Here is a 144,179-nt window from a genome sequence, read left to right as displayed (position 1 = left end):
CTCTGTCCCTCAGCTTTCTCGTCTATAAAAATAAGGTGATATAATGTCTCCTTTACAGGATTATTCTGAGAATGAAATGAGGTAACATATGTAAAGATTTTTGCAGAGTATTAGGTTAAATTAATATCAGGGGTTATTATTATTACTATAATAAGCATCATCATCATCATCATTCCACTTGTCAGAAAACAGTATCTTTGGAGACAATTCTGTCAGTTAGCAACAATTTCTCATGACGTTTTTATCCATGATGCAAAGGAAAGACAATTTTGTGTAGCTTAGCCTTCAGGAAATTTGCAGAAAGTCTTGCAGCCACCTATATCAGCCCATGTTCACACACACACACACACACACACACACACACACGTGTGTGCGCACAAACACACAAAGAAATGCTTATAATCATACAGTTTCCTGCATTTAGTAATGTACAAAATCCCCCCACACACACATATACCCATGTATATATACTTAGACACACATTTTTGTTAAGAGTTAGAGTATTTTTTTAAATTGTCCTGAATATATATATTTTTAAAATCTCATTGCTTTGCTAGGCAGATAGGCTCTCAGATGCTGCTTATACCCTTGTAATAAATGTGAATATAATAAAAGGATAGAAAAATGCTGTAGACAAAACTTCTGGGAAAGAGGTGTCTGAAGGTTCTCACATGGAGATAGTGAGCCAGGCACTGCAGTCAGATGCCAGTCTTTCCTTTTTATTTAGACATCTTGTAGGATGTTTTTAAGGCAAACCAGATAGACAGATTGCACCTATTTCCAGGGAGAGGAGAATTAAGAGAGAGGTTCCTGGAGCTGAATGCTCTGACCTGCATGTACAGAGAAGGTCCCTAAAACTTGACCTAACCCTAGGAAAAAAAATAGCTGGGAGCTTCCTGAGTCCAGAGAGATGGAGGTGAGAGATCTGGTTGTTTAGTTAGGAAATAGGAGTCTGGGCTGGTCTGTTGTAAATATCTGAAGGACAGCAATTGCCCAAAGATCACTTTCTCCAGGAAGCCCTTTGTGTCACATCCTGCCACTTCCCAGGCTAAGATCTCATAGCCTCCATGCTTACCTCTGCATGACATTTGTCACTTTGTGCTGCAATGCCCTATCTGCCTTGTTTATTGTCTAATATTAGTGCTTAGCCTAGTGCCTGGCATATAATAGGCACAATATATATAACTGCTGACTGCTTGTCTATTTACTTTTCTACTCTCCCACATGACTGACATCATGTGTTCACATGGTCTTATGTATTTCAGCACTAGCACAGAGTGCTCAATGTTTATTGAATCAAGATGACTTAGTTGCTTTGCAGGCTCTTGAGGATCACTTTATGTTTTAGTTTCCTTTTTTTAAAAATTGGTGTAATAACATACATAACATGCAAATCTTTTATACAGAAATGCTGGGGAGGGGAGTAAATAAGCTAATATACAAAAAATACTTGACCAGTGACTGGCACAAAGTTATTTATTATTATTATTATTGTCATTATTATTATCATTACCATGATGGCTTCCAGACCTAATTATGGGAATAAGCCCCTCAAGCTAGGTGGGTCTTAGTCAGAATAGGCCTGGCATTGGGGAGGGGCAGTTGTGCCTGTAGGTTTCTCTATCTCCAGTCCCATTACACTGCCTTCACTACATTTAGATAGTCTGTGCTATAAGAAAACTGCAGGTGAACCTAGAAGGTATGCCCACAAGACTGGAAGCTCTCTGAGGATAGAGCCAACTAACATTCAATTCTGGAATGTTACCCAGAGTCTGAACACAGGTGACTAAGGGTGTTTGCCAAATTGACTTCAATGATTGCCATGGATTATCAGCTATGGTATGGAAGCTTCCTTCTCTTGTGAGTGTTTTTTTTATCCTGTTCTTTCACCTCCTCAGCAATGCTTCTTCCCAGGTTAATTATGTGAGGCAGAATTCCATAGCAGGGAAATAAGGAGAACACACGAATATGCTTACTGGGCTGATGTTCTTCCTTTGGAAAGGGGATAATGTGCTTATGCTACTTGCTCAAGTCACCTGCACCTTATTTCCTCTCTCACCCAACATTCCAAATTTATTAGTTGTGGATTTTGCTGTGGAGACACTATTAGGAGTGCTATGTTCACAGGCAGGGAGGTGGGGAATCAGACATAGCTTAGTATGGGTTTATTGTATAATCCAAAGCCAAGCCATACCCCTGAATATAAGAGTAAGATACTAGCATTAATATAGCCCTTTACATCTTACAATTCACTTTTCATATCCATTTTCAAATTTTAAGGCTCAACACAGCTTTTCAAAGAAAACAAAGCAGAGATTATTATTAAAATAATATAGAAGGGATTTTGTATTCTTTTTAAATAAAGCTTCTTTGTTTAAGTTTTTTATTTTATTTACTTTGAGAGAGGGAGGGAGTGCACAAACAGGGAAGGGGAAGAGACACGTAGGGAGAAAATCCCAAGCAGGCTCCACACTGTCAGTGCAAAGCCCGATGTGGAGCTTGAACCCATGTACCATGAGATCATGACTTGAGCTGAAGTCAAGAGTCGGATACTCAACCTACTGATCCACCCAGGCATCCCTTATATTATTTATCTATAATTGTTTAAGTTCTCCTCATCCTCTGTTTACAGAAGGCTATCCCCTCCTTGACCTGACATTCCCAAATTCCCCAGTTCAAATAAACCTTTAGAATGAAGGTAATAGAACTTTGGGTCTATCGTTTCTCTTCCCCCAGCCTTAATTCCCCAAGAAGACTTTCCTATCCTAACTAGTTATTGAAGGACAACATAAATAAGAAACGGAGACAGAGACAAAATTGGACTTGAATCAGTTATTGTGGTATAACATCCCAGAGTTTGAGGGGCAACATTTAAATAAGGGAGACTATTGCTTGTGTTACAGAGTTGTCGGGGAATCAGAGAGAAAGTAAGGATAGCATCTAACTAAAGCCAAAATCATGATTTTTTTTTTTTGGATTTTAAAGCCATTTTGTAGTCTCATGAATATAACCAAGGGAAATAGGTGCCTAAACATAAATAAGACTTCTTTTTGGAGATGTTCCTGGCATTTCTTCACTTTTAAAGCAATAAGAAAGTATGTATTGGGTCCTCACTGGGGGCTTCATGGGCTGTTCCGCTGGTAAAAAGATAACATAGCATTGGATAGCCCAATTGAAGAGAAATGGTTTAAAGAAGGAGAGTAAAACTAGGCATGTTCAGAATTATGAACCTATGATTTATAAGCATTTAACCATTTACATAAACAAATAAGGAGGGAAGGAAAGCTACACCTACACTGAGTGCCAGATATGTTATCCTATTTGGCCCTGACAATGACTCTGGGCTGAAAAGCAGATGTAACTGCTGCAAAGCAAGAATCAAAGCATTTTAACTCTAGAGCCTCATTCTAGTACTACACTATGCTTTTCTCTGTCTTGGGCAAGAGTGGCCATGGCTCTTCCTCTAGGTCAGTGCCACTCTAGGGCAATTTTTTTTTTCTATAAAGGGTCAGATGGAAAATACTTTAAGGTTTTGATGCAGCAGTGACTTATTCTTCTCCTTATTCTCCTTCTCTTTACCCTCCTCCTTCTTTTTAAAAGATTTAACAACCATTCTTGGCTTACAAACTTGGCCCAAGGGCTTTATTTTGCCTATCCCTACTTTAATGCTTTGAATGAGACATATTATCTGACTTGCTGTGTTTCCTTCTTAACTGTTGAATGGCCACTGGCCTTGGCTCTAGTTCCAGAAGTGAGAAGCAGCAAAAGAGTAGAATGTTATTATGGATGTGTATCTTCACTTTTACCTACCTCTTGGGAAAAAGATAAACAGAAAAGCCATACATGTGTATATGTTATATGTCAACTGATTCCTGAATCCTTATGGTGTGAATTACCTCATTAAATTTTCTAACATTTCTTTCAGCAACAAATTATTGTCTCCCTTTTATGGTAGGAGAAAATGAAACTCAAAATAATGAAGTAGTTTGTCCAAAGACAGCCAGTCGGGAAATAGAGCCATGATTTGAATCCAAATATGTCTAAATCTCAAGCCTATATACATAGTCATTGTACAGCTCCACAAAGTGTTGCACCTTACACACAAGAACACCTGCTGTTTATGGTGTGTCATGAATAGAAAGAGAAAATGAAGACCAAGGAGAGGATGAGCCAGGCTATTGTGGTAAATATAATTAATTGTTATATATTGAATTTCTTAGCAGCCGAGACAAAATTAGCAGTATTAATAGTAACTAACTTAAATTTAAATAAGTACATTTTTAAAAAAAGAAGGAAGAATGAGTCATGAAGAGACAATTGTTTGCATGGATGGAAATTTTTTAATTTCTGTGTTTCTTAACATATTTTTAGCACCAAAAGAAGAATTTATCATTTATGAGGCAGACACCTGTAAAATATCAATAGAGCTTGTTTCACATTCTCCAACTTTTCTTTAATTCATGACCAAAAAATAGGAATGTAAAGCAACAAGTTCATTAAACAAATGTTTCTTTTTTAATTTTTTTTTATTTTTTATGTAAAATTTATTGTCAACTTGGTTTCCATACAACACCCAGTGCTCATCCCAAAAGGTGCCCTCCTCAATGCCATCACCCACTTTCCCCTCCCTCTCACCCTCATCAACCCTCAGTTTATTCTCAGTTTTTAAGAGTCTCTTATGGTTTGGCTCCCTCCCTCTCTTTTTTTTTCCTTCCCCTCCCCTATGATCTTCTGTTAAGTTTCTCAGGATCCACATAAGAGTGAAAACATATGGTATCTGTCTTATCTGTATGATTTATTTCACTTACCATAACACTCTCCAGTTCCATCCATGTTGTTACAAAAGGCCAGATTTCATTCTTTCTCACTGCCAAGTATAGTATTCCATTGTGTATATAAACCGCAATTTCTTTATCAGTTGATGGGCATTTAGGCTCTTTCCTTAATTTGGCTATTGTTGAAAATGTTGCTATAAACAAATGTTTTTTTTTTAAAGAAACAAAGTTTTTCTAGGACTGAATAATAAAATGAAAAAAATATATCATTGTTTTTGAGATTCAACTCTGTATAGGTTAAATGTACTGTCACAGGCTGACTTTATGTCTGCTCTGTAGCAGACACTACCCTAGGGGATGAAGATACTGACATAATTAAAATACAGTCTCGTCACTTCACGAGGTCAAAATCTGGAGAGAGAGAGAAGTCAATATCTGACTCTGAAACATGACAGTCAAGTAATTGTTCCCTAGAGGTATAAGCAAAAAAAAAAAAACAACAACAACAACAACAAAAAAAAACCACATTTCCTAGTTTCTCCGGTGTGTACTCTTTTTCACAGATTACCAAGCGCTGGCATATCTATTCTTTCATTTATTTGTCATAACAGCCTTGGAAAATAGGTATAGGTGCTACTGTCTTATCTTACCATTGATAAAACGGGCCCTGGGAGATGGAGCAATTTACCTAAAGTCTTGGTTTATCTAACTCTAAGTTCGATAGACCTGCTATACTCAATTGTCTTCCTTAAAAAAAAGAGATAATAATAATAGAAAAGTTATCAATTTTCCCTAGTGGATCAGGCAAGGATTCATGAAGGAGGTGTCTTTTAAGGTCTAAAAAAAGTAAAGAGTATTTGAACAAAAAGAAATTGGGAGATGGCCTTTATGAGGACTAAAAAACTAAACAAAAAGGAGTCTGCTCATGGGGCAGTAAGCTAGGGCTGGTAAGGCCCACTCTGAACCCTGATGGTAGGGTTGAACCCTAAAAGTCAAGGGGACTGCTGATCTTTGGTGCAATATATTAGGTTAGTTGGAAAGTTTAATCACCACCTTTATAGTACCACCACATACTCCCACCCCATTTTATAGATGATGAGTCTCAGAGTGGGGTCTATAACTCAGGACTCTGGATTCTTAATCTCAAATTCTCACTTTCCTCAATCCTTGGAAGCCCTTTGTTGTGAGGCCCTTCTGTGATGCAGATCTGCCTGGAATCTTGCTTTGCTGGCTGGGTCTCCACTTCTAATCCTTTGTCTCCACCCCACCTGTAACCATATGCACTTTTGTTCCCTGGGTAGTGTTTACTTTTCAAGGCTACTCTTGCAGCTACCAGTATTCTCTGCCCTGGATCACTGGTGTCCTTGTTAACAACAACAACAACACAACTCATAGCTCCTGAGCACAATCCCACAACACACCCTACACTAGACAATCTCTTATGCTTCTGCCTCAAATACATGTGAGGTTAGGGACTACTGTCATTTTACAGAGGAAGAAACAAAGTTTTCAAGTTATAAATGGACTGAATTAAGGGAAAATAAATAGTGAGTAATACAGTCAAGGTTTGAACTCAATTCTGATCCTGAAGCTCTTTCCCCCATTTTAAATGGACAGCCATGGAAGGAAGACAAGACGGGGGTACTTATTCCCATTTTACAGCTGTGCTTCTCAATATGGTTTGTAGTATCCACATATGGCTATTTACATTTAAATGATTTGAAATTAAATATAATTTAAAATTTAGTTCCTCAGTCATACTAGTTATATTTCAAATGGTCAGAAACCACATATTGCTAATGACTTACCATATTGGATACTGGAGATATAGAACTCATTGAAAGTTCTACTAGACGTTTCATGTGGCCACAAAAGCCACATGTGGCTAGTGAGTATGATGTTAGAGAGTACATATATAGAACTCATAGAAATGAGAAAGAACTCTGTTTATATAGGATATTGTCAAGGTAGCAGTTGGATATGCCCAATTAACAAAGCCGGTTAATAAATTAATAGCATGTCAAGGTCTCTGTGGTTCTGCCTTAATACTTGGCTGTGGATTAGATACTCCCCACATCAGTAGTTTACATATCAATGGGCAATGGGATAGAAAAGGAACTGCACTGGTCATGGGAGCCCTAGGTTTGAGTCCCAGCTTAGTTTCTGACTCTGTGACCTTGAACAATTATTGTCTTCTATCTTTGCCCCAGTGTCCTTGTTCAGCATAACGAAAGAGGTGAAGTCAAAAGACCTTACAGGTTTTATGTTCCACGAGCCTGTGAATCAATGGCTGCATCTTCATTAAATTAATTTGCCTTTCTCTGTGTAAGTGGACTCATAGAAAATGCTGCCGGGAATCTAGATTATAAAATTCCAGCCTCTCTGTACTAAGTACCCAAAGAGATACAGAGTAAAGAATAAAAAAAAAAAAAACATAGACACTGATTCCTTGCCTTGCAGAGAGCCTTTAATATGTCCATTTACTCATCATTCATCCATGTATCTGTTTTTCCTTTGGCAATCTGTCTGCCTTCTTTTGCTAGCTTCTAGAAGGCAAGGATGGTAGCTTTAGCAATGTAATACCAGCCAAACCAGTTGAAAGAAAGATAATCTTTGCTTTGGCAAGTTGCCCTTTCTGAAAAAAACAAAAACAAAAACAAAAAACAAGTAATACTTTGATATATTTAACAAACAATGATTGAGAACTTGTTATGTGTCAGGCATTGTACTGGTGAGCAAAATTTAATCCAGAACCAAACCTTTTTCCCCAAAGGCAGAGCTTTGGCTTCTTGCAATCCTTCCCAGGTGGAAATGTATGGAATCTCTGGTTTTATTTGATGCCAATACAGACATTTCAAACAAGAGGGACAAAGTTGTGGCTTTTGTGTCATTTTGCTACTTGAATAATCCGTGGAACAAAAAAGTTTTAAGAAAAGCTAATAAATGAGCTGTTTGACATGCTCTGAGTCTGGGAAAATCAGGGGGTACAATACTGGAAGCAATACTTCCCCTTCATTTCTCTATCCACCCAACCAGTACCAAACCCATTTCCTTAGCTTTCTTGCTTTGCCCTAACCCGCTGTCCCCTCCCCATTTATGCAAGCTGCCTCTCACTTTCTCAGGGACTTACCTTTCTAATCACAGAAGCAAAATAAAACTCAAAGTTCTGTATTAGGCTCCTGATCTGTCAAGCACAGTGCTAGAGACTTTCACTATTGCTTTTTCACTTTGTGCACCACAACCCTGTGAGTTTGTAATTACTCACTCTACTAGATAAATGAGCAAAATGAAAGTTAGAGTGAATTCTTATCTAAGACTTAAAAAGCTAGTGTACTCCAAACCTGAACTTAAAGTCATTTCTTCTACCCTTATGGCTTCTGCTTTTATTTACTTTTTAAATGGTTTTTATTTATTTTTGAGGAAGAGAGCACAAGCAGGGGAGGGCAGAGAGAGAGGGACAGAGGATCCAAATGGCTCCACACTGAGAGCAGCAGCCCCATGTGGGGCTTGAACTCATGAACTGCAAGATCATCACCTGAGTGGAAGTCAGATGCTCGACCAACTGAGCCACCCAGGTTCCCCTGGCTTCTGTTTTATTGAGGTGACATAAAATCATTGCCTCACTTAATGAGGTCCTAACATAGCCAAGGCACAAAATGGCTTACCCTACTTACCAAGACAAGTCTGTTTAGTTCTGCAAGTATTTATGAAGCATCTACTGAGTAGCGGCCCTTTCTGAACTATTGCATCAGTGTAATCATTTAAGACGATGGATATTGGAGCCAACCAACCTAGTTTGAATCTTGGTTCTGTTAATTACTTGTTGAATGACCATTATGACAACTTCAAAGGCCTAAACATGAATTAGATAGGGCCTTGTTCTCCAAGACTCTCAGACGAGAATTACAGCTTTAGGCTAGTACATAGTAAATGTTCAATAAGTGTTAGTTACCATTATTTTTATTTTATGCATTCAGTGACTATTTATTGATACTCACTGTGGCAGGTTCTGTTTCTGTGGCTCCTGGAGACCACAGTTTTTCATGAATCTCACATAAAGAAGGAAGAAGGAAAGGGATTCAAAAATATTTTTTTAAGTTTTGCTTTAAATTCCAGCTAGATAACATACAGTGTAATATTAGTTTCACGTGTAGGATTTAGAGAGTCTACAGTGCTCAACATAAAACTGCCCTCTTTATACCCATCACACATTTAACCCATATCTCACCTACCTCCCTTCTAGGAACCCTCAGTGTGTTGTATATGGTTAAGACTCTGTTTTCTAGTTTGCCTCTACCTTTTATTTTTCCCCTATGATCATCTGTTTTGTTTTTTAAATTCCACATATGAGTGAAATCATATGGTATTTGTTTTCTTTTACTGACCTAATTCTCTTAGATTAATACTCTAGCTCCACCCACATTATTGCAAATGGCAAGACTTCTTTTTTTTGGGGGCTGATTAATATATGTATATATATAAATATATATATAACATCTTCTTTTTTTTAATATATAAAATTTATTGTCAAATTGGTTTCCATACAACACCCAGTGCACATCCCAAAAGGTGCCCTCCTCAATACCCATCACCTACCCTCCCCTCCCTCCCACCCCCCATCAACCCTAAGTTTGTTCTCAGTTTTTAAGAGTCTTTTATGCTTTGGCTGTCTCCCACTCTAACCTCTTTTTTTTTTTTCCTTCCCCTCCCCCATGGGTTTCTGTTAAGTTTATCATGATCCACATAAGAGTGAAACCATATGGTATCTGTCTTTCTGTATGGCTCATTTCACTTAGCATCATGCTTTCCAGTTCCATCCACGTTGCTACAAAAGGCCATATTTCATTTTTTCTCATTGCCACGTAGTCTTCCATTGTGTATATAAACCACAATTTCTTTATCCATTCATCAGTTGATGGACATTTAGGCTCTTTCCATCATTTGGCTATTGTTGACAGTGCTGCTATAAACATTGGGGTACAGGTGCCCCTATGCATCAGTACTCCTGTATCCCTTGGATAAATCCCTAGCAGTGCTATTGCTGGGTCATAGGGTAGGTCTATTTTTAATTTTCTGAGGAACCTCCACACTGCTTTCCAGAGCGGCTGCACCAATTTGCATTCCCACCAACAGTGCAAGAGGGTTCCCGTTTCTCCACATCCTCTCCAGCATCTATAGTCTCCTGATTTGTTCATTTTGGCCACTCTGACTGGCGTGAGGTGATACCTGAGTGTGGTTTTGATTTGTATTTCCCTGATGAGAAGCGACGTTGAGCATCTTTGCATGTGCCTGATGGCCATCCGGATGTCTTCTTTAGAGAAGTGTCTATTCATGTTTTCTACCCATTTCTTCACTGGGTTATTTGTTTCTCGGGTGTGGAGTTTAGTGAGCTCTTTATAGATTTTGGATACTAGCCCTTTGTCCGATATGTCATTTGCGAAGGTCTTTTCCCATTCTGTTGGTTGCCTTTTAGTTTTGTGGGTTGTTTCCTGTGCTGTGCAGAAGCTTTTGATCTTCATAAGGTCCCATTAATTCATTTTTGCTTTTAATTCCCTTGCCTTTGGGGATGTGTCGAGTAAGCGATTGCTATGGCTAAGGTCAGAGAGGTATTTTCCTGCTTTCTCCTCTAAGGTTTTGATGGTTTCCTGTCTCACATTTAGGTCCTTTATCCATTTTGAGTTTATTTTTGTGAATGGTGTGAGAAAGTGGTCTAGTTTCAACCTTCTGCATGTTGCTGTCCAGTTCTCCCAGCACCATTTGTTAAAGAGGCTGTCTTTTTTCCATTGGATGTTCTTTCCTGCTTTGTCAAAGAGGAGTTGGCCATACGTTTGTGGGTCTAGTTCTGGGGTTTCTATTCTATTGCATTGGTCTATGTGTCTGTTTTTGTGCCAATCCCATGCTGTCTTGATGATGACAGCTTTGTAGTAGAGGCTAAAGTCTGGGACTGTGATGCCTCCTGCTTTGGTCTTCTTCTTCAAAATTCCTTTGGCTATTCGGGGCCTTTTGTGGTTCCATATGAATTTTAGGATTGCTTGTTCTAGTTTGGAGAAGAATGCTGGTGCAATTTTGATTGGGATTGCGTTGAATGTGTAGATATCTTTGGGTAGTATTGACATTTTGACAATATTTATTTTTCCAATCCATGAGCAGGGAATGTCTTTCCATTTCTTTAAATCTTCTTCAATTACCTTCATAAGCTTTCTATAGTTTTCAGCATACAGATCTTGTACATCTTTGGTTAGATTTATTCCTAGGTATTTTATGTTTCTTGGTGCAATTGTGAATGGAATCAGTTTCTTTATTTGTCTTTCTGTTGCTTCATTGTTAGTGTATAAGAATGCAACTGATTTCTGTACATTGATTTTGTATCCTGCAACTTTGGTGAATTCATGTATCAATTCTAGCAGACTTTTTGTGGAGTCTATCGGATTTTCCATGTGTAATATCATGTCATCTGCAAAAAGCAAAAGCTTGACTTCATCTTTGCCAATTTTGATGCCTTTGATTTCCTTTTGTTGTCTGATTGCTGATGCTAGAACTTCCAGCACTATGTTAAACAACAGCGGTGAGAGTGGGCATCCCTGTCGTGTTCCTGATCTCAGGGAAAAAGCTCTCAGTTTTTCCCCGTTGAGGATGATGTTAGCTGTGGGCTTTTCATAAATGGCTTTGATGATCTTTAAGTATGTTCCTTCTATCCCGACTTTCTCAAGGGTTTTTATTAAGAAATGGTGCTGGATTTTGTCGAAGGCCTTTTCTGCATCGATTGACAGGATCATATGGTTCTTCTCTTTTTTTTTGTTAATGTGATGTATCACGTTGATTGATTTGCGAATGTTGAACCAGCCCTGCATCCCAGGAATGAATCCCACTTGATCATGGTGAATAATTCTTTTTATATGCCGTTGAATTCGATATGCTGGTATCTTATTGAGCATTTTTGCATCCATATTCATCAGGGATATTGGCCTGTAGTTCTCTTTTTTTACTGGGTCTCTGTCTGGTTTAGAAATCAAAGGAATACTGGCTTCATAGAATGAGTCTGGAAGTTTTCATTCCCTTTCTATTTCTTGGAATAGCTTGAGAAGGATAGGTATTATCTCTGCTTTTAACGTCTGGTAGAACTCCCCTGGGAAGCCATCTGGTCCTGGACTCTTATTTGTTGGGAGATTTTTGATAACCGATTCACTTCCTTTGCTGGTTATGGGTCTGTTCAAGCTTTCTATATCCTCCTGATTGAGTTTTGGAAGAGTGTAGGTGTTCAGGAGTTCGTACATTTCTTCCAGGTTGTCCAATTTGTTGGTATGTAATTTTTCATAGTATTCCCTGATAATTGTTTGTATCTCTGAGGGATTGGTTGTAATAATTCCATTTTCATTCATGATTTTATCTATTTGGGTCATCTCCCTTTTCTTTTTGAGAAGCCTGGCTAGAGGTTTGTCAATTTTGGTTATTTTTTCAAAAAACCAACTCTTGGTTTCGTTGATCTGCTCTACAGTTTTTTAGATTCTATATTGTTTATTTCTGCTCTGATCTTTATTATTTCTCTTCTTCTGCTGGGTTTAAGCTGCCTTTGCTGTTCTGCTTCTAGTTCCTTTAGGTGTGCTGTTCGATTTTGTATTTGGGATTTTTCTTGTTTCTTGAGATAGGCCTGGATTGCAATGTATTTTCCTCTCAGGACTGCCTTCACTGCATCCCAAAGCGTCTGGATTGTTGTATTTTCATTTTCGTTTGTTTCCATACATTTTTTAATTTCTTGTCTAATTTCCTGGTTGACCCACTCATTCGTTAGTAGGGTGTTCTTTAACCTCCATGCTTTTGGAGGTTTTGCAGCCTCTTTCCTGTGGTTGATTTCAAGTTTCATAGCATTGTGGTCTGAAAGTATGCATGGTATAATTTCAATTCTTGTCAACTTATGAAGGGCTGTTTTGTGACCCAGTATATGATCTATCTTGGAAAATGTTCCATGTGCACTCGAGAAGAAAGTATATTCTGTTGCTTTGGGATGCAGAGTTCTAAATAGATCTGTCAAGTCCATCTGATCCAATGTCTCATTCAGGGCTCTTGTTTCTTTATTGACTGTGTGTCTAGATGATCTATCCATTTCTGTAAGTGGGGTGTTAAAGTCCCCTGCAATTACCACATTCTTATCAATAAGGTTGCCAATGTTTATGAGTAGTTGTTTTATGTATTTGGGGGCTCCGGTATTCGGCGCATAGACATTTATAATTGTTAGCTCTTCTTGGTGGATAGACCCTGTAACTATTATATAATGTCCTTCTTCATCTCTTGTTACAGCCTTTAATTTAAAGTCTAGTTTGTCTGATATAAGTATGGCTACTCCAGCTTTCTTTTGGCTTCCAGTCGCATGATAAATAGTTCTCCATCCCCTCACTCTCAATCTAAAGGTGTCCTCGGGTCTAAAATGAGTCTCTTGTAGACAGCAAATAGATGGGTCTTGTTTTTTTATCCATTCTGATACCCTATGTCTTTTGGTTGGCGCATTTAATCCATTTACATTCAGTGTTATTATAGAAAGATACGGGTTTAGAGTCATTGTGATGTCTGTACGTTTTATGCTTGTAGTGATGTCTCTGGTACTTTGTCCACAGGGCACCCCTTAGGATCTCTTGTAGGGCTGGTTTTGTGGTAACAAATTCCTTCAGGTTTTTTTTGTTTGGGAAGACCTTTATCTCACCTCTATTCTAAATTTTTTTTTTCAACGTTTATTTATTTTTGGGACAGAGAGAGACAGAGCATGAATGGGGTTGAGGCAGAGAGAGAGGGAGACACAGAATCAGAAACAGGCTCCAGGCTCTGAGCCATCAGCCCAGAGCCCGATGCGGGGCTCGAACTCCCGGACCGCGAGATCGTGACCTGGCTGAAGTCGGACGCTTAACCGACTGCGCCACCCAGGCGCCCCTCACCTTCTATTCTAAATGACAGACTTGCTGGATAAAGGATTCTTGGCTGCATATTTTTTCTGTTTAGCACACTGAAGATATCGTGCCAATTCTTTCTGGCCTGCCAAGTTTCAAAAGAGAGAGAAGTCACGAGTCTTATAGGTCTCCCTTTATATGTGAGGGCACGTTTACCCCTTGCTGCTTTCAGAATTTTCTCTTTATCCTTGTATTTTGACAGTTTCACCATGATATGTCGTGCAGAAGATCCATTCAAGTTACGTCTGAAGGGAGTTCTCTGTGCCTCTTGGATTTCAATGCCTTTTTCCTTCCCCAATTCGGGGAAGTTCTCAGCTATTATTTCTTCACCTACCCCTTCAGCACCTTTCCCTCTCTCTTCCTCCTCTCTGATACCAATTGTGCGTATATTATTTCTTTTTAGTGTATCACTTAGTTCTCTAATTTTCCCCTCATTCTCCTGTATTTTTTTATCTCTCTTTTTCTCAGCTTCCTCTTTTTCCATAACTTTATCTTCTAGTTCACCTATTCTCTCCTCTGCCTCTTCAATCCGAGCCGTGGTGGTTTCCATTTTGTTTTGCATTTCATTTAAAGCATTTTTCAGCTCCTTCTGACCGTTCCTTAGTCCCTTGATCTCTGTAGCAAGAGATTCTCTGCTGTCCTCTATACTGTTTTCAAGCCCAGTGATTAATTTTATGACTATTTTTCTAAATTCACTTTTTGTTATATTATTAATTCCTTTTTGATCAGCTCATAAGCTGTTGTTATTTCCTGGAGATTCTTCTGAGGGGAATTCTTCCGTTTGGTCATTTTAGATAGTCCCTGGCGTGGTGAGGACCTGCAGGGCACTTCCCCTGTCCTGTGGTGTATAACTGGAGTTGGTGGGCGGGGCCACAGGCAGACCTGATGTCTGCCCCCAGCCCACTGCTGGGGCCACAGTCAGACTGGTGTGTGCCTTCTCTTCCCCTCTCCTAGGGGCGGGATTCACTGTGGGGTGGCGTGGCCTGTCTGGGCTACTTGCACCCTGCCAGGTTTCTGATGCTGGGGATCTGGCGTATTAGCTGGGGTGGGTAGGCAAGGTGCACAGGGGCAGGACGGCAGGCTTAGCTCGCTTCTCCTTAGGTGATCCACTTCAGGAGGGGCCCTGTGGCAGCGGAAGGGAGTCAGATCTGCTGCCGGAGGTTTGGCTCCTGTTCCTTGGGCCTCTCGTCTGCGCTTGGCTCCGGAGACTCCGTTCTGCTAATCCTCTGGCGGTTTTCTGGGTTATTTAGGCAGGTGTAGGTGGAATCTAAGTGATCAGCAGGACGCGTGGTGAGCCCAGTGTCCTCCTACGCCGCTATCTTCCCTCATCCTCAAGAGGTCCTATATTACATCTTTAATCTTCTTTATCCATTCATCAGTTGATGGACATTAAGGCTCTTTCCATAATTTGGCTGTTGTTGATAATTCTGCCATAAACATGCATCCCTTTGAATCAGTATTTTTCTTTCCTTTGTGCAAACACTTAGTAGTTCAATCACTGGATCATTTAGTAGTTCTTTTTTTTTTAACATTTTGAGGAATCTCTATTTTGCACAGTTTCTGCACCAGTTTGGATTCCCACCAATAATGCAACAGGGTTCCCCTTTCTCCACATCCTTGACAACACCTGTTGTTTCTTCCGTTGTTAATTTTTGCCATTCTTATAGGTGTGAAGTGATATCTCATTGCAGTTTTGATTTGTATGTCCCTGATCATGAGTGATGTTGAGCATCTTTTAATGTGTCTGTTAGCCATGTGGATGTTTTCTTTGGAAAAATGTTTATTCATGTCTTTTGCCAATTTTTAACTAGATCATTTTTGGAGGGTGTTGAATTTGATAAGTTCCTTATACCTCTTGGATAGTAAACCTTTAACAGATACGTCATTTGTAAATCTCAATCATTCCAAAGGTGCATTTAGTTTTGTTGATTGTTTCCTTTGCTGTGCAGAAGGCTTTTATCTTGATGAAATCCCAAGAGGGGGCCAACATGGTGGAGAAGTAGATGGACCCAAACTTACTGCATCTCTCAAGTGAAGAAGTGTTGAAGCCAAAAGACTTTGAACCCCAAGAGTGGGAGGAAATGAGACTGAGTCGCTACCAGGGATACACCAGGAAAACTTGACAGGCCATAGGTGTGTGATTGAGAACTTGGAGAGATTAAACAAACAGAGGGGAGGGATTCCTTTCTGTGGAGAGAAAAAGGGAAGAGAAAGAGAGGCTTGGGAAGCATAGGACTTTATCTTGACAAGAGAGAAACCTCAGACCGGGATGGAGAAAAATCCAGTCTCTAAATGTGGGGCTTTCTTTGGACTGGGACTGGTTGCCCTGTTCGTGCACCTGGGGAGAAAGGGAGCCATCCCTGGGCTCAGTGGCTAGGTCAAGGGTGCAGTTCACAGTAAGAGAAAGTGATCCCCTCCCTGGAGTGCCACAGGACACGACAAAGCCTGTCCAGGGACCACATATCGGGAGGTGTGGGGCTGTGCTTACCCAGTACTGGGGCACATGGAGCAGGAGTTTGAATTCCAGCCAAGCAATAAGGCACAGAAGTTGTTAGCATGAGAGAGACTGCTTCATCTGTGCCTGTGGCACAACGAGGGTGGCTTAAACAGAGTGATTTCAGACACCAGGTCCATAGAGGAGAGACTGGGATTCACCACTTTTCTCCCCACCACCACCAAGGTGGGGCCTCAGGGATCAGACCACAGGGCCCATAGTGGAGGCAAGACTGCCTGCACCAAACCACATCCCTCCATGCCTGGTAGCTGTGTATCTACAGGAGCAGGATAGATGGGATAGACCTTGAGGAACAAGACGGCCCCCTTCTCCAGACCAGACTTTCTGCATTGCCTGGATTAATTCTCGGACAATTCTTGTTATATAGATATATTCTTCCTTCCTTTTCTCCTTATCTCTTCCCTCCTCTAGTCTGGTTACTCTAGTTGTTGGTTTCTTTAAGCATATTTAATCCATTCTCTTGATACATGTTCTATATCTCCTTCTTTCCTTTCCTTTCCTTCTCTCTGAAATAAGCTGTATAGTTTCTGTGTCTGGGCAACTTCATCTTCTTTTCATTTTCCCCGACTCCTTCTTTATTTTCCTTTCTCTCTCTCTTGATTAATCTGTTTAGTCTTTCTGCCCGGTCAATGTTTATTTTTTTTGTCTTTTTCCCCCACTACTGTCATTTCTGTCTTTGTATGTGCTGTTCCATCAGCACCACCTCTACCCTGTTCTTTACTTGTAGCTGGCGTTTCTGGTTTTTTATTTTGTTTTTTTTCCTTTTTTATTTATTTGTTTGCATGTTTTTGTTTTCTGTTTGTTTGTTTTCCATTACAGGGCTACTTCAAGGAACAAATCAAAGCACAAGTGGTGGAGGGTCCAAAACATCACTACAAGTAAGGAAATTAAATAACCAAAGTCACAACGACAGAGAGCAAGTAACACTCTCCAAAAAAATACCTCCTGAAGGGCCAGTCCCTGGACAGTATATGAGCCCCCCCCCTTTAATATAGCAGCATTTTCAGGTGCAGAGCACATAACAAGCTTTTAAACAACATAACAGAAAGAAAACTAGCAAAAATGACAAAAGGGAAGAATTCTCAAAAGAAATTCAAGGAAGAAGTGACAGCTAAAGAATTGATCAAAACAGATATAAGCAATATTACTGAACAAGAATTTAGAATAATACTCATAAGATTAATTGCTGGCCTTGAAAAAAACATTAAAGAAAGCAGAGAATCTATTGCTGCAGAGATCAAGGAACTAAAAAAGAGTAATGATGAATTTAACATGTTATCAATGAGGTGCAAAATAAAACGGATGCAATCATAGCGTGGATTGAAGACAGAGGGGAGAATAAGTGAATTAGAAGATAAAATTATGGGAAAAAGAGAAAGCTGAGAAAAAGAGATAAAAAAATTTTGGATCTCCAGGACAGAATTAAAGAACTAATTGATTCAAATGAAATGGAACAATATTCATATCATAGGAGTTCCAGAAGGAGAAGAAGAGAGAGAAAGGGGCTGAAGGTGTACTTGAACAAATCATAGCTAATAACTTCCCCAATCTTGGGAATGAGACAGACATTGAAATCCAAGAGGCACAGAGAACTCCCTTCAGACATAACTTGATTCAATCTTCTGCATGACATATCATAGTGAAACTGGCAAAATACAAGGATAAAGAGAGAATTCTGAAAGCAGCTGGGGATAAATGGGCCTTAATATACAAAGGTAGACACATAAGGGAAGTAGCAGACCTATCTACTGAAACTTGGCAGGCCAGAAAGGAATGGCAAGAAATCTTCAGTATGATGAACAGGAACAACATGCAGCCAATAAAATCTTGCATCCTTTATCCAGCAGGCCTGCCATTCACAATAGAAAGAGAGATAAAGGTTTCCCCAAACAAAAACTGAAGCATTTCGTGATCACTAAACCAGCTCTACAAGAGATCCTAAGGGGGACACTGTGAGTGAAATGTTGCAAGAAGCACAAAGTACCAGAGACATCACTACAAGCAAGAAATCTACAGATAACACAATGACTTTAAACCCATATCTTTCAATAATAACACTAAATGTAAATGGACAAAATGTTCCAATGAACAGACATAGGGCATAAGAATGGATAAAAACAAAACAAAACAAAGCAAAAAACAAAAACGACCTATTTGCTCTCTATCAGAGACTCAGTAAAGACATGAGGGCACCTTGAGATTGGATGTGAGAGGATGGAAAACCATATATCATGCTACTGGAAGATAAAAGAAAGCTGGAGTAGCCATACTTATATCAGAGAAACTAGATTCTTTTTTTATTTTTATTTTTATTTTAAATTTTTTTTCAACGTTTTTTTTAAATTTATTTTTGGGACAGAGAGAGACAAAGCATGAATGGGGGAGGGGCAGAGAGAGAGGGAGACACAGAATCGGAAGCAGACTCCAGGCTCTGAGCCATCAGCCCAGAGCCTGACGTGGGGCTCGAACTCAAGAACCGTGAGATCGTGACTTGAGCTGAAGTCGGACGCTCAACGGACTGAGCCACCCAGGCGCCCCGAAACTGGATTCTAAATTAAAAGCTGTAACAAGAGATGAAGAAGAACATTATATAATAATTATAGGGTACATCGATCAGGAAGGCTAGCAATTATAAATGTTTATGCACCAAATTTGAAAGGAGTGAAATATATAAAACAATTAGAAACATAAACAATCTTATTGGTAAAAGCTTGATAATTGCAGGGGACTTTAATACTCTGCTTATAACAAAGGACAGATCATCTAGGTAGAAAATAAATAAAGAAACAATAGTCCTGAATGACACACTGGATGAGATTGACCTGACAGATATATTTAGAACTTTTCATCCTAAAGCAGCAGAATATACTTTCTTCTCATGTGAACCGGGAACATTCTCCAAGATGGATCACATACTGGGTCATAAAACAGCACTGAATAAATATAAAATAACTGAGATGGAACCATGCACACTTCCAGATCAAAATGCTATGAAACTTGAAATAAACCACAGGAAAAAGTTAGGAAACTTCCAAATGCATGGATAGCAAAGAACATTCTACTAAAGAACGAATGGGTAAACCAGGAAATTGAAGAAAAAATTTAAAAATATATGGAAACAGAGGGGTTCCGGGGAAGATGGTGGCGTAGGAGGACACTGGGCTCACCATGCGTCCTGCTGATCATTTAGATTCCACCTACACCTGCCTAAATAACCCAGAAAACCACCAGAGGATTAGCAGAACGGAGTCTCCGGAGCCAAGCACAGACGAGAGGCCCACAGAAGAGGGTAGGAAGGGCGGCGAGGTGGTGGGCGCCCCACGGACTGGCGGGAGGGAGCCAGGGCAGAGGGGTGGCTCCCGGCCAAGCAGAGCTCCCAAGTCTGGCTGGCAAAAGCGGAGGGCCTGACGGACTGTGTTCTGACAGCAAGCGCAACTTAGCCTCTGGGAGGTCATAAGTTAACAGCTCTGCTCAGAAAGCAGGAAGGCTGGAGGACAAAGGGAGGGAGAGCTGCTGAGCCCCCAGACGACAGAGCTCAGTTTGGTGAGGAACAAAGGCGCTCGCCAGCGCCATCTCCCCCACCCATCCCCCAGCCAAAATCCCAAAGGGAACCAGTTCCTGCCAGGGAACTTGCTCGCTCCTCGCAAACACCCAACTCTGTGCTTCTGCGGAGACAAACCTCCGGCAGCAGACCTGACTCCCTCCTGCTGCCACAGGGCCCCTTGCGAAGTGAATCACCAAAGGAGAAGCAGGCTAAGCCTGCCCCTCCTGCCCCCGTGCACCTTGCCTACCCACCCCAGCTAATATGCCAGATCCCCAGCACCACAAGCCTGGCAGTGTGCAAGTAGCCCAGACAGGCCACGCCACCCCACAGTGAATCCCGCCCCTAGGAGAGGGGAAGAGAAGGCACACACCAGTCTGGCTGTGGCCTCAGCGGTGGGTTGGGGGCAGACATCAGGTCTGATTGCAGACCTGCCCACCAAATCCAGTTATACAACACAGCACAGGGGAAGTGCCCTGCAGGTCCTCACCACTCCAGGGACTATCCAAAATGACCAAACGGAAGAATTCCCCTCAGAAGAATCTCCAGGAAATAACAACAGCTAATGAACTGATCAAAAAGGATTTAAATAATATAACAGAAAGTGAATTTAGAATAATGGTCATAAAATTAATCACTGGGGTTGAAAACAGTATAGAGGACAGCAGAGAATCTCTTGCTACAGAGATCAAGGGACTAAGGAACAGTCACGAGGAGCTGAAAAGCGCTTTAAACGAAATGCAAAACAAAATGGAAACGACGACAGCTCAGACTGAAGAGGCAGAGGAGAGAATTTGTGAACTAGAAGATAAAGTTATGGAAAAAGAGGAAGCTTAGAGAAAGAGAGATAAAAAAATCCAGGAGTATGAGGGGAAAATTAGAGAACTAAGTGATACACTAAAAAGAAATAATATACGCATAATTGGTATCCCAGAGGAGGAAGAGAGAGGGAAAGGTGCTGAAGGGGTACTTGAAGAAATTATAGCTGAGAATTTCCCTGAACTGGGGAAGGAAAAAGGCATGGAAATCCAAGAGGCACAGAAAACTCCCTTCAAACGTAACTTGAATCGATCTTCTGCATGACCTATCATAGTGAAACTGGCAAAATACAAGGATAAAGAGAAAATTCTGAAAGCAGCAAGGGGTAAACGTGCCCTCACATATAAAGGGACACCTATAAGACTCATGACTGATCTCTCTTTTGAAACTTGGCAGGCCAGAAAGAATTGGCACGATATCTTCAGTGTGCTAAACAGAAAAAATATGCAGCCGAGAATCCTTTATCCAGCAAGTCTGTCATTTAGAATAGAAGGAGAGATAAAGGTCTTCCCAAACAAAAAAAAACTGAAGGAATTTACTACCACTAAACCACCCTACAAGAGATCCTAAGGGAGATCCTGTGAGACAAAGTACCAGAGACATCACTACAAGCATAAAACATACGGACATCACAGCGACTCTAAACCCATATCTTTCTATAATAACACTGAATGTAAATGGATTAAATGCACCAACCAAAAGACACAGGGTATCAGAATGGATAAAAAAATAATACCCATCTATTTTCGCTCTACAAGAGACTCATTTTAGACCTGAAGACACCTTTAGATTGAGACTGAGGGGATGGAGAACTATTTATCATAGCACTGGAAGCCAAAAGAAAGCTGGAGTAGCCATACTTATATCAGACAAACTAGACTCTAAATTAAAGGCTGTAACAAGAGATGAAGAAGGACATTATATAATAGTTACAGGGTCTATCCACCAAGAAGAGCTAACAATTATAAATGTCTATGCGCTGAATACCGGAGCCCCCAAATATACAAAACAATTACTCATAAACATAAGCAACCTTATTGATAAGAATGTGGTAATTGCAGGGGACTTTAACACTCCACTTACAGAAATGGATAGATCACCTACACACAGTCAATAAATAAACAAGGGCCGTGAATGATACATTGGATCAGATGGACTTGACAGATATATTCAGAACTCTGCATCCCAAAGCAACAGAATATACTTTCTTCTTGAGTGCACATGGAACATTCTCCAAGATAGATCATATACTGGGTCACAAAACAGCCCTTCATAAGTTTACAAGAATTGAAATTATACCATGCATACTTTCAGACCACAATGCTATGAAGCTTGAAATCAACCACAGGAAAGAGGCTGCAAAACCTCCAAAAGCATGGAGGTTAAAGAACACCCTACTAACGAATGAGTGGGTCAACCAGGAAATTAGACAAGAAATTAAAAAATGTATGGAAACAAACGAAAATGAAAATACAACAATCCAAATGCTTTGGGACGCAGCGAAGGCAGTCCTGAGAGGAAAATACATTGCAATCCAGGCCTATCTCAAGAAACAAGAAAAATCCCAAATACAAAATCGAACAGCACACCTAAAGCAACTAGAAGCAGAACAGCAAAGGCAGCCTAAACCCAGCAGAAGAAGAGAAATAATAAAGATCAGAGCAGAAATAAACAATATAGAATCTAAAAAAACTGTAGAGCAGATCAACGAAACCAAGAGTTGGTTTTTTGAAAAAATAACCAAAATTGACAAACCTCTAGCCAGGCTTCTCAAAAAGAAAAGGGAGATGACCCAAATAGATAAAATCATGAATGAAAATGGAATTATTACAACCAAACCCTTAGAGATACAAACAATTATCAGGGAATACTATGAAAAATTATATGCCAACAAATTGGACAACCTGGAAGAAATGGACGAATTCCTCAACACCCAGACGCTTCCAAAACTCAACCAGGAGGAAATAGAAAGCTTGAACAGACCCATAACCAGCAAAGAAACTGAATCGGTTATCAAAAATCTACCAGCAAATAAGAGTCCAGGACCAGATGGCTTCCCAGGGGAGTTCTACCAGACGTTTAAAGCAGAGATAATACCTATCCTTCTCAAGCTATTCCAAGAAACAGAAAGGGAATGAAAACTTCCAGACTCATTCTAGGAAGCCAGTATTCCTTTGATTCCTAAACCAGACAGAGACCCAGTAAAAAAAGAGAATTACCGGCCAATATCCCTGATGAATATGGATGCAAAAATGCTCAATAAGATACCAGCATATCGAATTCAATGGCATATGAAAAGAATTATTCACCATGATCAAGTGGGATTCATTCCTGGGATGCAGGGCTGGTTCAACATGCGCAAATCAATCAACGTGACACATCACATTAACAAAAAAAAAGAGAAGAACCATATGATCCTGTCAATCGATGCAGAAAAGACCTTTGACAAAATCCAACACCCTTTCTTAATAAAAACCCTCGAGAAAGTCTGGATAGAAGGAACATACTTAAAGATCATAAAAGCCATTTATGAAAAGCCCACAGCTAACATCATCCTCAACGGGGAAAAACTGAGAGCTTTTTCCTTGAGATCAGGAACACGACAGGGATGCCCACTCTCACCGCTGTTGTTTAACATAGTGTTGGAAGTTCTAGCATCAGCAATCAGACAACAAAAGGAAATCAAAGGCATCAAAATTGGCAAAGATGAAGTCAAGCTTTCGCTTTTTGCAGATGACATGATGTTATACATGGAAAATCCGATAGACTCCACCAAAAGTCTGCTAGAAGTGATACATGAATTCACCAAAGTTGCAGGATACAAAATGAATGTACAGAAATCAGTTGCATTCTTATACACTAACAATGAAGCAACAGAAAGACAAATAAAGAAATTGATCCCATTCACAATTGCACCAAGAAGCATAAAATACCTAGGAATAAATCTAACCAAAAATGTACAAGATCTGTATGCTGAAAACTATAGAAAGCTTATGAAGGTAATTGAAAAAGATATAAAGAAATGGAAAGACATTCCCTGCTCATGGATTGGAAGAATAAATACTGTGAATATGTCAATACTACCCAAAGCCATCTACACATTCAATGCAATCCCAATCAAAATTGCACCAGCATTCTTCTCAAAACTAGAACAACCTATCCTAAAATTCATATGGAAGCACAAAAGGTCCCGAATAGCCAAAGTAATTATGAAGAAGAAGACCAAAGCAGGAGGCATCACAATCCCAGACTTTAGCCTCTACTACAAAGCTGTAATCTTCAAGACAGCATGGTATTGGCACAAAAACAGACACATAGACCAATGCAATGGAATAGAAACCCCGGAACTAGACCCACAAACGTATGGCCAACTCATCTTTGACAAAGCAGGAAAGAACATCCAATGGAAAAAGACAGCCTCTTTAACAAATGGTGCTGGGAGAACTGGACAGCAACATGCAGAAGGTTGAAACTAGACCACTTTCTCACACCATTCACAAAAATAAACTCAAAATGGATAAAGGACCTGAATGTGAGACAGGAACCCATCAAAACCCTAGAGGAGAAAGCAGGAAAATACCTCTCTGACCTCAGCCATAGCAATCGCTTACTCGACACATCCCCAAAGGCAAGGGAATTAAAAGCAAAAGTGAATTACTGGGACCTTATGAAGATCAAAAGCTTCTGCACAGCAAAGGAAACAACCAAAAAAACTAAAAGGCAACCAACAGAATAGGAAAAGATATTCGCAAATGACATATCGGACAAAGGGCTAGTATCCAAAATCTATAAAGAGCTCACCAAACTCCACACCTGAAAAACAAATAACCCAGTGAAGAAATGGGCAGAAAACATGAATAGACACTTCTCTAAAGAAGACATCCGGATGGCCAACAGGCACATGAAAACATGTTCAGCGTCGCTCCTCATCAGGGAAATACAAATCAAAACCACACTCAGATATCACCTCACGCCAGTCAGAGTGGCCAAAATGAACAAATCAGGAGAGTATAGATGCTGGAGAGGATGTGGAGAAACGGGAACCCTCTTGCACTGTTGGTGGGAATGCAAATTGGTGCAGCCGCTCTGGAAAGCAGTGTGGAGGTTCCTCAGAAAATTAAAAATAGACCTACCCTATGACCCAGCAATAGCACTGCTAGGGATTTATCCAAGGGATACAGGAGTACTGATGCATAGGGGCACCTGTACCCCAATGTTTATAGCAGCACTGTCAACAATAGCCAAATGATGGAAAGAGCCTAAATGTCCATCAACTGATGAATGGATAAAGAAATTGTGGTTTATATACACAATGGAAGACTACGTGGCAATGAGAAAAAATGAAATATGGCCTTTTGTAGCAACGTGGATGGAACTGGAAAGCGTGATGCTAAGTGAAATGAGCCATACAGAAAGACAGATACCATATGGTTTCACTCTTATGTGGATCATGATAAACTTAACAGAAACCCATGGGGGAGGGGAAGGAAAAAAAGAAAAGAGGTTAGAGTGGGAGAGAGCCAAAGCATAAAAGACTCTTAAAAACTGAGAACAAACTGAGGGTTGATGGGGGGTGGGAGGGAGGGGAGGGTAGGTGATGGGTATTGAGGAGGGCACCTTTTGGGATGTGCACTGGGTGTTGTATGGAACCCAATTTGACAATAAATTTCATATATAAAAAATATATATGGAAACAAATGAAAATGAAAACACAAGAATCCAAACCCTTTGGGATGCAGCAAAGGCAGTCCTAAGAGGAAAATACATTGCAATCCAGGACTATCTCAAGAAACAAGAAGAATCCCAAATACAAATTCTAACAGTATATCTAAAGGAGCTAGAAGCAGAGCAGCAAAGAAACCCCAAACTCGGCAGAAGAGAAATAATAAAGATCAGACATAAATAAACAATATAGAATCCAAAAGAAACCTGGAGAACACATCAAGGAAAGCAAGTGTTGGTTTTTTTGAAAAATAAACAAATTTGGTAAACTGTAGCCAGTCTTCTCAAAAAGAAAGGAAAGAAGACCCAAATAGATAAAATCATAAATGAAAATGGATTTATTACAACCAATCCCTCAGAAATACAAGCAATTATCAAGGAATACTATGAAAACTTACATGCCAACAAACTGGACAACCTGGAAGAAATGGATAAATTCCTAAACATCCACACACTCCTAAAACTCAAACAAGGATGAAGTAGAAAATTTGAACAGACCCAGAACGAGTGAAGAAATTGAAACAGTTATCAAAAATCTCCCAACAAATGAAAGCCCAGGACCAGATGGCTTCCCTGGGGAATTCTACCAGACATTTAAAGAAGAAATCATACGTATCCTTCTCAAGCTGTTGCAAAAAATAGAAAGCGAAGGAAAACTTCCAGACTCATTCTATGAAGCCAGCATTACTTTAATTTCCAAAACAGACAGAGACCCCCAAAAAAGGAAAACTACAGGCCAATATCCCCCATGAAAATGGATGCAAAAATGCTCAACAAGATTCTAGCAAATTGAATTCAATAGCATATAAAAAGAATTATTCACTATAATCATGTAGGATTCATTCCTGGGCTGCAGGGCTGGTTCAATATTCACAAATCAATGAATGTGATACATCACATTAATAAAGAAAAGGATAAGAACCATATGATTCTATCAATAGATGCAGAAAAAAGCATTTGACAAAATACAGCATCCTTTCTTAATAAAAACCCTCAAGAAAGGATGGAAGGAATATACTTAAACATCATAAAAGCCATTTATTAAAAGTCCACAGCTAATCATCCTTAATGAGGGAGGGGGGGAACTGAGAGCTTTCCCCCTGAGATCAGGAAAACGACAGGGATGTCCACTATCATCACTTATTTAACATAGTGTTGGAAGCCCTAGAAACAGCAATTAGACAACAAAATGAAATAAAAGGCATCAAAATTGGCAAGATGTCTTGAAGAAGTTCCAATATTTTTTTTTAATTTTTTTTCCTTGCCTAAGGAAACATAGCTAGAAAGAAGTTGCTACAGCCAATGTCAAAGAGGGTACTGCCTGTGTTTTCCTCTAGGATTTTGATGATTTCCTGTCTCACATGTAGGTTTTTCATCCATTTTGAAATTGTTTTTGTGTTTGGTGTAAGAAAGTGGTCCAGTTTCATTCTTTTGCGTGTTGCTGTCCAATTTTCCCAACACCATTTGTTGAAGACACTGTTTTTTCTGTATTGGATATTCTTTCCTGCTTTTTCCATATAGTTGTGGGTACATTTCTGGGATTCTTTGTGGGAGATGCAGGAGAGAAGCATCAAATGAAAAGACTTCAAAAGAGAAGGACTGGAGAAGGTGCAAGGCCTTAGGACATGTTTACATAACTGAACTCGGCTGCGGCTCCTAAGGAACGCCTAAAGCCATTAACATTGTCCAGGGCCAGATCCCCCTTCACACCTGACCCTTTCTAGTGTTATAGAAACCAATTAACTCGAAATCCAACCTTGAAAAGCTAAACCATTAGACTGATTAATACATTTGCTTAGCTGACTTTATGCACGTAGTCTTTAGCAATTATTGTAATAAAAAGAAGCTTCATTCTGGAGTCGGGGCCTCATTCTGACTCGAGTATGAGAACCTTCACTTAACTGCACTTTGCGGACTCATCTTTTGGGACTCTGGCCATACTCCTTGCAACAATTGGTGTTGTTGGCAGGATATGGTGCAGCAAACAGTCTTCGAGACTACTTCAGTTTACAGTCGCAGAGGACCAAAGTGGAGCATTAGGACAGGTAAGTCCCGACTTTGGAATAGTGAAGTATGAGAAACTCCTAGTCTCATTATCATGAAGCTTACTCTAAATTACTTCATACTTTATTGAACAGTTCAGGAATGAAAGTGAAAAGGGGAATTTTTGATGAGCTCTGGAACTTGGTTAAAAAACATTGCTATTGGTTTAGTCTTCTAGAAAAAATCTTTTAAACCTTAAACAATGGAGATTAATTATGAAAATGCTTAGACGTGCTCATCAAAATGGAGATATCATTGGGGCGCCTGGTGGCTCAGTCGGTTGAGCGTCCGACTTCAGCTCAAGTCACGATCTCGCGGTCCATGAGTTCGAGTCCTGCATCAGACTCTGGGCTGATGGCTCAGAGCCTGGAGCCTGCTTCCGATTCTGTGTCTCCCTCTCTCTCTGCCCCTCCCCCATTCATGCTCTATCTCTCTCTGTCTCAAAAATAAATAAATGTTAAAAAAATTAAAAAAAATGGAGATATCATTTATTTAATAGTTTGTTTTTTATGCTCTTGAGATGGCTTTTCAGCCTTTACAGTCTGACTCAGAACAAAATATAAGTTCACCTAAATTAAAAACTCATCAAAAGAAGAAGATGAGTCAGATTTTACATCTGATAGTTTTGAGGATGAGCCTTCCTCTAAATAAATCAAGGTTATAGCGCCTGAGGAAGATACTTTACCAGAATGGCCTCCGCCGCCACCCACAAATGATAACTTGGAGGCTACTGCCTGCTCCTATAATAAATTATACCCCCCCTGCTCCTTTACCTGAAAATACAAAAATTCCTACTCATGTTAAACGAAAGGCTGCCTATCCAGTCACTTCCAATCCTTTTTCTAATGGCCACCCTCACGTAATTGTTCCTTCCAAGGAACATGAGGGCCCTATCATTACACCTCTGATGCTAGGATTGATAAAGGCCAAGGAGGAAGGAGATTTAGAATTGATACAACTGGTATCAGAAATATTTCCAGTGACTCTGAATGCTTTTCCACCAAATGCACAATATCCTAATGGAGGCTATAATGCTGAATACTCTCAGATCCCTGTAAAAATTTTGTAAGATCTTAAACTGGCTTGTGTCCAATACGGCACTAACTCTCCTTACACGCAGGGCATACTTTCAGTGTTTGCTGACACTGAACGCTTGATTCCTAAAGATTGGGGAATGTTGAATAGAAATGTTTTATCCCATGCTAAATATTTACAATTTGTGACTTGGTGGGAAGATCAAGCTAAGATTCAAAGAGAAAGAAACATTCATGATAATATTCCTACTGACAAGGAACAATTTTCTGGACAAAGAGAATAGTCTCAACTAAGAGATCAATGTGGTATGAGTGATCAAGCAATACAACAAGTACAAAATTGCTGTAAGATGGCTTGGCAATGTACAGGGCAGTACCAGGGGAGGTTACCCCCTTATTTGTAAATGTTAACCAGGGAAATACTGAAGCTTATGTTGGCTTTGTAGCAAGATTAAGAGATGTTTTGGCTAAAACAATTCCTCAGGCAGGCCTATGGGATTTGTTGCTTCCTATTGTGGTTTATGATAATGCTAATTCAGAATGCCCGTGAACTCTTCATCCTATAAGAGCGGCTGCTGGGTCCATGGCTGACTATGTGAAAGCATGTGCTGATATTGGTATCCCACTTTACAATATGAACTTATTTGCTGCCACTATAAAAGGGTACTAAAAAGGGCACTAAAAGAGTCCTTTTAAATCTAACATCAAATGCTTTGGTTATGGAAACATTGGCTATATGAAAAAAGACTGTCGAAAAATAAAGGACAAATTTAAAAAAGACAAGCATAATGTTAATAATATCAGTATTAATCATCTATTCTAAGTTAATGTCTCCCACTGCTTTATGCCTTCATTGTAAAAAAGGATATCATTGGGCTAATCAGTGTCATTTCAAATATCACAAAGATGGGCATCCTCTTCCATCTAATATTGATCAAAATCAGGGAAACTTCTCACGGGGCCTAGCTCAGGGCCCAACAAACAAAATGAGCTTTTATCCAGCCAGCAATGGGTCTCAACACCACAACATCGATGGTCACAGACCTCCATCATGCAACAACTGGGAGTGCTGCCTTAGATCTCCCTGCTATAGACCCAGTTGTTTTACAGCATTCTTTGGGTGTCGTTAAAGTTAGAACAGGAATTTATGGGCCTTTGGAAAAAGGCACAATAGGTCTTATTTTTGGACTGAGTACGCTTACACTTAAAGATATTCATATGCATCCTGGTGTTATTGACTGTGATTATGAAAATGAAATTCAAGTTATGATATCGGCCGATAACACTTATACTATTCAACCAGGAGATAAAATTGCTCAATTATTTACTCTTCCTTATATAGAGGGCCCAAACAATCCTGTTATCAGAACTGGAGGTTTTGACAGTACTGGAAAACAATTATATTGGAAAACTTTTTGAAAGATCCTCACCCCGAAATACGTCTTAAAATTAATAATAAATTTTTTATTGGATTAGGAGACACTGGAGCTGACGTTACCATCGTATCTGAAAGGTTTTGGCCTTCATCTTGGCCTGTTTAAAACGTACCTGTAATTTTTACAGGACTTGAATCCTTAGGGGAAATAAAAAGAAGTCAACAAATTATGAGATGTGAAGGACCCAAGGATCAGATAGCAACTCTTAAACCCTATGTGGCTAACATTGTCATTAATCTGTGGGGTAGAGAGTTACTTCAAAAATGGGGTGCATATATTAATATCCCATCTGAATCTACTCAAAATAAAAATATAATGTGTGCCATGGGATATGACCCACTGAAGGGATTAGATAAAAATCAACAAGGTATTAAAACACCCCTTGATATTTTCCCCAAACATAAAGCCACAAGGCTAGGATATCCAAATTTATCCTAGTGGCCACTGCCAAAGAACAAAAATATGTGCTGCCTTTAAAATGGCTTATTGATGAGCCCATATGGATAGAGCAGTGGCCGCTTTCTCAAGCAAAACTGGCAGCTTTAAACTCTTTACTTTCTGAACAATTAAAAGCGGGACATATTGAACCTTCAACTAGTCCCTGGAATTCTCCGTTTTTTATAATAAAAAAGAAATCTGGAGGGGCGCCTGGGTGGCTCAGTCGGTTAAGCGTCCAACTTCAGCTCAGGTCATAATTTCACAGTCCGTGAGTTCAAACCCCATGTCGGTCTCTGTGCTGACAGCTCAGAGCCTGGAGCCTGCTTCACATCCTGTGTCTCCCTCTCTCTCTGCCCCTTCCCTGCTCATGCTCTGTCTCTGTCTCAAAAATAAATAAACATTAAAAAAAAAGAAATCTGGAAAATAGAGAATGCTGACTGATCTCCGAGCCATAAATAAAATCATGCAACCTATGGGGGGGCTCTACAGCCTGGCCTTCCGACACCTGCTGCTATCCCTCGAGATTGGAAAATTATAATTATTTATCTTAAGGATTGTTTTTTCTCCATTCCCTTAAACCCTAAAGATTCAGAGAGATTTGTGTTCTCTGTTCCTATAATTAATCATGAGGAGCCCATAAACAGATTTCAATGGAAAGTTTTACCTCAAGGAATGTTAAATAGTCCTACTTTTTGTCAACTTTTTGTTGCAGAACCTCTCCAATATTTATGATCTCAGTTTCCTCATGCTAAGATCATCCATTACATGGATGACATCCTATTAGCTTTACACAAATGACATGATTTACATGTAGTCTTTTTAGCAGCTCAGGCAAACCTCTCAGAATATGGCCTCATTACTGCAGAAGACAAAATTCAATTTGAAGATCCCTTGTTCTATTTAGGTCAAAAATTAGTACAAAATTCAATAATGCCTCAAAATGTTCAAATTCTTAGAGATACCTTGCATACTTTGAATGATTTCCAGAAATTATTAGGAGACATTAACTGGTTACGTCCTACTCTAGGTATACCTACTTATCAACTGACTCATGTTTTTGGTGTACTTAAAGGGAATTCCAATTTAAATAGCTCTAGAAAATTAACTCCGGAAGCATCCCAAGAATTACAATGGGATGAACAAAAAATTGCTTCCAGTCAGCTTACTCAAGTTGACCCCTCGTTACCTGTTTCCTTGTTAATTTTACCATCACTTCATTCTCCTACAGGAGTACTTTGGCAGACTAATGGAATCATAGAATGGATATTTCTTTCCAACAAAGCTTTTAAAAAATTATCTATATATTTAGACAAATAGGAATGTTAATTTTTAAGGGTCAGGAGAGACTTAAGGAAATTACAGCCCAAGACCCTGAGACAATTATAGTACTTCTGTCTCATGCACAAATATCCATGGCCTATCGGCAATGCATTTCATGGCAACTTGGAGTTGCAGATTATATAAGTCACATAGACAACCATTATCCTAAATCCAAATTAATTGAATTTATCAAAACCACCTCCTTTATAATGCCTCAAATTATACAATAAGTATCTGTAAATGGACCTAATTATTTTACAGATGGCAACAAATCTGGTTATTCTGCATATTATGGTCCTACTTCTAAATATGTAAAATCCCCATATGTTTCAATACAAACGGCTGAACCCTTTGCCATATTTTTAGGACTTAAGGAGTCCTAAGTTTCCTTATCCATCAATATCTTAACAGATTCAGCCTACTCTAAACAAGTGACTGAACATTTAGAAACCATTAATATTTATTCAGATGGCTCAGAATTGTCTGACTTATTTTTTTCAAATCCAACATTGTCTCCAACACCGATTCCATCCTATATACATTACTCACATACGATCTCATTCTGGCCTCCCTGGCCCCTTGGCAGAAGGAAATGATACAATGCATTCCTTATTGGCAACTCCTGTTATTACAGCACAAGATTTTCACAATCTGACTCATTTTAATGCTAAAGGGTTAAGTAAACACTTTTCTATTTCCCTTAAACAAACTAGAGAAATTATCACACACTGCCCCACTTGTGGGCCTATTGTCATTCTTCCATACTCTCAGGGGGTTAATCCCAGAGGTCGACAACCTAATTATTTATGGTATATGGATGTTACTCATGTTCTGCAATTTGGTCCCTTGCATATGTACATATATCAGTAGATACATATTCTGGTTTTATATAGGCTACGCCTTTATCAAGAGAAAAAAAGTCCCGTGTTATTCAGCACCTTTTAGAAGCATTTGCCAAGATGGGACTCCCCCGGAATTTTAAAACTGACAATGGCCCGGCTTATACTTCTCACACTTTTCTTATATTTTGCCAAAAATGGGGCATTCATCATACTACAGGCATTCCTTATAATCCACAAGGTGAAGCTATTATTGAACGTGCTAATCATACATTAAAGACCATGTTACAAAAAAAAAGGGGGGGGATATGGCCTTGAATCCAAAGAATCAATTAATGAAAGCATTATTTACACTTAATTTTTTGGATTTAAGAGGTGAACAAGAGCTCACTACAGCTGAAAAACATCACACATTCTCTGATACCAGACCCCTTTCACAACCAATATTTTGGAAAAATGATAAAAACCAATGATTCCCTGGGTATGTTAAATTGTGGGGTCGAGGATTTGCTCTTGTGTCCACAGATAACGGGGATATCTGGCTCCAGCCTGGCAATTAACACCACGATATGAACAGATGGGTGAAGAGAAAACGAGTCGACAATTTTCGACCACTGGAGAAAGATATGGAAGAATTAAGCCTGGAACAAGAGATAAAAAGAAGAACTGAAAAAAACAACAAAAGCCAAACCTCTGACATGGGGACAGATGAAGAAGATGACTCTAGAAGCAGCACAGATCCTTCAAAAAACAGGAACACCTAAGACTTCTACTACTCTGTTTAGTGCCATGATGTCGGTTTTTACTTTAACCGTGAGTACTAAAGAGAATCACACATATTGGGCTTATATTCCAAATCCACCTCTTAATAGATGATCCCTCTTTCCCAGTTTATGTAAATTATTCAGTCTGGTTGCCTGGGCCTTATGATAACAGAGGCCCATTTAAACCAGAAGAAGAAGGAAAAGTAATTCCTAAGTATTCTGTAGGTGCAGATGGGCCACCTATATACTTTGGAACAGGCGAACACTGTGTTAGATTTCGTTTACAGGCATGGATAGCAAAAATGCCCAATGGGACTAATGTCTCTATATTGTACTTATTACAGGGAGTCTCCATGAGAAGTAAAAGAATTACATACAACCACCCTCCTAAATTGCCTCGATGTCAATTAAGAAAGATTATAAATCCTGAAGAATGGGTTAATTGGGAGCTCTATAGAAGAGAAGTTCATAGAGTTCTTAATACTTCCAAAGGAAGCGTCATTAATTGGGCCTCGGTAGGCTCTGCTCGGACCAATACTCCAAAACAAATTCCAATACTCTGATGGTGTTGATATAAAGATGACATAATTTCAGATGTAACATCTGAACCTATTGTATGGCATGAAGGATGACCTCCCCAGACCACGTTTACCTGATGGCCAGTTCATTCAGAACTTTGGAAAATTGGCACTGGATTATTAGGCATGGCCACTTGGAAAGGCCACTTAATGAATACTTCAAATAAATTCTCCATCTCTTTTAGATTAAATGAGACTCATAAAATTCAAGCATGTGTCAGACTTCCTTTTCTGTTTATGTTAGGTTTGCCTCATTGGGACTTGCCATAATTGTTCTTTTTATACTTGTCTTAATTCTACTATTTATTTTAACCAGGGAAAACAAAGCTTATATATCCTTAAGGCACATAATGGGGTTTGGATGCCTGTAATCATGGATCAGTCTTGGCAACACTCCCCTGAAATGTATCTCATAGATGAAATATTGAAACATGTCTTACACTGCACCAGACAGGTTTGTAGCTTTACTGGTAACTGCTGTACTTGGGATTGTAACTATTACAGCTACAGCAGCAACAGCCGGTTTTGCACTGCATCAGACTGTACAAACCACCCACTTTGTACAAGACTGGCATCAAAATTCAGAAAGGCTATGGAACAGCCAATGGCTGATTGATAGCCAAATAGCCAATTATCTGACTTGCAACAAGCTGCTCTTTTTCTAGGAGATCAACTGATTAGTTTACAACAACAGATAAAGCTTCAATGTGATTGGAACATAACCACTTTTTATGCCACCCCCCATGTATATAATAAATCTAAGATATCATGGGACCTGGTGCATCAACACCTTCTTAATCAAGGTAACATCTCTGCTGGTATAGCTCAATTACAAAAGGACATTTATGAAACACTGAAAAATAAACGAGATGATTTCTGGTGCTCCTTATCTATCTGAGATAACTAATCGAATCTCGGAATTGAATCCAATGAATTATATAAAATCTTTAAGCTTTTCTGTGATTAGTATTTTTATATTAATCTTTGTCTTGTTACTTTGCATATACCTAGTCTGGAGAAGAGGACAGCAACAAAGCCGAGAATATGCCTTACTAGCCTCTGTTTGCCCTCCAGCTTTGCCAAATGAAAGAAAAAAAGGGGAGATGTGGGAGATGCAGGAGAGAAGCATCAAAGGGAAAGACTTCGAAAAGGAAGGACTGGAGAAGGTGCAAGGCCTTAGGACACAGCAGAACGAGGCTGAGGCTTATAAGGAACGCCTAGAGCCTTTAACATTGTTCAGGGCCAGATCTTCCTTCACATCTGACCCTTCCTAGTGTTATAGAAACCAATTAACTCGAAATTCAACCTTGAAAAGCTGAACCATTAGATTAACACACTTCCTTAGTTGACTTTATGCACGTAGTCTTTAGCAATTATCCTAATAAAAAGAAGTTTCATTCTAGAGTCTGAGCCTCATTCTGACTCGAATATGAGGACCTTCACTTAACTGCACTTTACAGACTCATCTTTTGCGACTCCAGCCATAATCCTTGTAACAATTTTTTATTCTGTTCAATTGACCTATTTGTCTGTTTTTGTGCCAGCACCATAATGTCTTGGTCACTACAGCTTTGTAATATAATTTGAAGTCTGGAACTGTGATGCCACCAGCTTTGCTTTTCTTTTTCAACTCTGCTTTGGCTGTTTGGGGTGAGGTCTTTTGTGGTTCCATACAAATTTTTGGATTGCTAGTTCTAACTCTGTGAAAAATGTTGGTATTTTAATAGGGTTTGCATTAAATGTGTAAATTGCTGTGGGTACTATAGATATTTTAACAATATTTGTTTTTCCAATCCATGAGAATGGAATGTCTTTTAATTTTTTTTGTGTTATCTTCAATTTCTTTCATCAATGTTTTATACTTTTCAGAGTACCGATCCTTTACCTCTTTGATTAAATTTTTTCATAAGTTTTTTTATGGGTTTTGGTACAATTGTAAATGGGATAAATTCCTTCATTTCTCTTTCTGCTGCTTTATTATTGGTGTATAGAAATGAAACAGATTTATGTACATTGATTTTATATCCCACATCTTTGGTGAATTCATGTATTAGTTCTAGTAGTTTTTTCTTGAATTATTTTCGATTTTCTATATAGAGCATCATGTCTTCCGCAAATAGTGAATATTTGACATCTTCCTTGCTGACTTGGATGCCTTTTATTTGTTTTTGTTGTCTGCTTGCTATAGCTAGGACTTCCAGTAATATGTTAAATAATAGTGTTAAGAGTGGACATCCCATTTGTTCCTGACAGTAGGAAGAGTAGGAAAAGTTCTAAAATTTCCACCTTCGAGGATATTAGCTGTGGGGTTTTTATATATGGCCTTAATTATTTTGAGGTATGTTCCTTCTAAACCCACTTTGTTGAGAATTTTTAACCTGAGTGGATACTGTACTTTGTCAAATGTTTTTTCTGCACCTCTTGAGTAAGTCATGTTTCTTACCCTTTCTTTTATGAATGTGGTGTATCACATTAACTGATTTGCAAATTTTGAACCCCCATACAGGCCGGGAATAAATTTCACTTGATTGTGGTGGATGATTCTTCTAATGTATTGCTGAATGCTGTTTGCTAATTTTTGTAGAGGATTTTTTGCATCCATGTTCATCAGGGATATCAGGCTGTAGTTTCACTTTGTTTTAGTGGAGTTTTTCTCTTATTTTAGAATCAGGGAAATGTTAACCTCATAGAATGAGTTTGGTAGCTTTCCTTCCATTTCTTCTTTTTGGAATAGTTTGAGAAGAATAGGCATTAACCCTTCTTTAAAGGTTTGGTAGAATTCCCCTCTGAGGCCTTCTGGCCATGTACTTTTGTTTGTTGAGAGATTTTTGATTAATGATTCAATTTATTTGTTGATTATCAGTCCATTCATGTTTTCTAATTCTTCCTGTTTCGATTTTGGTAGATTATATGTTTCTAGGATGTATCCATTTCTTCCCGATTGTCCAATTTGGTGGCATATTATTTTTCATAATATTCTCTTATAATTGCTTGTATTTTTGTGGTGTGGTTGTTAGTTGTCTTCTCTCATTTGTAATTTTATGTATTTGAGTCATTTTTCTTTTCTTTTTGATAAGTCGGGCATAGGGTTTATCAATTTTGATAATTTATTCAAAGAACCTGCTCCTGGTTTCATTGATCTGTTCTACTGTTATTTATTTTTTTAGTTTCAATATCACTTATTTTTGCTCTAATCTTTATTATTTCTCTTCTGTTGGTTTTATTCTTCTTTTGTCATAAATTTCCAGCTCCTTTAAGTATAAGCTTAGGTCTTTTATTGTAGATTTTATGCTTCTTTATGTAGGCCTGTATTGCTATATACTTCCTTCCTAGGACTGCTTTTGCTGCATCCCACAGGTTTTGAATCTTCGAATTCTCTTCATTTGTTCTCATCTATGTTATTTATTCTTTGACTTCCTGGTTAACTCACTCATTCTTTAGTTGAATATTCTTTAACCTCCATGTATTTGTGGTATCTCCAAAATTTTTCTTGTGGTTGATATCATGTTATGTAGCGTTGTAATGAGAAAAGTTGCATGGTATGATCTCAACCTTTTTTACATGTTGAGGCCTCATTTGTGACCTGTTATGTGATCTATTCTGGATTATTTCCTATGTGCGCTTGAAAAGAATGTGTACTCTGCTGCTGAATATATCTGTCAAGTGCATCTGGTTGAATGTGTCATTCAAAGCCATTGTTTCCTTGTTGATTTATTCCTCAGATGATCTGTTCATTGATGTAAGTGGGGTGATAATGTTGTCCCCCATTATTATTGTGTGATTATCAATGCATTCCTTTATGTTTGCTATTAATTGTTTATATATTCTGTTGTTTCAAGTTGGGGACATAAATATTTACAATTGCTAGATATTCTTGTTTGATATTTCTCTTTATTAGGATATATCATCTCTTATTACAGTCTTGCTTAAAATTCAAGTTTGACTGATACAAGTATTCCTACTCCTGCTTTCTTTTGACATCCATTTGCATGATAAATGCTTCTCCATCCCCTTACTTTCATTCTGCAGGTGGATTTAGGTGTGACATGAGTCTCTTGTAGGCAGCATATAAATGAGTCTTGTTTTTTTTTAATCCATTTTGACACCCCATGTCTATTCATTGGAGCCTTTAGTCCATTTACATTCAGAATAATTATTGATAGATATGTATTTAGTTCCATCATACTACTTGTTTAATCATTGTTTCTGGAGATATTATCTATTCCTTTCTATTATTTGTCACTTTTGGTCTTTCCTTCTCACTCAAAGAGTCCCCTTTAATATTTCTTGAAAGGCTGGTTTAGTGGTCATGAACTACTTTAGATTTTTTGTCTGGGAAAATCTTTTTATCTCCTATTCTGAATGATAACCTTTATTTATAGAATAGTCCTGGTTGTAGATTTTTCCCATTCAGCACATTGAATAAACCCCACTCCTTTCTGACTTGCCAAATTTCTATGGAGAGATCTGCTGCTATCCTTATGGGTTTTCCCTTGTAGGTCAGGAATTTCTTTTGTCTTGTTGCTTTTAGGATTTTTTCTCTATCACTATATTTTGCAAATTTAACTGCAATATGTCTTCATGTTGCCCTGCTTTTGTTGATTTTGATGGGAGTTCTCTATGCCTCCTGGATTTGGATGTCTGTTTCTTTACCTAGATTAGGGAAGTTTTCAGCTATTATTTCCTCAAATAAGCCTACGTCTCCTTTTCTCTCTCTTCTTCTTCTGGGATTCCTTTGATATGAGTATTATTATGTTTGATGGAGTCACTGAGTTCAGTAAGTCTATTCTTGTGATCCATCATTGTTCTTTCTCTTTTTTGTTCAGCTTCATTATTTTCCATAATTTTGTCTTTTATATCACCTATTCGTTCCTCTGCTTCTTCCATTCTTGTGTTCATTACATGCAGTCTTTTAAGAATCTCCGTTATTGCATTTTTCATTTCAGCATGACTATTTTCTAGCTCTTTTATCTCTGCAGTAAGGATTTATCCTATGTCTTCCATGCTTTTCTAGAGTCTAGATAGTATTGTTATGATTGCTGCTTTAAATTCTGGATCAGGCATATTACTTTTATCTGTTTTTATTAGATCACTGGTCGTGACCTTTTCTTGTTCTTTCTTCTGGGTTGAATTCCTTTGTTTTGGCATTTTGTATGTCTTTGCATTCTTCTCTGTGTTAGGAAAGCCTGTTGTATTTTCTGCTCCTGAGAGTATTGGCCTTATGAAGAAGTCATATAATGTCCAAGGCCTGGCACTTCATGGAGTGTTTCTGGTGTGTGCTGCATGCATTCTGTTGCTGTGTTTTGGCACTCTACCCCTCAGGTTCATTGTCTGCAGAGGTTCTCCTTGTGTGCAGCAGGGAGTATTTGGACCTTGGCCAGAGTGTGGTGAGTTTTAACTAGGTGTGCTCTGGCTTGCTTGTTAAAAAAAGATCTGATGCTATTTCAACTAGAGCTGAATCTTTGAAGAAATTATGGTCTGTAGATGTGGTGTGTGCAGGTGTTTATGCTGGTGTTCTAGAGGAGGCACCCATTGCACTTGCCTTAGACTCACTTGCCTGAGAGAAGCAGTACCAGAAGAGCACAGTAGAGTGGAATTTGTAAGTAGGTTGGGCAGTCAGCATTGATACTGGGATATTTAATGAAGTTGGTTTATGCTGAGGGGCAGGGGAGTGAATTGGCACCGGCCAGCTCCTTTGTCCCCAGAGGGGAGAGTCCATGGTTTTTCTCACGGAATTCCTCCCAGAAGAGTGAATAATTTATACTAGACATTTCTCATATTGCTGTTTTGTTCACTGTCTCTAGGTTGCCTTTCCTGCCTGGAGCAGTGTAGTGCCCTATCACAGCCAAGCTTTCTGACTTTTAAAGCTCCAAACTTAGAGAACTGGTTTGGCGGTGATCTGCACTGGTCTGGGGGACAACGGTCTCACCATACTGGGATTTATGCAGGTTTGATCTAGAAGGGCAGTTGTGCCAAAGCACAGGGGCATGAGTTTTGGTTCAAAGCAGGTTAACAAGCCAGTGTCTGGATGAGCCGCCCTCAACAGAGGGCTTATGCTGTGCTTATGCTGAGGAGTGGCAGAAGGAAAAGGCACCCACTATCTCCTTTGTTTTCCAAGAAGCTTCTCTGTGAAAACCGCCTCTCACAGATGCAAGAAGAGTGAATAATCTCTCCCTGAGCACCTTAGGTGCTCCTTTTATTGTGCCTTCTGCCCTGAGTTTGCTTGCGTGAATTCTCTCCAAGAGTAGGACAGGGCCTTCAGGGCTCTATCCCAGCCAAGCCCTCAGATCTCTAAAACTCATCTTTGTGCCATGTTGGTTGCAAAAACTCACAAATTCAACCTCTCTCATTTTCCCAGCCAATGGCTTTGGGGAAGTGGTCTCCTTGTGCATTGCCCTGTGTGTTCCAGTCTCTCTTGACTTTCTCTGTGACCACGCTCCCTCCCCTCCAGAGCACTAATTTTCAAGTTCTCCCTCAAACCATATCTCTGCACTTCTTATTTTTCTTGAGGTGGTTTCTTGTCTCCCTATACTTGTGCAGTTTGTTCTATCAGTTCTCAGGTCAATATCTTGGATGTTCAGACTAATTTTATATTTATCTATCTGTGTTTAAGAAATGAGGCAAGCCTCCTGTCCTCATACTGCACTGCCATCTTACTTCCTCCATCCCTAGATATACATTTAATTTTATCTGATGTAATGTGCTCAAAACCCAGATTGAGGAATGAAGAACATGGAGCCAGTCTTTCACTTTAAATTAGTAGTTCTCTATTATTATGTATCAGAACTTTGGGTTTCTTTTTCCTGATTAAATCTTAGGGTCTACAAAATTAATAAAAGGATTCCATTGCATTAATTACCTTTAATGGCTAATTTGTGTGGGAAAGGTAACTCTGAAGAGAGATATCAATTACTTCTGCTTATTTGTTTAGTCAAGTCTCTCTCTTTGCTTGCTAGAGAAAATAAGGGAGTTCTTTTGATTGGCTTTAGGCAGGAAAGCCATGACTGTCTTCATATCCAAGTCATTTTAATTTATTTGAAACCTTGCATCAAAGCCATATGATATGGCCACAGTTACTAAAGCCCAAATGACAGGAGGACTTAATGGCTTGTTAGTATAGCTGAATACTATGTGTTCTGAAGTTTTCAAATCTCAGAGTAAATGCCAAGGAATGAAGATGCATTAAGCAAGGGAGACAGAAACACAAGCTAGGAGGATACCCTAGGAGTTAACTTAGAATGAATAGATCTTCATTTATTGAGCACCTAATATTTGTCAAACAATGTTTTAGATACTTGGGACATGGAAGAGAACAAAATACACAAATATCTGCCTTTTGGAGCCTTCATGGCATTGAAGAAGAAAAGACAATAAGAAGTAAAACTAATAAATAGATAAATTATATTTTACACTTGAAGATAAATTATTTGGAAAAATAAAATGTTAAAACAATGTAAAGGGCATCAGAATTGCTAGATATGGAGACAGTTTACAGTATTAAATACAGTTGTCTGGTCTTAGTAGATTTCATTTGAATAAATATTTGATGGAAGGGAAGGAGCTAGCAATAAAACTTCCTGGGAGAAGAGCAATTCAGACAGAAAGAGCTTTCCAGGTAAATTAGGAGCATGCTTATTATGTACAAGAAACAGCAAGTGGACCACTGTGGTTGGAGTGGCAAGAGTGATGGAGATAATAGTAGAAGAATAAGTCAAAGAAGTAAAGCCAGAAAAAGGCATATAATAAATCCCATACGATGGGATTTTGATTTGTATTCTAAATGAGAAAGGAGCCCTTGCAGAATTTTGAGAAGATACCCACTCTAATCTGAGTTCTGCCACCGAAACTCTATGTAACCTCAGGCCAGACCTATCCCATAAACAAGACTCAATTTCTTCATTTTTGTCATCAGTGTGTCAGAACAGTCATTTTCAAACTCTTTCAATCCCAATAATCATTTCTTATAATAGAGTTTCTGATCACCTTCTCCAACCTCATGCAAAGGAATACCGTGTTTCTATTAAAAGTGAAAGAGTAGGATGGGACGCCTGGGTGGCTCAGTCAGTTGGGCATCTGACTTCGGATCAGGTCATGATCATACAGTTAGTGGGTTTAAGCCCTGGGTTGGGCTCTGCCTTGACAGCTCAGAGCCTGGAGCCTGCTTTGGATTCCGCATCTCCCTATGTCTCTGCCCTTCCCCCACTCTCACTCTGTCCCTCTCTGTCTCTTGAAAATAAATAAATTTAAAAAAAATTTAAAAAGGAAAGAGTGGGAGTGCCTGGGTGGCTCAGTTGGTTAAGCTTCTGACTCTTGATTTGGGATCAGGTCATGATCTCATGGTCCATTTACGTTCAAAGTGATTATTGATAGATGGATTTTTAGTGCCATTTTATTGCTTGTTTTGTGGTTTTGGGATATTTTCTCTAATCATTTCTATTCTTTTCACTTTTTGTTTCTCCTTTCCATTCAAAAAGTCCCCTTTACATTTCTTGTAGGGCTGGCTTAGTGACTACAAACTCCTTTAGTTGTTTGGAAAACTCTATCTTTCTTTATATTCTGAATGATAGCCTTGCTGGATAAAGTATTATTTTTTTTTAATTCATACCTTTCAATAATCATTCTGAATGTAAAAGGACTAAATGCCCCAACCAAAAGACATAATGTATCAGAATGGATAAAAGAACAATGTCCATCTATATGCTGCTTACAAGAGACTCTTTTTAGACATGAGGACACATGCAGATTGAAAGTGAGGGGGTGGAGAACTATCATGCTACTGGAAGTCAAAAGAAATCTGGAGTAGCCACACTTATATCAGGCAAACTAGATTTTAAAACAAAGACTATAACAAGAGATGAAGAAGGGCATTATATCAAAATTAAGGCATGTATCCATCAAGAAGAAGACTATCAATTGTAAATATTTATTCCCCCAACATGAAAGAACCCAAATATATAAATCAACTAATTAAAAACAAAAGCAAACTTATTAATAATAATACCATAATTGTAAGAAATTTAATACTTCACTTATAGAAATGGACAGGTCATCTAAGAAAATCAACAAGGAAACAATGGCTCTGAATGACACACTGAACAATATGGACTTAAATATATTCAGAATATTTCATTCTAAAATAGCAAAATACACATTCTTCTTGAGTGCACATTCTCCAGAATAGATTAATATTGGTTCAGAAATCAGCCCTGAACAGGTACAAAAAGATTGAGATCATACCACACATATTTTCAGATCACAATGCTGTGAAATTTGAAATCAATCACAAGAAAAAAAATTGGAAAGCCCTCAAATACATGGAGATTAAAGAACATCCTACTAAAGAATGAATGGGTCAACCAGGAAATTAATGAAGAAATGAAAAAGATACATGGAGACTCAGCTAGTCAAGATGGCGGTGTAGGAGGACGCTGGGCTCACCGCGCATCCTGCTGATCACTTAGATTCCACCTACACCTGCCTAAATAACCGAGAAAACCGCCAGAGGATTAGCAGAATGGAGTTGCCGGACCAAGCGCAGACGAGAGGCCCACAGAAGAGGGTAGGAAGGGCGGCGAGGCGGTGCGCGCTCCACGGACTGGCGGGAGGGAGCCGGGGTGGAGGGGCGGCTCGCCGGCCAAGCAGAGCCCCCGAGTCTGGCTTGCAAAAGCGGAGGGGCCGGACAGACTGTGTTCTCCCAGCAAGCGCAAATTACCGTCTGGGAGGACATAAGTTAGCAGCTCACTCGGAAAGTGGGAAGGCTGGAGGACAAAGGGAGGGAGAGCTGCTGGGCCCCCGGACAACAGAGCTCAGTTTGGCGGGGAACAAAGGCGCTCGCCAGCGCCATCTCCCCCGCCCATCCCCCAGCCAAATACCCAAAGGGAACCAGTTCCTGCCAGGGAAATTGCTCGCTCCGTGTAAACACCCAACTCTGTGCTTCTGCGGAGTCAAACCTCCGGCAGCAGAAATTACTCCCTCCCGCTGCCACAGGGCCCTTCCTGAAGTGGATCACCTAAAGAGAAGCGAGCTAAGCCGGCCCATCCTGCCCCCGTGCACCTTGCTACCCACCCCAGCTAATACGCCAGATCCCCAGCATCACAAGCCTGGCAGTGTGCAAGTAGCCCAGATGGGCCACGCCACCCCACAGTGAATCCCGCCCCTAGGAGAGGGGAAGAGAAGGCACACACCAGTCTGACTGTGGCCCCAGCAGTGGGCTGGGGGCAGACATCAGGTCGAACAGCGGCCCCGCCCACCAACTCCAGTTATACACCATAGCACAGGGGAAGTGCCCTGCAGGTCCTCACCACTCCAGGGACTATCTAAAATGACCAAGCGGAAGAATTCCCCTCAGAAGAATCTCCAGGAAATAACAACAGCTAAGGAGCTGATCAAAAAGGAATTAATAATATAACAAAAAGTGAATTTAGAATAATAGTCATAAAATTAATCGCTGGGCTTGGAAACAGTATAGACGACAGCAGAGAATCTCTTGCTACAGAGATCAAGGGACTAAGGAACGGTCAGGAGGAGCTGAAAAATGCTTTATATGAAATGCAAAACAAAATGGAAACCACCATGGCTCGGATTGAAGAGGCAGAGGAGAGAATAGGTGAACTAGAAGATAAAGTTATGGACAAAGAGGAAGCTGAGAAAAAGAGAGGTAAAAAAATCCAGGAGTATGAGGGGAAAATTAGAGAACTAAGTGATACACTAAAAAGAAATAATATACACATAATTGGTATCCCAGAGGAGGAAGAGAGAGGGAAAGGTGCTGAAGGGGTACTTGAAGAAATAATAGCTGAGAACTTCCCTGAACTGGGGAAGGAAAAAGGCATTGAAATCCAAGAGGCACAGAGAACTCCCTTCAGACGTAACTTGAATCGATCTTCTGCACGACATATCATAGTGAAACTGGCAAAATACAAGGATAAAGAGAAAATTCTGAAAGCAGCAAGGGGTAAACGTGCCCTCACATATAAAGGGAGACCTATAAGACTCGTGACTGATCTCTCTTTTGAAACTTGGCAGGCCAGAAAGAATTGGCACGAGATTTTCAGGGTGCTAGACAGAAAAAATATGCAGCCGAGAATCCTTTATCCAGCAAGTCTGTCATTTAGAATAGAAGGAGAGATAAAGGTCTTCCCAAACAAACAAAAACTGAAGGAATTTGTCACCACTAAACCAGCCCTACAAGAGATCCTAAGGGGGACCCTGTGAGACAAAGTACCAGAGGCATCACTACAAGCATAAAACATACAGACATCACAATGACTCTAAACCCGTATCTTTCTAAAATAACACTGAATGTAAATGGATTAAATGCGCCAACCAAAAGACATAAGGTATCAGAATGGATAAAAAAAAACAAGACTCATCTATTTGCTGTCTACAAGAGACTTATTTTAGACCTGAGGACACCTTTAGATTGAGAGTGAGGGGATGGAGAACTATTTATCATGCGACTGGAAGTCAAAAGAAAGCTGGAGTAGCCATACTTATATCAGACAAACTAGACTTTAAATTAAAGGCTGTAACAAGAGATGAAGAAGGACATTATATAATAGTTACAGGGTCTATCCACCAAGAAGAGCTAACAATTATAAATGTCTATGTGCCGAATACAGGAGCCCCCAAATATATAAAACAACTACTCATAAACAAAAGCAACCTTATTGATAAGAATGTGGTAATTGCAGGGGGCTTTAACACCCCACTTACAAAAATGGATAGATCATCTAGACACACGGTCAATAAAGAAACAAGGGCCCTGAATGAGACATTGGATCAGATGGACTTGACAGATCTATTTAGAACTCTGCATCCCAAAGCAACAGAATATACTTTCTTCTCGAGTGCACATGGAACATTCTCCATGATACATCACATACTGGGTCACAAAACAGCCCTTCATAAGTTTACAAGAATTGAAATTATACCATGCATACTTTCAGACCACAATGCTATGAAACTTGAAATCAACCACAGGAAAGAGGCTGCAAAACCTCCAAAAGCATGGAGGTTAAAGAACACCCTACTAACGAATGAGTGGGTCAACCAGGCAATTAGAGAAGAAATTAAAAAATATATGGAAACAAACGAAAATGAAAATACAACAATCCAAACGCTTTGGGATACAGCGAAGGCAGTCCTGAGAGGAAAATACATTGCAATCCAGGCCTATCTCAAGAAACAAGAAAAATCCCAAATACAAAATCGAACAGCACACCTAAAGGAACTAGAAGCAGAACACCAAAGGCAGCCTAAACCCAGCAGAAGAAGAGAAATAATAAAGATCAGAGCAGAAATAAACAATATAGAATCTAAAAAAACTGTAGAGCAGATCAACGAAACCAAGAGGTGGTTTTTTGAAAAAATAAACAAAATTGACAAACCTCTAGCCAGGCTTCTCAAAAAGAAAAGGGAGATGACCCAAATAGATAAAATCATGAATGAAAATGGAATCATTACAACCAATCCCTCAGAGATACAAACAATTATCAGGAAATACTATGAAAAATTATATGCCAACAAATTGGACAACGTGGAAGAAATGGACAAATTCCTGAACACCCACACTCTTCCAAAACTCAATCAGGAGGAAATAGAAAGCTTGAACAGACCCATAACCAGCAAAGAAAGTGAATCGGTTATCAAAAATCTGCCAACAAATAAGAGTCCAGGACCAGATGGCTTCCCAGGGGAGTTCTACCAGACGTTTAATGCAGAGATAATACCTATCCTTCTCAAGCTATTCCAAGAAATAGAAAGGGAAGGAAAACTTCCAGACTCATTCTATGAAGCCAGTATTACTTTGATTCCTAAACCAGACAGAGACCCAGTAAAAAAAGAGAACTACAGGCCAATATCCCTGATGAATATGGATGCAAAAATTCTCAATAAGATACTAGCAAATAGAATTCAACAGTATATAAAAAGAATTATTCACCATGATCAAGTGGGATTCATTCCTGGGATGCAGGGCTGGTTCAATATTCGCAAATCAATCAACGTGACACATCATATTAACAAAAAAAATGATAAGAACCACATGATCCTGTCAATCGATGCAGAAAAGGCCTTCGACAAAATCCAGCACCCTTTCTTAATAAAAACCCTTGAGAATAGAAGGAACATACTTAAAGATCATAAAAGCCATTTATGAAAAGCCCACAGCTAACATCATCCTCAACAGAGAAAAACTGAGAGCTTTTTCCCTGAGATCAGGAACACGACAGGGATGCCCACTCTCACCGCTGCTGTTTAACATAGTGCTGGAAGTTCTAGCATCAGCAATCAGACTCAAAAGGAAATCAAAGGCATCAAAATTGGCAAAGATAAAGTCAAGCTTTCGCTTTTTGCAGATGACATGATATTATACATGGAAAATCCGATAGACACCACCAAAAGTCTGCTAGAACTGATACATGAATTCAGCAAAGCTGCAGGATACAAAATCAATGTACAGAAATCAGTTGCATTCTTATACACTAACAATGAAGCAACAGAAAGACAAATAAAGAAACTGATCCCATTCACAATTGCACCAGGAAGCATAAAATACCTAGGAATAAATCTAACCAAAGATGTAAAGGATCTGTATGCTGAAAACTATAGAACACTTATGAAGGAAATTGAAGAAGATTTAAAGAAATGGAAAGACATTCCCTGCTCATGGATTGGAAAAATAAATATTGTCAAAATGTCAATACTACCCAAAGCTATCTACACATTCAATGCAATCCCAATCAAAATTGCACCAGCATTCTTCTCGAAACTAGAACAAGCAATCCTAAAATTCATATGGAACCACAAAAGGCCCCGAATAGCCAAAGGAATTTTGAAGAAGAAGACCAAAGCAGGAGGCATCACAATCCCAGACTTTAGCCTCTACTACAAAGCTGTCATCATCAAGACAGCATGGTATTGGCACCAAAACAGACACATAGACCAATGGAATAGAATAGAAACTCCAGAACTAGACCCACAAACGTATGGCCAACTCCTCTTTGACAAAGCAGGAAAGAACATCCAATGGAAAAAAGACAGCCTCTTTAACAAATGGTGCTGGGAGAACTGGACAGCAACATGCAGAAGGTTGAAACTAGACCACTTTCTCACACCATTCACAAAAATAAACTCAAAATGGATAAAGGACCTAAATGTGAGACAGGAAACCATCAAAACCTTAGAGGAGAAAGCAGGAAAAGACCTCTCTGACCTCAGCCGTAGCAATCTCTTACTCGACACATCCCCAAAGGCAAGGGAATTAAAAGCAAAAGTGAATTACTGGGACCTTATGAAGATCAAAAGCTTCTGCACAGGAAAGGAAACAACCAACAAAACTAAAAGGCAACCAACGGAATGGGAAAAGATATTCGCAAATGACATATGGGACAAAGGGCTAGTATCCAAAATCTATAAAGAGCTCACCAAACTCCACACCCGAAAAACAAATAACCCAGTGAAGAAATGGGCAGAAAACATGAATAGACACTTCTCTAAAGAAGACATCCGGATGGCCAACAGGCACATGAAAAGATGTTCAGCGTCGCTCCTTATCAGGGAAATACAAATCAAAACCACACTCAGGTATCACCTCACGCCAGTCAGAGTGGCCAAAATGAACAAATCAGGAGACTATAGATGCTGGCGAGGATGTGGAGAAACGGGAACCCTCCTGCACTGTTGGTGGGAATGCAAATTGGTGCAGCCGCTCTGGAAAGCAGTGTGGAGGTTCCTCAGAAAATTAAAAATAGACCTACCCTATGACCCAGCAATAGCACTGCTAGGAATTTATCCAAGGGATACAGGAGCACTGATGCATAGGGGCACTTGTACCCCAATGTTCATAGCAGCACTCTCAACAATAGCCAAATTATGGAAAGAGCCTAAATGTCCATCAACTGATGAATGGATAAAGAAATTGTGGTTTATATACACAATGGAATATTACGTGGCAATGAGAAAAAATGAAATATGGCCTTTTGTAGCAAGGTGGATGGAACTGGAGAGTGTGATGCTAAGTGAAATAAGCCATACAGAGAAAGACAGATACCATATGGTTTCACTCTTATGTGGATCCTGAGAAACTTAACAGGAACCCATGGGGGAGGGGAAGGAAAAAAAAAAAAGAGGTTAGAATGGGAGAGAGCCAAAGCATAAGAGACTGTTAAAATCTGAGAACAAACTGAGGGTTGATGGGGGGTGGGAGGGATGAGAGGGTGGGTGATGGGTATTGAGGAGGGCACCTTTTGGGATGAGCACTGGGTGTTGTATGGAAACCAATTTGTCAATAAATTTCATAAAAAAATAAAAATAAAAATAAAAACCCTTGAGAAAGTCGGGATAGAAGGAACATACTTAAAGATCATAAAAGCCATTTATGAAAAGCCCACAGCTAACATCATCCTCAACGGGGAAAAACTGAGAACTTTTTCCTTGAGATCAGGAACACGACAGGGATGCCCACTCTCACCGCTGCTGTTTAACATAGTGCTGGAAGTTCTAGCATCAGCAATCAAACAACAAAAGGAAATCAAAGGCATCAAAATTGGCAAAGATGAAGTAAAGCTTTCGCTTTTTGCAGATGACATGATATTATACATGGAAAATCCGACAGACTCCACCAAAAGTCTGCTAGAACTGATACATGAATTCAGCAAAGTTGCAGGATACAAAATCAATGTACAGAAATCAGTTGCATTCTTATACACTAATAATGAAGCAACAAAAAGACAAATGAAGAAACTGATCCCATTCACAATTGCACCAAGAAACATAAAATACCTAGGAATAAATCTAACCAAAGATGTACAAGATCTGTATGCTGAAAACTATAGAAAGCTTATGAAGGTAATTGAAGAAGATTTAAGGAAATGGAAAGACATTCCCTGCTCATGGATTGGAAAAATAAATATTGTCAAAATGTGAATACTATCCAAAGCTATCTACACATTCAATGCAATCCCAATCAAAATTGCACCAGCATTCTTCTCGAAACTAGAACAAGCAATCCTAAAATTCATATGGAACCACAAAAGGCCCCGAATAGCCAAAGGAATTTTGAAGAAGAAGACCAAAGCAGGAGGCATCACAATCCCAGACTTTAGCCTCTACTACAAAGCTGTCATCATCAAGACAGCATGGTATTGGCACCAAAACAGACACATAGACCAATGGAATAGAATAGAAACTCCAGAACTAGACCCACAAACGTATGGCCAACTCATCTTTGACAAAGCAGGAAAGAACATCCAATTTAAAAAAGCCTCCTTAATAAATGGTGCTGGGAGAACTGGACAGCAACATGCAGAAGGTTGAAACTAGACCACTTTCTCACACCATTCACAAAAATAAACTCAAAATGGATAAAGGACCTAAATGTATGACAGGAAACCATCAAAATCTTAGAGGAGAAAGCAGGAAAAGACCTCTCTGACCTCAGCCGTAGCAATCTCTTACTCGACACATCCCCAAAGGCAAGGGAATTAAAAGCAAAAGTGAATTACTGGGACCTTATGAAGATCAAAAGCTTCTGCACAGCAAAGGAAACAACCAACAAAACTAAAAGGCAACCAACGGAATGGGAAAAGGTATTTGCAAATGACATATGGGACAAAGGGCTAGTATCCAAAATCTATAAAGAGCTCACCAAACTCCACACCCGAAAAACAAATAACCCAGTGAAGAAATGGGCAGAAAACATGAATAGACACTTCTCTAAAGAAGACATCCGGATGGCCAACAGGCACATGAAAAGATGTTCAGCGTCGCTCCTTATCAGGGAAATACAAATCAAAACCACACTCAGGTATCACCTCACGCCAGTCAGAGTGGCCAAAATGAACAAATCAGGAGACTATAGATGCTGGCGAGGATGTGGAGAAACGGGAACCCTCTTGCACTCTTGGTGGGAATGCAAATTGTTGCAGCCGCTCTGGAAAGCAGTGTGGAGGTTCCTCAGAAAATTGAAAATAGACCTAGCCTATGACCCAGCAATAGCACTGCTAGGAATTTATCCAAGGGATACAGGAGTACTGATGCATAGGGCCACTTGTACCCCAATGTTCATAGCAGCACTCTCAACAATAGCCAAATTATGGAAAGAGCCTAAATGTCCATCAACTGATGAATGGATAAAGAAATTGTGGTTTATATACACAATGGAATTCTACGTGGCAATGAGAAAAAATGAATTATGGCCTTTTGTCGCAACATGGATGGAACTGGAGAGTGTGATGCTAAGTGAAATAAGCCATACAGAGAAAGACAGATACCATATGGTTTCACTCTTATGTGGATCCTGAGAAACTTAACAGGAACCCATGGGGGAGGGGAAGAAAAAAAAATAGAAGTTAGAGTTCGAGAGAGCCAAAGCATAAGAGACTGTTAAAACCTGAGAACAAACTGAGGGTTGATGGGGGGTGGGAGGGAGGAGAGGGTGGGTGATGGGTATTGAGGAGGGCACCTTTTGGGATGAGCACTGGGTGTTGTATGGAAACCAATTTGTCAATAAATTTCATATAAAAAAAAAGAAAAAGATACATGGAAGCAAATGAAAATAAAAATATGATTGTCAAAACCCTTTGGGATGAAGCAAAGGCAGTCTTAAAAGGAAAATACATTGCAATTCAGTCCTATGTCAAGAAACAAGAAAGGCCCCAAATACACAACCTAACCTTACATCTAAGTGAGGTAGAAAAGGAGTAGCAAATAAAGCCCAAAGCAAGCAGAAGAAGGAAAAGAATAAAAATTAGAGCAAAAATAAACAATATACATTAAAAAAAAACTGTAAAACAGATCAGTGGATAAAGTATTCTTGGCCACAGATTATTCCCATTCAGAACTTCGAATATATTATGCCTTTCCCTTCTAGCTCACCAAGTTTCTTTTGAGAAATCTACAGATAGCCTTATGGGTTTCCCTTGTAAGGTAAGGATTTCCTTTGTCTTGCTGCTTTTAGGATTTTTTTTCTTTATCACTATATTTTTCAAATTTAACTGCAATATGTCTTGATGTTGGCCTTCTTTTCTTGTTTTTTTTTATTAATATGAAATTTATTGTCAAATTGGTTTACATACAAAACCCAGTGCTCACCCCAACAGGTGTCCTCCTCAATGCCCATCACCCACCCACCCCTCCCTCCCACCACCAATCAACCCTCAGTTTATTCTTAGGTTTTAAGTGTCTCTTATGGTTTGCCTCCCTCTCTCTCTAACTTTTTTCCCATTCCCCTCCCCCATGGCCTTCTGTTAAGTTTCTCAAGATCCAAATAAAAATGAAAACATATGGTACCTGTCTTTTTCTGCCTGACTTATTTCACTTAGCATAACACTCTCCAGTTCCAACAACGTTGCTACAAAAGGACAGATTTCATTCTTTCTCACTGCCACAAAGTATTCCATTTTATATATGAACCACAACTTCTTTATCCATTCATCAGTTGATGGACATTTAGGCTCTTTCCATAATTTGGCTACTGTTGAAAGTGCTGCTGTAAACATTGGGGTACAAGTGCCCCTATGCATCAGCACTCCCGTATCCCTTGGGGAAATTCCTAGCAGTGCTATTGCTGGGTCTTAGGGTAGATCTGTTTGTAATTTTTGAGGATCCTCCACACTGTTTTCCAGAGTGGCTGCACCAGCTTGCGTTCCCACCAACAGTGCAAGAGGGTTCCCATTTCTCCACATCCTCTCCAGCATCTATAGTCTCCTGATTTGTTCATTTTGGCCACTCTGATTGGCATGAGGTGGTATCTCAGTGTGGTTTTGATTTGTATTTCCCTGATGAGGAGCGACGTTGAGCATCCGGATGTCTTCTTTATAGAAGTGTTTATTCATGTCTTCTGCCCATTTCTTCACTGGATTATATGTTTTTCAGGTGTGGAGTTTGGTGAGTTCTTTATAGATTTTGGATACTAGCCCTTTGTCCGATATGTCATTTGCGAATATCTTTTCCCATTCCATTGGTTGCCTTTTAGTTTTATTGATTGCTTCCTTTGCAGTGCAGAAGCTTTTTATCTTGATGCGGTCCCTATAGTTTATTTTTGCTTTTAATTCCCTTGCCCTTGGGGATGTGTCAAGAAGTTGCTGCGGCTGTCAAAGAGGATTTTTCCTGCTTTCTCCTCTAGGAGAAGAAAATATTAAAATATTATTAAAAAAATAAAAACAAAATAGAGGGTGAAAAAAAGAAGCAAACCAAGAAATATTCTCTTAATTATAGAGAACAAACTGATGGCTACCAGAGAAGAAGTGGGGGGCGATGGGTTAAACAGGTGATGGGTATTAAGGAGGACACTTGTGATGAATACCATGTCTTGTAGGTAAGTGACGAATCACTTTCTACACCTGAAAATGATATTGCACTGTATTTTAACTAGATAGAATTTAAATAAAAACTTGTAGAAAAAATAACAACAACCAAAAAATAACAATTTGAATGAGAAAATACAAGTAACTGATGCCAACACAAAGGTGAATCCCATATTAAAATTATTTTATAAGGATTTTAAAGAAGCCATCATAAAGGAGAATTAATAATTCTCTTTAAAAATGAAAAAAAAAGAAAATCTCAATAAAAAATAGGAAAGAGGGAAGAAATGGAAAATTACATGTTCAGTAATCAAATGGAAATTATAGACATGAAAAATATATGGAAATAAAAACCTTGCTAGATAAGCTAAATGGTAGAGTGAAAATGGTAGCGGATGAAATTTGTGAATTTAGGAAAGATCAATTGAAAATACTCAATCCTAATAACATAGAAAAAACAGGAAAAAATGAACATATTTCTGTATATTGATTTTATATCCTGTGACTCTGCTGAATTCACATAGTAGTACAAGAAATTTTTTGGTGGAGTCTTTTGGGTGTGCTACATAGAGTAGAATGTCTTCTGGAAGTAGTGACAGTTTAAGTTCTTCCTTGGTGATTTGTATGCCTTTTATTTCTTTTTATTTCTTGTTTTATTGTCTTATTGCTGATGTTAGTACTTCCAGTACTATGTTAAATACTAATGGTGAGAGGAAACATCCTTGTGTTCTTTCTGACTGTAGGAGAGCCTAAATGTCCAAGGACTTATGAATGGATAAAAAAAAATATGTGTGTGTTTATATATATATATATATATATATGATGGAATATTACTCAGCCATCAAAAAGAATGAGATCTTGCCATTTACAATGACATGGACGGACCTAGGGTGTATTATACTAAGTGAAATAAGTAAATCAGAGAAAAACAAACACCATATGATTTTACTCTTATGTGGAATTTAAGAAGCAAAACATATAAACATAAGGGAGTGGGGAAAAGACAGTGAGGAAAACAAACCATAGGAGCCTTTTTTGTTGTTAGAGTGAGAGAGGGGGGAGGAGAGAGAGAGAGAGAGAATGCAAGCAGAGGAGAAGGGCATACGGGGGGAGAGAGAGAGAGAGAGAGAGAGAGAGAGAGAGAATATCTTAAGCAGACTCCATGCTCAGTACAAAGTTCAGTGCAAGGCTTAATCCCACAACCCTGGGATCATGACCTTAGCTGAAAAAGAAGAGTTAAACACTCAATCAATTGAGACACTCAGGCGTCCCAGGAGATTTTTAAAGATAGAGAAAAAATTGAGGGTTTATGAAGGGAGTTGAATGGGGGATCAGGTAGATATGCTACAGATATTAAGGAGAGCACTTGTTATGATGAGCACTGGATGTTGCATGTAAGTGATAAATCACTGAATTCTACTCCTGAAACCAATATTGCACTGTATGTTGGATAACTAGAATTTAAATAAAAACTTGAAAAGAAAAAATAAATATATAAAAGTAAAAAAAAAAAAAAAAGAACAGGTCCGCAGCAACCTGTGGGACAATAACAAAACATAGTTTGTATCATTGCATTCCCAAAAAGTGGGGAGCAAGGAAGAAAGTGTGATGAAAAAGAGTATTGAAAGAAATAATGAATGAAAATTTCCCAAATTTGACTGACACAAACTTACAGATGCAAGATGACTAGGGAACCCAAACATAAGAAACAGAAGGACTGGTACAGCCACTCTGGAAAAAAGTATGGAGGTTCCTAAAAAAACTAAAAATAGAACTACCCTATGACCCAGCAATTGCACTACTAGGCATTTATCCATGGGATGCAGGTGTGCTGTTTTGAAGGGACATATGCACTCCCATGTTTATAGCAACACTATCAACAATAGCCAAAGTATGGAAAGAGCCTATATGTCCATCAATGGATGAATGTATAAAGAAGATGTGGTATATATACATACACACACACACACACACACACACACACAATGGAGTATTACTCAGTAATCAAAAAGAATGAAATCTTGCAATTTGCAACTACGTGGATGGAACTGGAGGGTATTATGCTACGTGAAATTAGTCAGTCAGAGAAAGACAAAAATCATATGACTTCACTCATATGAGGACTTTAAGAGACAAAACATGAACATAAGGGAAGGGAAATTAAAACTAATATAAAAACAGGGAGGGGGACAAAACAGAATAGACTCATAAATATGGAGAACAAACTGAGGGTTATGGGAGGAGGAATGGGATAAATGGGTAAGAGGCACTAAGGAATCTACTCCCAAAATCATTGTTGCACTATATGCTAACAAATTTGGATGTAAATTAAAAAAAAAAATTTAAAAAAAAACCTATGTGATGCTAAAAAAAAAAAAAGAAACAGAAGGAAATCCATCAAAAGGCACATTGTAATTAAACTCCTGAAAATTAAGGGCCGCCTGGGTGGCTCAGTCGGTTGAGCATCCGACTTCAGCTCAGGTCACGATCTTGCGGTTCGTGAGTTCAAGCCCCGCGTCAGGCTCTGGGCTGATGGCCCAGAGCCTGAAGCCTGCTTCCGATTCTGTGTCTCCCTCTCTCTCTGCCCCTCCCCCATTCATGCTCTGTCTCAAAAATAAATAAATGCTAAAAAAAATTAAAAAAAAAACTGAAAATTAAAGCAAAAGAAAAACAACTTAAAAACACCTAGACAGAAATGAGTCATTACTTATAAAGAAAAACCAATATTAAGAATAGTGGATTTATCATCTGAAATAGTGGAGACTAGAAAGAAATAAATAGCATTTTAAAGTGATGAAAGAAAAGAACTGTGAATTGTAAATTCTATATAAAGTGAAACTGTCATTCAGGAATAAAAGATAAATAAAGGCATAATCAGAAAAATAAAAATGAGAAGACTTTGACACTAACATACCTACCCTTAAAGACTGGCTAAAGGAATATCTTGAAACATAAAGGAAATTACTTTAAAAAAAAGGAATTCTATAATATTGGGAAAGAAAAAACAACAAAGAAAGGACATAAATTTGAGTATAGACAATAAAGACCTAAAAAAGGGGAATTCTATAATATTGGGAAAGAAAAAACAACAAAGAAAGAACATAAATTTGAGTATAGACAATAGATTATTCTTTGCCTCATGAGTTTTTAAAATAATTGATGATTTGAACAAAAATTACAAAACCATCTGACACTTAACACAATGGTAATGAATAACAGTGAAGCTTTATACACATTACTCATAGTGGTAAAATGTTAATATTTGATAATATCAGAAGTCTGATATGATTTAGAGTAATACACAGTGTTGGGGTGCCTGGGTGGCTGTGTTGGTTTAACCTGTGACTTCAGCTCAAGTCAAGATCTCAGGACTTATGAATTTGGGCCCTGTGTCAGGCTATGTGCTGATAGCTCACAGCCTGGAGCGTGCTTCAGATTTGGTGTCTCCCTCTCTCTTTGTTCCTTCCCTGCTCGCACTCTGTTTCTGTCTCAAAAGTAAATAAACATTATTTTTTTTTAAACAAGGTATTCTTACGTTCAAATACATCAATAATTACCTTGAATGCAAATAGTCTAAATAGACAATCAAAAGACAGACTGGCAGAATTGAGGCATCTGCTGTTGCCTGAGTTGTTAATTTTAGCCATCCTGACAGGTTGTGAGGTGGTATCTCATTGGGGTTTTTATTTGTATTTCACTGATGATGAGTGATGTGGAACATCTCTGCAAAACCATCCAGATGTCTTCTTTGGAAAAGTGTCTGTTCATGTCTTTTGCCCATTTCTTCACTGCATTATTTGTTTATTGGGTGTTGAGTTTGATAAGTTCTTTATAGATTTTGAATACTGATCCTTATCTGATACTGCATTTGCAAATATCTTTTCCTATTCCATTGGGTGCCTTTTAGCTTTGTCGATTGATTCCTTCATTGTGCAGAAGCTTTTTATGTTAATGAGCTCCCAATAGTTAATTTTTGGTTTTGTTTCCATAGCCTCAGGAGACATGTCTAATAAAAAGTTGCTGCAGCCAAGGTCAAATAAGTTGTTTCCTGTTTTCTCCTCTAGAATTTTGATGACTTCCTGTCTTACATTTAGATCTTTCATCCATTTGAGTTTATTTTTATGTATGGTGTAGGAAAGTGGTCCAGGTTCATTTTTCTGCATGTTGCTGTCCAGTTTTCCCAACACCTTTTGCTGAAGAGACTTTTTTCCTTTTATATATTCTTTCTTGCATTGTCAGAGATTATTTGGCCATACATATGTGGATCCATTTCTGGGTTCTTTCTTCTGTTCCATTGATCTATGTGTCTGTTTTTATGCCAGTTCCATACTACCTTGATGATTACAGCTTTGTAATACAGCCTGAAGTCCCGAATTGTGATGCCTCCAGCTTTGGTTTTCTTTTTCAGGATTGCTTTGGCTATTTAGGCTTTTTTCTGGTTCCATACAAATTTTACAATTGTTTGTTTTAGCTCTGTAAAAAATGCTGGTGTTATTTTGATAGGGATTGCACCGAATGTGTATATTGCTTTGGGTAGTATAGACATTTTAACAATATTTTTCTTCTGATCGATGAGCATAGAATGTTTTTCCATTTCTTTGTGACTCACAAATGTATAAAGAAATACACAAACACACACACACACACACACACACACACACACAATGGAATATTACTTGGTGATCAAAAAGAATGAAATCTTGCCATTTGCAACAATGCAGATGGAAATAGAATATATTATGCTAAGTGAAACAAGTTGGTCAGACAAAGATACATGATTTCACTCATATGTGGAATTTAAGAAACAAAACAGATGAACATAGGGAAAAGGAAGGAAAAATAAGATAAAAACAGAGAGTGAGGAAAACCATAAGAGATTCTTAAATACAGAGAGCAAACTGAGGGTTGCTAGAGGGGTTTTGGGTGGGGGGATGGACTAAATGGTAGATGGGCATTAATCAGGGCATTTGTTGGGATGAACACTGGGTGTTATATGTAAGTGATGAATCACTAAATTCTACTCCTCAAACCATTATTACACTATATGTTAACTAACTTGGATTTAAATTAAAATAAGGATGAAATAGGTATTCTCAATAGTTTTATAACCATTAAAGAAATATGAGTTATAATTTAAAATCTCCAAGAAAGAGGTCTCCTGACCTATATAGTTTCACTGTATAATTATTACCAAACATTGAAAAAGAACTAGCAACAATTTTTCATATTTTCTTCCAGAAAATAACAGACCACTTCCAATTTATTTTATGAAACAAGTATTACCATGATACCAAAATCAGACACAGAATATATAAAAATACCAACATCTTTCATGAACATCTATCAAAAAGTGCACAACAAATATTAGCAGCCAACATCCAACAATGTAAACAAATGAGATGCATTCTTGGTACTCAAGTTTGGTTCAACTTTAAAAAGTAAATCAACAGTTAAATACCTTGAAGTGCAATTAATGAATTGTAGTTTTATTTATTTTTTTTTAAATTTTTTTTTCAACGTTTATTTATTTTTTTTGGGACAAAGAGAGACAGAGCATGAACGGGGGAGGGGCAGAGAGAGAGGGAGACACAGAATCGGAAACAGGCTCCAGGCTCTGAGCCATCAGCCCAGAGCCTGACGCGGGGCTTGAACTCACGGACCGCGAGATCGTGACCTGGCTGAAGTCGGACGCCTAACCGACTGCGCCACCCAGGCGCCCCTGTGGTTTTATTTTTGAGTAACCTCCATGTTGTTTTACAAAGAATACAAAATTACTGGTTCAAAAAGATACATGAACCTCAATGTTTATAGCAGCATTATCTACAATAGCCAAATTATGAAAAATCCCAAGTGTCCATTAACTGATAAATGAATAAAGAAGATGTGATATATATATTATATATATAATATATAATATATATACATATATTATGTATACATATATGTATAAATTATGTATACATATATATACATATACATATATATATATAATGGACTATTAGTTATGAAACAGAATGAAATCTTGCCATTTGCAATGACATAGACAGCTATAGAGTATTATGCTAAGCAAAATAAGGTAGTCGGAGAAAGACAAATACCATGTGATTTTACTCACATGTGGAATTTAAGAAACAAAACAAATGAGCAAAGGGAAAAAAAACAAAGAAAAAAGACAGAAAAAGAGGTGATATATTGTTATAGTTTTAATATGTATTTCCCTGATGATTGATTTAGAACATTTTTTCATGTGTCTGTTAGCCATCTATTTGTCTTCTTTGGAAAAATGTCTATTTATGTCTTATGTCCATTGTTTTAACTAGCAGTAACCTCTTTGACATTGGCTGTAGCAACTTCTTACTAGATATGTCTCCTGAGGCAAGGGAAACAAAAATAAAAATAATCTATTTGGATTTCATAAAAAAGAAGCTGCACAGCAAAGTATACAATTAAGAAATTTAAAGGTAGAGGTGCCTGGGTGACTCAATTGGTTGAGTATCCGACTTTGGCTCAGGTCATGATCTCATGGTTCGTGGGTTTGAACTCTATGTCAGGCTCTGTGCTGACAGCTCAGAGACTGCAACCTGCTTCGGATTCTGTCTCCTGCTCTCTCTTCCCCTCCCCAACTTGTGCTCTGTCTCTCTGTCTCTAAAATAAATAAACATCAAAAAAAATTAAAAAAGAAAATTAAAGGCAGCCTATGCAATGGGAGGAAATATTTGCTAATGACACATCTGATAAAGAGTAAATATCTAAAATATGTAAAGAATGTATGAAACACTACCCCCCCCAAAAAAGAATTTTTTTTTACAAAAAATAAAATTGGTAAGCATTTAGCTAGATTCATCAGGAAATAAGAGAGAAAATTCAAATAAATAAAATCAGAAATGAAGGCAAAATAGCAACAAACACTACAGAAATACAGAGAATTGTTAGACAATACAATGGAAATTGTTTTGCCATAAAATTGGACTACTAGACAATATGGATAAAGTTCTAGAAGCACAATCTACCAAAAACTGAATCAGGAAGAAATAGAAATTTTAAACTGATTGATTACTAGTAATGCAATTGAAATGTTAATAAAAAAACTCCCAATAAACCAACGTCCAGGACCAGATGGCTTCACAGGTTATTCTACCAAGCATTTAAAAAAAGTTAGTACCTATGCTTCTCAAACTGTTTCAAAAATAGAATAGAAGGATAAACTTCCACATTCAATCTGAGGTCAGAATTATCACAGTATCAAAACCAGATAAAGACACTACAAAAGAAGTGCAGGGAATCATCCCTGATAATCATATATGAAAAAACCTTAACAAAATATTAGCAAATCAAATTAAACAATACAATAAATGGGTCATTCACCACGATTAAGTGGGACTTAGTCCACTGATGAAAGAGTGGTTTAATATTCACAATTCAATCGATGTGATACACCACATTAGCAAGAGGAAGGATAAAAACCATATGATCATTCCAACAAATGCAGAAAAAGGATTTGAAAAATTACAATGCCATTTCATGATAAAAACTCTCAAGAAACTAGGTTTCAGGGACCATACCTCAACATAATAAATGCCATATATGAAAAATACACAGCTAACATCGTACTCAATGGTGAAAGCAGAGCTTTATCCCTAAGATCAGTAACAAGACAAGGATGTCCACTCTCACCAATTTTATTCAAAATTTGAAGTCCTAGTCACAGCAGAAAAGAAAAAGGAATAAAAGGCATCCAAATTAGTCAGCAAGAAGCAAAACTTTCACTACTTGCAGATGACATCATACTCTATGGAAAACCCTAAAGATTCAACAAAAACTACTGCAACTGATAAATGAGTTCAGTAAGGTTGCAGGATACAAGATCAATGTACAGAAATCCATCGCATTTCTATACACCAATAATTAAATAGTGTAAAGAGAAATTAAGAAAGCAATTACATTAACAATTGCACCAAAAATAATAAAATACCCAGGATAAACTTAACTGAAGAGGTGAATGACCTGCTCTGAAAACTATAAAACTTTGATGAAAGAAATTGAAGATGACACAAACAAATGGAAGCATATACCATGATTTTGGTTTCTAACAGTTAACATTGTTAAAATGTCCATACTACCCCAAACAATCTACAGATTCAATGCAATTCCTTTCAAAATATCAATAGCATATTTCACAGAACTAAAGAAAATAATCTTAAAATTTGTATGGAATGAAAAAAGGACTTGAATAACCAAAGCAATATTGAGAATAAAGAACAAAGCTAGAGGTCTCAAAATCTAGATTTCAATTACATTACAAATCTATAGTAATCAAAACAGTATAGTACTGGCACAAAAATAGGTACAAAGATCAGTAGAACAGGATAGAAAGCCTAGAAATATGTCCACAATTATATGATCAATTAGTCTACAACAAAGGAGGCAGGAATGTACAATGGGGGAGAAAACAGTCTTTTCAGTAAATGGTATTGGAAAAACTGAACAGCTACATCCAGCAAAAAAGAAAAAGAAAAAAAAAATTAAACTGGACCACTTTTTTACACCATACAAAAAATATATTCAAAATGGATTAAAGAACTATATGTAAGACCTGAGACAATGAAACCTCTACAAGAAAATGTAGACAGTATTATCGTTCACATGTTTTCTAAGGCAAGTGAGATGAAAGCAAAAAGAAATTACTGAGACTATACCAAAATAAAAAGACTGGGCACAGCAAAACAAAAAGGCAAACTAATGAATGGGAGAAGATATTTGCAAACGATATATTTGGTAAGGGGATAATATCCAAAATATCTAAAAAACTTATACAACTCAACACACACACACACACACACACACACACACATTATTAAATAATGAGATGACCCCAAATAGACCTGAGTGTGGAGCCTGCTTGAGATTCTCTTTCTCTCCTCCCCCTCTCTCCTGTCCATGCTTTTTCTCTATAAAATAAATAAATAAATAAATAAATAAATAATAAACAAATGGCTAGAATAAAAAACACAAGAAAAAACACATGTTGGCAAGGATATGGAGAAAAACGAACTCTTATGCACTTAGAATGTAAATTGGTGCAAACACTAGAAAACTGTATGGAGGATCCTCAAAATTTAGAAGTAGAAATACCTTCTGATCCCGTAATTCCACTATTGGGCATGTAATCAAAGAAACCTAAAACAGTAATTTGAAAATGTATATGCATCCCACAGTTTACTGCAGAATTATTTACAATAGCCAAGGTATGGAAGCTACCCAAGTGTCCATCAATAGATTAATTGATAAAGGATAGTGGTATGTATGTATGTATGTATGCATGTATGTATACGAAATTACCATATGATTTCACTTTTATGTGGGATCTAAAGCAAAGAAATAAACAAAAAGCAGAAACAGACCCATATATAGAGAGAACAAACTAATGGTTACTGGTGAGAGAGAGGTGGTGAATTAGTAAAGGTTAGTGGGAGATACAGGTAGCTACAATTTTGGTGAGCATAGTGTAACATACTGACTGCTGAAATCACTATGTTGTGCACCTGCAACTAATGCTACATTGTGTATTAATTATACTTCAGTTTTTAAAAAGTAGAAGTAAAACAATATTTATAAATCATTTTAACATCAGGTGAAATATCTTTACACTGAAAACTATAAAACATTGATGAAAGAAATTGAAGAAGACGCAAATGGAAAGATACCCAGTATTCATGGATTGGAAGAATTAATATTGCAAAAATGTCTGTACTACTCAAGGCAATCTACAGATTCAATACAATACCTATCATAATTCTAATGGCATTTTTCACATAAATAGAAAAAACAATCTTAAAATTCTTATGTAACCACAAAGACCACAAGTAGCCAAAGCAATCTTCAGCAAAAATAACAAAGTTTGAGATATCACACTATCTGATTTCAAAATATACTACATAGTTATAATAATTAAAGCAGCATGGCTCTGGAGTTAAAACATACTTACAGAATTTTGGAACAGAATACAGATTACAGAAATAAATACACACATTTATGGTCAATTGATCTTTGTGAAAATTGCCAAGAACAAACAATGGGAAAAGGATGGTCTCTTCAATAAATGGTGCTGGGGACACTGTTTTTCCACGTGCAAGAAAATGAAATTGGACAATAATTTCACTCCATATACAACAATTAACTCAAAATGGATAATGTACTTAAATGTAAGACCTGAAACTATAAAACTACTGGAAGAAAAATTGAAGAAAAACACTCCTTTCTTAGTTTATTTATTTATTTATTTATTTATTTATTGAGAGGTGGGGGAGGGGCAGAGAAAGAGGGTGAGAGAGATTCCCAAGCAGGCTCTGCACTGTCAGCACAGAGCCTGACATGAGGCTCGATCTCATGAACCGTGAGATCATGATCTGAGCTAAAACCAAGAGTTGAATGCTTAACTGAATGAGACACCCAGGTACCCCAAAGGAAACCACTTCTTGATATTGCTTTGGCAACGATTCTTTTTATATGACCTCAAAATTGTAGGCAATATAAGCACATATAGACAAATAGGATTGCATGAAACTAAAAAGCAAAGGAATCAATAAACAGAAAAGAAAACTTATGGAATGGGAGGAAATAATGCACAACATACATTTGATAAGAGGTCAATATCCAAAATATATAAGGAACTCAAACAACGCATTGTGAAGTGCACAACATGATTAAGAAATGAGCAGAATCTGAATAGGCACTTCTCACAAGAAAACATACAAGTAGTGAACAGGTATATCAAAAAGTCCTCAATGTCACTAATCATCATGGAAATACAAATCAAAATCACAATGAGATATCACTTCATACCAGTCAGAATTGCTGACATCAAAAAGACAAGATATAACAAGTGTTGGCAAGAATGTGGAGAAAGGAAACTCTTGTCCACTGTTGGTGGTAATGTAAACTGATATAGCCATTATAAAAAAACATTATGAAGGTTCCTCAAAAATTAAAAAAAAAATAGAACTACCATATAATCCCTCAATCCCACTTCAATCCCACTTATAAGACTATTTCCAAAAGAATTTAAATCAGGAAATAGGAGAAATGCACTCCTGTGTTCACTGCAGTATTATACACAATATAAAAGATTAGGTAACTGCCCAAAATTTCATCAATGGATGAATGGATAAAGATGTGGTATATATAAACAATGGAATATTATTCAATCATGAGAAAGAAGGAAATCTTGTTACTTGTGATTACGTAGATAAACCTGGAGAATATTTATGCTAAATAAAACAAACCAGACAGAAGAAGACAAATACTGTATGATCTCACACATAGAAGCAGAGAGTACAGTGGTAGTTACAAGAGGCTGAGGATATGGAGATGAGAGAAATGAGGAGATGTTGGTCAAAGGGTATGAAGTTGCAATTAAGTAGGTGAATACGCCTAGGGATCCCATGTACAGGCATGATGACAATAGTTAATAATACTGTATTGAATACCAGAAATATGTTGAAAGTACATTTCAGGTGCACTCATCAGACACCAAAAAGTTAACTTTGGAGATGATTATGTTAATCAGCTTGACTATAGTAACCATTCGCTGTGAATATCAAAGCATCATGTTGTATGCCTTAAATATATGTAATTTTTATTTATAAATATATAATTTTTTAAAAATCCTCTAAAAAGGCACTCGAATTTATAAATGAAAGGACATTATATTTGTCATTAGTTTTAAAATATTAAAAAAATAGGGAAATATATGAAACGAGGTTAATAAAATATTGATCATTGTCAGTGCAATTGGCATTGGAACTCTGGATCCCATGGGTTTATGTGTATATGCATTGTGGCAAAGATTATACTAATTTTTCTATATTGGATAGTTGTTTTTGAAAATATACATAGTGGAGTTTTTTTAAATTGAATTATGTTTTTTTTAAGTTTTTATTTAAATTCCAGTTAGATAACATAGTGTTATGTTAGTTTCAGGTGTACAATTTAGTTATTCAGCACTTACATACAATATCCGGCGTTCATCACAACAACAGAAGTGGAAATTTTTAAGAAATGAAGAGGAAAAAAATAATTTAGCAGGTTTTTAAAAGGTGAACATCTGCATAATATAGCAACAAAGTCATTAACTCCTACACACTTAACCAAGAGAAATGCCCATACAATCACTTGTACATGGATATTCATAGCAGCTTTATTTGTAGCAGCCATAAACATGAAACATGTCTATATAAAGGTAAATGGATTTTTAAAAATGTGGTAAAGTCCTTTACTGTTATTGTGTTATTATCAATTAGTTCCTTTATGTTTGTTAATAAATATTTTATATATTTGGTTTCCTCCATAACGGGTACATAAATATTTGCAATTGTTACATCTTCTTGTTAGATTGCCCCTTTTATGATTGTATAATAACCTTATTAGTCTCTTTTCACAGTCTTTATTTTACAGTCTAGTTTGTCCAATGTAAGTATTGCTACTCTGGCTTTCTTTTGATATCTATTTGTGTGATAAATGTTTCTCTGCCCCGTCTTTCAATCTGTAGGTGTCTTTAGGTCTAAAATTAGTCTCTTGTAGGCAGCATATAGATGGGTCTTCCTTTTTCAAAATTATTTTATCCATTCTGACAGCATATACCTTTTGATTAGAATGTTAAATCCATTTACACAGTAATTATCAGATGTGTATTTATTGTCACTTTATTTCTTGTTTGTCATTATTTCTGGAGAGATTTCCACTAATGCTTTCTTTGTCACTTTTGCTCTCTCCTTTGCATTCAAAGAGTCCCCTTTAATATTTCTTGCAGGGCTGATTTAGTAGTTACAAACTGCTTTAATTTTTGTTTGGGAAAGATCTTTCTATTCCTTCTATTCCTTATATTCAGAATGATAGTCTTGGGTGCCTGGGTGGTGTATGTTAAGCATATGACTTCACCTCAGGTCATGATCTCACAGTTTGTGAGTTCAAGCCCCTCATCAGGCTCTGTGCTAACAGCTCAGACCCTAGAGCCTGCTTCAGATTCTGTGTCTCCCTTTCTCTCTGCCCATCCCCCACTCACACTCTGTCTCTTTATCAAAAAAAAAAACATTTACAAAAAAATAAACATTACTCTTGGCTGCACACGTTTTTCTGTTCAGCCTGTTGAATATATTATGCCACTCCCTCCTGGCTTGCCAAGTTTTTGTTGAGAAATCTCCAGCTAGCCCTATAGGTTGTCCCTTATAAGTTAAGAATTTCTTTTGTCTTTTTAGTTTCATGGCTTTTTTTTCTTTATCACTATAGTTTTTCAAATTTAATTACAACATTCCTGGTGTTGCCTTCTTTTGTTGATTTTGGTGAGAGTTCTCTGCTTCCTGACCCAGATGTCCATTTCTTTTTTCTATAATATTTTTATTTATTTTTGAGACAAAGAGAGACAGAGCATGAGCAGGGGAGGGGCAGAGAGGGAGACACAGAATCTGAAGCAGGTTCCAGGCTCTGAACTGTCAGCACAGATCCTGACACGGGGCTCAAACTCATGGACAGTGAGATCATGACCTGAGCTGAAGTCTGACGCTTAAACAACTGAGTCATCCAGGCGCCCCCAGATGTCTATTTATTTCCCCATATTAAGGAACATTCAACTTACATCAATGAACAGATCATCTAAACAGAAAATGAACAAGGAAACAATGGCTTTCAATGGCACAACAGACAAGATGGCCTTGACAAATATATTCAGAATATTCCATCCTAAAACATAGAATACACATTCTTTTCAAGTGTACATGGAGCATTCTCCAGAATAGATCACACATTATAGCACAAAAGAGACCTCAAAAAATACAAACAGATTGAAATCACACCATGCATCTTTTCTGACCAGAACACTATGAACTATAAGTCAACCACAAAAAATTTAGAAATATCACAAATATGTGGAAGTTAAACATATGCTACTAAACAATGAGAGGGTCAAACATGAAATTAAAGAAGTCAAAACTTATATGGAGACATGTATACCTTTGAATTAGTAATTTTGTACTTTTCAGGTAAATACCTAGTAGTTCAATTGTTGCATCATAGAGATGTTCAATTTTTCAGTTTTTGAGGAGCCTCCATACTGTTTTACAGAGGGCCTGGAAAAAAATTCCCACCATCATAACAAGAAGGTACCCCATGTTCTACATCCTCGCCAACATCTGTTTTTTCTTGTGTTGTTGATTTTAGCCATTCTGAAAGGTGTTCGATATCTCATTATAGTTTTGATATGCATTTATCTGATGATCAGTGATATTGAGCATCTTTTCATGTGTTTGTTGGCAGTCTGTATGGCTTCTTTGTAAAAATGTCTATTCATGTATTTTTCCCGGTTTTAATTGGATTATTCATTTTGTGGGTATTGAGTTTTATAAGTTCTTTGTATATTTTTTGATGTTGAGGAATATTCCTTCTATCCCTACTTTCTTGAGGCTTTTTTTTTATCAATAAAGGATGCTGTATTTTGTCAAATGCTTTTTCTGCATCTATTGAATATGGTTATTATTCTTTCTTTTATAAATGTGGTATATCACATTTATTGACTTGAGAATATTGAACCAGCTCTGCAGTCCAGGAATAAATCCCACTTGTTCATGACGAATAATTATTTTAATGTACTGTTGAGTTCAATTTGCTAGTATCTTGTTGAGAATTTTTGCATCCAAATTTATCAGGGATACTGGCCTGAAATTATCCTCTTTAATAGGTTATTTGTCTAGTTTTGGAAGTAGAGTAATGATGGCTTCATAGAATGAGTTTGGAAGTTTTCTTTACATTTCTATTTTTTGGAACAATTTGAGAAGGATAGGTATTATCTCTTCTTTAAATGTCTGGTAGAATTCCCTGGAAAGCCATCTGGCCCAGGACTCTTATTTGTTGGAAAATTTTTGATAACTGATTCAATTTCCTTGCTGATTATGGGCATGTTCAAATTTTCTATTTCTTCCTATCTGAGATTTGATAGTGTGTGAGTTTCTAGGAATTTTTCCATTTCTTTCAGATTTTCCAGTTTGTTAGCATATAATTTTTCATAGTAGTCTGTTGTAATTTTTTTTTTTTTATTTCTGTGGTGTTGGTTGTGATCTCTCCTCTTTCATTCATGAATTTATCTATTTGGGTCCTCTTTTTTTTTCATTTTGATAAATCTGGCCAGGGGTTTATCAACTTTGTTTATTCTTTTAAAAAATCCAATTTTTACTTTCTTTAATCTTTTCTACTGTTTCGTTATTTTATTGTTGTTTCTATATTGTATATTTCCGCTCTATTTTTTATTATTTCCATTCTTCTGCTGACTTTGGGCTTTATTTGCTGCTCTTTTCTAGCCCCTTTAGGTATAAGGTTAGGTTGTATATTTGGGACGTTTCCTGCTTCTTGAGATAGGCCTGAATTGCAATGTACATTCCTCTTAGGACCACCTTTGCTGTACCCCAAAGTGTTTGTACACTTGTTTTCATTTTCATTTGCTTCCATGTACCTTTTTATTTCTTCTTTAATTGCCTGATTGACCCATTCATTCTTTACTGGGATGTTCTTTAACCTCCATGTATTTGAGTGCTTTTCAAAATTTTTCTTGTTGTTGATTTCAAGTTCCATAGTGTTGTGATCTGAAAATATACATGTAATGATCTCAATCTTTTTGTACTTGTTGAGGGCTGATTTGTGACCCAATATGGGATCTATTCTGTAGAATATTAAATGTGCATTTGAGAAAAATGTGTCTTATGCTGCTTTAGGAAGCAATGTTCTAAATATATCTGGGAAGTCCATCTGGTCCAGTGTGTCATTCAAACCCATTGCTTCCTTGTTGATTTTCTGCTTAGATTATGTGTCCATTATTGTAAGTGGGGTATTAAAGTTTCATACTATTATGCTACTATTATCAATGAGATTTTTTTTATGTTTGTGATTAATTGGTATATAGATATAGATATAGATATATTTACAACTGTTAGATCTTCCTGATATATAGACCCCTTAATTATGATATAATTAACTTTTGCATATCTTGTTGCAGTCTTTGTTTTAAAGTCTAGTTTGTCTGATATAAGTATAGCTAACCCCAGCTTTCTTTTGACCTCCATTAACATGATAGATGGTTCTCTATCACTTCACTTTCAATCTGCAGGTATCCTTAGAACTAAAACTAGTCCTTTGTAGGCAGAATATAGATGAATCTTCGGTTTTTTAGCCACTCTGATACCCTGTGTCTTTTGACTGGAGCATTTAGTCCATTTACATTCAGAGTGATTATTGAAAGATATGAATTTACTACCATTGTGTTATCTGTAGATTTGGTGTTTCTGGTTATGTTCTCTGGTCCTTTTTGGTCTTTGCTGTTTCATTTTTTATTTTTATTTTTTCTCCACTCAGAGCATCCACCTTAAAATTTCTTGCAGGGCTGGTTTAGTGATCATGAAGTCCTTTAGTTTTTGTTTGTATTTATATATTTTGAATACCAAACTTTATCAAATTATGGAATCAGTCCAAGTGTCAATCAACTGATGAATGGATAAAGAAGATGTGATATATATATATATATATATATATATATATATATATATCTTCTTGCCTTCTGCAAAGAAGTGGATGGAGGTAGGGAGTATTATGCTAAGTAAAATAGGTCAGTCAGAGAAAGACAAATGCCATATGAATTCACTCATATGTCGAATTTAAGAAACAAATGAATAAAGGGAAACCAATAAACAGACATTTAACTATTGAGAACAACCTTACGGCTACCAGAAGGGTGATTGGTGGGGAGATTGGTTAAACAGGTGATGGGGATTGAGGAATGCTCTTGTGATGAACACTTTCTGTTGTATCACTGTATTGTACACCTGAAAATAATACTACACTGTATGTTAACTAACTTGAATTAAAAAGAAAACAAACAAACAAACAAACAAAAAAACTGGTTGAACTGTCCAGTGTGGGGGAAATGTGGTACATCCATACAATGGAACACTACTCAACAATTAAAAGAAGTGAACTTTAGATCCACACTACCACATAAAATTATCAGAATAATTTCATTGATTGAAAGATTCCAGACAAAAAATTAAAAATTACAATGATGCCATTGATTTAAAATTTAGAAAATGCCAACTAATTTATGAGGAAAGCACCTTAATAGTTATGTGAGGATGCAGGTAGAGTAAGGAGTAGAGGTGAAGGAAGGATGAGAGAAATGCATTACAAAGGAAGAAATCTTTGGGAATGACAAATATTATATTACATTAAAGCTCTAAAAATGGGCCCCTGGGGGGCTTAGTCGGTTAAGCATCCAACTTCAGCTCAGGTCATGATCTCACAGTCCATGAGTTCAAGTACTTCATCAAGTTGTGTGCTGACAGCCCAGAGCCTGGAGCCTGCTTCAGATTCTCTGTCTCCCTCTCTCTCTGCCACTCCCCCTACTTGTGCTCTATTAAACAAATAATAAATAAATAACATAAAATAAATAAAATGTAAAAATAATATTAACAAATAAATCATATAAATAAATGTTAAAAAATTTAAAAACCTCTAAAAACAAAGACAATTTTGTGTGGTAATTGGTTGCTTGGTTCTGAGTTATAGATTCCTTTTTAAATTAAATACAAGTGTAAGGACCATGTGGCCTGTGGCACAGTGGGCTTGGGGTGCAAGTAGTCATATTTGTGCTTCCCACTGAATACTTCATTCCATCATCCATTGTCCCTTTGCTGATGCATCGGTGAGACCAACTTCAGAAATGATCATCTCTGGATAATATTACAGGTGAAGATATGGAGTCAGAAAACAAAAAGGACAAAATTGTGACATCTATTATGGCTTGGAGTTTGGTAATCATTGTAACTTCCCAGAAAGCAGGGTTAGTTTGGAAATAGGTGTTTTAGGGCTTGTATCATTATGGAAGATGTAAGACCATAAAGAGTGTAGAGATCATTAATGGGGTGCTATCTTTCCAAGAAAAACAGATTCTTCTTCAAGGACATATCTGTGAATGGGAGAATAAGGTAGATTGTCATTGGGAAGGTCATGAGCTTGTGTGATGTCAAAAGCAAGACCTTGAAATATTCTAAATATATTGCAGTGAAACTTCAAAACATAAGGAACTTAAGATAATTTCATTTGCCAGAATTTCTTTCTATACATGTGGAATAAATACTCTATTCATTTAAGTCATTTGAGGTAACAAGAAATGGTTAGTAACCTAGCTGCTATGGAGAAGAAACTCCTATTATCTAACTTTTTTTTTTTTGGTTAAGAATTCAGATATTTTGAAAATAACACCTATATTATTCAAATATAATTATTGAGTGTTTACTATGCACTAAAACATTGTATTAGATGCTAGCTATACAACAATGAATAGGACAGATAAAGTCCCTGCTCATATGAAATGTACGGCCTAGTAAAAGAAATTGGATATTAAACAAATAAATAATCAAAATAACAAATTCACAGGTCACAAGTGTGTGAAGAAAATAAACAAGGATGTGAGACACAGTACTGGTGGGGATTTGAGACTCACACTTTATTTCTTTAAGTTTATTTATTTATTTTGAGAGAGAGAGAGAGAGAGAGAGAGAGAGAGAAGAGAGAATCCAAAGCAGGCTCTGTGCTGTCAGCGCAGAGCCTGATGCAGGGCTTGAACTCACAAACAGTGAAATCATGACCTGCGACGAAATCAAGAGTTGGATACTTAACCAACTGAGCTACTTATGTGACCTGAGACAGACACTTTAAATAGGTTTTCCAGGGTAGCCTTACTCTGAGGTGGTAGGTATAAGCTGAGATTATAGGGTAAAAATAAGTTAGCCATGCTAAACTGTGGAGGAAGAGGACTCCAAGCATAGAAGTCATCAAGGATAAAAGTTTGGTGGAGAAAATAGTTTAAAATATCAGGAGAGCAGTTTGAAGCATAATGAATGAAATAAAGGGTGGGATAAGAAGGCATTTGAGAAGTAGAACAGGGCCACAGTCATAGAAGGTCTCTATATGCCTTGGTAAGAATTTGACCTTTATTTTGAACACAATGATATGCTTTTGAAGTGTGTTAAGAGAATGACATTTTCATTACAGCTGTTCTGTTGAGAATAGATTTGGATGGGGTGGTGGGAAAGAATAAAACCAGGAAGAAAGCCATTGCAGTATTCCAGATGAGAGATGATGATCCTAATAAATATAAAGAAAAACTGACTGACTCATTTGAACTCTATATCTGGAGGGATAATTGGCAGAACTTACTGCTAATGGGCTGGATTTAAGAGATGAGAAAAAGAGAGTAAAGATGGCTTTTAATATTTTTGCTTGAGCATATGGGTAGATACTGGTGCATGGGTAAAAACTGACTATGTGGAATCTTTGGTAATGTTGGAAGGTCTAGGACCCAAAATACAAGTAGAAAAAATAGCTTTAGATAACATAAGAAACACTTCCTCCATTGTAACAGAAAGAGTCATGGAAAAATAGGTCTAGTTGTAAATAGATTTATAGATTTTGTGAAGCAAAAAGAAGGGATTTCTTGTCAGATTGCTTTTATCCTCCCAGCCCAACTGCTCTGTACCTCAGAGGTCAGAGGTTTTTAAAAAATTCTAGATGCTCCTGGAGCATATTAGTGGTAGTAGCAAGAAATTAGCAATAGCCAAAGAGAACATGAGAATCTTCAGTTTTGGAAGCAAGTCTCTTGGGTGTCTATCTGCTCATCCATACTTAGTAGACATCTTCCTTATTTCCAGGAGATCTGCTTCAACTTGAGGGCCTTAGGGGTTGGGTGTAGAAAGAGGGGCACAGAAAATGTCACATAAAAGGAAAGTAAGGGCTCCATTGTGAACTTTCTGACTTCATTTTTGTTGATCTCTTGCTTTGTGATACATTTCTCTGTGGAAGAACACCACCAAAGACTTTGGAAGTGTCTTTAGAGCTGGTTTTTGGCACCTTCAGTGCTGAGCAGCAGCCATAAAATCCTCTGGTTTAGTCAAAGAATTATCTCAGCAAGCACAAAGTCTCCTTCCTATCCAGGCCCAAGGCAGAAATTATCCAGGCCTCACCCCTAAGCTCACATACAGGTTTACATATTCTCAATACACACACTGACATGCATACATACACTTTACTCCACAGTTTTCTAACACATACAGATGCACGTTTACTCCCATCAAGACCTATATACCTCTAAAATGCATACATTCTCTCACACACACAACACATGCCAACATACACATATTCATGCCTGTGCATGCTTAAGTATTCACACTCTACACATATTGGAAGATGATTCTTTTGTGCCTGACACTAAGCTGAAAATTGTACAGAAAAATGAGTAAGATACATTTTAACTTTTGAGATGTTCAAATTCTGGTAAAGTATGGCGAATAATGAGTATAATTGTTACAGGATAAATACACGACTGTAAAACAAACAAAATATTAAATGTGCTGTAAGAGGTTCCTGGAGAGGAGGTGAGCTGGGAGATGGGTTAAAAAGGTGATGGGTGTTAAAGGAGGGAACTTGTAATGAGCACTGGGTGTTATATGTAAGTGATGAATCACTAAATTCTAGATCTGAAACTAATATTACACTGTATGATAACTAACTGGAATTTAAATAAAAAATTGGAGAAAGAATAAAAAAAACATGCTCTAAGAGATGCATGAACAAATTTCACATGGAACTTCAATGAAGCAAAAGACAACTCTTAGTAGTAGGTATTGGTGGAGATCTCATTGGACCATTGCTCTAAAGAAAATATAGGATTTCAGTAGCCTTTCTTGTTTTCATCACTTACCCTAGCCCATTTGGGATAAGTTTGAATCGAATGACATTCCTTAAAATACCAAACATATGGCAGGTGTACCGTTAGTTTTAAATGTTATTTATTTGTTTTAAGAGGCAGACAGAGAACCATCAGGGGAGAAGGGCAGAAGGAGAGAGAGAGAGAGAGAGAGAGAGAGAGAGCATATCCCAAATGCGTTCCATACTGTCAGCACAGAGCCCGACTTGAGGCTCTGTGCCACAAACCATGAAATCATAACCTGACCCGCAATCAAGAGTCAAATGATCAACCGACTGAGTCACCCACGCACCCCTAGGCAAACTGCTTTTTAATCCCAGTTTTATTATTTTTATCTAAGCACTTTGGTAAGCAAAAACCTCTTCCCTGAGACTCAGTTTTCTTGTCTACAAAATAGGAATGATATCTCTATGTCACAAGACTGCAGTGAATCTCAGCTGAGATAATGGATTTTCATTTGAGATGATGGATGTTGTATTAACCCAGGTAGATTAATTGCTGTGATAAGAAACTAAAATAACCTTGAAAAATGTGTTGCCTAAGGAGCACTAGGTGGCTCAGTTAGTTAAGTGTCCAACTCTTGATTTTGGCTTAAATCATGATCTCAAAGTTGGAGGATTGAGCCCCAAATCAAGTACTGTGCTGAGCATGGAGCCTGCTTAAGATTCTCTCTCCCTCTCTCTCTGCCCTTCTCCCCCAATTAGCACTCTCTTTTTCTCTTAAAATAAATAAATATTTTAAAAAATGTGTTGCTTAAAACAAAATACTTCCCCCCCCACTTATTTTACAATCTAATTCAGTTTCGTGGGACCTGTGCTCTACATAGTCATCAGGGGTGCAGACACATTCAATCTTGTAGATTTACACTCTTCTTGGTACTTGGAGTACTCTTCATTCAGGTGTCAGGTAGGAAACGTGAGAGAGGATTGCACAGGGAAGTTTGTTAGGATTAAACTTCAAAATGATATGCATTACTTCTCATATTGACTAAAATCAGTCATATGGCTGCACCCAAGGGCAAAGGAAGTTGGGAAATTTATACCCAGAAAAAAAAAGATAAAAATATGGATATTCATGAGTAGCAATAGTACCAGTAATCTCTGTCATGAGGAACTATGTACATTAGGAAGCCTTGTATTGTCATTTTTAAAGTTGTAGCCTCCTCTCAGCCACTATCTCAAGTCCTCACTGAGTTGGAGACAGGAAAAAAGTGAACTCAGTTAAGTTGAAGTTGGGGCTTCTTTAGTCCAGTGTTTCCCAAACTTCTCTGATAATGAGAATCATCTGGTGAACTTGTTAAAATACACATTCCTGAATCGCAACTCAGAACTAGTAAATCAGAATTTTCAAAGAAGAGGTATAGTTATCTGCATATTTAACTAGTGTTCTAAGTAATTTTTATTACAAGGTATTTCTACTTCATATGCCCCATTTTGTTTAGGAAATTTCATAGTTGCCTTCTTTACTGTCAGCTCTCAATGTAAGTGGCTACATCTTATTTCTCCTTAGTCTATTGCAGTATGAAGTTAATTAAAGAGAATTCCTGATTGGGATGTAGATCAGTTCTGTGTCACTTCACTTCCTCTGAACCTCATTCTGTTCCTCTGTTCCAAAGGGAATATCGGAAGATTAAATGAGAGGAAAAACCGTGAAAATAAATCTGTAAACTGGCAGGCACTTGTTCAAAATGAAAGTTATTTTTCTGCCTAATTTTGCTTGTACCTTATAGGAATGTGCTGTCTCATGGCCCATTTCTCCAGTTATAGGAAAAAGTTCTGAAGCTTTTGGACACTGAGTCAAAAGTGTAGAATGCATTCCTCTTGTCTTCTCTTTATCCAGAGACTCTTAGATTTATCATTTTATCCCATCCCCCTGGGGTTAATTATTGCCAGTTCCTGAAGGATGTATTTTAATCTTTGAGCTTCATGATTTCTGACTCTTGAACCAAACACAACCTATTTGAGGTTGGAAATCCATTTACTCTTGGCAAAATCACAACATCTTGTTTCAAAGAAAAAGGGAGTATAAGAATTCTAGCCCACAAAATCTTAGGAAGTTTTATAACCAAAGCTTATGAGACATTTTTGGAGCTGAGTACACTCTTACAACAGAGTCTTTGGATGATTTAAGTGTAAATGAATCAGAAGAGGCCAGATCAGATTTCCCTCGAAATATACAAAGTTTAGAAATGGAAGGCATACAGGCTCAGCCAAGAGCATTCTCTGGACAAAGCCCCAGGATGGCTGAGATCACACAGTATTTGCAGAGACTTCCCATGAAGACACAGAAAGGAGTCCCATAGAACTTTAACATTAGGCAACAGAGAGCTCTCAGCACCTTCCTCAATCCTTGTGACTATGTCAAGGGCCACGGGTGCTCCTGGGTAAGGGAAGGCCAACATCCAGGAATGCTTCTATAAATGAGCATCCCTGGATATAGAGAAAAGAGAGAAGTTTCCCTTCAAGCTTAGAATCCCACAATATAATAATAGAGGCAAACAGAATACTCAGGATATTTCACTGAGAGAACAAGCCCCTGTGCCATGCTTCCATGCTTCCAGGTCTAGCACAAGCTAATGGCAGCAGCAAGGAAAAGTAAAGTAAATAGCTTAGAGAAATGATAAGAGCATTGGAAGAGTCAAGAGATTTCCATATCTGAGTTCTACTCTTCTTTCACTCTTCACCAACCCCATTTATGCACGATCAATCAAAAATCAAGACTTGTGGAGTGTGATAACTTCATAAATCTATACCCTCATTGATACTCTACCACTGCCTGAGGTTAGGTATTGTAATTTCTATCCTGTATCTCTTCAACAGCTTCCTACCTGGTCGCCTGTCTTCAGTCTCTCCCCTCCAGTCCAAACTCCACACTGGAATCAGAGTATTCTGAGTACACAAATCTGATCATGTCACTTTTCTACTTAAGATCCACCCATGACTCCCCATTTCCTATAGGGTAAAATATAAACACTTTTTTGTGACATAAATATAGTGTCCTTTATGACCTGAACCCAACCTTACCTTTTCATTCTCATGCACACTAACTCAGGCTTTGGTTACACTGGACATGTTAGAATCTCCTCAATTCTAGTATCTATATTTCCAGATATATAGATCCTTAAATCTATCTATATCTATCTATTTATATATCATCCATATTTAATTGTTAATGGAACAAATTATAAAAATAAGACAAGCAAATATATTTTGAAATAACAAATATCATTAATGGAAGGATTATTTTGTTCTAGATATCATTCTAAATATTTCACACATATTAACACGTCTACTTTCCCACTAATCCTATAGTGCGAATGTATTTATTACAATCATCATCATCATCACCATCACCACCACCATTTTATATAGGAGTAAACTGAAACACAGGGAAGTTAAGTAGTTTACCTTCAGATTCACAGTTAGGAAGTAGCAAAGGCAGAATATAAATGCAGCTAGGCCATAGAGATTCAGGTTCAGGCCATAAGCCATATAACTGCTTTCCTGATATGTCTTTTTTTTTAAGTTTTTATTTAAATTCCAGTTAGTTAACATACAGTGTAATATGAGTTTCAGGGTTAGAATTTAGTGATTCATCACTACATACAACACCTGGTGCTCATCACAAGTGCCTTCCTTAATACTCATCATCTATTTAACACAATCCCTCCACCCACCTCCCTTACAGTTGCCATCAGTTTGTCCTCTATAGTTAAGAGTCCCTTACTGGTTTCTCTCTGTTTTTTTTTGGCCCTGTGTTCACTTGTTCTGTTTCTTAAATTCCACATATGAATGCAATCATATAGTGTTTATCTTTCTCTGATTGACTGGTTTTGCTTAGCATAATATTATCTAGCTCCATCCATGTCCTTGAAATGGCAAGAGTGTTGTAGACTCTGGGTTTGGAGTTCTTTCTTGTCCAGCAGGAAAGCAGGATGCTGAATTAAAATGTAAGAGATGGCTAATGTCCAGGAGAAGACAAAAGCCCCAGTTAAGTGTCCTTGCTCAGTTTTTATTAGGATCAGAAGGCTTACAAACATGGTGATGAACGTGCACAAAGAGGCAATTAACAGTGAACATTAACTCATGGGCATGAGGGAAAGAGGGTTTTGACGATATGCGGGTTTAGGGGTTTGGGTTAATACAAAACAAAATCTTGGCACCAGGTGGGAAGTTGTTTACAGAAGATGTGAGGCACCACCTCTGCTTACCTAAACTGGTCTAGGGGACAAGAGAGACAGAGCATGCTACCTCAGGGTCAACAAGGCACCTTTCTTCTGCTAATTAGCTCCTCTCTGGGCAACTTTGCCCCACAGCAGTCTATAAGCCCTGCTTATCTGTTTACCTAATTTGGTCCTTCCTCCTTGTGAAAGCAGCTTTCTGCTATAGTACTAAGTTGGGGGTGGAGGCATTCCTGCCCTAAATAGCTAATCTTGTTTACCTCATATACCTTTGTCCTATACTGGGACCTTTGCCCCACCTTACCTATACCTATTTACCTAAACTTGTTTACCCAAACTTGGGTGTGAGCATCTTATGGATTTCTAATCCTTTATGCCTTGTTAACCCATTGGTGAAAGTTCAGGGAATTCCTAAGCTTATTCCCCACTCAAAAGTTCATTCTTCTTAGGGCTAAATATATTCCATTTATAATACAATTTTATGTGGAATATTATATATATATATATATATATATATGCCAACTTTATCCATTCATCAGTTGATACACATTTGGGCTCTTTCCATAATTTGGCTATTGTTTATAATTCTGGTATAACCATTGTGGTGCATGTGCCCCTTTGAATCAATTTTTTTGTAACTTTTGGGTAAATACCTAGTAGTGCATTTAATGGGTCATTGAGTAGTTCTATTTTTAGCTTTTTGTGGAAACTCCATACTGTTTTCCAGAGTGGCTCTAGCAGTTTACATTCCCACAAACAGCATAAGAGGGTTCCCCTTTCTCCATATCCTTGCCAACACCTGTTGTTTCCTGTGTTAAGTTTAGCCATTCTGATAGTTGTGAGGTGATATCTAACTGTATTTTTGATTTGTATTTCCCTAATGATGAGTTATTTTGAGCATCTTTTCATGCGTATGTTAGCCATCTGTATATCTTCTTTGGAAAAATGTCTATGTCTTTTTCCAATTTTTAATTGAATTATTTGTTTTTTGGGTGTTCAGTTTGATAATTTATTTATACATTTTGGATACTAATTTTTTAAGAGACATATCATTTATAAGTATCTTATCCTATTCCACAGTTCTCCTTTTAGTTTTGTTGATTATTTTCTTCTCTATGCAGAAGCTTCTTATTTTGATGAAGTCCCAATAGTTTATTTTTCTTACATTTCCCTTGCTTCAGGAGACATGTCTAGTAAGAAGTTGCTGTGTCCAAGATAAAAGAGGTTGCTGCCTGTGTTATTTTCAAGTATTTGTATGGTTTTAGGTCTCACATTTAGGTCTTTCATCCATTTTAAACTTATTTATATCTATGTTTTAAGAAAGTGGTCCAGTTTCATTCTTTTGCATGTTGTTGTCCAGGTTCCCAACACCATTTATTGAAAAAACTGTCTTTTTTGTCTTTTTCCCACTGGGTATTTTTTACTGCTTTGTCAAAAATTAGTTAATCATATAGCTGTGGGTTAATTTCTGGGTTTTCTATTCTGTTCTATTTATCAATGTGTCTATTTTTGTGCCAGTACCATACTGTCTGGATCATTAACAGCTTTGGAATATAACTGGAAGTCCAGAAATGTGATGCCTCCAGTTTTGTTTTTCTTTATCAAAATTCTTTTTTATTCAGAGTCTGTTGAGGTTCCATACCAATCTGCGGTTGTTTGTTGTAGCTCTGTGAAAAATGCTGTGGTATTTTGATAGGGATTGCTTTAAATATTTAGATTTCTTGGGTAATATAGGCATTTTAACAATTTTTGTTCTTCCAATCCATGAGCATGGAATGTTTTTCCATTTCTGTGTATCATCTTCAATTACTTTCATCAGTGTTTTATAGTTTTCAGAGTATAGGTCTTTCACCTCTTTTGTTAATTTTTTTTTCTTGGCATCTTATTGTTTTTGTTGCAATTGTAAATGGAAGTGATTTGATTCCTTAATTTCTCTATCTGATGATTCATTATTGTTTTATGTAATTATTTAGTTTTTATTTATTTGTTTATTCATTCATTTATTTTTAGTGAGGGAGATAGTGTGAATGGGGGAGAGGGGCCGAGGGAGAGAGAGAAAATCTCAAGCAGGTTCCATGCTCTGTGCAGAGCCTGATGTTGCTCTCAATCCCACTACCCTGGGATCATGACCTGAGCCAAAACCAAGAGTAAGTAGCTCAACCACCTATGTGCCGCTCCTTCATTATTGTTGTATAGAAATGCAACAGATTACTGCATGTTGATTTTATATCATGTGACTTTACAGAATTCGTGTATAAGTTCTAGCAATTTTTTTTGCGGAGTTTTTTCTTGTTTTGTTTTGTTTTGTTTTTTTGCTTTTCTATATACAGTATCATGTCATCTGAAAAAACAAAAGTTTGATGTTTTCCTTTCCGATTTGGATGCACTTTATTTCTATTTTTTTAATATATGAAATTTATTGTCAAAATTGGTTTCCATACAACACCCAGTGCTCATCCCAAAAGGTGCCCTCCTCAATACCCATCACCCACCTTCCCCTCCCTCCCACCCCCCATCAACCCTCAGTTTGTTCTCAGTTTTTAAGAGTCTCTAATGCTTTGGCTCTCTCCCACTCTAACCTCTTTTTTTTTTCCTTCCCCTCCTCCATGGGTTTCTGTTAAGTTTCTCAGGATCCACATAAGAGTGAAAACATATGGTATCTGTCTTTCTCTGTATGGCTTATTTCACTTAGCATCACACTCTCCAGTTCCAACAACGTTGCTACAAAGGGCCATATTTCATTCTTTCTCATTGCCATGTAGTACTCCATTGTGTATATAAACCACAATTTCTTTTTTTTTTTTTTTTTTTTTTTTTTTTTTTCTGAAATTTATTGACAAATTGGTTTCCATACAACACCCAGTGCTCATCCCAAAAGGTGCCCTCCTCAATACCCATCACCCACCCTCTCCTCCCTCCCACCCCCCATCAACCCTCAGTTTGTTCTCAGTTTTTAACAGTCTCTTATGCTTTGGCTCTCTCCCTTTCTAACCTCTTTTTTTTTTTTTTTCCTTCCCCTCCCCCATGGGTTCCTGTTAAGTTTCTCAGGATCCACATAAGAGTGAGACCATATGGTATCTGTCTTTCTCTGTATGGCTTATTTCACTTAGCATCACACTCTCCAGTTCCATCCACGTTGCTACAAAAGGCCATATTTCATTTTTTCTCATTGCCATGTAATATTCCATTGTGTATATAAACCACAATTTCTTTATCCATTCATCAGTTGATGGACATTTAGGCTCTTTCCATAATTTGGCTATTGTTGAGAGTGCTGCTATGAACATTGGGGTACAAGTGGCCCTATGCATCAGTGCTCCTGTATCCCTTGGATAAATTCCTAGCAGTGCTATTGCTGGGTCATAGGGTAGGTCTATTTTTAATTTTCTGAGGAACCTCCACACTGCTTTCCAGAGCGGCTGCACCAATTTGCATTCCCACCAACAGTGCAAGAGGGTTCCCGTTTCTCCACATCCTCTCCAGCATCTATAGTCTCCTGATTTGTTCATTTTGGCCACTCTGACTGGCGTGAGGTGATACCTGAGTGTGGTTTTGATTTGTATTTCCCTGATAAGGAGCGACGCTGAACATCTTTTCATGTGCCTGTTGGCCATCCGGATGTCTTCTTTAGAGAAGTGTCTATTCATGTTTTCTGCCCATTTCTTCACTGGGTTATTTGTTTTTCGGGTGTGGAGTTTGGTGAGCTCTTTATAGATTTTGGATACTAGCCCTTTGTCCGATATGTCATTTGCAAATATCTTTTCCCATTCCGTTGGTTGCCTTTTAGTTTTGTTGGTTGTTTCCTTTGCTGTGCAGAAGCTTTTTATCTTCATAAGGTCCCAGTAATTCACTTTTGCTTTTATAAACCACAATTTCTTTATCCATTCATCAGTTGATGGACATTTAGGCTCTTTCCATAATTTGGCTATTGTTGAGAGTGCTGCTATAAACATTGGGGTACAAGTGCCCCTATGCATCAGTACTCCTGTATCCCTTGGGTAAATTCCTAGCAGTGCTATTGCTGGGTCATAGGGTAGGTCTATTTTTAATTTTCTGAGGAACCTCCACACTACTTTCCAGAGTGGCTGCACCAATTTGTGGATGCACTTTATTTCTTTGTGTTGTCTGATTGCTGAGGCTATGACTCCAGTACAATGTGAAATAGCAGTGGTGAGAGTGGACATCCTGTGTTGTTCTGACTGCAGAAGAAAAGATCTGTTTTTCACCACTGAGGATATTATCTGTAGGTTTTTCATAATATGGACTTTATTATGTTGAGGTATGTTCCTTCTAATCCTACTTTGTAGAGGGCTTTTATCATGAATGGAGGTTGCACTTTGTCAAATGCTTTCAATGCATTTAATGAAAGCATCATGTGGTTCTTATCCTTTCATTTTAATGTAGTAATAAAAAAATATTCAAGCAAACAAATGTCCTGTTCCAGATATTTGTTAAAAAGGAGTTAATACTGATTCTTCTCAAACTATTCCAAAATTAAAAAGGAAGGAAAACTTCCAAATTCATTCTATGAAGCCTGCATTACCCTGATACCAAAACCAGATAAAGACCCCACTAAAAAAAGACAAGTGCAGGAAATATCCATAATGAACACTGATGTAAAAACTCTCAATAAAATACTAGGAAAATGAGTCCAGCAGTACATTAAAAGCACCATTTACCAGGATCAAGTGGGATTTATTCCTCAGCTGCAAGGGTGGTTCACTATTTGCATATCAGTCATGATACACCACATTACAGCTTTTTATTTTGATGTAGTCCCAATCATTCAGTTTTATAATGGATCATCCATTACATACAGTAATTTCACTCACATCCTTAAATACTTCGCTCAGTCAGTGAAAAGTTTCACTTTCCTTTAAAAGTATTTTTCTCAATTAAATATTTTTAAATACATATGGAAAGACTGGAAGAAAATATGCCATAACATTAGCAGTGGTTCCTCCTGGATGGTGCGGTATTGAGTGGGTTTTTCTCTATGTGTGAAACCATACATCAAAACCATACATCAAACCACAATGAGATGTCACCTCACACCTGTTAGAATGGCTATTATCGGGGCACCTGGGTGGCTCAGTCGGTTAAGCGGCCGACTTCAGCTCAGGTCACGATCTCGCGGTACGTGAGTTCGAGCCCTGCGTCGGGCTCTGGGCTGATGGCTCAGAGCCTGGAACCTGCTTCCGATTCTGTGTCTCCCTCTCTCTCTGCCCCTCCCCCGTTCATGCTCTGTCTCTCTCTGTCTCAAAAATAAATAAAACGTTAAAAAAATTTAAAAAAAGAATGGCTATTATCAAAAAGACAAGAAATTAGAAGTGTTGACACAGATATGGAGAAAAAGGACCCTTGCACACTGTTGATGGGATTGTAAATTAGTTCAGCCACTACAGAAATCAATAATGAAGTTTTCTCAGAAAATTAAAACTAAAAATACCATATTATCCAGCAATCCAAGTTGTAGGTATAGACATGAATATGTTTAAGAGATATCTTGCACCCCCACATTCTCTTCAGTATTATTTACAAGAGTCAAGATATGAAATTAATGTAAATGTCTGTTGATGGATGAATAAAGTGTGATACACACACATAATCACACACACACACAAACACACATAAACACACACACACACATTGAAATACTAATCAGCCTTAAAAAAAAAAAGAGAGAAATCCTGCCATTTATGATGTCATGGATAAACTTGGAGTATGTTATGCTAGAAGAAATAAACCAAGCACAGAAAGGCAAATACTGCATGTTTTCACTTATGTGTGGAATCTAAAAAAGGCAGCTTTTGTGATGGGAAAAATATTTGAAAATAACTTATCTTATAAAAGGCTAGTATCAAAAATGTATAAATAACTTATCAAACTCAATATCCAAAAAACAAATAACCCAATTGAAAAATGGGAAGAAGACGTAAACATACATTTTTTCCAAAGAAGACATACAGAAGGCTAACATACACATGAAAAATGCTCAAAATTGCTCATCGTCAGGGAAATATAAATCAAAACTCCAATGAGCTATCCCCTCATACCTGTCAGAATGGCTAAGATTAACAATATAGGAAACAACAGGTGTTGGTAAGGATGTGTAGAAAGGGGAACCTTTTACACTGTTTGTGGGAGTGCAAACTAGAAAACAATATGGAGACTCCACAAAAAGTTAAAAATAAACTACCCAATGACCCAGTAATTGCACTACTAGGTATTTACGCAAGTTACAAAAACATTGATGCAAAGTGACACACACCCCAATGTTTATAGCAGCAGCATCAACAACCAAATTGTGGAAAGACCTCAAATGTCCATTGACTAAAAAATGTGTAAAGAAGTGGTGTGTGTGTGTGTGTGTGTGTGTGTGTATGTGTGTGTGTGTGTGTGTGTATAATACAATATTAGTCATAAGAAAGAATGAAATCTTGCCATTTGCAGTGATTTGGATGGAGCTAGAGAATATTATGCCAAGTGAATTAGGTCAGTCAAGGAAAGACAAAATACCATATGATTTCACTCATATGTGGAATTTGAGAAAAAGGACTGGTGAGAATAGGGGGGAAAGAGAAGGTCAAACCATAAAACATACTCTTAACTATAGAGGAAAACAAACTTAGGGTTACTGGAGTGAGGTGGGGCAAGAGGGAAAGGTTAAATGAGTGATAGGTATGGAGGCGGGCACTTGTTCTGATGAGCATTGGGTGTTGTTTTTAAGCGATGAGTCACTAAATTCAAAAGCTGAAATTAATATTACACTGTATGCTAACTAACTATAATTTAAATAAAATAAAGACTTGAAACTTAAGAAAAAAGTAATGGAAGAAATAAAGAAAGGAAAAAAAATAAAATTAAAATGTTGAAATCATAGAAACAGGGAGTAGAATGTCATTTCTTGAGGCTAAGGGGAAGACATGGGGAGATGTTGGTAAAGGACACAAAGTTTCATTTATGTAGGATGAATAAGTTCTGGAGATTTCATGCATAGCATGTTGACTATAGTTAATAATACAGTATTGTGTACCTGAAAAATTTTAATGTTTTTTATTTATTTTTGAGATGGAGAGAGACAGAGCATGAGCAGGGGAGGGGCAGAGAGAGAGAGGAAGACACAGAATCCGAAGCAGGCTCCAGGCTCTGAGCTGTCAGCACAGATCCTGATGCGGGGCTTGAACTCACGGACTGTGAGATCATGACCTGAGCTGAAGTCGGATGTTTAACCGACTGAGCCACCCAGGTGCCCCATGTACCTGAAAATTTTTAAATTAGCTTGATTGTGGTAATCATTTTACAATATATACATATATCGGAATATCATGTTGTACACTGGAAGTATATACAATTTTCACTTGGCAATTACATCTCAAAAAAGCTGAAAAATATTTTAAAAATTAAAAAAAGTTAAAAATTAACAAAAACTTTAGGTTCAGACGAATGAACCTTGAATCCATCACTTATTAGCTGTGTGAGCTTGAGTAAGTCACTTTGAATTTCAGTTGTCTCACCTAATTTGGAGAACTTCAAAATATTTACCTCACAGAGCTGCTATGACGTTAATACATGCAATGTGCTTAGCATGGGGCCTGTTACACTGTGTTAGCATTCAATAAACATTTGTTATAAGCGTTTAGTATTCTGTGCTTTATAAAATTTCCACAATGAAAATACATTTATTTAATAATCATGAAATGTTAAAATTCTTAAAGATAAATTTTAAAATATATTGCTATCTTATAATGCTGAAGAAGAGCACAATTGTCAATATGTGTTGGTGACAAATGTGTCTAGGTGTTTATTAGCATGGAAAACAAATGTAGCATCCTTTAACGTGTTCCTCATCATAATCTCCACTCTCCCACCCTGACCTCACACATATCGGCCTTCTTCAAAAAACTTGTTCAAAGTATGGTACGTTTTGAATTTCTCTGAGGAGAAGCAAGGATGACAGCTGGCTGCAAGCTAAAGTACTCCATGGTTTTCACAGTTCTGAAAACAAACCTCCCAGTGTGTGTCATATCACTGACATCATTTACTAAAAGTGCAAAAGTGACACAGAAGTATATGGATATATACACAATGAGATCAACTCATTCTGAAAATACCTCTTGGGGGAATCAGTCACATGGCCCAGTGCTTACATTGTTGTTGACAAGCTATATTGTGGTCCTGCCTCTGATTGAGGCTAAATCCTCATAATTACTTACCTGGACCACCACCTCAACCTTCTAAAAGGTTTTTCTTCCCATGGGGCACCTGGATGGCTCAGTCGGTTAAGCATCTGACTTGGGCTCAGGTCATGATCTTGAGGTTGGTGAGTTCGAGCCCCACATGGGTCTCTGTGGTGAGAGCTCAGAGCCTGGAGCCTGCTTCGGATTCTGTGTCTCCCTCTCTCTCTCTTGCACTCTCCTGCTCATACTCTGTCTCTCTCTTTTAAAAATAAACATTTAAAAAAATAAATAAAATAAAAGGTTTTTCTTCCCCCTGTTCTCCCCTTCCAGACCATTCGTTATATTTACCAGAGTAGTCTATGAAGGATATATACATTTGACCATTTCATTAACCAATCCAAGGGTTTCTCATTGCCTAAACATTCTCATGTAGGGTATGGTTATCAGCTGTGAGGTATGCTAAAATGAGTAAATGAAGTAATGAATTCATAACCTAATGTGTTCTCTTATTTATACAGGCTATTAAAACCTATAGATAGGTTATGGTCACTGAGCAAGTGACCTAGGACCAATGATTCCTGATTCCCAGGTCAGAGTTATAGCTATCTAGTGTATCCTGTAGCCATAGGCTGACCCTTGAAAAAAATATCTAGTGAGCCCAGTTGCCTACAAAGCCCATAACACTGGGCTCTTGATGGATGGATCTACAGGAAGAATGAGGCCATTTCCCTTGCGTCATCATCTTGTTTTGAATATTCCAGACTTTGTCATTCTTTCAATATGAAAACAACAACAAAATTATAACAGCTGCTATTTCTTGAGTGCTTCGTCTATGCCAAATACTTACTAAGTCTTTTATGTACACTATCTTAATTTAATAATCTCAAAAACTATAAAAAGTTCCATTGTTATCCTTATTTTACACATGAGGAAGCTCATAAAGAAGTAAAGTGATTTGGGGCACCTGGGTGGCTCAGTCTGTTAAGTGTCCGACTTCTGCTCAGGTCATGATCTCATGGTTCGTGTGTTGGGGCAATGAATTTGTCTCCGTGCTGAACTCTTGATCAGAGCCTGGAGACTCCTTCAGATTCTGTGTCTCCTTCTCCTCTCTGCCCCTCCCCCACTCATGCTCTGTCTCTCAAAAATAAATAAATGTATATATATTAAAAAAATAAGTAAAGTGACTTCTAAAATTGACACACCAATAAGTCATGGATTTGAGATTTGAATTTAGGACTGTCTCACTAGAGAACCTGTGATACAATCCTCCAAAGAAAGGCAGTCTTGCCTCCTTTCCCCATATCTGCATTATTGCACATGCTCACCTACCTCCCCACCTTAGTTTCCCATCAGATTTCAAGGAGCCAGTATCTTGGAGAAGGAGCAAATAGTAAGAATATTTGCATTAATTTACTGCAGGCAAAATGTGCTAAATAAAACTTGGGAGTTTAAATTTAAATGTTATTTTCCAATTCAACAAAGTTAATACAAACTACACTTTTGCATAGGTCATCTGCAAAGTAAAAAGTTTCTAAGTGTAAAGTGCTCTGTACCTAATAAAAACTATGCTGGCACAGAAACCAGCCAAGTAATTTTTATTCCTAGTCCTCAACTCCTTTCACTAATCAGAGTTACATAAGTAAATGAAGCTAGAGGAGGAAAACGGAAGAAAATGGTTAAAGAAAATGAGACATGTGTTTCTAATCACAGGCAACGTGGCACAATAGAAAGACACAGACTCTAGAGACCAGGGTTCACAGGCTTGGCTCTGGCACCAATTCATTGTGGCACCTCAGATTAGTTCCTTTCCTTCCCTGGGCCACATTTTCATGCTTCCAAAATGTAGGCTTCTCAATCCCATAATTCTCCTTTAGGACCCTTTGAACTCTCTCTTATTCTGGGTGAGGTAGCTAAAAGGTAGTAAAAATACTTCCTGCCCCAAAGGCAGGAAGGAGATCTGCCTAACTTACAGGCCTAAACCTGTAAGTTCCTTTCTGTGTGACTTTGGGGGATACAGTAGCTTTTATTCTTTGAGCCTCTGTGTCTTCATGAGTTTTATTAGATAATCTATTGATACTCTTCCAACTCTATCATTCTAAAGTTCCTACAAAAAAACTTATGCGTTTGTATTAGTTTCCTCTTTTTGTTGCAACAAGTTACCATAAACTTAGTGGTTTAAAGGAATTACCTTACAGTTCTAGATGTCAGAAGTCAAACACAGTCAAGGAGTTGGCAAGGCTGAGTTACTTTCTGGATGTCCTAGAGAAGAATCTGTTTCCTTGTTGTTTCCAGCTTCTATAGATCATCTCTTGACTTTAGCCTCTTTCTCCATATTGAAAGCCAGAAGCATAGAATCATCAAATCTTTACCTCACTCTGACCCCCTTGCCTCACATCTTTTGAATACATGGAAGCCACCCAGATAATCCAGGATAATCATCCTATCTTAAGATCTTTAACTTAATCACATTTATAGGGTCTCTTTTGCCTTGTAAGGTAACAGATTACCAAGTTCTGGTGATTGGATTGTGGACATCTTTGGGAAGCCATTATTTATCCCACTATAGCATCTTTACATTAGAAGATGATACTTGTGTCATAATGTGAAAAAGGCTTGAAAGGATATGTACAAATGTTTGCAAGCCCTTGTGAATGCAGAAGGTGATTGGCTGGTCCAAACACTAACACAATTTTAAGCTGTATTAATAGGTTTAGAATGTTCAGAATGTGGGAGGAAACAGTTGTTAGCAATGCTCAGACACATCTGAATTACTTTGTTCCCTTGGGGTGCCTGGGTGGCTCAGTCGGTTAAACGTCCGACTTCAGCTCAGGTCACGATCTCACGGTCTGTGAGTTTGAGCCCCGCGTCGGGCTCTGGGCTGATGGCTCAGAGCCTGGAACCTGCTTCCGATTCTGTGTCTCCCTCTCTCTCTGCCCCTCCTCCATTCATGCTCTGTCTCTCTCTGTCTCAAAAATAAATAAACGTTAAAAAATTTTAAAAAATGAATTGCTTTGTTCCAATAAAGATACCATATTCTAAATGGGATTAAAGTATAAAATGAAACATACTCAAGGGGTAGTGAGTAGGATTCACAGGCTTAAAATTGTCATATGAGAAGCAGTGAATAAACTGAGTATATTTACCCCAAATAATAAAGGAAAGGAAATTGGATAGCTTTCCTCAAAGATATGAAGGACTATTTAAAGATGTATTAGACATTAACTCTGGCTTCTGATGCAGAACCATGGCCAATGGTGAAAGCTATAAAAAGGGAGATTTCAGTCAAATTAAGGATGGGGCTGCTAATAGAATGGACCTGAGTTTAATCATATCTGTGGTGTAAGAATTTATGTGTATTGGTAAGGGTGTGGAGTGGCAAAGATCAAAAGGTACAAACAAGGTAAAAGAATATGTAGTAGCAATATTTTACAGGGGGCTAAAATGGAAAGTGTTAATGAGGAACAACTGTTAAATATAGGTTATCATAAGAAGAGTCTGTTAAAAACACAGGTTCTAGATGCCCACCTACAAAGCTTCTGATTCAGTAGGCTTAGGATGGTGTCCAAAAATCAGTATTTTAACTAGTTTCATTGGTCATTTTAATAATAATTCTGGCTTGGAACTACTGGATTAAATTACTCTAAAAAGGTATATGGTTCTCTTATTCTTTATAGTGGATGTGACAAGTCAAGGTGTCTGAACAATTTGTTCAGAAGCTGTTGGGAGTCTTCAAGATCTGTGGGTTATGCCTGGGAATGGAAGCTTGTAGAGTAAAGCTTGTAGAAACCTGTAGAGCTTGATTAACTCCTTTATGGTTATATGCCTTCAGTAGAATTTGGTCTCTGAAAGCAGAAAAACTTAACATAGTAATTAAAAGCACACACGTCAGGTCCTGGTTACATGGATTCAAATCCCAGTTTTGCTATTCACTAGCTCTGTAACTATGGACAACTACTTCATTTACCTGTGTCTCAGTTTCCTAAAGTGAAAAGTGGGATTGATAAAAGCACACATTTCATAAAGCTATTTTAAGTGTTAAGTAAATTCTAAAGCATTTAGAAGACCACAGAGTATATGCATAACAAGTATTAGCAATTATACTTATTCTCTCTAATGTCTCAAATAGCAAAAATTAAACAAAGAAAAGTTAGTTGGCATTCAGGATAGAAGACTAATTATGGCCTAGTTTAACAGAAGAAAACACCATGTCACTTTGGATGGAGGAATAAAAGTATCTTGTATGCAATAAATCTTTATTTTCAAAGTAAAAAACTCAGGTGCCTCAACTTTGGTCCTAGGTTTTTCATAAAGGCCAGAGAAGTAACCTGTTGGCCCAGATGTTCATTTGAAATGTTGGTCTTATATGCTGAAGTCACTAGGACTGAGCTAGTGATTATAACTGGAAGGTTAACTTCAGGGCTGAGGGTGGGTCAACATTCTGATGTACAAGTCCAATGCTGACTCAGCCTGGTTTTGTGGTGCTTCTGTAAAGAAATTGAGCAAGATTACTTCAGCATCAGCTTTGCATGCATTAACAGACTTAAGGCTGGATTAACCTTATAGTTAATCTTGTGTGGTGTGTGACAACCTGAATGAGAAAAATAGTCAACTGATGAGCTTGTTTAAAATACAGATTCCTCAGGCCCATTCCAGGCCTACTGAATTGGAATATGTGGCTTGGAGGCAGAGGGTAACAGGATATTGTGGTTAATTTTATATGTCAATTTGGGCAAAGACAAGGTCAAACATTATTTGGTAAAACATTATCCTAGACATATCTGTGAGAGTGTTTCACATGAAATTCACTTTTGATTTGGTGGGCTATTAGTAAAGTAGATTGACTTCTATAATGTGGGTGAGGGTCATATAGTCAGTTGAAAACCTGAAGAGAACAGAAAGCTAAGGAAGAGAGAATTTTTCACCAGACTGTCTATAGACTTAAACTGTAACTTTCCTTATTTTTCAACATACCAGTCTCTCACCTTACATTTTAAATTTTTTTTTTCAACATTTATTTTATTTTTGGGACAGAGAGAGACAGAGCATGATCGGGGGAGGAGCAGAGAGAGAGGGAGACACAGAATCGGAAATAGGCTCCAGGCTCTGAGCCATCAGCCCAGAGCCCGACGCGGGGCTCGAACTCACGGGCCGCGAGATCGTGACCTGGCTGAAGTCGGACGCTTAACCGACTGCGCCACCCAGGCGCCCCTCACCTTACATTTTAGATGCATCAAGCCTCCACAATCATGTGAATCAATTCCTTAAAATAAATGTTTCTCTCTCTCTCTTTCTCTCTCTCTCTCTCTCTCTCTCTCTATATATATATATATATAGATATAGATACACACACACACACATACATACATCTTACTGGTTCTGCTTCTGTGGAGAACCTTGACTAATACACTAGAGGACATGAATCTATGTTCTAAGCAATCATTCCAGGAGATTCTGAGGGGTAGCCATGTTTAGAAACTAATAACTTAGTCAAGAAATATTTTCTTTTGAGGGAGGAGTTAAGATGGTAGAGCAGCATGGAGACTCTGAACTTCTATAGTCTCTGAAATGCAGCTAGATAAGCACCAAAACATTTGAATATCTAGGAAGCTAATCTTAGGATTAACACAACAATCCACAAAACTTTAGCCAAGGAACTCAGCAGTTATGAAGTGTAGAGAGGTGACGTGAGGGAGAGAAAATGCAAAGAGAGTAGGGAGCATTTTTTGTAGAGAGAAGAAAGAGAAAGAAAGGGGGAGAGCGTGGTGCATCTGGATCCTACAAGAAAAGCGCTCCTCCTTAGAGTAACTGGAGAGAAAGACAGAGAAACAGTGAAAACATTCACAGGGGACTGAACAAGAAATCTCTTCCCCAAAAACATTGACAGGAAGAAAGGAGGGGGTTTCAATACCACCAGGATTCTATCAACAGTGGAGCACAGCATCTGAAGTTTTAGAGCTCATTGTCCAGCTGTTCTCTGGTGAGGAAGTAGGGCAAATCCCTAGGAGCAGGCAGTGGGGTCTGAGAGGTCCATGTGCCACACGGAGAGAAGTGCTTCCCCTGCTTGATGTGCATCTGGTAGAGGCCATACAGCCTCCCCCCAGGCAAAGGTCCTGGCAGACCCTGGAGAACAGCCACGTTTGCTGGTATTGGGACAAAATGCGAGAGTGTGGTGAAAGCTGGTGTTGCTCTGTGTTGTGATTTGCAATAATCTCTGAACCTCTGACACTGTGAAATTGCAGGAATGTTACCTGGGGCAAGTCCACACCAGGCCATTGCTCAGTGAGACCCTCCCCCAGAAAGACAACATGGGTCCAAGTCACAGGAGTCTCTGAATAGTGGGGTTTTGAAACACAACCCCATCTGAACTAAAATTCTGGAGGGAAGTGCCACATGGCAGGTGGACAGCTTGGACACTGACAGAATATGGGCGGCAGTGGATGGAGACCTGAGGCAAAGGATGGGTGCTTGACCATGGGTCTGTGAGAGGATGAAATTCCTGCACCAGAGACTAGGGAACTGGGTGAAGCTATTTCCACCACACCCATGAACTGGCATGAATACTGCTCCACACCCATAAACTAAGCAGCACTACCTAGTGGAGAATGGAGCTGTTACACCAAGCACAGTCCAACTACAACCTCCAAGCACATTCCCTAGAAGATCAGAACAAATCACTCCACCTGCTTAGTGTACAGATTATAGAGTGCTTCACAGTTTCAGTTCCAGGGGAAACTGGATCTAATTTCATTCAGGTTTCATTTTGTTACTGGTTCATTTATATATTTGTTTTCTTTGATTCTGTTTTTGCTTAAATTATTTTTTTCTTTCTTATTTTCTTTCTCTTTGTTGGATACATAAAGAGAAAATTTTATTTTTATGTTTCTTTATTTTTAATTTTATAATTTTAAATCTAATTCATTTTCTTTATTTTATTCTATTTTAGTGTATATTTTTTAATTTAATTTTTTTCTAACTAGCCCTGCAAGAAATTTTAAAGGGGAGTCTCTGAAGGGAGAAAAGATGAAAATAAATAAATAAATAAATAAATAAATATCAAAATGAAAAGAAGACTAGAAAGGGCCAGAGAACACCACCAGAAACTCCAACTCTACAAGCAACATAATGGCAAAAATTCATGTCTTTCAGTACTCACTCTAAACATCAATGAACTAAGTGCTCCCATCAAAAGACATAGGGTAACAGAATGGATAACAAAAAAAGATCCATCTGTCTGTTGTTTACAGGATACTCACTTTAGACTTAGAGAGACTTTCAGATTGAAACTAAGTGGATGGAGAACAATTTATCATGATAATGGTCGACAAAAGAAAGCCACAGTAGCCATACTTATATTGGACAATCTAGACATTAAAATAAAGACTGTAACCAGAGATGAAGGGCACTATATCATAATTAAGGGGTCTATCAACCAAAATGATATAACAATTGTAAACATTTCTAATCCAAATGTGGAGCCACCCAAATATATATGTCAGTTAATCACAAACATAAAGAAACTCATTGTTAATAATATCATAATAGTAGGGGACTTCAACACAGCACTTACAGCAATGGTCAGATCATCTCATCAGAAAAACAAAAAGGAAACAATAGCTTTGAATGGCACAGTGGACCAGATGGGCTTAACAAATATATTCAGAATATTTCATCCTAAAGCAGTGGAATATAAACTCTTCTCCAGTGCACATGGAATGTTCTCCAAAATAGACCACAAGCTGGGACACAAATCATCCCTCAAAAAGTACAAAAATATTGAGATCATATCGTGCATATTTTCAGACCACAACACTATGAAACTAGAAATCAAACACAAGAAAAAATTCGGAAAGGTAACAAATACTTGGAGAGTAAAGAACATCTTACTAAAAAATGAATGGGATAACCAAGAACCTAAAGAGGAAATTAAAAAGTACAAAGAAGCCAATGAAAATGATAACAGCACAGCCTAAAACCTCTGGGATGCAGCAAAGGCAGTCATAACAGAAAAGTGTATAGCAATCTAAGTCTTCCTAAAAAAGGAAGAAAGGTCTCAGACACACAACCTAAACTAACACCTTTAAGAGCTGGAAAAAGAACAGCAAATGAGACCCAAAACCAGCAGAACACAGGAAATAATAAAGACTAAAGCAGAAATCAATATTATTGAAACCAAAATAACAGTAAAAAAGGTCAATGAAACCAGAAGATAGTTCTTAGAAATAATTAACAAAATAGATTAACCACTGGCCAGTTTGATCAAAAAGAAAAAGGAAAGGACACAAGTAAATAAACCAAGAATCAAAGAGGAGTAGTCACAACCAACACAGCAGAAATAAAAACAATAATAAGACAATATTATGAGCAATTTTACACCAATAAAGTGGGCAATCTGGAAGATATGGACAAATTCCTAGAAACATATAAACTACCATAACTGAAACAAGAAGAAATAGAAAATTTGAACAGATCCATAACATGTAAAGAAATTGAATTAGTAATCAAAAATCTCCCAAAAAACAAGAGACCAGGGCCACGCGGCATTCCAGGGGAATTCTATCAAACATTTTTGGAAAAGTTAAGACCTATTCTCTTGAAGCTGTTCCAAAAAATAGAAATTGAAGGAAAACTTCCAAACAGTTTCTATGAATCCAACATTACCTTGATTCCAAAACCAGACAACGACCCCACTAAAAGGAGCACTATAGACCCATTTCCCTGATGAACATGGATGCAAAAATCTTCAACAAGATATTAGCCAACCAGATCCAACAATACATTAAAAAATTATTCACTATGACCAAGTGGGATTTGGGATGAAATCCCAAACCTGGGATGCAGCGCTGTTTCCATATCCACAAAGCAATCAGTGTGACACTTCAGATCAATAAAAGAAAGGACAAGAATCACACGATGCTCTCAACAGATGCAGAGAAAGCATTTGAGAAAATACAGCATCCTTTCTTGATAAAAACTCTCTAGAAAGTAGAGATAGAAGGGTCATACCTCGAGATCATGAAAGCCATATATGAAAGACCCAACACTAATATCATCCACAATGGGGAAAAACTGAGAAATTTTCCCCTAAGGTCAGGAACAAGACAGGGATGTACAATCTCACCACTGTTATTCAACATAGTATTGGAAATCTTAGCCTCTACCATCAGACAACATAAAGAAATAAAAGGCATCCATATCAGCCAGGAGGAGGTCTAATTTTCACTCCTTGCAGATAACATGATACTATATATGGAAAACCAAAAGATTCCACCAAAAAACTGCTAGAACTGATTCATGAATTCAGCAAGGTTACAGGATATAAAATTAATGCACAGAAATCAGTTTCATTCTTTACATCAATAATTAGGCAACAGAAAGAGAAATCAAGGAATTGATCCCATTTACAATTGCACCAAAAAACATAAAAAAACCTAGGAATAAATCTAACCAAAGAGGTGAAAAATCTGTGCACTGAAATTACAGAAATCTTAACTGACAGAGCCACCCAGGTGCCCTGAAAATTACAGAAATCCTATGAAAGAAATTGAAGAAGACATGAAAAAATGGAAAAATATTCCATGATTGTGGATAGGAAAAACAAATATTGTTAAAATGCCAATACTGCCCAAAGCAATCTACATATGCAATCCAATACCTATCAAAATAACACAGCATTCTTTACAGAGCCAGAACAAACAATCCTAAAATTTGTATGGAACCAGAAAAGATCCTGAATAGCCAAAGCAATCTTGAAAAAGGAAACAAAAGCAGGAAGCATCAGAATCCCAGACTTCAATCTGTATTACAAAGATGCAATCATTAAGACAATATAGTACTGGCACAAAGACAGACACTCAGATCAATGGAACACAATGTAGAACCCAGAAATGTACCCACAAATATATGTCCAACTCATCTTTGACAAAGTAGTAAAGAATATCCAAGGGAATAAAGACAGTCTCTTCAGCAAGTGCTGCTGGGAAAATTGGACAGTGACATGCAGAAGAATGAACCTGGACCACTTTCTTACACCATAAACAAAAATAAACTCAAAATTGATGAAATACCTGCATGTAAGACAGGAATCCATCAAAATCCTCGTGGAGAAAGCAGGAAAACAACCTCTTTGATCTTGGCTGCAGCGATTTCTTACTCAACATGTCTCCAGAGGCAAGGGAAACAAAAGCAAAAAATGAACTATTTGGACCTCATCAAACTAAAAGGCTTGTTCACAGTGAAGGAAACAATCAGCAAAACTAAAAGATAACTGATGGAATGGGAGAAGATATTTTCAGAACACATATTTAATAAAGAGTATCAAAAATCTATAAATAACTTATCATACTCAACACCCGAAAAAACAAATAATCCAGTGAATAAATGGGAAAAAGACATTAATTCTCCAAAGAAGACATCCAAATTGCCAACTGTCACATGAAAAAGTGCTCAAGATCACTCATCATCAGGAAATACAAATTAAAACCACAATGAGATACCACCTCACACATGTCAGAATGGCTAACATTAACCACGCAGGCAAAAACTGATGTTGGCAAGGATGTGGAGAAAGAAGATCCCTTTTGCATTGGTGGGAATGCAAACTGGTGTAGCCACTCTGGAAAACAGTATGGAGGTTCCTCAAAAAACTAAAAATAGAACTACCCTATGACCCAGCAATTGCACTACTAGGTATTCATCCAAAGGATACAGGTGTGCTGTTTTGAAGGGGTACATGCAACCCAACATTTATAGCAGTGCAGTCGACAATAGCCAAAATATGGAAAGAGCCCAAATGTCCATTGATGGATGAATGGATGAAGTGGATGTGGCATATATATACAATGTAGTATTACTGTGCAATCAAAAAGAATGAAATATTGCCATTTGCAACTATGTGGAAGGAACTAGAGGGTGTTATGATAAGCGAAATTAGTCAGAAAAAGACAAATATCATATGACTTCACTCTTATGAGAACTTTAAGGCACAGAACAGATGAACACAAGGGAAGGGAAGCTAAAATAATGAAAAATCAGGGAGGGGTACAAAACATAAGAGATTCTTAAATGTGGAGAACAGAAGGTTACTGGAGGAAATGTGGGAAGGGGGAGGGGCTAAATAGGTAAGGGGTATTAAGGACTGTACTCCTGAAATCATTGTTGCGCTATATGCTAACTAACTTGGATGTAAATTTTATCAATAAATAAATAAATAAATAAATAAATGGAATGTAGGGCTAAAATAAGTTGGCAGCTCACAATTTAAAGGGAGTATGTGGAGATTGAAGATATTTCAGAGAGGTGAATATGATAGTACAAATAAATGTGCTGTGATAATAAACTGTTGTGGAGGAAAAAATAAACTAATAAAATAAATTATTTCTTACATTTTTTTTCTTTCCTTTCCCTTCATTCTTTGTTCTATCAAGGTTCTTTCAATAAGCAGACCAAAACACACCTGGGATCTAGCTTCCTTTATATTATTTTTGTTTTGTTTAAATTTTTTAATTTTAATTTTTTATTTGACTAATTTTCCCTTCCTGTAAAATGAAAAAAAAACAAAATAATTCACCCCAACATTAAAAAAAAAGAACATGGGGCGCCTGGGTGGCTCAGTCGTCAAGCGGCCGACTTCGGCTCAGGTCATGATCTTGCGGTCAGTGAGTTCAAGCCCCGCGTCAGGCTCTGTGCTGACAGGTCAGAGCCTGGAGCCTGTTTCAGATTCCGTGTCTCCCTCTCTCTCTGACTCTCCCTCGTTCATGCTCTGTCTCTCTCTGTCTCAAAAATAAATAAACGTTAAAAAATTTAAAAAAAAAAAGGAACAAATGACAACCAGTGACTTCACATGGATAAAAGTAAGATGTCTGAACTAGAATTTACAACCATGGTAATAATTTTACTAGCTGGGGTTGAAAATGGCATGGAAGACATCATATAACCCTTTTCTGTGGGAAAAAAAATCTAGTCAGATTGAAATTAAAATTGCTTTAACTGAGATGCAATCTTGAATGGATGCTGTCATGGCAAGAATGAATGAAACAGAGCAGCGGATCAATGATATACAGGAAAATTATGGAGAATAATGAAGCAGAACAAAGGAGGGAAATGAAGGCAAAAGATCATGATTAAAGACTTAGAGAACTCAGCAACTTACTAAAAAGAAATAACATCCAAATCATAGTAGTCCTAGAAAATGAAAAGTGAAAAAGGTGGAAAAGCCTTATGTGAGAAAATTATAGAAAACTTTCCTACCTCGGGGAAGGATACAGACATCAAAATACAAGAAGCACAGATGACTCCCATTAGATTAAAAAAAAAAAACGACCATCAACAAGGCATATCATAGTCAAATACACAAAATATACAGACAAGGAAAGAATTATGATAGCAGCAAGGAAAAAAAAAGTTATTTTCCTATAAGGAAAGACAGATCAGGTTAACAACCGACTTGTCCACAGAAAATTGGCAGGCCAAAAAGTAGATATGTTCACCATTCTAAATTGGAAAAAAATGCAGCCAAGAATTCTTTATACAACAAGGCTGTCATTCAAAATAGAAGGGAAGATAAAGAGTTTCCCAGACAAACAAAAACTAAAGGAGTTCATGACCACTAAAGCAGTACTACAAGAAATGTTAAGGGAGGCCCTTTGAGTGGAGAGAAGACAAAACAAAGCAAAAAAGACCAAAAACAACAAAGACTGGAAAGGAGCAGAGAACATCATTAGAAACACCAATTCTATAGGCAACACAGTGGTATTTAATTCATATCTTTCAGTAATCACTCTAAATGTCAATGGACTAAATGCTCCAATCAAAAGACATAGGGTATCAGAATGCATAAGAAAACAAGACTTATTTATACACTGCTTACAAGAGACTCATTTTACAAGAGACCTTAAGACACCTGTAGATTTAACGTATGGGGATTTAGAGCCCTCTAATATGCTAATGGTCGTCAAAAGAATGCTGGAGTAGCAATATGTATATCAGACAAACTAGATTTTAAAATAAAGACTGTAACAAGAGATGAAGAAGGGAATTATGTCATAATTAAGGGGTCTATCAACTAATAAGATCTAACAACTGTAAATATTTATGCTCCAAACGTGAAGGCACCCAAATATACAAATGAATTAATCACAAACATAAAGAAATTCATTGATAATATTACCATAGTAGTAGGGTACTTCACCACCCCACTTACAACAATAGACAGATCATCTAAACAGAAAATCAACAAGGAAACAATGGCTTTGAATGACACACTGGACCAGATGGACTTAACAGATATATACAGAACATTTTATCCTAAAGCAGCAGAATACACATTCTTCTCCAGTGCACATGGAACCTTCTCTCCAGAATAAATCATATACTGGGACACAAATCAGCCCTCATAAAGTACAAAAAGATCGACCTCATACCATGCATATTTTCAGACCACAGTGCTATGAAACTCAAAATCAACCACAAGAAAAAAATTTGGAAAGCTATGAATACTTGGAGATTAAAGAACATCCTATGAAAGAAACAATGAGTTAATCAAGAAATTAAAGATGAAATTAAAATGTGAATGGTAGCCAATGAAAATAAAAATATGACAGCCCAAATCCTCTGGAATGCAGCAAAGGTGGTCAAAAGAAGGAAGTATATAGCAATCCAGGCCTTTCTAAAGAAGGAAGGAAGGTCTCAACTACATAACTTAACCTTACATCAAAAGGGGCTGAAAAAACAACAGCAAATAAAGCCAAAAGACAGCAGAAGAAAAAAAAAAGATTATAGCAGAAATCAATGAGATATAGATATAGATATATAGATATATAGGTATATAGATATATAGATATTTATATAAACAGAACAGATCAATGAAACCAGGAGCTGGTACTTTGAAAGAAGTAACACAATTGATAAATCCATAGCCAGATTGATCAAAAAGAAAAAAAAAGGAACTAACTTAATAAAATCATGAATGAAATAGGAGAGGTCACAACCAACAGTGCAGAAATACAAACATTAATAAGAGAATATTATGAGCAATTATATGCCAACAAATTGGGCAATCTGGGAGAAATGAATAAATTCCTAGAAACATATCAACTACCAATACTGAATCAGTAAGAAATGGGAAAATTGAACAGATCCATATCAGCAAAAAAAAAAAAAAAAATTGAATCAGGGAGGGTCATGCCTAGCAATGGCCAGGGGCTGAAAGTCACTCATGTGACTATGCCACTGCAGAGACCCAGAGACTCTGTCTGGGTGCCAGCCTGCCCCAGAAAATGTTCATGCAATTGTGTAGTAACAGCAGTTCAGGGACAATGGTAAATCACAACACACACCTGGCACCAGGTTTCACCACACCCTAACGTCCTTGTACCAACACCACCAAATGTGCTTGTTCTCTGGGGTTGCTGGGACCTTTTCCTATGGGAGGCCACACAGCCTCTACAAAATGTTCTCCCAGCAGGAGAACTGCCTCTCCCTCTGTGGCATGAGGACCCCTTGGACCTCGCTGTCTGCTCCTGAGGATTTGCCCTTCCCATCAGAACACCACTATGAATTCAACCTGTGGAATTTCTGACTCTGTGCTCCCCTGTTTATAGAGTTATAATGGTATTGAAACCCTTTCCTTTCTCCTTTCTCCCTTTCTTGGTCAGATCTTTGTGGGTGTTTCTACTCTTTCTCTTTTTCTCCAGCTGTATTCAGAGAGAGTGCTTTTCCTGTACTCTCCCCCCCCCCCCCCCCCGTCTCTGTGCTCTATCCACAAACAAAAACAGCTCCCTACCCTCTGTGGCTTCACTCACCCCCAGTTCACCTCTGTGCCACATACCTGCCAAATTCTTTGACTCAAGTTATGCAGATGGTTGTGCTAGTCCTCAGATCCATTTTCTAGATGTGCAAATAGGTTTCTTGCTTGTCTAGTTGCATTTAAGGGATGAGAGAAACAGAGAACTTCCATGCTGCTATGACATCTTGGCTCCTCCCCACCCCAGCTAGTGTTCTTACTATCGTGGTTCTAAATTGTATTTAAGACATCTTGCTTATATCTATGTTGATTTAACTCCTGGCTGTCATTTCTTTCTGTTCTTTATTTTGGGGTGAATTCCTTTGTTTTGTCATTTTAGAGGAAGAAAAAAATAGTAAAAAAAAAAATTAAAATTAAAAAATTAAAGAGTATAAAAAATCAAACAAAGAAAGCTAGGTCTTAAGTCTGTTTTTGTTTTCTAGTTGAAAGAACCTAGGTAGAATAGAGAAGAAAGGGAAAGAAAGGAACAAAAAAGTAAATATATATATATATATATATATATATATATAATAAAAATTAAAAAAAAATAAAATGAAATGAATTAAAAAATTAAAAAAGAAAAAAAGAAAAAGAAAATTTTCTCTTTCTGTATCCAAGAAAGAGTAAGAAAAGACAGAAGAAAACAATTTAAACAAAAACCAGAAGCAAAGAAAATTAACAGTTGAACCAGCAAACAGAATGAAACCCAAATGAAGATACATCAATTTCCCCTAGAACTGAAACTATGAAGCCCTCTATAGTTCCTAGAGTAAGCAGGTGGGGTAACTTGTACTGGCCTTCTAGGGTATGGACTTGGAGGGTTCAGTTGGGCGGGTCTTGGTGTAATGGCTCCATTATCCACTAGGTGTTGCTGCTTAGCATACTTAAGTAGATCACTGTGGAGCTCACGTGCGTGCACACATGCCCGTGCACTGGAGAGATGGAAATGGCTTCACCCAGTTCCCTAGTCTCTGGTGCAGGAATTTCATCCTCTCACAGACCCATGGTTAAGCACCCATCCTTTGTCTCAGGCCTCCATCCACTCCCCGCCTCTACCCTGTCAGTGCCCAAGCTTTCCATCTGCCATGTAGCACCTCCCTCCAGAATTTTAGTTCAGATGGGGTTGTGTTTCAAAACCCCACTATGCAGAGACCCCTGTGACTTGGACCCATGCTGACTTTCTGGAGGAGGGTCTCACTGAGCAATGGCCTGGTGTGGACTTGCCCCAGATAACATTCCTGCAATTGCACAGTGTCAGAGGTTCAGAGATTGTTCCAAATCACAACACAGAGCAACACCAGCATTCACCACACTCTCGCATTTTGTCCCAATACCAGCAAACGTGGCTGTTCTCCAGGGTCTGCCAGAACCTTTGCCTGGGGGGAGGCTGTATGGCCTCTACCAGATGCACATCAAGCAGGGGAAGCACTTCTCCCCGTGTGGCACATGGATCCCTCAGACCCCACTGCCTGCTCCTAGGGATTTTCCCTACTTCCTCACCAGAGAACAGTTGGGCAATGAGCTCCAAAACTTCAGATGCTGTGCTCCACTGTTGATAGAATCCTGGTGGTATTGAAACCCCCTCCTTTTGTGGAAGAGAGCCAAAGCATAAGAGACTCTTAAAAACTGAGAACAAACTGAGGGTTGATGGGGCGTGGGAGGGTGGGGAGGGTGGGTGATGGGTATTGAGCAGGGCACCTTTTGGGATGAGCACTGGGTGTTGTATGGAAACCAATTTGACAATAAACTTCATATATGGGGAAAAAAAAGAAACCCCCTCCTTTCTTCCTGTCAATGGTTTTGGGGAAGAGATTTCTTGTTCAGTCCCCTGTGAATGTTTTCACTGTTTCTCTGTCTTTCTCTCCAGTTACTCTCAGGGGGAGTGCTTTTCTTGCATGATCCCGATGTACCACACTCTCCCCCTTTCTCTATCTTTCCTCTCTACAAAAATAGCTCCCTACTCCCCATGGATTTTCTCTCCCCACCCCATTTTACCACTCTGCACTGTATAACTACTGAGTTCTGTGCGTCAAGTTATGCAGATTGTTGTGTTAATCTTCAGATCAGTTTCCTCGGATTTCTGAATGGTTTGGTCCTGAAATACCTGTGTTTCAGGGATGAGACAAACTCAGAGTCTCCATACTGCTCTGCCATCTTGTCGCCTCCCATTAACACCTACTCTTTTGAAGGTGCTACAAAAAACAAAAATGGAAGGAAAACTTCCAAACTCATTCTATGAGGCTAGCAATACCTTGATTCCAAAACCAGACAAAGACCCCACTAAAAAAGGAGAAATACAGACCAATTTCCCTGATATCATGGATGCAAAAATTATCAGAAAAATACTAAGAAATGATATACAACAATACATTAAAAGAAGTATTCACCATGATCAAGTGGGATTTATTCCTAGGATGCAAGTCTGGTTCCGTATCTGGAAATCAATCAATATGATACATAACATTAATAAAAGAAAGGATAAGAGCCACATGATTTTCTAAATAGGTGCAGAGAAAGCATTTGACAAACTATAGCATCCTTTCTTGGTAAAAACCCTCAAGAAAGTTGGGATAGAAGGAACATAGCTCAACATCATAAAGGTCATATACAAAAGACACACTGATAATATCATCCTCAATGTGGAAAAAACTGAGATCTTTCCCCCTAAGTTCAGGAACACTACAGGGATGCCTACTTTCACCACTGGTATTCTACATAGTGTTGGAAGTCCTAGCCTCATCAATCAGACAACAAAAAAATAAATAAAAGGCATCCAAATTTCCAAGGAAGAAGTCAAAATTTCATTCTTTGCAGACAACATGATACTCTATGCAGAAAACCCAAAAGACTCCACAAAATAACTACTAGGATTGTTCCATGAATTCAACAAAGTAACAGGACATAAAATCAATGTACAAAATCAGTTGCATTTCTATATACTAATAATAAAGCAGCATAAAGAGAAACCAAAGAATCAATCCCATTTACAATTGCACTACAAACCATAACATACCTAGGAATAAACCTAACCAAAGGGATGAAAATCTATAGACTGAAAACTATAGAAAGCCTATGAAAGAGATTAAAGAAGACGCAAAAAAATGGAAAAATATTCCATGCTCATGGATCTGAAAATAAAATATTGTTAAAATTTCAATACTACGCAAAGCAATCTATATATTCAATGCAACCCCTATGAAAATAACACCACCATTCTTCACAGAGCTACAACAAACAATTCGAAAATTTGTATGGAAGCAGGAAAAAAAACAAGTAGACAAAGCAATCATGAAAAAGAAAACCAGAGCTGGAGCCATCACAATCCCGGAGGTCAAGCTGTACTACAAAACTGAAATAATGAAGACAGTCTGGTACTGGCACAAAAACAGACACATAGATCAATGGAACAGAATAGAGAACTCAGAAATGTACCCACAAATGCATGGCAAACTAATCTTTGACAAAGCAGGAAAAAATATCCAACGGAAAAAAGACAGTCTCTTCAGCAAATGGTGTTAGAAAAACTGGACAGCGACATGCAGAAGAATGAACCTGGACCACTTTCTTACACCATACACAAAAATAAACTTAAAATGGATGAAACACCTAAACGTAAGACCGGAGACCGTCAAAATCCTAGGGAAGAAAACAGGCAAAAACCTCTTTGACCTTAGCCGCAGCAACTTCTTACTTGACATGTTTTGAGAGGCAAGGGAAAGAAAAGCAAAAATGAGCTATTGTGGGACCTCATCAAGATTTAAAAAAAGGAAAACAAACAAAAAACTTTCTGCACAGAGAAGGAAACAATAAACAAATCTAAAAGGCAACTGATGGAATGGGAGAATATATTTGCAAATGACATATTGGATAAAAGATTAGTATCCAAAATCTATAACAAACTTATCAAACTCAACACACACACACACACACACACACACACACACACAATCCTGTGAAGAAATGGGCAGAAGACATGAATAGACACTTTTCTGAACTAGACACCCAGATGGCTATAGACACATGAAAAGAAGTTCAACATCACTCATCATCTGAGAAATACAAATCAAAACTATAATGAGATATATACCACCTCCCACCAGTCACAATGGCTAAAATTAACAACTCAGTCAACAACAGATATTGGCAAGGAAGCAGAGAAAGAGGAACCCTTTTACACTGCTGGTGGGAATGCAAACTAATGCAGCCACTCTGGAAATCAGTATGGAGGTTCCTCAAAAGTTAAAAATAGAACTACCCTATGACCCAGCAACTGCACTACTAGGTATTTATTCAGAGGATACAAGAGTGCTGTTTCTAGGGGGAATATGCACCCCAATGTTTATAGTAGCACTATTGGCTGTAGCCAAAATATGTAAAGAGCCCAAATGTCCATTGACTGCTGAATGGATAAATATGTGGTGTGCACAGGCGTGTGCGAGCTCACACACACACACACACACACACACACTGGAATACTACTTGATTATCAAAAAAAATGAAATCTTGCCATTTGCAACCAGATGGATAGAACTAGAGTGTTTATGCTAAATGAAATAAACCAGTCAGAGAAAGACAAATATCATATGATTTCAGTCATATGTGGAATATAAGAAACAAACACATGAACATAGAAGGGAAGCAAAAACAAGATAAAAACAGAGAGAGAGAGAGAGAGAGAGACCATAATAGACTCTTAATTTTTTTAACATTTATTCATTTTTGAGAGACAGAGCGTGAGTGGGGGAGAGTCAAAGAGAGAGGGAGAGACAGAATCTGAAGTTGACTCCAGGCTCTGATCTGTCAGCACAGAGCCCAATGCGGGGCTCAAACCCATGACCTGCGAGATTTTAACCTGAGTTAAAGTCGGATGTTTAACTGGCTGAGACACCTGGTGCCCCAAGAGACTCTTAAATACAGAGAACAAACTCACAGTTGCTGGCCACATGTTGGATGGGGCATGGGCTTAATGGGCGATGGACATAATGGAGGGCACTTGTTGGGATGAGCACTGGGTGTTATATGTAAGTGATAAATCACTAAATTCTATTCCTGAAATAATCAATATTACACTATATGTTAACTAATACTTTTTAAAAAAACATATTTTCTTCTGCTACTAAAATCTCTTAAAACATCCTCTGCATTTCCTGCACCTTTCTAGTGACAAAAAAGCCAATGACATCCAGGTGTATGGGTAGCCCAGTTCAGTTGTGCATAGCTATAACTGTTATGGTGATCACTGTGAACTAAACTATTTCTCCTAACTTAGTCACTTAAAACAATGATTTTATTATGCCATATCATTTTTGTTGGTTTGGAATTCAGGGAGAGTCCCACTTGGTGATTCTTCTGCTCCTTCTGATGTTGACTGAGGTCACTTTTGGGCAATGGGCTCATCTGGGAGATATAAGATAACTTCACTCTTATGTTTTCTGGAAGCCTGGGATGAGCTGGGACTGTAGGCTAGAGTGTTTATACGTGGCCTTTTTAGCGTGGTGTTATTAGGCTACCCAGAATTCTTACATAATAGCTCTGAATTCCTAACAGAGTGTTCAAGACACACAAATTAAAAAAAGACCCATAGAGAGAGCTCAAAGAATAGGAATTGGAAGCTACTAGTCCACTAGACCCCAAGCCTGGAAACTGACATTGGATCATTTCCATCATATTCTATTGGTCAAAGCAGGTACAGAGTCTTCCAAGATTCAAAAATGGGGGCATAGAATCCATATTTCAGTGGAAGGACTATTAAATAATTTTTAGCCTTATTTAATCTCCCATGCTAACTTGGAAAACTATTTCTTATATTAAGCTAAAATCTGTGTCACTGAACTTCTAGGGGCCAAAATCTTCTGACATCCAAACCTGCAGCAGGGAAAGTAAAACATTTATACCCCGGGAAGTAAATACTTCTCTTGAAACCATCATGTTATCCAACATCCAACCCCTGTCCTTTACTAGCCTGCTGACAGAACCTGCTCATTTTCTCCCAAGATGCTCCTGAAGACTGCTCTTTAGTGTGCCCTTTCTATTTGGTTCCTTTAACTGGGGTCTTGTGAAGATATGGTATTAAGACAAATGGTATGAATCTTAGGCATAGGGCTTAGTGTCTTTGGAGAAGCTTTAAGAGTCAATAACTTTCCAGAATCTCTTGAATTATGGTATACAAGCCATAGGCTCCTCATCTTGGTACAGAGCTTCAGGAATCTTCCGTTAACTCTTTCAAGCAAAGATAGATTAACAGTCACCAAACAGCCTAAAGCCAGCCTCACTCCCAGCATTGCCTTCACTCAAATCAATATAAAAGCAATGGATTTCTTTCTGCATTCAGGATCAAGCCCTGTTGCCCTGTATCCCTTCTCATTGTTCCTGACATTGGAAATCCACCATTGATCTTAATGTTTTGTGTCTCCAGAAGTCCTCTGCAAGAATACTTATCCAAACTATCTTTTGGATAAGGTCAGGCCTTTAGCCTCCAATGAAATGCCCACACAGACTGCTAAACTACTCAAGTCTAAACTCATTAGACTGAATTTCCTTCTTATTTACAATATATAAATGAAGTTCTGTTGTTATAATGGTTAAAGAGAACAACAACAAAATCATCATTTATCAAACTTGTTGATGGTTCAGGCCTCCCTGGTTCTGAGAATAATATGCCAAGTTCTCAGCAATCCTATCCCTCTCCCCTTCCAGCTTTATACCTGTCATCCATAATTTATTCAAGTCTACACTAGGGTTAATACCACCAGTGATACTCCAAGTCACCTGAAAACTAGTTAAATGTTTCTGCCCAGTACAATAAATTTATTTTTATTTTTTTAAAATTTTTGTTAAATGTTTATTTATTTTTGAGAGAGACAGAGACAGAATGTGAGTGGGTTAGGAGCAGAGAGAGAGGGAGACACAGAAGCAGAAACAGGCTCCAGACTCTTGAGCTGTTAGCACAGAGCCCGACGCGGGGCTCGAACTCACAAGCCGTGAGGTCATGACCTGAGCCGAAGTCGGACGCTCAACCGACTGAGCCACCCAGGTGCCCCCAGTACAATAAATTTAAATTCCAAGTGCCCCAACAAAAATTTGGAAGGCATTCATTTGGGCTATTCTTTCTACTTAAATCAACTCCAACCACAACTCCAAAGCTTCACCAATTTGTGTAAAAAAGTACCTTCAAATTATAGTAATATCTTAGAAGGGAAAAACAAGTCAAAAGTAAGCAGCATGAATACAGAAGGCAAAAGGAGAAAAGGAATAGAAGACTTTGTTACTAGAGAGACATGTCCAGAGTAACAATAACATGTAGGGGTAGAATATGAGACAGATTTTGCATCGACAAATCTCTGGCCAGCATTAACACCAGCTGGCATGGCTACAAAGCAAGGAGGTTAAAATTATTGCTTAGAAGTCATGCAGATATGAGTTTCAATCCAACTTCTACCACTTACCAATTGTATGCTTTGAGCAAAATTGTTTTACTTCTGAATCTAGATTTCCCCAACTTTGAAATGGTAATAATACTTCATAAAGTCATTGTAATAATACTTCATAAAGTCATTGTATTAAATTAAATGTGGCAATTAATTGAAAGATGTTTGAAGTTTCTGTTCATGGGGTAGGGAATGGTAGATATGGATATATAAAAACTAAAAGTATGCAATATCAAGTATGAAAAGTGTTATTAAGAAAAATTATGTAATGTATGTGGAACAATTGGCACACTGTCTGACATGAGTAAAAATTCAATAAACAGTAGACACCCCTCATTAAACCTAATTAGAAACTCATCTCCATTTTATAAATGAAAAAACTGAAGTCAGTGAATTAAATAATTTTTTTAAGCTCACACAGTTTGTGTGGTGCCTGGGTGAATTAGTCATTTGAACCACTGACTCATGATTTCAGCTCAGGTCATGATCCCAGGGTCATGGGGTCAAACTCCCATGTCAGTCTCATGTTGAGCATGGAATCTGCTTAAGTCTCTCTCTCTCTCTCTCTCTCTCTCTCTCTCTCTCTGCCTCTTTCCCCTGCTCATGCTCTCTCTCTCCTTAAAATAAAAATATATATTTTTAAATCACACAGCTTGTAATTCCCAGTGTCTAAATCCAAGATTGGTTATAGATACAAAGGCCTATATTCTTTCCAATCTACCATTGCTCATCTTGGATTATAGGTCATAAAACCATATAAGGTCAAAGTAAAAAAGGATTTTAAGAATCACCTATTCCAGAGTTTGAGTTTTTGTTTGTTCATCATTGTTTCCAAGAAGTGGAACCCAACTTGTAAAATAGATGGGCTATATGGGCAATGGGTATTAAAGAGGGCACTTGTTATTATGAGTACTGGGTGTTGTATATAAGTGATGAATCACTAAAGCATACTCCTGAAACAAATATTGCACTGTATGCTAACTAATTAAAATTTAATAAAAGCATTGCTCTTCTCATTTAACTAGGTCAGCGGAGTGCTCAGAATTCTGCTTTGTCAACCCCCTCTCACTCCTTGAGATGCCTCTCATGAAAATACATGGTCCTATGTCTAGTCCAATTTCCCCTGATTCAGTATCCAATGTTTTGAACATAATGGAACAGAAGTCTAAAAGGGTGAAGGTAACCACTCAGAGTTGTATCAAGTTAGTCTAGAATGCACATTAAAGATGATATTCAGTAAAGAATCAGAGGAAGGGAGAAAGCTCAGACCACAAATGGATGCAATAAGTTTCAAAAGTTGTATTAAGTAGTCATTATGTGGCAATTCAAAATAAAGCTTAATTGAAACAGATCTGATGTGAGCAACTGCTACATTATACCTATATGTGGTATCATTGAGTGGGTCCTACACAGAAGCAGAGGTTTCATCCAAATAACCTACAGTGGACTCCTCTAATATGAATATTCAAAAGAAAGAAGTGATGCCGAGTGCTTAGTCCAATCATTACCTACCCTTCATGTTTCTCTGGTTGATGTGAAGGGCAAATTAGATAACTGGTGTGAAAAATGATTTGAAAATTGTACAGTGCTGTCTAAATTTAAGGCCTTATTATATTATTGCCATTACCATTATTCTAGGGCATAGTTTCAATTGTACAGAATGTTAGTGTGATATGAGTCTTTTACTAATTCCACCCTTCAGGCTCCAGGGAGAATTTCCTTAGCCATCTACAGATCTATGCCTGATGGTCATTATCAGCATCATCAGTCAAAGATTGATTCTGTAATGAATGCATGAGTTTGGTGAACTCACCTTAGTTGTGAATGGGCATAAAATTCTCCCTATATCATTAGAGCTAAGTCAGTTAAACCACATTTATTAAGCACCAACGTTGCATAACTCATTATTGAACAAGGGCTTTGAGTAGTATTAAGTAGCAAAAAAAAGGTCTGAAAAAGCTAGGGTGATGTGCCAACACCAATGAGAAGTTTAATTGGAAAATTCATGTAAGGTTATACACTTGTGTATAACAACAAAAACAAACAAAACACTGTAATTATAAAACAAAAAAATGGATGAGGCTTTGAACTATCATCTATAAACAAAGTTTACGGATTGTACCTATCTGGAAACTCAGTGTGAGTTAATAGAAAGATGTGTTTTAAAAAAGATGTGTTCTAAGAAACACATCTAAGAAAGATGTGTTCTAAAAAAAATGTATTCTAGAGTGTATAAATACAAATATTACATAATGTTTGAGCATTCATAGTACTCAGTCTAGTAAATAGTAAGCAATTCATATTTACTTGAAAGAATGAATTGATTTTAAAACCACTTATTTATATAACAAGGATTCTAAAAAGCCAATTCCTCTGTAAGTTGTTAGTTTGAATTAATGTAAAAAAACTCTATATGTAAATACATTCATGAAATTGTAAGCCAAAGGAAATTAAGAGCTGCTTCTGCTGATAAACTTCGGAATTCTCTAATATGCTAATATTCATTGTGACTTGGAGGAAAATACAGATGCAGTATTTCCCAAGCGAATTTGACCATAGACATTTTTTATCTTCAGAATATTTTATGTAACCAGCGTTCAGTAAAATTCACTTCATGGAATACTGATCCAGTACCAAAACAGTGATAATCTATTTTTTCAGACTCTATTTAAGTCTTATACTTTAAGAGAGATACAGATTAATGGGAATATATTCACAAGGAGGCCACTGGGCTTTGGGGAGAACAGAAAACAGTTCCCTTGATCCGGGGGCTGGAACTCAAGGGGATTTAGACTTTGTCTTTTGTGCTGTGAAAGCTCGACATCTCACAGAGGTTCTAAGCTGAGAGGCATGGGTATAAGCTATATAGAGTCAATTCTCAGCCCAGAACAAGTGATAACTCTCCAAAAGAGCTGGCCTCTTGATTGCAGGTGAGCTCTCCATCACTGGATGCATCTACACTGAAGCCTCAGGACCACTTTTTAGGGTTCCAACAACCAGATATTTGGGGAAGGGAGGGAAGTCTTGACAATTTCACCCAACACTTGGATGCCATGTTTCTAAATCAAAGTGAAATTGGCATTATGTGGAGAAGGACAGGTAGGGAGACCAGGCAAAGCTGTGGTTCTCAAATGTAAGTATACCTCAGAATCATCTGGAGAGTTTGTTTAAAACTCAGATTTCTGATTTCTGATTCCAGCCAAGATAAAACAGTCACCCAGTTTCTTGCTAGCCCTCCTTCTTACAACTAAAAACTCTGGACATAGCAAACAAACATAGAAAGACTGAGAAGTAGGATGAACAATTCAAACTGCCTAGGGACTTTAGAACTTGATGAATAATATAGTGGGAGCTCCCTGGGTTTCCTTTAGGCTTTCACATATTGTTATAGAACAGTGTAAAAAGTGTGAAATGTGGAACATACAATAAACACCTACAAAAAAAATCAATAAAATCCTGTTACCTGTAGCGAAAGGATTGGTTAAAAGGTGGTATGGCATAAAAGTTTTAAAAAATATCTTTCCTACTCTAGCCAAACACCAAAAGGAAAACTTCTTACATCAATTTCTCCCCCTCCATTTCTAGGAGGACCAAGCAGCGAGTTAAACTCCTGAACCCACTCAGTGGAAAAAAGGCAGAAAAATAGTACCAGGCAGTGCTACCCAGCACTCTACATTCTCTACCAATGTAATATAAACAGGGTCTAGCAGTAAGCTAAATTTCCACCTCTATTCAGTGTAAGCTAGTGTAGGTCAGCACTCTGATTTTGCAGAGGTGGTGTCAGTGGGCCTTGAGCGTGGCAATGTTGAACTTCAATACATATTCAGCAGCAATGAACTAAAGTGGTGTGGGGAAGTCCTAGTCAGCACTCACTCCCCACACCTACTCGAGTATCAGCAAGATACAGGAGGATGGTGAACTTCCATCTCCACCAGGCAGCAACAGGGCAAAATGAAGCAATGAAAAAAGAAGTGGCACTTATTGATATTCTCCCAATATCAATTGATATTGATATTCCTCCTTTATAATTCCTCCATTATATCAGCAGGGCCCAGAGGATAGCTAAAGTTTTACCTCCAACTGGTAAAAAGTCAGAGTAGTGTGATGCTACGCAGTGTTCCTCAACACTCCACTTTCTGATCACACCCCTCAGTGTCAGTGGAGGCAAACATGGAAATGGTATGCCACCCCAAACCAGTGGAAATAGGATAGAAAGAAGCAGTGTAAGGTGGTGATAGTTTGCACTTTGCTTTCCTCCATGTGTCTTCTTCCCTTCCTCCATGTCAGTGGAGCCTAAATGGGATCTGAACTTCCAGCTGTCATTGAGAAACAATGAATGATATAAGCCAGTGCTCTGCTTTTCCTGGGAGGTGTAATCAGAGAAAAGCAGAAGGCTGAACTTCCACCCCTGCCTGCAGACATTGAGGCAGGGAAAGGAGATAAAAGTCCAAGCTCTGCATTTCATTCCTGGTACTCCTATTAAATATTAAGCTGAAACTTCTTTCCAGGATAATGAGTCAAGGGAAAAAAAGTCATCAAAATTACAAAAGAAGAAATAAAATAATCTCTACTTGCAGATGATGTGATCATATATATACAAAACCCTAATGAATCTATTAAAAAACTATTACAAGTAATCAACAAGTTCAAAAATATTTCAACATACAAGACCATATACAAAAAAGTCAGTTTAATTTTTTGTTCTGTAGTTCCATACAAAATATATAGGATGTTTTATTTTGGTGAAAAATGCAATTGAAATTTTTATTGGGAGTACATTGTACCTGTACATTGCTTTGGGTAGTATGGTCATTTTAACGTTAATTATTCTAATTCATGAACACTGGATGTTTTTTCATTTATTGGTGTTTGTTTCATTTATTTCACAATGTTTCATAGTTTCTAGTGTATAGGTTTTTAGCTCCTTGGTTAAGTTGATTATGAGATATTTTATTCTTTTTGATACATTGTAAATGAAATTGTTTTCTTAATTTCTATTTCTGAAAATTTGTCATTAGTGTATAGAATAATAAGTCTCTTTTGTATAGTGATTTTCTACCCTTCAACTTTACAGAATTTATGTTTATTTTTGTATTCCTTTTAATTTATTTATTTAAATTCAAGTTAATTAACATAAAGTGTAGTATTGGTTTCAGGAGTAGAAACCAGTGATTCATCACTTACATACAACGCCCAGTGCTCATCCCAACAAGTGCTCTCCTTAATGCCTATCACCCATTTAGCGAATCTCTCCACCCACCTCCCCTCCAGCAAACCTCAGTTTATTCTGTGTATTTAAGAGTTTCTTATGGTTTGCCTCCCTCTCTGTATCTCATTTTTCTTTTCCTTCTCCTATGTTCATCTGTTGTGTTTCTTAAATTCCACATGTGAGGGAAATCATGTATTTGTCTTTCTCTGACTTACTTATTTCGCTTAGCATAATACACTTTTGTTCCATCCACGTTGTTGCAGATGGCAAGATTTCATTCTCTTTGATCACCAAGTAATATTCATTGTATATATATATATATATATATTCCACATATTCTTTATCCATTCATCAGTTGATGGACATTTGGGCTCTTTCCATAATTTGGCTACTGTTGATAGTACTGCTATTAAACTATTTTTTAGTGCTGCTATTCTATTTTTAAATTTTTGAGGAACCTCCATACTGTTTTCCAGAGTGGCTGCACCAGTTTGCATTCCCATCAGCCATGCAAAAGTGTTCCCCTTTCTCCACACCCTTACCAACATCTGTTGTTTCCTGAGTTGTTATTTTTAGCCACTCTGACTGGCATGAGGTGATATCTCATTGTAGTTTTGATTTGTATTTCCCTGCTGATGAGTGATGTTGAGAACTTTTCATGTGTATGTTATCCATCTGCATATCTTCTTTGGGAAAGTGTCTATTCATGTATTCTGCCAATTTCTTCACTGGATTATTTGTTTTTGTGTGTGTGTGTGTGTTAAGTTTGATAAGTTCTTTATAGAGTTTGGATACTAACCCTTTATCTAATGTGTCATTTGCAAATATCTTCTCCCTTTCCATTGGTTGCCTTTTAGTTTTGTTTATTGTTTCCTTCACTGTACAGAAGCTTTTTATCTTGATGAGGTCTCAATAGTTCATTTTTGCTTTTGTTTCCCTTGCCTCTGGAGACATGTCTAGTAAGAAGTTGACATGGCCGAGGTTAAAGAAGTTGCTGCCTGTTTTTTCCAGTATGACTTTGATGGTTTCCTGATTGTGTGTGTGTGTGTGTGTGTGTGTGTGTGTGTGTTCTTTATCCATTCATCAGTCAATGGACACTTGACTACTACCATATCTTAGATATTGTAAGTAATGCTGGTATAAACATAGGGGTGCATGTATCTCTTTGAGTAAGCTGTTCTTGTATTCTTTGGGTAAATACCATAAGTGCAATGACTGCATTGTAGGGTAGTTCTATTTTTCACTTTTTGAGGAACCTTGATACTGTTTTCCACAGTGGCTGAACCAGTTTGCTTTCCTACCAATATTGCACAAGGGTTCCTTTTTCTCCACATTCTCCCCAACACCTGTTGTTTCTTGTGTTCCTGATTTTTATCATTCTGACAGGTGGGAGGTGATATCTCATTGAAGTTTGACTTGCATTTCCTTGATGATAAGTAATAATGAGTATCTTTTCATGTGTCTGTTGGCCATCTGGATATCTTCTGTTAATATATTCTGACCATTTTTAATTGGATTATCTGTTGTTGGGGTGTTGAGCCTTGTAAGTTTGTTTTATATTTTGTGTACTCTTTATCAGGTATGTGATATGCACATGTCTTCTCCCTTTCTGTAGGCTGTCTTTTTGTTAATTTTGTTGATAGTTTCCGTTAATGTGCAGAAGGTTTTAACTTTTATGTAGTCATAGCACTTAATTTTTGTTTTGTTTCCTTTGCCTCAGCAGACATATTAGAAAGAAATTACTATGGCCAATGTCAAAGAAGACACTGTCTGTGCACTTTCTTAGGATATTTATGGTTTCAGGCCTCACATTTAGATCTTTAATTCATTTTGAATTTACCTCTGTGTATGGTGTAAGAAGGTGGTACAATTTGCATGTTGCTCTCCAGTTCTCCAAACACCATGTTCTTTTTCCCATTGGATATTCTCTCCTGCTTTGCTGAAGACTAATTGACCATATAGTATTTTTTTCTGGGTTTTCTATTCTATTCTTTGATCTATATATGCCTATTGCCAGTTTCATGACGCTGTGGTTACTACATCTTTGTAATGTAGCTTGAAGTTCAGAATTGTGATGACTCCAACTTTGTTTTTCTTTTTTAGGATTTCTTTGGCTATTTGGGATAGTGTAGGAAGAATAAGTATTAATTCTTCTTTAAACGTTTCATGGAGCTTGCCTCTGGAACCATCTAATCCTGGAATTATGTTTGTTGGGAGTTTTTGATTACTGATTCAATTTGTTTACTAGTTATTGGTCTGTTCAATTTTTCTATTTTTTCTTGTTTCAGTTTTGATGTTTTATATGCCTCTAGGAATTTATCCCCTTCTTCCATGGTGTTCAATTTGTTGGAATATAGTTTTTCATAATCTCTTATGGTTGTATTTCTGTGGTGTTTGTTGCTATTTCTCCTCTTTCATGTGTGATTTTATTTATTTGAATCTTTTCTATTTTTTCTTGACACGTCTGGATAGAAGTTTATCAATGTTATTGATTTTTTCAAAGAACCAGATCCTGGTGTCATTGATCTGTTCTATTTTTATGTATGTATGTATGTATGTATGTATGTATTTATGTATTTTTAGTTTTTAGTTTCTGTCATTAATTCTTCTCTAATTTTTATTTTATCCTTCCTCCTGGTGCTTTTAGTTTTGGTTTATTTTCTAGCTCATTTAAGTGCAAGATTAGGTTACTTCTTTTAGATTTTTTTTCTTCTTGAGGTAGACTTGTAGTGGTATATACTTGCCTCTTAGAATTACTTTTAATACATCCCAAAAGATTTGGACTCCTTTGTTTTCATTTTCATTTTCATTTTTTTCTGTGTATTTTTTATTTCTTTTTTGATTTCCTGGTTGACCCATTCATTGCGTGGTGGCATTTTATTTAACTTCCATGTATTTGTGGTCTTTCTCAGTTGTCTTTTTTTTTTCTTGTGGTTGACTTCAAATTTCACAGTGTTGTTGTAAGAAAAGATGTATGGTATGATTTTGATTTTCTTTAATTTGTTGAGGTTTGTTTTGTAGCAATATGTGTGATCTCTTTTGGAGAAGGTACATGTTCACTTGAAAATAACGTATATTCTGCTGTTTTAGGATGAATGTTCAGAATATATCTGTCAAATTCATCTGTTCCCTTGTGTCATTGAAAGCCTTTGTTTCCTTGTTGATTTTCTATTTAAGTCATCTATCCATATATGTAAGTGGGTTTTACTATAAATTGGCTCCTTTCTGTTTGTTATTGACTGCTTTATATGTTTGGGTGTTCCTATATTGGATTCATACATATTTACATTTACAAGATATTGTTATATCTTCTCGTGGAATTGTCCTCTTTATTATTACATAGTGTTCCTTTTTGTCTCCTATTATACTCTTTGTTGTAAAATCTACTTTGATATAAGTATTGTTAGTTTGGCTTTCTTTTGATATCTATTTGCATGACAGTTATTTCTCCATCCTCTCAGTTTCAATTGCAGGTATCTTTAGGTCTAGAATGACTCTCTTGTAGGCAGCATGTAGATAGGTCTTGTTTTTTGTTAAACCATTCTTCATCCTATTTCTTTTGTTTAGGGTGTTTAGTCCTTATTCATTCAAAGTAATTATTGGTATATAGGTTTTCATCGTCATTTTATTTCTTATTTTTGGGTTGTTTCTGAAGATCTTTCTCTGGTCCTTATCTGTCACATTTTACTGATTTTTAGTGATATATTTGGATTTCTTTCTCTTTACTCTTTGCAGATTATTAGTGTTTTTTTTTATATGGTTACCATTAGATTTGTATATGACTTCTGCATGTAGCAGTTTATATTAAGTTCATGGTTGTTTAATAATTTGAATCCATTGTTTTCTTCTCTCTTCCCCATGTTTTAGTTATACTTTATGCCTTTTTTATTGAGTTCCTTGATTTATATTTTAAAGAAATATTGACTTTTACTACTTTTGTGTTTCCTACCTTTATGCTATCACTTTTGGTGTCTCTTTTCCACTCAAAGTGCCCCCTTTAATATTTTTTGTAGCACTGATTTTCAAAAAAAAACAACTTGTATTTTTGAGAGACAGAGAGAGACAGAGAGTGAGCATGGGAGGGGCAGAGAGAGAGGGAGACAAAGAATCTGATGCATGCTCCAGGCTCTGAGCTGTCAACACAGAGCCTGGCATGAGTCTTGAACTCACAAACTGGAGCTTGAACTCACAAACTGCAAGATCATGGCCTTAGCCCAAGTCAGACGCTTAACCGACTGAGCCAGCCAGGCACCCCTCTTGTAATGCTGACTTTATTCTCATGAACTCTTTTAGTTTTGTTTTGTTTTGTTTTGTTTTGTTTTTGTCTGGGAAATTCTTTCTCTCCCCTTCTATTCTGAATAATAGCCTTGCTGCATAGATTATTCTTGGCAAAGTTTTTTTTTTTTGCTTGTTTTTTGTTTTTTCTTTCCCACTCAGCAGTTTACAAATATCATACCTCTCCTTTCTGGTTTGGACAATTTCTGCCGAGAAGCCCCTTGTTATAATTAAGGCTTTTTCCTTGTAAGTTACACTGTTATTTAACTGCTTTAATATATTTCTCTTTATCAGTATATTTTGCACATTTATCAACAACATGTCTTGTTGTGGGGCTGTTTTTGTTGATTTTGTTGGTTTGTCTCTGTGCCTCCTAGATCTAGATATCTGTTTTCTTCCATAGATTAGCTAGGTTAGCTACTACTATTTCTTCAAATAAGTTTTGCTCCTTTTCCTCTCTTCTCTTTCTAGGATCCCAATAATACAAATGTTATTACATTTGATGCCATCACTGAGTTCCCTAAATCTATTCTCATTTTACATAATTCTTTTTTCTCTCTCTTGTTCAGCTTCATTACTTTTCATTATTCTTCATTCTGGGTCACTAAAATTCTTTCCTCTTTCTTCATCCTGCTGTTCTTTTCATCAAAGGTGGTTTTCATGATGTTTGTTGTATCCTTTGGTTCTGCTATGCTATTCCTTATCTCTGTGTTAAGGGTCTCATTCATGTATTTTCTCATTTACACTTTCCTCAAGTGCAGTGAGTATCCCTATGATCATTACTTTAAATTATTTATCAGGTATGTTGCTTATATCTGTTTCACCTAAGTCTGTACCATGGCCTTGTCCTGTTATTTTATTTGGGATAAATTTATCTGTCTTCTCATTTTATCTCAGTCTCTGTGTCTGTTTCTCTGTGTTAAGAGATGTCTCTTATGGATGCAAAAATCCTCAACAAGATATTAGCCAAACAGCTCCAACAATACATTAAAAACTATTCACCAAGACCAAGTGGGATTTATACCTGGGATGTAGGGCTGATTCAATATCTACAAAACAATGTGATTCATCACATCAATAAAAGAAAGGACAAGAACCATATGATCCTCTCAATAGATGCAGAGAAAGCATGTGACAAAATACAGCATCTTTCTTGGTAAAAACACTCAACAAAGTAGGGATAGAAGGATCATACTTCAAGACCATAAAAGCCATATATGAACGACCCAACACTAATATCACCATAAATGGAAAAAAACCTGAGAACTTTCCTCTAAGGTCAGGAACAAGACAGGGATGTCCACTCTCGCCACTGTTATTCAACATAGTATTGGAAGTCTTTGCCTCTGCAATCAGACAACACAAAGAAATAAAAGGCATCCAAATCGGCCTGGAGGAGGTCAAACTTTCACTCTTTGCAGATGACATGATACTCTATATGGAAAACCCAAAAAATTCCACCAAAAAACTGCTAGAATTGATTCATGAATTCAGCAAATTTGCAGGATATAAAAACAATGCACAGAAATCGGATGCATTCCTATACACCAACAATGAAGCAACAGAAAGAGAAATCAAGAAATCGATCCCATTTACAGTTGCACACACACAAAAAAACATAAAATACCTAGGAATAAATCTAACTAAAGAGGTGAAAAATCTATATACTGAAAACTACAGAAAGCTTATGAAATAAATTGAAGAAGACACAGAAAAAATGGAAAAAGATTTCATGCTTCTGGATAGGAAGAAAAGATATTGTTAAAATGTCAATACTACCCAAAGCAATCTACATATTGAATGCAATCCTTATCAAAATACCACCAGCATTCTTCACAGAGCTAGAACAAATTATTCTAAAATTTGTATGGAACCAGAAAAGACCCCAAATAGCCAAAGCAATCTTGAAAAAGAAAACCAAAGCAGGAGGCATCACAATCCCAGACTTCAAGCTATACTATAAACATGTAATCGTCAAGACAGTATGGTACTGGCACAAGAACAGACACTCAGATCAGTGGAACAGAATAAAGAACCAGGAAATGGACCCAACAACATAGGGCCAACTAATCTTTGACAAAGCAGGAAAGAACATCCAATGGAATAAAGACAGTCTCTTCAGCAAGTGGTGCTGGGAAAACTGGAAAGCTACATGCAGAAGAATGAACCTGGACCACTTTCTTACACCATACACGAAAATAAACTCAAAATGGATGAAAGAACTAAATGTAAGACAGGAAGCCATCCAAATCATTGAGGAGAAAGCAGGCAACAACCTCTTTGACCTTGGCCGCAGCAACTTCTTACTCAACACATCTCTGGAAGCAAGGGAAACAAAAGCAAAAATGAACTACTGGGACCTCATCAAAATAAAAAGCTTCTGCACAGTGAAGGAAACAATCATCAAAACTAAAAGGCAATAGACAGAATATGAGAAGATATTTGCAAATGACATATCAGATAAAGGGTTAGTATCCGAAATCTATACAGAACTTATTAACCTCAACACCCGAAAAAAAACAAATAATCCAGTGAAGAAATGGGCAAAAGACCTGAATAGACACTTGTCCAAACAAGACATCCAAATGGGCAGCCAACACATGAAAAATTCTCAACATCACTCATCATCAGGGAAATACAAATCAAAACTGCAATGAGATACCACCTCACACATGTCAGAATGGCTAACGTTAACAACTCAGGCAACAACAGATGTTGGCGCGGATGTGGAGAAAGAGGATCTCTTTTGCATTGTTGGTATCAACCCAAGCTGGTGCAGCCACTCTGAAAAACAGTATGGAGGTTCCTCAAAAAATTAAAAATAGAACTACCCTATGACCCAGCAATTGCACTACCAGGTATTTATCCAAGGGATACAGGTGTGCTGTTTCGAAGGGGCACATGCAACCCATTATTGATAGCAGTGCAGTCGACAATAGCCAAAGTATGGAAAGAGCCCAAATGTCCATTGATGGATGAATGGATAAAGTGGGTTATATATACACACACACACACACACACACACACACACAATGGAGTATTACTTGGCAATCAAAAGGAATGAAATCTTGCTTTTGCAACTATGTGGATGGAACTAGAGGGTGTTATGATAAGCGAAATTAGTCAGAAAAAGAGAAATATCATATGACTTCACTTTTATGAGGGTTTTAAGAGACAAAACAGATTAAAATAAGGGAAGGGAAACAAAAATAACATAAAAACATGGAGGGGGACAAAATAGAAGAGACTCATAAATATGGAGAACAAACAGGGTTACTGCAGGGTTGTGGGAGGGGAGATGGGCTAAGTAGGTAAGAGGCACTAAGAAATCTACTCCTGAAATTATTGTTGCAGTATATGCTAACTAATTTGGATATAAATTTTAAAACATAATAAATAAATAAATAAATAAACAAATAAATGAAGAGTTGTCTCTTGTTCTTGAGGGTATTGACTTTATATAGAAGAGGTCCTCTAGTACCCTACCACATGTGTCTCCTATTCCTCAAAACCTCATTCTTCCAGGAGTGTCTCCAATGTATACTGCATGCACTCTGCATTTTTGTCCTGGCTGCTTTATCCTAGGCCAGTTGTCTGTAGACACTTCCATTTCCTGTTGTGGGCAATGTTTGGTCCCTGACCTGAATGTGGCATATTTTAACTAGGTGTGCTCTGGTCTGTTTGTGAAATAAGACCTGTCAACAACATCAGAACTAAGTCTCTGCAAACTACCACATTGGGAGACACAGTGTTGTCAGGGATTTGGGCCAGTATTCTGGGGGAGGGACTGAGGCAAGGGTAACTAGGATGGGTGGTTCCACCTGAATATGGGTGGGGGAGTGGGCTTGGTGTAAGCAAGTTGAGTACTAGATATCCATGCTTGAGGGTTCCCAAAGATGGCCTGTGCCTATGCTGAAGGGCAGGAGAAGTAAATTACATAGGCCAAGATTTCTGTTCCTAGAGGGGTCTCTGTGTGAATTCTGTCTCTCTAAGACATGCTCAGAGATGAACAAATAATGTCTCTACTCTGTTCCCCAGGCATTCTTCATATTGCTGTTTCCATGAGGTGCTCTATGGGTGGTTTGCCTGCCTCCTCTCCAAGAGCAGTACATTGCCCTCCAGGCTCTATCCAAGCCAATTTGGTGACCTTTAAAACTGAAGGCTTTGGTCGGCGGCAAGATGGCGGCTTAGGAGGACGCTGGGCTCACCGCACGTCCTGCTGATCACTTAGATTCCATGTACATCTGCCTAAATAACCCAGAAAACCGCCAGAGGATTAGCAGAACGGAGTCGCCGGAGCCAAACGCAGACGAGAGGCCCACGGAAGAGGGTAGGAAGGGCGGCGAGGCGGTGCGCGCTCCACGGACTGGCGGGAGGGAGCCGGGGCGGAGGGGCGGCTCGCCGGCCAAGCACAGCCACCGAGTCTGGCTTGCAAAAGCGGAGGGGCCTGACGGACTGTGTTCCCACAACAAGCGCGACTTAGCGTCTGGGAGGTCATAAGTTAACAGCTCTGCTCGGAAAGCGGGAAGGCTAGAGGACAAAGGGAGGGAGAGCTGCTGAGCCCCCTGACAACAGAGCTCAGTTTGGTGGGGAACAAAGGCGCTCGCCAGCGCCATCTCCCCCGCCCATCCCCCAGCCGAAATCCCAAAGAGAACCTGTTCCTGCCCGGGAACTTGCTCGCTCCGCGCAAACACCCAACTCTGCGCTTCCGCGGAGCCAAACCTCCGGCAGCGGATCTGACTCCCTCCCGCTGCCACAGGGCCCCTCCTGAAGTGGATCACCTAAGGAGAAGCGATCTAAGCCTGCCCCTCCTGCCCCCGAGCACCTTGCCTACCCACCCCAGCTAATACGCCAGATCCCCAGCATCACAAGCCTGGCACGGTGCAAGTAGCCCAGAGGAGCCACACCACCCCACAGTGAATCCCGCCCCTAGGAGAGGGGAAGAGAAGGCACACACCAGTCTGACCATGGCCCCAGCGGTGGGCTGGGGACAGACATCAGGTCTGACTGCGGCCCCGCCCACCAACTCCAGTTATACACTACAGCACAGGGGAAGTGCCCTGCAGGTCCGCACCACTCCAGGGACTATCCAAAATGACCAAGCGGAAGAACTCCCCTCAGAAGAATCTCCAGGAAATAACAACAGCTAATGAGCTGATCAAAAAGGATTTAAATAATATAACAGAAAGTGAATTTAGAATAATAGTCATAAAGTTAATCGCTGGGCTTGAAAACAGTATACAGGACAGCAGAGAATCTCTTGCTACAGAGATCAAGGGACTAAGGAACAGTCACGAGGAGCTGAAAAACGCTTTAAACGAAATGCATAACAAAATGGAAACCACCACAGCTCGGCTTGAAGAGGCAGAGGAGAGAATAGGTGAACTAGAAGATAAAGTTATGGAAAAAGAGGAAGCTGAGAAAAAGAGAGATAAAAAAATCCAGGAGTATGAGGGGAAATTAGAGAATTAAGTGATACACTAAAAAGAAATAATATACGCATAATTGGTATCCCAGAGGAGGAAGAGAGAGGGAAAGGTGCTGAAGGGGTACTTGAAGAAATAATAGCTGAGAACTTCCCTGAACTGGGGAAGGAAAAAGGCATTGAAATCCAAGAGGCACAGAGAACTCCCTTCAGACGTAACTTGAATCGATCTTCTGCACGACATATCATAGTGAAACTGGCAAAATACAAGGATAAAGAGAAAATTCTGAAAGCAGCAAGGGGTAAACGTGCCCTCACATATAAAGGGAGACCTATAAGACTCGTGACTGATCTCTCTTTTGAAACTTGGCAGGCCAGAAAGAATTGGCACGAGATTTTCAGGGTGCTAGACAGAAAAAATATGCAGCCGAGAATCCTTTATCCAGCAAGTCTGTCATTTAGAATAGAAGGAGAGATAAAGGTCTTCCCAAATAAACAAAAACTGAAGGAATTTGTCACCACTAAACCAGCCCTACAAGAGATCCTAAGGGGGACCCTGTGAGACAAAGTCCCAGAGACATCACTACAAGCATAAAACATACAGACATCACAATGACTCTAAACCCGTATCTTTCTATAATAACACTGAATGTAAATGGATTAAATGCGCCAACCAAAAGACATAGGGTATCAGAATGGATAAAAAAACAAGACCCATCTATTTGCTGTCTACAAGAGACTCATTTTAGACCTGAGGACACCTTTAGATTGAGAGTGAGGGGATGGAGAACTATTTATCATGCGACTGGAAGCCAAAAGAAAGCTGGAGTAGCCATACTTATATCAGACAAACTAGACTTTAAATTAAAGGCTGTAACAAGAGATGAAGAAGGACATTATATAATAGTTACAGGGTCTATCCATCAGGAAGAGCTAACAATTATAAATGTCTATGCACCGAATACCGGAGCCCCCAAATATATAAAACAATTACTCATAAACATAAGCAACCTTATTGATAAGAATGTGGTCATTGCAGGGGACTTTAATACACCACTTACAGAAATGGATAGATCATCTAGACACACGGTCAATAAAGAAACAAGGGCCCTGAATGAGACATTGGATCAGATGGACTTGACAGATATATTTAGAACTCTGCATCCCAAAGCAACAGAATATACTTTCTTCTCGAGTGCACATGGAACATTCTCCAAGATAGATCATATACTGGGTCACAAAACAGCCCTTCATAAGTTTACAAGAATTGAAATTATACCATGCTTACTTTCCGACCACAATGCTATGAAGCTTGAAATCAACCACAGAAAAAAGTCTGGAAAACCTCCAAAAGCATGGAGGTTAAAGAACACCCTACTAACAAATGAGTGGGTCAACCAGGCAATTAGAGAAGAAATTAAAAAATATATGGAAACAAATGAAAATGAAAATACAACAATCCAAACGCTTTGGGACGCAGCAAAGGCAGTCCTGAGAGGAAAATACATTGCCATCCAGGCCTATCTCAAGAAACAAGAAAAATCCCAAATACAAAATCTAACAGCACACCTAAAGGAACTAGAAGCAGAACAGCAAAGGCAGCCTAAGCCCAGCAGAAGAAGAGAAATAATAAAGATCAGGGCAGAAATAAACAATATAGAAACTAAAAAAACTGTAGAGCAGATCAATGAAACCAAGAGTTGGTTTTTTGAAAAAATAAACAAAATTGACAAACCTCTAGCCAGGCTTCTCAAAAAGAAAAGGGAGATGACCCAAATAGATAAAATCATGAATGAAAATGGAATTATTACAACCAATCCCTCAGAGATACAAACAATTATCAGGGAATACTATGAAAAATTATATGCCAACAAACTGGACAACCTGGAAGAAATGTACAAATTCCTGAACAACCACACTCTTCCAAAACTCAATCAGGAGGAAATAGAAAGCTTGAACAGACCCATAACCAGCGAAGAAATTGAATCGGTTATCAAAAATCTCCCAACAAATAAGAGTCCAGGACCAGATGGCTTCCCAGGGGAGTTCTACCAGACGTTTAAAGCAGAGATAATACCTATCCTTCTCAAGCTATTCCAAGAAATAGAAAGGGAAGGAAAACTTCCAGACTCATTCTATGAAGCCAGTATTACTTTGATTCCTAAACCAGACAGAGACCCAGTAAAAAAAGAGAACTACAGGCCAATATCCCTGATGAATATGGATGCAAAAATTCTCAATAAGGTACTAGCAAATCGAATTCAACGGCATATAAAAAGAATTATTCACCATGATCAAGTGGGATTCATTCCTGGGATGCAGGGCTGGTTCAACATTCGCAAATCAATCAACGTGATACATCACATTAACAAAAAAAAAGAGAAGAACCATATGATCCTGTCAATCGATGCAGAAAAGGCCTTCGACAAAATCCAGCACCCTTTCTTAATAAAAACCCTTGAGAAAGTCGGGATAGAAGGAACATACTTAAAGATCATAAAAGCCATTTATGAAAAGCCCACAGCTAACATCATCCTCAACGGGAAAAACTGAGAGCTTTTTCCCTGAGATCAGGAACACGACAAGGATGCCCACTCTCACCGCTGCTGTTTAACATAGTGTTGGAAGTTCTAGCATCAGCAATCAGACAACAAAAGGAAATCAAAGGCATCAAAATTGGCAAAGATGAAGTCAAGCTTTCGCTTTTTGCAGATGACATGATATTATACACGGAAAATCCGATAGACTCCACCAAAAGTCTGCTAGAACTGATACAGGAATTCAGCAAAGTTGCAGGATACAAAATCAATGTACAGAAATCAGTTGCATTCTTATACACTAACAATGAAGCAACAGAAAGACAAATAAAGAAACTGATCCCATTCACAATTGCACCAAGAAGCATAAAATACCTAGGAATAAATCTAACCAAAGATGTAAAGGATCTGTATGCTGAAAATTATAGAAAGCTTATGAAGGAAATTGAAGAAGATTTAAAGAAATGGAAAGACATTCCCTGCTCATGGATTGGAAAAATAAATATTGTCAAAATGTCAATCCTACCCAAAGCTATCTACACATTCAATGCAATCCCAATCAAAATTGCACCAGCATTCTTCTTGAAACTAGAACAAGCAATCCTAAAATTCATATGGAACCACAAAAGGCCCCGAATAGCCAAAGGAATTTTGAAGAAGAAGACCAAAGCAGGAGGCATCACAATCCCAGGCTTTAGCCTCTACTACAAAGCTGTCATCATCAAGACAGCATGGTATTGGCACCAAAACAGACACATAGACCAATGGAATAGAATAGAAACCCCAGAACTAGACCCACAAACGTATGGCCAACTCATCTTTGACAAAGCAGGAAAGAACATCCAATGGAAAAAAGACAGCCTCTTTAACAAATGGTGCTGGGAGAACTGGACAGCAACATGCAGAAGGTTGAAACTAGACCACTTTCTCACACCATTCACAAAAATAAACTCAAAATGGATAAAGGACCTAAATGTGAGACAGGAAACCATCAAAACCTTAGAGGAGAAAGCAGGAAAAGACCTCTCTGACCTCAGCCACAGCAATTTCTTACTTGACACATCCCCAAAGGCAAGAAATTTAAAAGCAAAAATGAACTATTGGGAACTTATGAAGATCAAAAGCTTCTACACAGCAAAGGAAACAACCAACAAAACTAAAAGGCAACCAACGGAATGGGAAAAGATATTTGCAAAGGACATATCGGACAAAGGGCTAGTATCCAAAATCTATAAAGAGCTCACCAAACTCCACACCCGAAAAACAAATAACCCAGTGAAGAAATGGGCAGAAAACATGAATAGACACTTCTCTAAAGAAGACATCCGGATGGCCAACAGGCACATGAAAAGATGTTCAGCGTCGCTCCTTATCAGGGAAATACAAATCAAAACCACACTCAGGTATCACCTCACGCCAGTCAGAGTGGCCAAAATGAACAAATCCGGAGACTATAGATGCTGGAGAGGATGTGGAGAAACGGGAACCCTCTTGCACTGTTGGTGGGAATGCAAATTGGTGCAGACGCTCTGGAAAGCAGTGTGGAGGTTCCTCAGAAAATTAAAAATAGACCTACCCTATGACCCAGCAATAGCACTGCTAGGAATTTATCCAAGGGATACAGGAGCGCTGATGCATAGGGCCACGTGTACCCCAATGTTCATAGCAGCACTCTCAACAATAGCCAAATTATGGAAAGAGCCTAAATGTCCATCAACTGATGAATGGATAAAGAAATTGTGGTTTATATACACAATGGAATATTACGTGGCAATGAGAAAAAATGAAATATGGCCTTTCGTAGCAACGTGGATGGAACTGGAGAGTGTGATGCTAAGTGAAATAAGCCATACAGAGAAAGACAGATACCATATGGTTTCACTCTTATGTGGATCCTGAGAAACTTCACAGGAACCCATGGGGGAGGGGAAGGAAAAAAAAAAAAAGAGGTTAGAATGGGAGAGAGCCAAAGCATAAGAGACTTAAAAACTGAGAACAAACTGAGGGTTGATGGGGGGTGGGAGGGAGGAGAGGGTGGGTGATGGGTATTGAGGAGGGCACCTTTTGGGATGAGCACTGGGTGTTGTATGGAAACCAATTTGTCAATAAATTTCATAAAAAAAAATAATAAAAAAAAAAAAAAACAAAAAAAAACAAAACTGAAGGCTTTGAGCTCTACCAGTTGCCAGAAGTCACAAAATTTGGCACCTCTTAGCCTATTGCTATGAGGATTCATTTTCCTTGTGCACTCCTTTGGGTGTTTGTCTCTTTCCCTTCTCTTTTGACCGTGGCTCCCACCCAACTGAAGAAGCCATGACACATTTCTCTCATTAACCATGTTTTTGCACTTAGTATATTCTTCATTGTGGCCTCTTCATTACCTGTAGTTGTAAAATTTTTTCATCGAATCCTCAAATCTATTTATGGGCTATTTAGGATGATTTGATAGTTATCCAGTGGTATTCATTGGGCAAGTTGAACCAAAGGTCCTCTGACTGTCCACCATCTTCCCCAGTCCCTCTGCTTCTGGAAGGTTTTTGTGTAGTAACTCAATCCCCTTAATAGCAATCAGTCTGTTCAGATGTTCCAGTTTTTCATGGTTCAGTCATAGTAGGTGGTACACTTCTAAGAATTTATCAATTTTTTTCTAGGTTTTCCTAATTGGTTTGTGTGTGATTGTTCAGAATAGTCTCTCATGGTCCCCTGTTATTTCTATGGTATTTGTTGTAACATATCACCTTCCATTTATGATGTCATTTAATTGAGAACTTTTTATCTTTGTGAGTCTAGCTAAAGGTTTGTCATTTCTTTTTTTTATTTTTTCAAAATATAAGTCCTTAGCTTCATTGATCTTTGTATTGTCTTTTTAGTTTCTATTTCATATCTTATCTTTGTTATAACCTTTTTTCTAATATCTTCAGGCTTTATACTTATTTTTCTGGTTCCTTGAAGTGTAAAGTTAAGTTGTTTATTTGCAATATTTCGTGTGTTTTTTTTATGTAGGGACTTATCACTATGAACTTTCATCTTAGAATTGTTTTTGTTGCATCCTGAAAATTTTGGTATATTGCACTTTCATTATCACTTGTCTCGAAATATTTATTATTTTAATTTCTTTACTCATTTGTTGTTCAGATTCATATTGTTTAGTCTCCACATTTTGTGAAATTTCCAATTTTCTTCCTATAGTTGATTTCAATGACATTTTCTACAGAAATGAAACTAATGACACTAAAATTTGTATGGAACCATAAGACAACCCAAAAGCTAATACAATCTTGAAGGGGAGAAAAAGTTGAAGGCATTACCTTTGCTGATTTCAAACTATATTGCAAAGACATAGTAATCAAAATCGTATGACATTGACATAAAAAGAGCCACATAGATACATGGAATGGAATAAAGAACTCAGAAATAAGCATGTATATGTATACTTATATTGTGTATAGAGATATTCAATTAATTTGTGAAGAAGGAACCAATAATATAAAATAGGTAAAAGACAGTCTCATAAATAAATGGTGTTGGGAAACCAAACAGCCACATGCAAAATTATGAAACTGGATCACTACTTATACCATATACCATACCCCAAAATAACTCAAAAATATATTAAATACTTGAATGTAAGACCTGAAATAATAAAACACCTATAAGAAAAACATAGACAATTGGCAAAGAAGTAAAGATTTCACTATTTGTAGAGGAAATGATACTATATATGGAAAACATGAAAGACCCCACCAAAAGCAACTAGAACTGATAAACTCAGTAAAGTTGTAGGATACAAAGTCAATGTACAGAAATCAGTTGCATTTCTATATACCAATAATGAAGCAGCAGAAAGAGAAATTAAATAATCAATCCCATTTATTTTTTTTAACGTTTATTTATTTTTGAGACACAGAGAGACAGAGCATGAATGGGGGAGGGTCAGAGAGAGGGAGACACAGAATCTGAAGCAGGCTCCAGGCTCTGAGCTGTCACCACAGAGCCTGATGTGGGGCTCGAACTCACGGACCGCGCGAGATCATGACCTGAGCCGAAGTTGGCCGCTCAACCAACTGAGCCACCCAGGCGCCCCTCAATCCCATTTATAATTGCACCAAAACCAATAAGATACATAGGAATAAACCTTACCCGAAGTGAAATAGATATACTCTGAAAACTATAAAACACAGATGAAAGAAATTGAAGATGGCACAAATAAATGGAAAAATATTCTATGCTCATGGATTGGAAGAAAAAATATTGTTAAAATGTCTATACTACCCAAAGCAATCTACACATTCAATGCAATCCCTATCAAAATGCAGACAACATTTTTCACAGAACTAGAACATGCCAACCTAAAATTTGTATGGAACCACAAAAGACCCCAAATAGCCAAAGCAATTTTGAAAAAGAAAATCATTGGTGTACCTGAGTGGTTCAGTAGGTTGAGCATCTGACTCTTTATTTCGGTTCAGCTCATGATCTCAGTTAAGAGATCGAGGCCCATGTTGGGCTCTGCACTGGTCATAGAGCCTCCTTGATACTCTCTCTCTCTCTCTCTCTCTCTCTCTCTCTCTTTTCTTCTTTCCGTTCCCCTATGGCACTCTGAATTCTCTCTTTAAAAAATGAAGAAAGAATAGAAAAGAAAAGAAAAAAATGAAAGAAGGAAAGAAAGGCTGGAGGCATCAGACTTCAAGTTACATTACAAAACTGTATGATTAAAATAGTATATTTCTAGCACAAAAAAATGGACATATAGATCAATGGGACAGAATGGAAAACCCAGAAACAAACCCACAACTCTATGGCCAATTAATATTTGACAAAGCAGGAAAGAATATCCAATGGGAAAAAGTCTCTTCAACAAATGGTGCTGGGAAAACTGGACAGCAACATGCAAAAGAATGAAACTGGACCAATTTCTTATAAAATACACAAAAATAAATTCAAAATTGATTAAATACCTAACTATAGACTTGAAACCATAAAAATCCTACAAGAGAACACAGGAAGTACCTTCTTTGCCATCAACCATAGCAACTTCTTTCTTGATATATCTGCTAGTGAACAGCAAACAGAGGCAAAAATAAACTTCTGGGACTTAATAAAAAGCTTCTACACAGCAAAGGAAATGGTCAACAAACCTGAAATCCAACCTAAAGAATGGGAGAAGATATTTGAAAATTAATTATCTGTGATAGAGTAGGTATACAGAATATATAACAAATTTGTATAACTCAATACCCCAAAATCAAATAATCCAGTTAAAAAAATGGGCAGAAGACATGAATAGATATTTTTCCAGAGAAAACATACAAGTGGCCAACAGACACATGAAAAGATGCTCAACTTCACTCATCAGGGAAATACGTATCAAAACTGCAATGAGATATTATCTTACACCTGTCAGAATGGCTAAAATCAACAACACCATAAACAAGAGGTGTTGGGAAGGATGTGGAGAAAAGGGAACCTTCTTACACTGTGAGAATTCAAAAGTGTTGTAGCCACTCTGGAAAATATTATGGAAGCTCTTCAAAAAGTGAAAAATAGAATTACTCTATGATCCAGCAATTACACTACCAGGTATTTACGCAAAGTATACAAAAAATACGAATTCAAAGGATATATTCACTCTGATGGTTATAGCAGCATTATTTACAATAGCCAAATTATGGAAACAGCCCAAATGCCCCTTGGTTGACAAATGAATAAAGATATATAGCACTATATATATATAAATACATATTTATATATATATATATATATATATATATATATACACACACATACAATGGAATAGTCCTCACCCATAAAAAAAAATGAAATCTTGCCATTTGCAACTACATGGATGGAGCTAAAGAGTATTATGCTAAGCAAAATAAATCAGTCAAAGAAAGACAAATACTATATTATTTCACTCATATGAGGAATTTAAAAAACAAAACAATCAATTATCAATCAACAAATAATCAAAATACAGAGAGAGAAGCAAATCAAGAAACAGACTCTACCTATAAAGAACAAACTGATGGTTACCAGAGGAGAGGTCAGTGGGGGTATGGGTTAAATAGGTGATAGGGGTTGAAGAGTGTACTTGTTGTGATAGCCACCGGGTTTTCTATTGAACTCTTTTTTTTCTTTAAATTTTTTTTAACGTTTATTTATTTTTGAGACAGAGAGAGACAGAGCATGAATAGGGAAGGGTCAGTGAGAGAGGGAGACACAGAATCTGAAACAGGCTCCAAGCTCCGAGTTGTCAGCACAGAGCCCGACGTGGGGCTCGAACTCACGGACCGCGAGATCATGACCTGAGCCGAAGTCAGACGCTTAACCGACTCACCCAGGCGCCCCTCTATTGAATTCTTAAATCAGTATATTGTACACTTGAAATCAATATTACACTGTTTGTTAACTAACTTGAATTTAAGCATAAAGTCAATTTTTTAAATTAAATATAAGAGAAAAAGAAAGGAAAGCACAGGACCAGATGTTTTCACTGGTAAAATTTACCAAACGTTTAAAGCTGAATTAATGCTCTTCTTTCTCAAATGTTTATGAAATTTTGGAAAGATGGGAAAACTCCCAAACTCATTTATAAAGCCAACATTATCCTAATATCAAAGCCAGAAAAGACACTAAAAGGAAAGAAAAGTACAAGACAAATATCTCTGATTAGTGTAGATGAGAAATTCTAATAAAATATTAACAAACATAATTTAGCTGCACTTTAAAAGGATCACTTACCAGGATTAAGTGAACTTTATTCCTGGGATTAAGATGGAGCAACATATTAAATCAATAAATTTAATACATATCATTGATTTAATGAAAGAAAAGATTTTATTAGTATCTCAATAGATGTAGAAAAACATTTGACAGAATTCAATATCTGTTTAAGATAAAAGTTCTTTACATATTAGGTTTAATTGAAGTGTACCTCAACATAATAAATGCCATATATGGGAAGCCCACAGCTACCATCACACACAATGGAAAAAGTTTAAAAATTTTTCTTCCATTTTTTAAAGTTTATTTTATTTTAGAGAGATAACATGCACAAGGGAGGGGCAGAGAGAAGGAGAGAAAGAATCCCAAGCAGGCTCCATGCTGTTACCACAGTACCTGATATAGGGCTTGAACCCACAAATTGTGAGATCATGACCTAAGCCAAAATCAAGGGTTGGACACTTAACTGACTGAGCCACCCAGGTGCCCCTAAAACCTTTTCTTTGAAGATCAGTAACAAGACAATGGTGTCTATTCTCATCACTCCTATTCAACAATAGTAAAAGTTCTAACCAGAACAATCAGGTAAGAAAAACAAATGAAAGGGATCTGAATTATAAATGAAGTAGTAAAATTGTCTCTATTTGCAGTTGACATTTTATATTTAGAAAAACCTAAATGCTCCACAAAAAAAATTGATATCATAAAAGTTTTCAGTAAAATTTATGGATAAAAAATTAAAATACAAAAATCAGTGGCATTTTTATTCACTAATAATAAATATTTGATTGAAATGAAGAAAAAAATCCCATTTCCAACAGCATCAAAAACAATAAAATACTTAAGAATAAATTTAACTAAGGAAGTTAGTGGTTTCTGCACTGAAAACTACAAAATACTGATGAAAGAAGTTGAAAAAGACAGAAATAAATGGAAAGGAATCTAGTAGTCATAGATTGGAAGAAGTAATATTGTTAAAATGTCCATACTAGGGGCGCCTGGGTGGCGCAGTCGGTTAAGCGTCCGACTTCAGCCAGGTCATGATCTCATGGTCCATGAGTTCAAGCCCCGCATCAGGCTCTGGGCTGATGGCTCAGAGCCTGGAGCCTGTTTCCGATTCTGTGTCTCCCTCTCTCTCTGCCCCTCCCCCGTTCATGCTCTATCTCTCTCTGTCCCAAAAGTAAATAAACGTTGAAAAAAAAAAAAATGTCCATACCACCCAAACCCATCTATGGAGTCAATGCAATCCCTGTGAAGGATCCAGTGGCTTTTTTTTCCAAGAGAAAGAAATCAATCTTACAATTTGTATGGAACCTCAAAAGACTCCAAAAAGCCAAAACAATCCTGAGAAAGAACAAAGTAAGAGGCTTCACATTTCCTGATTTCAAGCTGCATTATTAAGCTACAGTAATTAAAAACAAAAACAAAAACAAAAACAAAAACATTATGGTACTCAAATGAAAATAGACAAATAGATCAATAAAACAGAGATGAGAACCCTGGAATAAAACCATGAGTATATGGTTAACTAATATTTGATAAGGGACCCACAAATACTCAATGGAGAAAAGAGTCTCTTCAGTAAGTGGTACTGGGAAAATAGTATATTCACATATAAAAGAATGAAAAAAAGACTCCTATCCTACCTCATTCACAAATACTGACTTAAAATGCATTAAAGATCTACATGTAAGACCAAAAATCATAAAACTCATAGAAGAAAACATAGGAAAAATGCTCCTTACCATGGGTCTTAACAAAGATTTATTTTGTTGTTGTTGGATATGACACCTAAAGCAAAAGCAACAAAACCAACATCAAAAGTAAACAAATGGGATTACTTTTAAAAATTTGTTTTAGATTTATTTATTTTTGAGAAACAGAGTGAGACAAAGCATGAGCGGGGGAGGGGCAGAGAGAGAAGGAGACACAGAATCCAAAGCAGGCTCCAGGCTTTGAGCAAGCGGTCAGCACAGAGCCTGATGTGGGGTTCAAACGCACAAACTGTGAAATCATGACCTGAGCCGAAGTCGGAGGCTCAACCGACTGAGCCACCCAGGTGCCCCAACAAATGGGATTACTTTAAACTAAAAAGCACCTGCACAACAAAATAAATAATCAACAACATGAAAAGGCAGCCTATGGAGTCCAGATAAATTTTTCAACTCGTATATCTGATTAGGGGTTAAAATCCAAATTATATTTAAAAAAAACTGTTAAAACTTAATAGAAAAAAAATAATCCAATAAAAAATGGGCCAAGGGGGCATCTGGGTGGCTCAGTCAGTTAAGCGTCCAACTTCTGTTCAGGTCATGATGTCAAGGTTCATGAGTTTCAGCCCTGCATTGGGCTCTGTGCTGATAGCTCAGTGCCTGGAGCCTGCTTTGGTTTCTGTGTCTCCCTCTCTCTCTGCCCCTCCCCCGCTCATGCTATCTCTCTCTGTCTCTCTCTGTCTCTCTCTCTTTCAAACATGAATAAACATTATTTTTTGTAAAAAATGGGCAAAGGACCGAATATACATTTTTCAATAAAGATATCATCTTACACCTGTCGGAATGGCTATCATCAAAAAGAGAAGAGAGAAATGCTGGTAAAAGATAAAAAAAAAAAAAAAAGGAGAACCTTTGCACAATGTTAGTGGGATTGGAAATTTATACAACCACTATGGAAAACATTATGAAAGTTCCTCAAAACAATTAAAAATAGAACTGCCATGTAGTCCAGCAATTCTACTTCTGTGAATATATCTAAAGGAAGCAAAATTGCTATGTGAAAGAACTATATATACCTCCATGTTTGTTGCAGTATTACTTATAATAGTTGAGACATAGAAACAATCTAAATTCCCATCAATAGATAAATGGATAAAGAAAATGTACATATATACATATGTATGCACACACAGTGTGTGCATACAATGAACATACATACAGTGAACCCTATTTAGCCATTAAAAAGGAAATTCTGCCATTTGTAACAACATGGATGGAACTTGAGAACATTATGCCAAATGAAATAAACCAGACAGAGAAAAAAAAATACTGTATGATCTCACTTATACATGCAAACTACAAAAGACAAAACAAAACAAAACTAACCTGCTGAGAAAAGATCAGATTTGTGGTTACCAGGGTGTGTTGTGGGAGAATTGGATGAAAGTGGTAAATAGGTACAAACTTTCAGTTATAAGACAAATAAGTACTGAGGATGTAATGCACAAAAATATGATATAATACCTTCTATATGGTACATTTGGAAGTTGCTAAGAAATAAGATTTTAAATATTCTCTTCAAAAGTGAAAAAAACACTTTTTTTTCTTTTTGTATCTATACTAGATGAAAAATATTGACTAAACTTATTGTGGCAATTATTTCACAATATATGTAAGTAAAGTAATTATGCTATAACTTTAAACACATACAATGTTCAATCTCAATTATATCTTCATAAAACTGAGAAAATAAATAATTTAAAAATAGCATAAACAATCCAATTAGAAAGTGGACAAAATCAAGAAGAGACATTTTACGAAAAAGATATACAGATGGAAAATAAACACATAAAAAATGTATAGTGTAATTGGCTTACAGGTAAATACATAATAAAATCGTAATGTAATATATCAGTACACACCTAAGTAAAAGGCTAAAATAAATAGTGATAATACCAGATGCTGGCAAGTATACAGACAATATGAATCACTCATATATTGCTTGGGAAAAAGTGAAATGATAAACCCTTTCTGAAAAATACTTGGGTAGTTAAAAAAGACCTAAATATATCTTACTATATGAAAAAATGGTCATGTACCTGGACATTTATCCTAGATAAATAAAAATTGCTCACACAAAAACCTGTACATGAATGTTCACAGCAGCTTCATTTTGTAATAGCCCCAAACTGGAAACAACCAAGATATTCTTAAAGGGGTTAATGTGTAAACTGTATACATTCTATGAAATACTTCTCAGAAATAGAGCAGAATGAACTATTGATATCTATTCATACACAAAACAAATTTGATGAACCTCCAGGGAATTATGTTGAATGAAAAAAGGTAATTCAGTAAGGTGGGTATGTTCAATGGAGAAACCACCTGAAATACTCAAGTGATTCATGTTCTATCTGCTGATTCATGTTCATCATTCCATTATCTTGGTTAAGCTGTATGAAGCACGATTAGATATAATATGCATGAAAGTGGAGAGTACTGGCTGTAAGACATGGCACTGAAGCTGTAAACAGCAGAATTTGTCCCCACATCTGAACTGTTGGCAGGTCCGGTCAGTTCTACCATGCCTGCCACCACTTTGTTAGTAAAGACCCTTGTCATCTCTTGCCTGGGCTGCTGTACCATCCCTCCATCTTGTTTCTCCACCTGTACTCTTAACTCCTGTAATCCAATTTCTACACAGCAGCCAGAGTGATCGTTTTGACACATTCATCACTCAAAATTCTTTAGTGACTTCCCATTACCTTAAGGATAAAATGTGAAATCCTTGGTATAGCAATGAAGCCCTTAAGGCCTTGTCTCTTCCTACTGCTTCATATCCTGCCATTCTCCTGAGATATGTACACTTGAGAATACTTTTATTTTCTGGATATTTTTTTGTCTAATTGCTGTGGCTATGAATTCCCGTGCAATTTTGAATAAAAGTGGTGAGAGTGGACATCCTTGTCTTGTTCTTGACCTTAAGAAGAAATCTCTCAGTTTTTCCCCATTGAGGATGATGTTATCTGTGGGATTTTCCTATAAGGCCTTTATTATGTTGTGGAATAGTCCCTCTAGACCGGTTTTGTAGAGGGTTTTCCCCCTTTTTGTACTTTTAAAATAGCTTTTCTGCGTATATTGAAGTGATCATGATTTTTGCCCTCTCTCATTGATGTGACTTATTACTTTGAGAATTGCTCGATTGCTTTGAGGATATTGAACCACCTTTGCACTTTTGGAATAAATCCCGCTGGATATTATGGCATAGTTTTGTTCTGTTTTGTTTTGTTTTAATGGATTGTTGTATTTGATTTGATAGTATTTTGTTGAGGATTTTTGCATATCTTTTCATCAGGGATATTCACCTTCATTTCTCTTTTTTTGTGGTGTTTTTATCTGGTTTTGATATCAGAGTAATACTGGCCTCATAGAATGAATTTGGAAGTTTTTGTCACTTTTATTTTTTTGGAATAGTTTGAGAACAGTAGGTATTAACTCTTTAAATGTTAGGTAGATTATCCCTGTAAGGCCATCTTGTCCTGGACTTTTGTTTATAGGGATTTTTTTTATTATTGATTCAATCTCATTGCTCATAATTGGTCTGTTAAAATTTTCTATTTCTTACTGTTTCAGTTTTGGTAGTTGATATGTTTCTAGGAATTTATTTCTTCCAGGTTGTCCAGTTTGATGGAATATAATTTTTCATAATATTCTCTTACAATTGTTTGTATTTCTGTGGTGTTGGTTGTTATATCGCTTCTTTCATTTGTTTTGCTTATTTAGGTCCTCTCCTTTTTTGATGAATCGAGCCCAGGTTTATAAATTTATCAATTCCATTTATCTTTTCAAAGAACTGGCTCCTGCTTTCATTGATGGTTTTTTGTTTGTTTCCGTGTCATTATTTATGTTCTAATATTTATTGCTTCCCTCCCTCTGTTGTTTTTGATTTTTGTTTGTTTTGTTTTTCTAGCTCCTTTGGGTGTAATCTTAGGTTGTTTATTTGAGATGGTTTTTGCTTATTTGTTAGGCCCATATTGCTATAAACTTCCCTCTTATGGCAGATTTTGCTGCATACCTAAGATTTTGGAAAATTGTGTTTTCATTTTGGTTTGTTTCTATGTAATTTTTCACTTCTTTAATTTCATGTTTGACCCATTCATTGTTTAGTAGCTTGTTATTTAATGTTCATGTATATGTACACTTTTCATATTTTTTCTTGTGTTTGATTTCTAGTTTCATAGCACAGTGATAAATGAAAAGATACATGGTATGACATTGATATGTTTGAATTTGTTGAGGCTTCCTTTTTGGTCTAATATGTGATCTATTTTAGAGAAAGTTCCACTTGCACTTGAAAAGAATGTATATTCTGCTGTTTTTGGGTGTAATGTTCTGAATATATGTGTTAAAATAATCTGTTAAAATAAAATAATGTGTTAAAATACTGACATGGAAACAAACTAAAAGTGATCAATGAAAGCAGGAGCCAGTTCTTTGAAAAGATCAATGGAATTGATAAATTGATAAACCTGTAGCTAGATCCATCAAAAAAGAAAACAGAGAGAGGACCTAAATAAATAAATCAAACGAAAGAAGAGATATTACTACCAACACCACAGAAATACAAACAATTGTAAGGGAATATTATGAAAAATTAATGCCAGTGTGTCATTCAAAGCCACTATTTTCTTGTCGATTTTCTGTTTGGATGAGCTGTCCATTTTTGTAAGCAGGGTGTTAATGTCCCCTACTATTATTGTATTACTATAGATTAATTTCTTTATTTTTGTTGTTAACTGTTTTATGTATTTGGGTGCTTTAATGTTGGGTGCATAAATATTTACAATTGTTACATATTGTTGCTGGATTGTCCCTTTTATTATTATATAGTGTCCTTCTTTGTCTCTTTTTACAGCCTTTGCTTTAAAGTCTACTTTATCCATTATAAGTATTGCTACCTTGGATTTCTTTTTTTTTGACATCCAGCTGCATAATAAATATATCTCCATTCACTCTCTTTAAATCTGCATGTGTCTTTAGGTCCAAAATAAGTCTCTTGGAGCAGCATATAGATGGATTTTTTTTAAATCTCCTGTGTCACCTATGTCTTATGATTGGAGCATTTAGAACATTTACATTCAAAATAAGTATTAATAGATATGTATTTAATAATATTTTGTTGTCTTTTTTGTGATTGCCTTTGTAATTTTCTCTGATCATTTCTTCTCTTGCTCTATTTCATAGTTTGGTGACTTTCTTTAGTGATGCACTTAGATTCCTTTCTCTTTATTTTTGCTTGTCTGTTACTGTTTTTAATTTATGGTTACCATTAGGTTTGTATAGAACATTGTCTGAACATAGGAGTTTATATTAAGTTGATGGCTGCTTAAGTTGGAACCCATTATTTACTTCTCCCCTCCACTCCCACGTTTTTGGTGTATGAAGTCACATTTTACATTTTTTTAGTTTATGCATTCCTTGACTGAGTTTCACAGAAATTATTTTTCCTGTGTTTGTGGGGTTTTTTTCTTTTCATATATATATATATATATATATATTCTTTTTGATTCAAAGAGTCCCTTTTAGGGGTGCACAGGTGGCTCAGTTGGTTAAGCTTCTCACTCTTGATTTCATTTCAGGTCATGATCTCACAGTTTGTGGGTTTGAGCTCTAGATTAGCTTCTTTGCTAACACTGTGGATCTACTTGGGACCTTCTCTCACTCCCTCTCTGCCCATTTCCTGCTCGTTCTCTCTCTCTCTCTCTTAAAATAAATAAATAAACTTTAAAAAATAACAAAGAGTCCCCTTTAATATTTCCTGTAGAACTGGTTTAGTTTTTGTTTGTCTGAAAAACAATTTATCTTTCCTATTCTTATTGATAGCCTTGCTAGATAGATTATTTTTGGCTACAGATTTTTTCCCCTTTCAGCACTTTGAAAATATAATGCCACTTCCTTCTGGCCTGCAAAATTTCTGCTGAAAAATACATTGATAGCCTTATGGGGTTTCCTTTGTATGTAACTGTCTTCTTTACTCTTACTTCTTTAAAAAGAAATAATCATTGCTTTTTTTACCATTTTAGTTACTGTGTGTCCTGGTGTGAACCTCCTTGGGTCAATCACTTGGATCAACTTGGGCTTCCTTGATCTAGATAGGTATTTCCTTCCCTAGATTCCGGGATTTTTCAGGTATTATTTCTTCAAATAAATTTTCTGACCTTTTTTCTCTCTCTTCTTCATCTGGGATACCTATAATAATGTTATTACACTTGATGGAATCACCAAATTCCCTAAGACTATTCTTCATTTGCATATTTTTTCCTCTCATTTGCTCAGTCATTCATTACTTCCATTACTCTGAATTTCATGTTATTAATTTATTCCTATGCTTTCTCTGGCCTGTTATTTATTCCATCAAGTATTTGTTTGTTTTAATTTTTTATTTAAATTTAATTAAGTTTATTTTTAATATTATTTACAGTGTTATTCACCTCTTATTTGTTCTTTTTTTAGTCTCTTTGTTAATGGTCTCACTGATGTCCTCCACTCTTTTCTGAAGTCCAGTAACTTTATGATCATTACTTTAAATTGTCTATCAGGTATATTACCTATATCTGTTTTGCTTAGATATCTTGCTGTGGTTTTGTCCTGTTCTTACATTTGGGAGATACTTCTCTCTATCATGATTTTGTCTAAATTTCTATTTCTGTTCTCTGTGTTAGAAAAGTCAGCTATGTTTCTTGCTCTTGATAGCAATGGCCTTATGAAGAAGAGGTCATATAATGCGCTGTAGTTAAGTGTCCCCTGTTCCTCAGGGTCTCATATTTCAGGGATTGTCTCTTATATGTGTTGCATGTGCTCTGCTATTGAGATCTGGCCTCTTTTCCCTTTAGTCAACTTGTCTTCAGAGGATTTTTTTTTTTTTTTACTGTTATGGGCAGTGTTTTGTCCCCAGCATGATTGAGGCATGATTTAACAAAGTGTGTGCCAATCTGCTTGAAAAATAAGACCTGCTAGTTCTTCCATAACTGAGGTTCCACAAAATGCACAGATCAGGAAATGAGGCATTGGTGGGATTTGTGCTGGCCTTCTGGAAAAGGGGTACCACAGTGCAGGGAGTGAAGAAAGTGTGACTGGGAAGGGTGATTCTGTGGAATTATGGGTGGCAGGCTTGGTGTAAGCAAATTGGGTAGCAAGTGTTGGTGTTGTGCTTGTCCCCATATGTGGGGGTATGGTGGAGAGAAATGGCACATGCCAACTCCTTTGTTTCTCAAAGTGTCTCCCCGTGATCCTTGCCTCTCTAGGAAATGCTCTGAGATGAGTAAATCACTCCCCTTCCAATCTGCCCCTGGCATTTTTTTCAAACTGCTGCTCCCTTGCTGTTTTTCTGCTGGGCATCTGTCATGCTATCTCCTTAAGGGTGGAAATTCAGTTTCCTAACACCCTCAGGGATCTCCCAGAGCTTCTGAGTCAGATGATTTTTTAAAATACCAGGCTTTAAGTCCTGCTGGTTGTAACATCCCATCAAATTTGGCCACTCTCATTTTCAAAGTCAACTGTTATGGAGATTCATCTTCCTGATGTTGGCTCCCTGGTGTGATAGTATGTTTCTCACCATTTTCTGCACCACTGGGTTCCTCTCCACTGTGGATTACCATTGTCCATTTTTCTCCTAAACTGCATCTTTGTCCTTACTACCTCCTTTGATGCAACCTCTTCTCTATCATTAGTTGTGGAGTTTGTTCTTCTAGGCTTTGGATTGTTTTCTGGGTTATTTACATTGATGTGAGCATTATCTAGTTGCATCTGCGTATGAGGAAACCTTAGGGTCTTTCTGTTCTACCATCTTCCTAGCCTCCCTGATGCTATGTATTTTCTAAAATATGAAATTATCCTTTTATAAGCAGCTGGTTTGAGTTTTGATTTTCTCACTAAGTTTAAAAAAAAATCATGTTACCTTTTCCTGGATTGTACTTACCCACATCTTTCTCATTCTATTTTTAGAGAAGAAAGTGAAAAATAAAAACAAGGCAAGTTGTATGCTTCAGGCTATATCTGACAGATGTCTCTCTCTCTCTCTCTCTCTCTCTCTCTCACACACACACACACACACACACATACACACAGCTCTGTCTCAACCAATTTACTACAATGAGTATTCTTATTTCTCCCAGTTTATCAAGAAGAATTAATTAAATGACATATTTCAGTGCACTAAAAGCTAGGAACTATAATCATAACTTTGTAATAATTCTCATTAAAATTATTAAAATGCACTTTACTGCTTAAATGTTTAAATCTTTTATGTCTTTAAAATATAACTCATTAAAATATTTATTTTCCTGGCCACACAGTGAAAATATATTATTCCTTTATTCAGACTCACTGAATCTCATTAGAAAACTAAATAATAATTCATCAAATATTTGCATAGTTCTTACCACAAGTTGGGCACTGAGCTAGGTTGTGAGGAATAACATGTTTTATAAGAAATAGATTATACTCTTGAGATTTTAACTTTCTTAAACAGCTATTATTCTGAAATACCTATTACCAGGGCCCAGCTGTCATTTATCAGTGCTCTTCTCTTCTTTTAACTGAGTCGCTCACATTTTAGTAGATTCTGACTAAATAATTAGTATCATTTCTATAAATCAAATCAACAAGGAACTAGGAAAAAAGCAATTACTTATATTCAACTACCTTAAAAATCAAGCAGAAAGGACAATACATGCCTTCATAAACAATGTGTGAATAGTAAGCACAAAAGCATATCACAACACAAGAAGACTTCCTGAAAGAGAAACAGATATTGAAGTAGAATGTAAAAAGTCATTATTGTTGAGTGCATTCAGGAAGGATAAAAAATAAATGAAACTAAAATCATGTAGGGAATGCAAAAATTATCAAGGTTTGGATTCAAATCCATACTCTCATCATTTACTACCTATGTGCCCATGGTTAATTTATTTATTCCCTCTAGTTTAGTTTCCTCATGGTGGTAGTAAAGATTGAAAGTCATCTTCATAAGGGTCAGAGTGAAAGATAGTAAAAAAAAAAATCACTACCATTCATTAAGCATTTGTGAAACTGCCTTATAAACTCCATGGTTATCCTACTAATAATCCACAGAAGTGAGCAGTATAGTATCAAAAAAACAGAGAGGCATGAGCTCATGTTTAGAAGCTTGGGACTGAGGCAGAATTGCCAGGCTTTGCAAAAGACTGCTTGGGACAAGACCAAGGAAGACCAGAAAGCAGCCATGAGAGACTGTTGAAGCCTACAGGTCCCATTTTTTCTTGACTGTTTAATCATTATAATTCTGTGTAATCTTAGAATGTAGGAATGAAAAGACTCAATTTGGATTTCCCAGCAATCTTGCTTGGGTAGCTGAGCAGAATTTATTTTATTTAGAAAATAATTAGCAAAATGGCAACATACAAATTTACAGTGGTTTTTCACTATCAAAAACATCAATTTGAAAAAGTATCTGCACAAAAATATTTTCAAAAAAGCCAAGAATTCCATTTTAGAGATTACAACAACTGAGTGAAACACAGTAATAAGAAAAGATTAATTGGGGAAAGTAGGAAAGATAGTTTCACACTATTCCCATCACCGTTTCCTCAATCTCAAACAGCTCAACATGGAGACAGATATCTTCCTTGTGGGAGGAGAGTGAAGTGAGTGCTGAACTTTACTGCAGACCCCAGAGCCAGCCTACCCCAGAAACACACTGGCTTCAATGGCCCTAGGGAGTTTTCTTTTTTTTTAAATTTTATTTATTTTGGGAGAGAGACAGAGAGAGAGAGAATCCCAAGCAGTTTCCACACTGTCAGCGTGGAGTCCAATGCCGGGCTTAAACTCA

Source organism: Prionailurus viverrinus, chromosome X (genome assembly GCF_022837055.1).
Source record: "Prionailurus viverrinus isolate Anna chromosome X, UM_Priviv_1.0, whole genome shotgun sequence".
Classification (NCBI taxonomy): Eukaryota; Metazoa; Chordata; class Mammalia; order Carnivora; family Felidae; genus Prionailurus; species Prionailurus viverrinus.
Note: the sequence above shows the minus strand (reverse complement) of the source record.